This window comes from Balaenoptera acutorostrata, chromosome 12 (genome assembly GCF_949987535.1).
Source record: "Balaenoptera acutorostrata chromosome 12, mBalAcu1.1, whole genome shotgun sequence".
NCBI classification, from domain to species: domain Eukaryota; kingdom Metazoa; phylum Chordata; class Mammalia; order Artiodactyla; family Balaenopteridae; genus Balaenoptera; species Balaenoptera acutorostrata.
In genome coordinates this window covers 68,768,547-68,912,725 of record NC_080075.1, presented here as the reverse complement: position 1 = coordinate 68,912,725, position 144,179 = coordinate 68,768,547, and the positions used below count along the sequence as shown (strand labels likewise).

The 144,179-nt window shown below is 39.1% G+C and overlaps 1 protein-coding gene and 1 non-coding gene across 2 annotated transcripts; one reads left to right on the top strand and one right to left on the bottom strand.

Annotated features, from left to right (window-relative positions):
• Positions 1-56,634: 56,634 nt before the first annotated feature.
• Positions 56,635-112,506, bottom strand: SRD5A2 (steroid 5 alpha-reductase 2). Its single transcript, XM_007191379.1, has 5 exons — positions 112,226-112,506; positions 66,306-66,469; positions 61,998-62,099; positions 59,465-59,615; positions 56,635-56,701 (listed from the first exon to the last, which is right to left on the bottom strand). Exons 1-5 carry the CDS (start codon positions 112,504-112,506, stop codon positions 56,635-56,637), a joined length of 765 nt encoding a protein of 254 aa, XP_007191441.1.
• LOC114239041 (U6 spliceosomal RNA) lies at positions 71,257-71,363 on the top strand. Its single transcript, XR_003624243.1, has one exon. It is a non-coding gene; the product is annotated as a U6 spliceosomal RNA (small nuclear RNA).
• Positions 112,507-144,179: the final 31,673 nt, after the last annotated feature.

Here is a 144,179-nt window from a genome sequence, read left to right as displayed (position 1 = left end):
CTATTTTATGCTTGGATTTTTAACCTACATCTCCATCCAGGAACATTATTTCATGGGTTATCTCATGCCCACAAATCAACATTTTGGGCACATTATTTCCACCTTCTGGATTCATATTCCCCGTCTCTAAAATAAAGAGCTTGGATTAGATTGCAAAACTTCCTTCCTGTTTAAAAAAACACCTTTTTCCAGATAAAAGGGAGTCAATTTCCCTTTCCTTGCAAGTCAACATTTCTATCTTTACCTTATGAACATTTGAGGTCTAGATACTTCCTGTTTTATAAGCATTTTCAATTTGCATACAATATTTTTTATATTTCATACCTACCAAACACTTAACAGTTCTGTTTTTATTCTGACACTTTTATTGCCATGTTTTTGACCAATTGTTCTTAGAAACGGTGGAAGGTATGAAACTACAGCTATTTTAGAAAAGAATAGAACATTTAAAGTGAAACAAAGCAAAGTTTTAAAAACACCTACAGACATTCACAGAAAGATAGACAAGATGAAAAGGCAGAGGGCTATGTACCAGATGAAGGAGCAAGATAAAACGCCAGAAAAACAATTAAATGAAATGGGGATAGGCAACCTTCCAGAAAAAGAATTCAGAATAATGATAGTGAAGATGATCCAGGACCTCGGAAAAGCAACAGCGGCAAAGATGGAGAAGATGCAAGAAATGTTTAACAAAGACCTAGAAGAATTAAAGAACAAACAAACAGAGATAAACAATACAATAACTGAAATGAAAACTACACTAGAAGGAATCAATAGCAGAATAACTGAGGCAGAAGAACAGATAAGTGACCTGGAAGACAGAATGGTGGAATTCACTTCTGCAGAACAGAATAATGAAAAAAGAATGAAAAGAAATGAAGACAGCCTAAGAGACCTCTGGACACCATTAAACGCAACAACATTCACATTAGAGGGGTCCCAGAAGGAGAAGAAAGAGAGAGAAAGGATCAGAGAAAATATTTGAAGAGATTATAGTTGAAAACTTCCCTAACATGGGAAAGGAAATAGCCACCCAAGTCCAGGAAGCGCAGCGAGTCCCATACAAGATAAACCTGAGGAGAAACACGCTGAGACACATAGTAATCAAATTGGCAAAAATTAAAGACAAAGAAAAATTATTGAAAGCAGCAAGGGAAAAACGACAAATAACATACAAGGGAACTCCCATAAGGTTAACAGCTGATTTCTCAGCAGAAACTCTACAAGCCAGAAGGCAGTGGCATGATATACTTAAAGTGATGAAAGGGAAGAACCTACAACCAAGATTACTCTACCCGGCAAGGATCTCATTCAGATTTGATGGAGAAATCAAAAGCTTTACAGACAAGCAAAAGCTAAGAGAACTCAGCACCACCAAACCAACTCTACAACAAATGCTAAAGGAACTTCTCTAAGTGGGAAATACAAGAGAAGAAAAGGACCTACCAAAACAAACACAAAACAATTAAGAAAATGGTCATAGGAACATACATATCAATAATTACCTTAAACGTGAACGGATTAAATGCTCCAACCAAAAGACACAGGCTTGCTGAATGGATACAAAAACAAGACCCATATATATGCTTTCTACAAGAGACCCACTTCAGACCTAGGGACACATAGACACTGAAAGTGAGGGGTTAGAAAAAGATATTCCATGCAAATGGAAATCAAAAGGAAGCTGGAGTAGCAATACTCATATCAGATAAAATAGACTTTAAAATAAAGAATGTTACATGAAGCAAGGAAGCACACTACATAATGATCAAGGGATCAATCCAAGGAGAAGTTATAACAATTATAAATATAGATGCATCCAACACAGGAGAACCACAATACATAAGGCAACTGCTAACAGCTATAAAAGAGGAAATCGACAGTAACACAATAATAGTGGGGGACTTTAACACCTCACTTACACCAATGGACAGATCATCCAAAATGAAAATAAATAAGGAAACAGAAGCTTTAAATGACACAATAGACCAGATAGATTTGATTGATATTTATGGGACATTCCATCCAAAAACAGCAGATTACACTTTCTTCTCAAGTGCGCACGGAACATTCTCCTGGATAGATCACATCTTGGGTCACAAATCAAGCCTCAGTAAATTTAAGAAAAGTGAAATCATATCAAGCATCTTTTCTGACCACAATGTTATGAGATTAGAAATGAATTACAGGGAAAAAAACGTAAAAAACACAAACACATGGAGGCTAAAACGTACATTACTAAATAACCAAGGGATCACTACAGAAATCAAAGAGGAAATCAAAAAATACCTAGAGAAAAATTACAATGAAAACACGAGGATCCAAACCTATGGGATGCAGCAAAAACAGTTCTAAGAGGGAAGTTTATAGAAATGCACCCTATCTCAAGAAACAAGAAAAATCTCAAATAAACAATCTAACCTTACACCTGAAGAAACTAGAGAAAGAAGAACAAACAAAACCCAAAGTTAGCAGAAGGAAAGAAATCACAAAGATCAGAGCGGAAATAAATGAAATAGAAACAAAGAAAACAATAGCAAAGATCAATAAAACTAAAAGCTGGTTCTTGGAGAAGATAAAGAAAATTGATAAGCCATTAGCCAGACTCATCAAAAAAAAGAAAGGGAGGACTCAAATCAAAAAACTTAGAAATGAAAAAGGAGAAGTTACAACAGACACCACAGAAATACAAAGCACCCTAAGTGCCTAATACTAGAAACTCTATGCCAATAAAATGGACAACCTGGAAGATATGGAAAATTCTTAGAAAGGTATAACCTTCCAAGACTGAACCAGAAAGAAATAGAAAATATGAACAGATCAATCACAAACACTGAAATTGAAACTGTGATTAAAAATCTTCCAACAAACAAAAGTCCAGGATCAGATGGCTTCAAAGGTGAATTCTATCAAACGTTTAGAGAAGAGTTAACACCCATCCTCTTCTAACTCTTCCAAAAGATTGCAGGGGAAGAAAAACTCCCAAACTCATTCTATGAGGTCTCCATCACCCTGATACCAAAACTAGACAAAGATGTCACACAATAAGAAAACTACAGGCCAATGTCACTGATAAACATAGATGCAAAAATCCTCAACAAAATACTAGCAAACAGAATCCAACAGCAATTAAAAATATCATACACCATGATCAAGTGAGGTTTATCCCAGGAATGTAAGGATTCTTCATCATACACAAATCAATCAATGTGATACACCATATTAACAAACTGAAGGATAAAAACCGTATGATAATCTCAGTACATGCAGAAAAAGCTTTTCACAAAATTCAACACCCATTTATGATTAAAATTCTCCGGAAAGTGGGCATAGAGGGAACTTATGTCAACATAATAAAGGCCATATCTGACAAACCCACAGCTAACATTTTTCTCAATGGTGAAAAATTGAACGCATTTCCACTAAGATCAGGAACAAGACAAGGATGCCCACTCTCACCACTATTATTCAACATAGTTTTGGAAGTTTTAGCCACAGCAATCAGAGAAGAAAAAGAAATAAAAGGAATCCAAATTGGAAAAAAAGAAATAAAGTTGTCACTGTTTGCAGATGACACTATACTATACATAGAGAATCCTAAAGATGCTAGCAGAAAAATACTAGAGCTAATCAATGAATTTCGTAGAGTAAAAGGATACAAAATTAATGTACAGAAATCTCTAGCATTCCTATACACTAATGATGAAAAATCTGAAAGAGAAATTAAGGAAACACTCCCATTTACCACTGCAACAAAAGGAATAAAATACCTATGAATAAACCTACCTAGGGAGACAAAAGACCTGTATGCAGAAAACTATAAGACACTGATGAAAGAAATTAAAGATAATACAAACAGATGGAGAGATATACCATGTTCTTGGATTGGAAGAATCAATATTTTGAAAATAACTGAACTACCCAAAGCAATCTACAGATTCAATGCAATCCCTATCAAATTGCCAATGGCATTTTTTACAGAACTAGAACAAAAAATCTTAAAATTTGTATGGAGACACAAAAGACTCTGAATTTCCAACGCAGTATTGAGGGAAAAAAACAGAGCCGGAGGAATCAGTCTCCCTGACTTCAGACTATACTACAAAGCTACACTAATCAAGACAATATGGTACTGGCACAAAAACAGAAATAAAGATCAATGGAACAGGATAGAAAACCCAGAGATAAACCCATGCACCTATGGTCAACTAATCTATGACAAAGGAGGCAAGGATATACAATGGAGAAAAGACAGTCTCTTCAATAAGTGGTGCTGGGGAAACCAGAGAGCTACATCTAAAAGAATGAAATTAAAACACTCCCTAACATCATACACAAAAATAAACTCAAAATGGATTAGAGACGTAAATGTAAGACTGGACACTATAAAACTCTTAGAGGAAAACATAGGAAGAACATAAATCACAGCAAGATCCTTTTTGTTCCACCTCCTAGAGTAATGGAAAAAAAACAAAAATAAAAAAATGGGACCTGAGGAAACTTAAAATCTTTTGCAAAGCAAAGGAAACTACAAACAAGATGAAAAGACAACCCTCAGAATGGGAGAAAATATTTGCAAATGAATCAATGGACAAAGGATTAATCTCCAAAATACATAAACAGCTCATGCAGCTCAATATTAAAAAAACAAACAACCCAATCCAAGAATGGGCAGAAGACCTAAATAGACATTTCTCCAAAGAAGACATACAGAAGGTCAAGTAGCACATGAAAAGCTGCTCAACATCACTAATTATTAGAGAAATGCACATCAAAACTACAATGAGGTATCACCTCTCACCAGTTAGAACTGGCATCATCAGAAAATTTACAAACAACAAATGCTGGAGAGGGTGTGGAGAAAAGGGAACTCTCTTGCACTGTCGATGGGAATGTAAATTGATATAGCCACTATGGAGAACAGTATGGAGGTTCCTTAAAACACTAAAAATAGCATTACCATATGACCCAGCAATCCCACTACTGGGCATATACCCAGAGAAAACCATAATTCAAAAAGACACCTGCACACCAATATTCACTTCAGCACTATTTACAATAGCCAGGTCATGGAAGCAACCTAAATGCCCATCGACAGATGAATGGATAAAGACAATGTAGTACATATATACAATGGAATATTACTCAGCCATAAAAAGGAATGAAATTGGCTCATTTGTAGAGACGTGGATGAATCTCGAGAGTGTCATACAGAGTGAAGTAAGTCAGAAAGAGAAAAACAAATATCGTATATTAACGCATATATGTTCAACCTCGAAAAATGGTACAGATGAACTGGTTTGCAGGGCAGAAATTGAGACACAGATGTAGAGGACAAACGTATGGACACCAAGGGAGGAAAGCAGTGGGGAGGTGGGGGGTGGTGTGATCAATTGGGAGATTGTGTTTGACATGTGTACACTAATATATATAAAATGGATAACTAATAATAACCTGCTGTATAAAAAAAATAATATTTAAAAAATAAAAAATAAATAAATTGTGGTTTCCAAGCTGATATTTTATGGAATACCAGTTCTAACAGGTATTTAAGGGATCTCTTGGAAAAAGGTGTTCTAAGGTCAAATACATATGTGAAAAGCTGGCTTAAACAAAGCTTTAAAAATTTCATTGCAGGTCTTGTCAGCGACTTTTCTGTACTTAATGTGCTTTGTGTATGGAGAGTTCCCTAGCTGATTCAAACAACAGAATCTTCTTCTCATGAGTGCTTTCATGGAACACACGTGGAAAAATATGATTGAAAGAAATGCAGAGGGCTTCCCTGGTGGCATAGTGGTTAAGAATCTGCCTGCCAATGCAGGGGACACGGGTTCGAGCCCTGGTCTGGGAAGATCCCACATGCCATAGAGCAACTAGGCCCGTGAGCCACAACTACTGAGCCTGCACGTCTGGAGCCTGTGCTCCGCAACGGGAGAGACCATGACAGTGAGAGGCCCGCATACCACGATGAAGAGTGGCCCCCGCTTGCCGCAACTGGAGAAAGCCCTCGCACAGAAACGAAGACCCAACACAGCCAAAAATAAATAAATAAATAAATTTATTTATTTTTAAAAAAAAGAAATGCAAAATTTTGCAAACAGCACAATATCTTTCTCACTAAACTTTTTTTTTTATTGTGGTAGAATATATGTAACATAAATTTTATCATTTTTACCATTGTAACCATTTTTAAATACACAGTTCAGTGGCATTAAGTACAACACTCACATAGTTGTGCAACCATCACCAACCTCCATCTCCAGATCTATTTTCATCTTTTCATACTGAAACTCTGCACCCATTAAATAATAGCTTCTCATTCTCCCCTCCCCCGAGACGCTGGCAACCACCACTCTACTTTCTGTATCTGTGAATTTGACTACTCTAGGTGCCTCATACATGTGGAATCATGCAGCATGTTTGTGACTGGCTATTTCACTTAGCATAATGTCTTCAAGTTTCATCCATGTTGTAGCCTGTATCAGAGTCTCCTTCCTTTTTAAGGCCAAACAATACTACATTTGTTTATCCATGCATCTGTCGATGGACACTTAGGCTACTTCTGCCTTTTGGCTATTGTGAATAATGCTGCTATAACTCTTTAAGTTTTATTTACCTCAGATTTCACTCTGGTTCTATTTATGAAGTTGAAAAAACTTAGGCCAAAACATTCCTTTCACCCACAAAATCCTTACACATGAGTAAGGGTTTCTGGCCCTGACTAAGGCTCTTAAAAGCTTTGGGTAATCTGGTGTCAAAATGTCTCATAGACACTCTGTTCCACTCTTTCATGGGAAGCATTTGACAGCAGCATAGAACCTTCCAGAGAGCTCATGTTCCTACTCCTCCACTCAGCTTTGTCCCCTTCCATAACGAGAAGTCCCTTATACAAAGTGACTTCAAACCCAAATGCGAGTCCTTAGAAGCCTCACGTGGGCACCAGGCAGTGAGCTGTGTGACTTATCCTTGAGGATCAGTTGTTTCTAATTGGAGGAATATATTTTCCTCTCAAGGGAAAGGGCCTTTCATCAAGTAGTTAAAACTCTGCAGTTAACATATTTAGTGGGACAGAATTTTACTGATCTCCATCAAAGGTCTTTTAAGACTTAGAGAAGAAAGAGGAAGTACTGTTTGGTGCTATGGGCTTTTTAAAGCCTGAGAAGCATGAGTCAGTATGATCTCCTGTTGTGTATTGACACAATGGGAAGAAAGTACAGGGATTATTTTAGGAATTAGCAGAAAACCGTGTTGGCCAGTCAGACAACATAGTGTGGGAGGAAACAAGTCTAGGAAATACTAGAAGAAAAGCTTCTCTCTCTGGCTTCTGGAAAGTTAAGTTATTAACATCTTCCAAGAGGTCAAGGGGAACTGTAAGAAGTTGAAATATCTGTTCCAAAGGCAGGACACAAGGGTCTACTTATGCTGTCTTGTACTTAACACTCTCCTCTTCTTTAAGCCAAACCTTGTAGCTCCTGACTGCACTGACTCTGGGTGCCCTGTGCTCTCGAGCCCACCCAGATTGCCAGTCCTTTGAGATTTAAATAAAAATGAGTTGAACTTGATCCTGCATAGTATGAGCACACAGCGCTCTCCTTCCACCATGATCACTGGGAATTCTTAGTGAGTTATATATTCCAGTCGTTGTGATACTGAGCAGGACCCTGTGGGGTTCCTGGGCACAAAAACCTTTCTGTGTCTCCCATTTCTTAATTACAGGAAATAGGCTTCATTTAGCTTCCATGACCTTCCCTGAGTTCCAAGGGGCAGTTTCAAACAGTTGCTAATTAAGGAAGGGAGGGGATGTGGAGATGAGGGAGGAACAGTCAAAAGAAACAATAGTGCAGCCTTGGGGCAGGGTCCTGTTTCTCCCTCAAGGGACACATAACAATATCTTTGAGTTGTTTTGCAGATACTGAAACCCCCACCAGGTGGGAGAAATTAATGATATGCTGCCCGCAAACACATAGACGCCAGACGGGTTGGAACCTGAAGGTTAATGATGCTGACTCCCACTTACCTCACCACCAACCAATCAGAAGGATGTCCATGAGCTGATCACGCCCTCTTTGAACCATTACTATAAAACTCCTCACTAATACCTCCAGGTTGGGACACACAGTTTTGAGAGCATTTGCCGACTGTGTTCCCCTTGGCCTGGCAAAGCAACAAAGCTATTCTTTTCTACTTTACCCAAAACTCTGTCTCCGAGATTTAATTCGGTGTTGGGGTACAGAGGCCAGATTTGGCTTCAACTGCTTAATCCACCTCCTCCTTTCATAGAATTCTCATACTCTCTGCCATCTTCCCTCCTGGAGTGCTTTTTCTCCTCCATCTTGCAGCAACCCAAACCTGGAGCTCAGTCCCTTTCCCTTGTTTTTCCAAAGCAACACCACATAAGCAGTTATGAAGAGAAAGGTTTTAATAAGGATCTTGGGACACAGACAGGGAGTCACAGGCCCTACAAATTCCCCAAGTTTGGATACAGAACCTCTACCTGCCTATCCTCAGCTGTGAGCACCTTGCTAAGTCCTCTCCCCTATACCCCCTCTCCCTTTTCCTTTGATTATTCCTTGTGCCTTTGGTGGAAGGAGGGAAATAAAGTGGACGGGGCTGTCCTCACCTTTTCCCTTCTTAGCTTGCCCCTGGACACTCAAAATTCTGCTTTCGTGATTTTTGCAGAAATGGTTTTGTCTTCTTTGATGCCAGCCAGTCCAGAAAATTTTTTGAGGGCTACTCTTTCATGTCAAAACATAGCTTATCAAGATGTTTTTCTAAATATAATCCTTTCTCTGAGAGTCGAGTTTACTCTTCATTAATCAATATTAAGCCTACTCTTCCTGATGATAACTGACCTTTGCTCAGATCTTACATATTTTTCTAAAGATACTGGGAGTTAGACAGAAATTAGGGCAAAGTCTTGGTTGAGTCTTTTGCTGGCAGATTGCCTAGAGAGGTGCAATCTATGTTTACATTGCAATCTCCTCCTTGCCTGCCTGCACCTCCAAGTCCAATTGTAAGGGAGCAGGACCCTATGGGGCCTTCCCAGGACAGGCTCTTCCCCCATATCCTCTGCCTTAGCTCCTCTCTGAAGTACCTAGATAACAGTATTTGATGCACATTTCCTGAGTTGTTTTACAGATGTGAACCCTCCCCCCAAATGGAAGATGTTAACTACTTGACGACCCTGAGCACAGAGCTCCCACACGTCCTGGAGCCTAAGGACTAATAATGTTAACCCCTGTGACACTACCCTGTTCCGTCACCATCAGCCAATCAGAGACTTGTGCACGAGCTGATCACGTACCCTGTGACCACCCCCCTTCACCTGGCTTTTTTTTTTTTTTTTGGCTGCATTGGGTCTTCGTTGCTGCTCACAGCTTTTCTCTACTTGCGGCGAGTGGGGTCTACTCTTCGTTGCGTTGTGCAGGTTTCTCATTGCAGCCTCACCTGGCTTTTAAAAATGCTTTGCCAAAACCGTTCGGGGAGATCAAGGCTTTTTAGGGCATGAGCCGCCTGTCTCCTTGCGTGGCCCTGCAATAAAACTTTCTCTGCTCCATACTCCGACGTTTCGGTTTGTTTGGCTTCACTGTGCTTTGGGCACGCGGACTTGCGCTAACACTGTCTCTGTGTCAACACTTCCCAGCCCCCTCTTGGAAGCCCAGTTACATTTTCTCATTGAGCATGGACTTTTAGGGGCTGCTGATTGAGGGCCTTCACCTCTGTACCCAAGGCAAAGTTAAGATGCCAGAAGAAGTGCTAATATTCATATCTTCAAAATACATAAGGGTGACTTGAAGAAGAGGTGCAGTGCCAAAAACCAAGTCTGGAAATTACAAAGAGAAATTCTATTCTTTTGGTGGAGGCTGTAGGATTAAATTCCCACAGGGTAATTTCCAAAAGAATTTTCTTACTGACTCATCTGGGCTCCTCTCCCTGCTTTCTGCAGTTCTTTCATATTTATGGTAAATTCCACCTGATTGGCAGGCAGTATGTGTCAGCAGAGAGAAAATAGCCTCTGCTCCAATAGGACTTTGGCTATACTTGTTAGCACTGACCTCTTGATTTCAGGTTGCTTTTGGACTGACTTATGACACCTGCGTGTACTTTTTGGTTGACCTCCCTGTATTCATCCTGTCTAGAGCTCTCAAACTTACTGCTTCTTCTCCACCTAGAATTTCTCTCATCTGCCTAGAACCCATAGTCAATGCTTAGATGCTCACTCAGAGCTTTGACAGTTCTTATTTGATATGCAATTCTGACAAGGCTTAGTACCTGATTTGTAACCTACGGGTAGGTCATGGTTGATAAGGACGGGCAAATTGGCAGTACCTAGAAGTAACAAAGTACCAATTATCTCTAAAGGAGGAGACTATAAATCCTAAGTAGGAGACATGGAACAAGAAAAACAAAGGAATGGAGAGCCATCTGGCTTCGAAACAAGTTAATCTATATCCAAATGAACCCCAGAGAGTATCATTACATTAAAAGTAACGGCTGTTTATATTGATAACCAAAAGTCCATAAGAAAAAGCCAAGTTAAGTTTGGTATTCTTTCTTTAGGAAGGCAGATAAGTAAACAATGCACTTTCCAAAGATTTATATTAAGATATTTTATATTATTAAAGTTATGCTCAAATCTGGGAGAGGAAAAAAGATCATAAAAAGAAAATTAATGTTATTAAATATGCAGCTACAAGCCAGATATTACGGTAGGTATTTTGAATACATACACTGATTTTACTTAATTTAATCCTCACAACAACCCTGACAAGTATGTGCTTTGGATAGTTTTTCTCTAAGACCTTGGAAATTGGAGAAGTATGTTTATCTTATGAGATGTAAAACTGAGAATCCACTAATTATGAAATAGAATAGAGATATTCTTTGGTATTACCTAAGGAGCAGAATTCCTCCGAGGTCTTAGGATTTGTGATGTTTAGAATCAGAAGGAATTCTGGTCTGATGGGAGATGTTCAGAATCAGAAGGAATTCTGGTCTGCCTTAAAAACATGGAAAGGAGGACCTCAGGGACACCATTTTGGAGAGTCCCCTCCAAGCACTGTCCAACAGAGAGACTGCCCGAGACCCATGGTTAGTCTGGCACAGGAGGCAACTCCATCTCTGTACGGCTCTTTCTTTGTTTCTATAGCCTGTTCACTGAGCAGCCTTTGATAATTTAAATTCTCATGTGGCTTGACCACAATTGACAGAGTTTCTAGTCAGGCTAAAACTTGCATCTGGTCTTCTCGGCAGTGCCTTTCTCATTATAAATGATTAAATCACCATTCTGATTTCATAAATTCTCATCTTGAGAGCTTTGTTAGCATGAGTCAGTGTTCAAGCCCCATCAATCCTAATATATCAGGTCCTAAGACGGTAAGCCAAAGGCCAGACCTGCACCTCAGTGTACTCTCCAAGGTAAATGCTATAGTATATTGTGAGTCTTCTTCATGCTGAACTGGTCTTTCCCAGGCAACACCCCTCATCCCTTTCTAAGGGTCTCTTTCTCCAATTCAGGAAGTAGAAACTACTTTGAGAATTTTAAGCAAGAAAGGATTTGGTTCCTAAGATTAGGTTTTTTTCAAAATCATCAGAAGGGCTTAAGGATCAGGTTCCAGACTGGTCCTCTTGGAATAATCCCCAGAAATAGAGAACTGATCCACCATGGGAGCTATTCCTCTGAGACTGTCACTGTAGCTATAGAAGCAAAAAGCCACTGCCCTGCCAACTACTTCTCATGCTCAGAAAATTGGAGAATGGACAGCCCAATCTGTGATCAGGATTAGAAGTCATACCAAGAAGCCGTGGACACTACCCCTCTTTCTCTATCCCCAGGAAACTGGAGACTTGACCCTGGAACCATCTGTAGAGATGTCATGTGTTTCCACAAACTTTTTTTCCCAGAAAATGGCCTCCTTTTACCTCTAACTTTCTAAAAATCATATAAGTGTATCAAATTGGTAAAATCAAATTCATATTTTGAACTGAGAAATCTGAGAAATGTAGTTTTTAGTCTTCCAGCCTCCCCAGTGAGAAGAATGCTAAAATGGAGACTGGGTGACCCAAGCCAGAGCATCCAGCACAGATGCTTTTATGCTCATTTTACAGATGAATTTTCCAAAGAGGGAAAGTAACTTAAACAAGTCTATCTAGTAAGTGGAAGAACTGGAACTTAAAAACAGATGTCTAATTCATATTCTTTTTACTCCACCACTGTGATAGTCACATATCTGGATAATTCACTTTTGCAAAGGCTCTATTCCCTGAACACGAGGTGACTGCTGCAGTTCAGCTACCATCCTCTAATGGAGTCTTGCCTCTTGGTGGTACTACACTTGTGCAGGACCCAGGGATGCAGAGGAGGAATTAAGAGACTGACCTCAGTGGCTGTAACAACGCTGTGCCTCTTCGTGGACTCACCCACCTAATGCTAAACCCCGTACGTGTGTCTCGGACTTCGCCCTCTGATGTCTACTCTGCCCACCTCCTTCTGAGTCCCAGCCCCTGGAAGTGTTCCCAGCCATCTCACTCCCTGCCTGTTCCCTCTCGTCTCCGTGAAATTTACATACTGATTTCAGCTTAAGGCTTTGGGTGTGTGTTATTTACATAACTCTCCTTAGAATGGCTGACCTCCCATGCTCATGAGAATCTGATTGGCCCCTGTTTTTTCCCGCCTGAGGGTCACCTACTAACCTGGATAATATCAGTAGTATCTGATAAATGAGGTCAGAGATTAAATTTACCTACTCTGTGGGCCATGGTAAGAAGTTACATTTTATTCTAAAATAAATTGTGTGTGTGTGTTTAGGGGAATACAAAAATTAAAACATGGAGACCAGTAAAAAAGCTATTGCACTGATCCTGGTAAGAAATAATTGTGTATATAGTGGGTTGAATGGCATCCTCCCACCCCCGCAAAAGATATGTCTACATTCTAACCCTTGGAACCTGTGAATGTGAACTTATTTGGAAAAAAAAGATATTTGCACACATAATTAAGTGAAGAATCTCAAGATGAGATCATTCTGGATTATTCAAACGGGCCCTAAATCAAATGACAAATATTCTTATAAGAGACCAAAGAAAAGACATAGAGACAGAGAAGAATGTCATGTGAAGATGGAGGCAGAGGTTGGAGTGATGTAGCTACAAGCTAAGGAGTGCATGGGACTGCCAGAAGCTGGAAGAGGCAAGGAAGGATTCCTTCCTAGAGCCTTCAGAAGGAACGTAGTCTTGCCAGCACCTTGACTTCAGACTTCCGATGTCCAGAACTGTGAGGAAATGAATGTCTGTTGTTTTAAGCCACCTAGTTTGTGGTAATTTGTCATGGCAACTCTAGAAAACTAATAAAGTATATTATTTATATCGTTGAATAAGAAATTATCCTCAAACATAGCAGCTTAAAATAATAAACATTTATTGTCGCACACATTTATTTTCCAGGTGTGACTTAGCTGGGTAATTCTGGCTCGGGGTTTCTCATGAAGTTACAGTCAAGAATGTCAACTGGGGTGACATTAACTGAAGACTTGAATGAGGCTGATGGATCCACTTCCAAGATGCGTCACTCAGCCTCACCCCCCAACCCATATGGATTTCTCCAAAGGGATGCTGAGTGTCCTCATGACATGGCAGCTGGCTTTCCCCAGAGCAAAATGTGATTTCACATTGTCATTTCCACCACTTGTATTCATGAGACGTCACTAAGTATAACACACAATCAAGAGGAGGGGAGTTAAGCTCCAACTTTCGAAAGGAGATAATTAAACAATTCATAAAAATATTTAAAAACAACCACAAGAGCACAAACCAGAATAGTAAGAATGGAAATAAAAAGTAAATGAAAAGACTTACAATATATTTTGAAGATACAGTTGAAGGATTATCAAATGGATTGTATGTGAGCTATGAAAATGACTCCAAAGTTCTGACCTGAGCAACTAGATGAATGGTGACACAGCTTAATGAGAGATGAATAGGTTTGGAGGATGATCAAGAATTCTGTTCTGGATCTGTTACACTCATAATGTCTATTAAATATTTAAGTTTCTTTATTGAGTAAACAAATAGATTTATAAGATTAGAAGCAAGGGGAGACATCAAGAATTGAGATATAAATTTAGGAGTTATTAGTGTAATGTGAGAAGGACACAAGTTTTGGAGGGTCAGTGTGGAATGCTATAGACTGAATGTTTGTGTCCCCCACAACATTTATGTTGAAATCTTAACCCCCAATGTGATGGCATTGGGAGGCGGGGCCTTTGGTAGGTGATTAGGTCATCAGAGCAAAGCCCTCATGAATGGGATTAGTGGCCTTATAAATGCCCTTATAGACCCCAGAGAGCTTTCCTGCCCCTTCCATGATGTAAGAACACAATGACAAGATGGCATCTATGAACCAGGAAGTGGGCTCTCACCAGACACCAAATCTGCCAGCACTTTGATCTTGGACTTCCTAGCCTCCCGAACTGTGAAAAGTAATTGTTTGCTGTTTAAGCCACCCAGTCTATGGTATTTTGTTATAGCAGCCTGAATGCACTAAGGCAGAATATAAATGATATTTAAAATCATGCCATTATTTGAGATCACCTGGGAAATGAGCAGAAAAGCAATCTTAAGGTTGTGCTCTGGGGAATTCCAAGATTAGAGGTTAAGATGAGCGGGAGCCAGAAAGGAGATGAAGAAGGAGTGGCTGGAGAGGTAGAAGAAAAACCGGTAGAGTGTGGTATCCCAGAACCAAAGTGAAGACATGGTTTTGAGAAGGAAGAAGTGAAAACCTATTTCAAATATTGTTGAGAATCTGAGTCAGATAAGGAAAGAGATTTGACTATTGACATAACAAGCTGGAAATCTCTGTTAACCTTCAGAAGAATGGTTTCAGTGGAGGGATGGAATGGAGGTGGCTGAGGAGAGAATGGGAAGTAAGGATGTGGAGAAGAAAAATAGAGAAAAGCCTTTCAAGGAGTGCTGCTATAAGGGGACAGTAGCTGGAGTTGGTGTGGGACCACGGAGGGTATTTTAAAAGAAGGAGCCTTCGATAGAAGCAGGAGTTGTTAACACACTGTCATAGGAGGGACACTATTGCTGGTTGGTGGGTGGGAAGGTGAGGCAGTTCTCTTTGTATTGCTTCTATTTTCTCACTGAAATAAGAAGTAATGTCATCATTGGCGGATAAGCAGTGGCTTGGGGATTGGAGGTTCACAGAAGGGAGGAAATGTGGATGAGTTGACTCAAGTAAAAGAGCAATTGATAAGGGAAATGCAGTTTCCATTTGTACTGAGGGTCCGTTTGTACTGTGTGGACATCAATTTAGAGCGAGACCAGCCTGCAGGCTGGTGTAGAGGCCCAGATAAAGCCAAGAGTCAGATTTCCCCAGGGCTGGGGTTTGCCAGATATGTAATGGGCTGGGGAGAGGGCATAGCAAGGGAATCGCCAGTGTAAGCAAGGAACTAATTATAGTGTTAATGACAGTCATTGGAACCAGGTAGGATAAGGAGGGAAGTGAGGCCATGAACAGGGATGAGAGAAAGTGAAAAGGTGGTGGAGTCCATGGATCTTGATATGGTTAAAGAATTGTTCTGGTGGGATTTCTGAGGTAGGTAAGAAGTAAGATTTTGGAAGAAAATGAAGTCTTGTGATGACTGAATATGTTTGACTTAAGATACTCTAGAACAATGGTCAGCAAACCATGGCCTGTAGACCAAATCTGGTCCACCACCTGCTTTTGCAAATAAAGTTTTATTGGAACACAGCCATGCTCATTCATTTGTACATTGTCCAGGATGCTTTAATGCTACAACCACAGAGTGGAGCATTTACAACAAAGACTGCATGGCTAGCAAAGCCCCAAATGACTTCTGTCTGGCCATTTACAGAAAATGTTTGCTGACCCATGTTACCAGCAGCCAAATCTGGTCCTTCCAATCTGTGCTCCCATGGAAAGAATCAGCCCTGAGCAATAACCCCATCACACCCAGGGAAGTGAGCAAACATGAGCCCAGTGGCCAAGCATGTGAACTTATTTGGAAAAAAAAAAAGATCTTTGCACACATAATTAAGTGAAGAACCTCGAGATGAGATCATCCTGGATTATTCATATAGGCCCTAAATCTAATGGCAAATGTTCTTATAAGAGACCAAAGAAAAGACATACAGACAGAGAAGACTGTCATGTGAAGATGCAGGCAGAGGTTGGAGTGATGTAGCTACAAGCCCCCTCCTTGAAACAGCCATGACTGAAGGAAAGGGAAAAGCTACAAACACACAGGGACCGCCTGAGACTAGGACTTTTCAAGACCCAGAGGGGGCTGATGAGAACCTAGGCTTGACTACTTCTCTAGGGAAATGTGGCATGTCTTATGGCAAAGGTATGTGTATATGCAGGGTGTGTGCATGTGTCGTTTAAAAGGGAAAGGGCAACAAGAAATGGGAAGAGGAGAGTTAAGAACCCCTCTCACATGGAACTCCACAACCCAATATTTCATAGACCTGGCAAGGAAACTAACCTCTTGCTCAGGATAAAACAGGGAAGCATGAGAGCAGAACCCATGACACAGTGCCTGGTTTCCTGCCACCACCGCCAGCAGCCCCACCCTGTAAAACTTTACAGCACAGCCCTAAGCTTTTCTACAAAGATCTGCTCACTGCAGTATCAGGATCTACTGAAGAAAGATAGGTGAGAAAGATAGTAAGGTAGATCTTTTAAGTTTTCTGACCCCAGAGGGCTTGTGGAGGCTTGTTCTCTGTCAGAAAAATGAAGCTGTTTACCCCATCAGTTACTCTGTTATTGCTTAATTATCTCTTCCCTCCCAGACTCTCAACTCCAGGAGAGTAGGACTGCACCTGGTCAGCTCATCACTGCCTCTCCAGCACCTTACGAGTGAATTGCAGAAAGGCAGCAGCCTCAGTCAGCCAGAGGCCTTTACCCTCACAGCAACACTATGAGACAGGGACTGTAATTAACTCCCATTTTACAGATGAGTGAACTGAGGCACAGAGAGGTTAATTTTTCAATATTGGTTCAACTTCTTGAATGTTCCAGGAAAAAAAAAATTAAAAGAGTGGTAAAAACCTATTTATAGGGGTGCACATTTTTCCTTTGGCCCCGGGCACCAATGTGGCTCAACATGGTGCTGGCTTTGGTTAAGGAAGAAGAATGTGACTCAACTTTGGTCCCCAGGACCCCTGGAGCAGAGACAGAGGGAGACACTCAAGAGGTCCCCAAAGTCACAGTTACCTCTTCATACAGCACTGAGTAGAAGAGAGGAGGAGAGGGAGAAAGAGATGAAAATTACAGAGTAACTGAATAGACTGGACACCAGAGGTGGAGAGGGTGTTTTTCAGGAAGCTGATAGTCCAGTGTTGGAAATGAGAGCAAGAGCCAGCAACACCAGGTTTCACAGCGATGGGAGAATCAATTTTCCATATAGGACAGCAAGTAGGACAGGCCCACAACCACCTAGCCAGGGTCTGGTTTCCTGCCAAGTGTAGGTGGTGTGTTACCTTCAAAATAGATCATCTTCCTCTCAAATGTCCTGTTCTGCAGGTGGAAAAGGAACAGGATGATTTACCCTCAGCAGCTTTTTCTCCCAACTCTTTCTTTGTCACTTTTTCTGCCTACAAATTTCCACCACTCCCAGATTCCTTCTCTTCTTTCATCATAACTCTTCTCCAGCGTCCACATCTACATCTTTTATTCTATCCATGGGGAAAATGGCAATAGCGTGGGGGCCAGTGTATGCTCCCATTACTTAACCTTAATAAAAATGCCCTCAAACTGGATCCTTAAATTTAATTTCCTCCCCCGTCCACCTCCCTGCGGCTGCCCCGCCAGCCAAAAAGTTTCTCCAGGTGCGGAATTCCGGACTTGGCAACTACCAGCACAGAGTGTGCTTGCCAGTCAGGAGCCAGCCTGCATGATGGCTCAAAGCCTAGCACCCAGTAGGATCTCATTATTTGGTAGCTCTTACAGGACTTAGCGTAGTTGCTTGCACACAGTGGACGCACATTCAAGGAGACAGTATGGCAAAAGAGCAGCCTCTATGCGGACAGGGCAACTGATATGTCAGAAACTGAAGCAAGAAAGTACTCGGCAGAGGTCGGAGACAAGATGGCTGACTAGGAGGATGCAGAATTCATGTCTCTGCACAACTAGGGCACCTACCAGGCACCGGTGGGGGACCAGGGACCATGGACACCTAAAAGGAGGAACCCCAAGCCACCGACTTGTGGGATCTTGGTTCCCAGGCTGGAAGTCGGGCCTGAGTTCCTGTGGTGGGACCTCTGAGCCCAAACCGCTGGAATACCAGAGAACCTCAGACCCCAGGGAATATTAATCGGAGTGAGGCCTCCTGGAGGTCCTAACCTCAGCACCAAGACCAGGTTCTATCCAACTGCCTGCAAACTACAGTGCTGCATGCCTCAGGCCAAACAACCAGGAAGACAGGAATACAGCCCCACCCAGCACACACACAAAACAATGAAACAACAACAAAAAATGTTACAGATGAAGGAGCAAGGTAAAAACCTACAAGACCAAATAAATGAAGATGAAATAGGCAACCTACCTCAAAAAAAATTCAGAGTAATGATAGGAAAGATGATCCAAAATCTTGGAAACAGAAAGGAGAAAATACAAGAAACATTTAATAAGGATCTAGAAGAACTAAAGAGCAAACAAACAGTGATGAACAACACAATAACTGAAATTAAAAATACTCTAGAAGGAATCAATAGCACAATAACTGTGGCAGAAGAATGGATAAGTGAGCTGGGAGATAAAATGGTGGAAATAACTACCAGGGAGCAGAATAAAGAAAAAAAAATGAAAAGAATTGAGGACAGTCTCAGAGACATCTGGGACAACATTAAATGCGCCAACATTCAAATTTTAGGGGTTCCAGAAAAAGAAGAGAAAAAGAAAGGGTATGAGAAAATATTTGAAGAGATTATAGTTGAAAACTTACCTAACATGGGAAAGGAAATAGTCAATCAAGTCCAGGAAGTGCAGAGACTCCCATACAGGATAGACCCAAAGAAAAACATGCCAAGACACATATTAATCAAACTATCAAAAATTAAATACAAAGAAAAAGTATTAAAAGCAGCAAGGGAAAAGCAACAACTAATATACAAGGAAATTCCCATAAGGTTAACAGCTGATCTTTCAGCAGAAACTCTGTAAGCCAGAAGGGAGTGGCAGGACATATTTAAAGTGATGAAAGGGAAAAACATACAACCAAGATTACTCTACCCAGCAAGGATCTCATTCAGATTCGATGGAAAAATTAAAACCTTTACAGACAAGCAAAAGTTAAGAGAATACAGCACCACAAAACCAGTTTTACAACAAATGCTAAAGTAACTTCTCTAGGCAGGAAATACAAGAGAAGGAAAAGACCTACAATAACAAACCCAAAACAATTAAGAAAAGGGTAATAGGAAAATACATATCGATAATTACTTAAATGTAAATGGAATAAATGCTACAACCAAAAGACATAGACCAGCTGAATGGATACAAAAACAAGACCCATATATATGCTGTCTAGAAGAGACCCATTTCAGACCTAGGGACACATACAAACTGAAAGTGAGGGGATGGAAAAAGATATTCCATGCAAATGAAAATCAAAAGAAAGCTGTAATAGCAATTCTCATATCAGAAAAAATAGACTTTAAAATAAAGACTATGACAAGGGACAAAAAAGGACATGACATAATCATCAAGGGATCAATCCAAGAAGAAGATATAACAATTGTAAATATTTATGCACCCGACATAGGAGCACCTCAACACATAAGGCAAATGCTAACAGCCATAAAAGGGGAAATCGACAGTAACACAATCATGGTAGGAGGCTTTAACACCGCACTTTCACCAATGGACAGATCATCCAAAATGAAAACAAATAAAGAAACACAAGCTTTAAATGACATATTAAACAAGATGGAATTAATTGATATTTATGTGATATTCCATCCAAAAGCACCAGAATACACTTTCTTCTCAAGTACTCATGGAACATTCTGCAGGATAGACCATATCTTGGGTCACAAACCGTGCCTTGGTAAATTTAACAAAATTGAAATTGTATCAAGTATCTTTTCGACCACAATGCTGTGACACTAGATATCAATTACAGGAAAAAAACTGAAAAAATACAAACACATGGAAGCTAAATAATACACTACTAAATAACCAAGAGATCACTGAAGAAATCAAAGAGGAAATCAAACAAATGGCAATGAAAACACAATGACCCAAAACCTATAGGATGCAGCAAAAGCAGTCCTAAGAGGGAAGTTTATAGCAATACAAGCCTACCTCAAGAAACAAGAAAAATCTCAAATAAACAACCTAACCTTACACCTAAAGCAATTAGAGAAAGAAGAACAAAAAAACCCCAAAGTTAGCAGAAGGAAAGAAATCATAAAGATCAGATCAGAAATAAATGAAAAAGAAATGAAGGAAACAGTAACAAAGATCAATAAAACTAAAAGCTGGGTCTTTGAGAAGATAAACAAAATTAATAAACCATTAGCCAGACTCAACAAGAAAAGAAAATAGAAGACTCAAACCAACAGAATTAGAAATGAAAAAGGAGAAGTAACAACTGGGTCTGGAAATACAAAGGATCATGAGAGATTATTACAAGCAGCTATATGCCAATAAAATGGACAACCTGGAAGAAATGGACAAATTCTTAGAAAAGTGCAACCTTCCGAGACTGAACTAGGAAGAAATAGAAAATATAAACAGACCAATCACAAGCACTGAAATTGAAACTGTGATTAAAAATCTTCCAACAAACAAAAGTCCAGGACCAGATGGCTTCACAGGTGAATTCAATCAAACGTTTAGAGAAGAGCTAACACCCATCCTTCTCAAACTCTTCCAAAATATAGCAGAGGGAGGAACACTCCCAAACTCATTCTATGAGGCCACCATCATCCTGATACCAAAACCAGACAAAGATGTCACAAAAAAAGAAAACTACAGGCCAATATCACTGATGAACATAGATGCAAAAATCCTCAACAAAATACTAGCAAACAGAATCCAACAGCACATTAAAAGGATCATACACCATCATCAAGTGGGGTTTATCTCAGGAATGCAAGGATTCTTCATTATATGCAAATCAATCAATGTGATACACCATATTAACAAACTGAAGGAGAAAAACCATATGATCATCTCAATAGATGTAGAAAAAGCTTCTGACAAAATTCAACACCCATTTATGATAAAAACCCTCCAGAAAGTAGGCATAGAGGGAACCTACTTCAACATAATAAAGGCCATATATGACAACCCCACAGCAAACATTGTTCTCAATGGTGAAAAATTGAAAGCATTTCCTCTAAGATCAAGAACAAGACAAGGTTGCCCACTCTCACCATTATTATTCAACATACTTTTGGAAGTTTTAGCCACGGCAATCAGAGAAGAAAAAGAAATAAAAGGAATCAAAATCAGAAAAGAGGAAATAAAACTGTCACTGTTTAGAGATGACATGATCCTATACATACAGAATCCTAAAGATGCTACCAGAAAACTACTGGAGCTAATCAATGAATTTGGTAGAGTAGCAGGATACAAAATTAATGCACAGAAATCTCTTGCATTCCTATACACTAATGATGAAAAATATGAAAGAGAAATTAAGGAAACACTCCCATTTACCACTGCAACAAAAAGAATAAAATGACTAGGAATAAATACCTAAGGAGACAAAAGACCTGCATGCAGAAAACTATAAGACACTGATGAAAGAAATTAAAGATGATACAGATGGAGAGATATACCAAGTTCTTAGATTGGAAGAATCAACATTGTGAAAATGACTATACTACCCAAAGCAATCTACAGATTCAGTGCAATCCCTGTCAAACACCAACGGCATTTTTCACACAACTAGAAAAAAATTTCACAATTTGTATGGAAACATAAAAGACCCCAAACAGACAAAGCAATATTGAGAAAGAAAAACGGAGCAGGAGGAATCAGACTCCCTGACTTCAGACTATACTACAAAGCTACAGTAATCAAGACAGTATGGTACTGGCACAAAAACAGAAATATAGATCAATGGAACAGGATAGAAAGCCCAGAGATAAATCCATGCACATATGGTCACCTTATCTTTGGTAAAGGAGGCAAGAATATACAATGGAGAAAAGACAGCCTCTTCAATAAGTGGGACTGTGTAAACTGGATAGCTACATGTAAACAAATGAAATTAGAACACTCCCTAACACCATACACAAAAATTAACTCAAAATGGATTAAAGACCTAAATGTAAGGCTAGACACTCTAAAACCCTTAGAGGAAAACATAGGCAGAACACTCTACGACATAAATCAAAGCAAGATCCATTTTGACCCACCTCCTAAAGAAATGGAAATAAAAAGAAAAATAAACAAATGGGACCTAATGAAACAAAAGCTTTTGCACAGCAAAGGAAACCATAAACAATGCAAAAAGACAACCCTCAGAATGGGAGAAAATATTTGCAAATGACACAACTGACAAAGGATTAATAGCCAAAATATACAAGCAGCTTATGCAGCTCAATATCAAAAAAACAAACAACCCAATCCAAAAATGGGCAGAAGACCTAAATAGACATTTCTCCAAAGAAGACATACAGATGGCCAAGAAGCACATGAAAAGCTGCTCAACATCACTAATTATTAGAGAAATGCAAATCAAAACTACAATGAGGTATCACTTCACACCAGTTAGAATGGGCTTCATCAGAAAATTTACAAACAACAAATGCTGGAGAAGGTGTGGAGAAAAGGGAACCCTCTTGCACTGTTGGTGGGAATGTAAACTGATACAGCCACTATGGAGAACAGTATGGAGGTTCCTTAAAACACTAAAAATAGAACTACCATATGACCCAGCAATCCCACTGCTGGGCATATACCCTGGGAAAACCATAAATCAAAAAGAGTCATGTACCACAATGTTCATTGCAGCACTATTTACAATAGCCAAGACATTGAAACAACCTAAGTATCCATCGACAGATGAATGGATAAAGAAGGTGTGGCACATATATACAATGGAATATTACTCAGCCATGAAAAGAAATGAAATTGAGTTATTTGTAGTGAGGTGGGTGGACCTAGAGTCTGTCATACAGAGTGAAGTAAGTCAGAAAGAGGAAAACAAATACCGTATGCTAACACATATATATGGAATGTAAAAACAAAATGGTTCTGATGAACCTAGGGGCAGGATAGGAATATAGATGCAGATGTAGAGAATGGACTTGAGGACATGGAGAGAGGGAAGGGTAAGCTGTGATGAAGTGAGAGAGTAGCAGTGACATACACACTACCAAATATGAAATAGATAGCTAGTGGGAAGCAGCCACATAGCACAGGGAGATCAGCTCAGTGCTTTGTGACCACCTAGAAGGGTGGGCTAGGGAGGATGAGAGGGAGACTCAAGAGGGAAGGGATATGGGGATATATGTTTGCATATGGCTGATTCACTTTGTTGTTCAGCGGAAACTAGCACAACATTGTGAAGCAATTATACTCCAATAAAGATGTTAAAAAAAATAAATATATAAATAAAAGAATGACACTATTTTTTAAAAAAAAGAAAGTACTCAGTGGTCTATGTCAGTGTCAGTGATACTGTGACAATATGACTTACTGAGAAATTGAGGGAAAAACTAAAGGAAATGCTTTCTGAACAGAGCTAAGAAAAAGATAACTATTTTTCGATCCACAAAATATCTGTCTTAAAAATGGGAAATGTAATATTTAAAGATTCTCTTGAAAGTTTGTGGATAAATATATATATGTAGTAAAATTTGAAGGATATGGTAAGCATGCTTTTAGGAGTACTGTTTGTAATGAAGGAACTCAGCTGCACTTTAAATAAACCTTTACATTATGAACACTTTTTTCATTTTCTTATTAAAAGTACTATAAATCAGTATTCTTAATGCATGTATAAAATGATGCCTTACACATCTGACATGGGACTTTTCTACACCAGCAGAGAGAAAGCACTATTTTTCCTAAACAGAAAGGCTGTTATTTGCAGATCTACTCTACTGCTCTGAGTCATTGATGGTTACAGGCTTTTATATTTAACCTGAAATGCAAAGCATTTTTTTCCAAGGCCTAAAGTACAGTCGTTTGGCAAGGTGCAAAAAAAAAAAAAAAATTTTATTTCCTAACCAAGACTTTCCATGCTCTAGGCTTAGAAAAGCATTTGCATGGGAATGGCAGTTAGCAACTATTACAGATAGTCTTCAGACTTCAAATTTAAAAATAAGACTCGTATTTGTAAAAACTGCCTGCAGGAAAAAAGGTGGTGAGTTTTTACCAGCTTGGGGTGTTAACTACCACACCCTTAACACATTCATGTTTCCTTCCTACATAAATATAATCCAAGAATCCTCTGAGAATTTCCTTGAAGTCAACAGGGGAGGATGCCCCAGATAGGGGAGATAAGACCTCAGCAGGAGGGTGGGATTAGATTTTGCCATCATAAATTAGATAATTTCCAAATAAGCTATTTGAAATAGGTGCTGATAGCAAACATTCAAAAGAAGACATGTATTTGCCCAGTAAATAATAAACATCTATAAAGGTCCATGGCATTTGTCCAAGGGAGTAAAGTACTGAAGCTCTATAAAAGAGTCAAAGTATTTTTCCAGGAGAGTAAAATGGTGAAGATCTATATAAAAGTAAAAGCATCCAAGAGAATAAAACATTAAAGACGCTGTGGTGGTTGAGATTTTATCTTTTAGAATCAACTGGGACTGGCCTGGGCAGATTGAAACGGAAGGTCATTCTACACATATACCACATTTAATTGCATTAGTTACTCTGACTCATTGAGAAACCCACAAGGTTGCCTGATTCAAATTCAGCCAAGAGCAAGAGAAGCCTCTGCAATTAGTCTGATTAATGAAAGCTGCTTGGCTGCTTGGGTCTGGTAACCCAGAAGATCCTGCGATGGTCACAGTGTCTGCAGCAGATAAGAATACTGAATGGAATTTCTGTCCAGCCCCAGTAGAGGCACAGAACCCTAAGGTTTTGAAGCAAAGCCATGTCCTCCGTTTCAAATGTCTATTCTCCTTTGAGAAACAGCTTCTGGCTTACTGCTGAGCCCTAGTTGAGACTGAATGCCTGACCATGGAGCTCAAGGTACAATTCCATCATGGCTATTCATTATGAGCTGGGTATTATCTTTTTTTTTTTTTTAACATCTTTATTGGAGTATAGTTGCTTTACAATGGTGTTTTGTTTCTGCTGTATAACAAAGTGAATCAGCTATACATATACATACATCTCCATAGCTCCTCCCTCTTTTGTCTCCCTCCCACCCTCCCTATCCCACCCCTCTAGGTGAACACAAAGCAACAAGCTGATCTCCCCATGCTATGCGGCTGCTTCCCACTAGCTATTTTACATTTGGTAGTGTATATATCTTCATGCCACTCTCTCACTTTGTCCAAGCTTACCCTTCCCCCTCCCTGTGTCCTCAAGTCCATTCTCTATGTCTGCATCTTTATTCCTGTCCTGGTACTGGCACAAAAAAGATTCTTCAGGGGCTTCCCTGGTGGCGCAGTGGTTGAGAATCTGCCTGCTAATGCAGGGGACACGGGTTCGAGCCCTGGCCTGGGAAGATCCCACATGCCGCAGAGCGGCTGGGCCCGTGAGCCACAACTGCTGAGCCTGCGCGTCTGGAGCCTGTGCTCCGCAACGAGAGAGGCCCGCGCATCGCGATGAAGAGTGGCCCCCGCTTGCCACAACTGGAGAAAGCCCTCGCACAGAAACGAAGACCCAACACAGCCAAAATCAATCAATCAATCAATCAATCAAACATACGCATCTGATTCAAGATCCTCATTAAAAAAAAAAAAAAAAAAAAAAAAAAAAAAAGATTCTTCAAACTTTTTTTTTTTTAGATTCCATATATATACATATATATGTGTGTGTGTGTTAGCATACAGTATTTGTTTTTCTCTTTCTGACTTACTTCACTCTGTATGATGGTCTCTATGTCCACCCACCTCACTACAAATAACTCAATTTCATTTCTTTTCATGGCTGAGTAATATTCCATTGTATATATGTGCCACATCTTCTTTATCCATTCATCTGTGGATGGACATTTAGGTTGCTTCCATGTCTTGGCTATTGTAAATAGAGCTGCAGTGAACATTATGGTGCATGATTCTTTTTGAATTATGGTTTTCTCAGGGTATATGCCCAGAAGTGGGATTGCTGGGTCGTATGGTAGTTCCATTTTTACTTTTTTGAGGAACCTCCATATTGTTCTCCATAGTGGCTGTATCAGTTTACATTCCCACCACCAGTGCAAGAGGGCTCCCTTTTCTCCACACCCTCTCCAGCATTTATTGTTTGTAGATTTTTTGATGATGGCCATTCTGACTGGTGTGAGGTGATACCTCATTGTAGTTTTGATTTGCATTTCTCTAATGATTAGTGACGTTGAGCATCCTTTCATGTGTTTGTTGGCAATCTGTATATTTTCTTTGGAGAAATGCCTATTTAGGTTTTCTGCCCATTTTTGGATTGGGTTGTTTGTTTATTTGCTATTGAGCTGCATAAGCTGCTTGTATATTTTGGCGATTAATCCTTTGTCAGTTGCTTCATTTGCAAATATTTCCTCCCATTCTGAAGGTTGTCTTTACATCTTTTTTTTTTATACAGCAGGTTCTTATTAGTCATCAATTTTATAGACATTAGTGTATACATGTCAATCCCAATCTCCCAATTCATCACACCACCACCACCACCACCCCGTGGCTTTCCCCCCACCTGGTGTCCACACATTTGTTCTCTACATCTGTGTCTCAATTTCTGCCCTGAAAACCGGATCATCTGTACCATTTTTCTAGGTTCCACATATATGCATTAATATACGATATTTGTTTTTCTCTTTCTGACTTACTTCACTCTGTATGACAGTCTCTGGATCCATCCACGTCTCAACAAATGACCCAATTTCATTCCTTTTTATGGCTGAGTAATATTCCATTGTATATATGTACTACATTGTCTTTATCCATTCATCTGTTGATGGGCATTTAGGTTGCTTCCATGACCTGGCTATAGTAAATAGTGCTGCAATGAACATTGGGGTACATGTGTCTTTTAGAATTGTGGTGTCCTCTGGGTATATGCCCAGTAGTGGGATTGCTGGATCGTATGGTAATTCTATTTTTAGTTTTTTAAGGAACCTCCATACTGTTCTCCATAGTGGCTGTATCAGTTTACATTCCCACCAACAGTGCAAGAGGGTTCCCTTTTCTCCACACTCTGTCCAGAATTTGTTGTTTGTAGATTTTCTGATGAAGCCCATTCTGACTGGTGTGAGGTGATATCTCATTGTAGTTTTGATTTGCATTTCTCTAATGATTAGTGATGTTGAGCAGCTTTTCACTTGCTTCTTGACCATCTGTATGTCTTCTTTGGAGAAATGTCTATTTAGGTCTTCTGCCCATTTTTGGATTGGGATGTTTGTTTTTTTAATATTGAGCTGCATGAGCTGTTTATATATTTTGGAGATTAATCCTTTGTGTGTTGATTCGTTTGCAAATATTTTCTCCCATTCTGAGGGTTGTCTTTTCATCTTGTTTATGGTTTCCTTTGCTGTGCAAAAGCTTTGAAGTTTCATTAGGTCACATTTGTTTATTTTTGTTTTTATTTCCATTACTCTAGGAGGTGGATCAAAAAAGATCTTGCTGTGATTTATGTCAAAGGGTGTTCTTCCTATGTTTTCCTCTAAGAGTTTTATAGTGTCCGGTCTTACATTTAGGTCTCTAACCCATTTTGAGTTTATTTTTGTGTATGGTGTTAGGGAGTGTTCTAATTTCATTCTTTTACATGTAGCTGTCCAGTTTTCCCAGCACCACTTATTGAAGAGACGGTCTTTTCTCCATTGTATATCCATGCCTCCTTTTTCATACATTAGTTGACCATAGGTGCATGGGTTTATCTCTGGGCTTTCTATCTTCTTCCATTGATCTATGTTTCTGTTTTTGTGCCAGTACCATATTGTCTTGATTACTGTAGCTTTGTAGTACAGTCTGAAGTCAGGGAGTCTGATTCCTCCAGCTCCGTTTTTTTCCCTCAAGACTGCTTTGGCTATTCGGGATCTTTTGTGTCTCCATACAAATTTTAAGATTTTTTTGTTCTAGTTCCATAAAAAATGCCATTGGTATTTTGATAGGGATTGCATTGAATCTGCAGATTGCTTTGGGTAGTATAGTCATTTTCACAATACTGATTCTTCCAATCCAAGAACATGGTATATCTCTCCATCTGTTGGTATCATCTTTAATTACTTTCATCACTGTCTTAAACTTTTCTGCATACAGGTCTTTTGTCTCCCTCGGTAGGTTTATTCCTAGGCATTTTATTCTTTTTGTTACAATGGTAAATGGGAGTGTTTCCTTAATTTCTCTTTCAGATATTTCATCATTAGTGTATAGGAATGCAAGAGATTTCTGTGCATTAATTTTGTATCCTGCAACTTTCCCAAATTCATCGATTAGCTCTAGTAGTTTTCTGGTAGAATCTTTAGGATTCTCTATGTATAGTATCATGTCATCTGCAAACAGTGACAGTTTTACTTCTTCTTTTCCAATTTGTATTCCTTTTATTTCTTTTTCTTCTCTGATTGCTGTGGCTAGGACTTCCAAAACTAAGTTGAATAATAGCGGTGAGAGTGGACATCCTTGTCTTGTTCCTGATCTTAAAGGAAATGCTTTCAGTTTTTCACCACTGAGAATGATGTTGGCTGTGGGTTTGTCGTATATGGTCTTTATTATGTTGAGCTAGGTTCCCTCTATGCCCACTTTCTGGAGAGTTTTTATCATAAATGGGTGTTGAATTTTGTCAAAAGCTTTTTCTGCATCTATTGAGATGATCATATGGATTTTATTCTTCAATTTGTTAATATGGTGCATCACATTGATTGATTTGCGTATATTGAAGAGTCCTTGCATCCCTGGGATAAATCCCACTTGATCATGGTGTATGATCCTTTTAGTGTGCTGTTGGATTCTGTTTGCTAGTATTTTTTTGAGGATTTTTGCATCTATATTCATCAGTGATATTGGTCTGTAATTTTCTTTTTTTTGTAGTATCTTTGTCTGGTTTTAGTATCAGGGTGATGGTGGCCTCGTAAAATGAGTTTGGGAGTGTTCCTTCCTCTGCAATTTTTTGGAAGAGTTTGAGAAGGATTGGTGTTAGCTCTTCTCTAAATGTTTGATAGAATTCACCTGTGAAGCCATCTGATCCTGGACTTTTGTTTGTTGGAAGATTTTTAATCACAGTTTCAATTTCATTCATGTGATTGGTCTGTTCATATTTTCTATTTCTTCCTGGTTCAGTCTTGGAAGGTTATACCTTTCTAAGAATTTGTCCATTTCTTCCAGGTTGTCCATTTTATTGGCATAGAGTTGCTTGTAGTAATCTCTTAGGATGCTTTGTATTTCTGCAATGTCTGTTGTAACTTCTCCTTTTTCATTTCTAATTTTATTGATTTGAGTCCTCTCCCTCTTTTTCTTGATGAGTCTGGCTAATGGTTTATCAATTTTGTTTTTCTTCTCAAAGAACCAGCTTTTAGTTTTATTGATCTTTGCTATTGTTTTCTTAGTTTCTATTTAATTTTTTCTGCTCTGATCTTCATGATTTCTTTCCTTCTGCTAACTTTGGTTTTGTTTGTTCTTCTTTCTCTAGTACCTTTAGGTGTAAGGTTAGATTAGTTATATGAGATTTTTCTTGTTTCTTGAAGTAGGCTTGTATAGCTATGCACTTCCCTTTAGAACTGCTTTTGCTGCATCCCACAGGTTTTGGATTGTCGTGTTTTCATTGTCATTTGTCTCTAGGTATTTTTTGATTTCCTCTTTGATTTCTGTAGTGACCTCTTGGCTATTTAGTAACGTATTGTTTACCCTCCATGTGTTTGTGTTTTTTACATTTTTTCCCCTGTAATTCATTTCTAATCTCATAGCATTGTGGTCAGAAAAGATGCTTGATATGATTTCAATTTTCTTCAATTTACTGAGGCTCGATTTGTGACCCAGGATGTGATCAATCCTGGAGAATGTTCCATGTGCACTTGAGAAGAAAGTGTAATCTGCTATTTTGGGATGGAATGTCCTATAAATATCAATTAAATCTATCTGGTCTATTGTGTCATTTAAAGCTTCTGTTTCCTTATTTATTTTCATTTTGGATGATCTGTCCATTGGGGTAAGTGAGGTGTTAAAGTCCCCAACTATTATTGTGTTACTGTCGATTTCCTCTTTTATAGCTGTTAGCAGTTGCCTTATGTATTGAGGTGCTCCTATGTTGGGTGCATATATATTTATAATTGTTATATCTTCTTCTTGGATTGACCCCTTGATCATTATGTAGTGTCCTTCCTTGTCTCTTGTAACATTCTTTATTTTAAAGTCTATTTTATCTGATATGAGTATTGCTACTCCAGCTCTCTTTTGATTTCCATTTGCATGGAATATCGTTTTCCATCCCCACACTTTCAGTCTGTATGTGTTCCTAGGTCTGAAGTGGGTCTCTTGTAGAAAGCATATATATGGGTCTTGTTTTTGTATCCATTCAGCAAGCCTGTGTCTTTTGGTTGGAGCATTTAATCCATTCACGTTTAAGGTAATTATCGATATGTATGTTCCTATGACCATTTTCTTAATTGTTTTGGGTTTGTTTTGGTAGGTCCTTTTCTTCTCTTGTATTTCCCACTTAGAGAAGTTCCTTTAGCATTTGTTGTAGAGCTGGCTTGGTGGTGGTGAATTCTCTTAGCTTTTGCTTGTCTGTAAAGCTTTTGATTTCTCCATCAAATCTGAATGAGATCCTTGCTGGGTAGAGTAATCTTGGTTGTAGGTTCTTCCCTTTCATCACTTTAAGTGTATCATGCCACTGCCTTCTGGCTTGTAGAGGTTCTGCTGAGGTATCAGCTGTTAACCTTATGGGAGTTCCCTGGTATGTTATTTGTCATTTTTCCCTTGCTGCTTTCAATAATTTTTCTTTGTCTTTAATTTTTGCCAATTTGATTACTATGTGTCTCAGTGTGTTTCTCCTTGGGTTTATCCTGTATGGGACTCTCTGTTCTTCCTGGACTTGGGTTGCTATTTCCTTTCCCATGTTAGGGAAGTTTTCATCTATAATCTCTTCAAATATTTTCTCTGGTCCTTTCTCTCTCTCTTCTCCTTCTGGGACCCCTATAATGCGAATGTTTTTGCATTTAATGTTGTCCCAGAGGTCTCTTAGGTTGTCTTCATTTCTTTTCATTCTTTTTTCATTATTCTGTTCTGCAGCAGTGAGTGCTACCATTCTGTCTTCCAGGACACTTATCCGTTCTTCTACCTCAGTTATTCTGCTATTGATTCCTTCTAGTGTAGTTTTCATTTCAGTTATTGTATTGTTCATCTCTGTTTGTTTGTTCTTTAATTCTTCTAGGTCTTTGTTAAACATTTCTTGCATCTTCTCCATCTTTGCCTCTGTTGTTTTTCCGAGGTCCTGGATCATCTTCACTATCATTATTCTGAATTCTTTTTCTGGAAGGTTGCCTATCTCTACTTCATTTAGTTGTTTTTCTGGGGTTTTATCTTGTTCCTTCAACTGGTATATAGCCCTCTGCCTTTTCATCTTGTCTATCTTTCTGTGAATGTGGTTTTTGTTCCACAGGCTGCAGGACTGTAGTTTTTCTTGCTCCTTCTGTCTGTCCTCTGGTGGATGAGGCTATCTAAGAGGCTTGTGCAGGTTTCCTGATTGGTGGAACTGGTGGTGGGTAGAGCTGGGTGTTGCTCTGGTGGGCAGAGCCCAGGAAAATTTTAATCCACTTCACTGCTGATGGGTGGGGCTGGGTTCCCTCCCTGTTGGTTGTTAGGCCTGAGGCAACCCAACACTGGAGCTCTTTGTTGGGGCTAATGGCAGACTCTGGGAAGGCTTACACCAAGGAGCACTTCCCAGAACTTCTGCTGCCAGTGTCCTTGTCCCTACGGTGAGCCACAGCCACCTCCCGCCTCTGCAGGAGACCCTCCAACACTCGCAGGTAGGTCTGGTTCAGTCTCCTATGGGGTCACTGCTCCTTCCCCTGGGTCCTGATGTGAACACTATTTTGTGTGTGCCCTCCAAGAGTGGAGTCTCTGTTTCCCCCAGTCCTGTCAAAGTCCTGCAATCAAATCCCACTAGCCTTCAAAGTCTGATTCTCTAGGATTTCCTTCTCCTGTTGCCAGACCCCCAAGTTGGGAAGCCTGACGTGGGGCTCAGAACCTTCACTCCAGTGGGTGGACTTCTGTGGTATAAGTGTTCTCCAGTCTGTGAGTCACCCACCCAGCAGTTATGGGATTTGATTTTGCTGTGATTGCACCCCTCCTACCGTCTCATTGTGGCTTCTCCTTTGTCTTTGGATGTGGAGTATCTTTTTTGGTGATTTCCAGTGTCTTCCTGTCGACGATTTTCCAGCAGCTAGTTGTGATTCTGGTGTTCTCACAAGAGGGAGTGAAAGCACGTCCTTCTACTCCACCATCTTGGTTCAGCCTCTCAAGAGGAATTGCCTTTTTGTCTTGTTTATAATTTCCTTTGATGTGCAAAAGCTTTTAAGTCTCATTAGGTCCCATTTGTTTATTTTTTGCTCTTATTTCCATTTCTCTAGGAGGTGGGTCAAAAAGGATCTTGCTGTGATTTATGTCAAAGAGTGTTCTGCCTTTGTTTTCCTCTAAGAGTTTTATAGTTTCTGGCCTTACCTTTAGGTCTTTAATCCATTTTGAGTTTATTTTTGTGTATGGTGTTAGGGAGTGTTCTAATTTCATTCTTTTACATGTGAGCTGGGTATTATCTGAATCCCAGTTTATAGCTTTGGGCATGCATGACACCATGCTGTAACTGAGTAGAAATGGTTCTAAAACATAAGCAAGTTTGATGAATAGGTGGCTCAGTCTTCCATGGCACCTACTCCAGCTGTATCGCAGCTACAACTGGAATTACATCTGATTAACTCTCCAAAAATGTACAGTCATTCTCCAAGATGCATCTGCCTTATGGCCAGACCAACAGGCAAATTAAGTAAGGATATGGAAGGAATCACCATTTCTGCATCTTTCAAGTCTTTAATGGTAGTACCAACAATTGCAGTTCACCCAGGGATTAGTAGGGAGAGGAAGCCCCAGCATCTTCTGCTTGGATCTCCCTACTTTAATAACCTTCAGCCCATAAGTGAAGGAACGAACTTGGTAATTCTGCCAGTTGCCAGTGTGTCTATTCCAATCATGCATTTGGGAACTTAGGAAATAACCTGAGGTAAATTCAGACTTTCTAGGCCCACTGTGAGGTCAATTTAGACTAAAACTCTGCTTATCGCCCAACCTTCACAGGCCCCCACTCTGGCAGACTACAGGTGCATTTCAGGTCCCCAGGGAGTAACATTCATTCCAACTTATTGTCTACAATTCCTAAAGATATTGTTATTTTTCTTTCCTTAATTCACTATCATCATGCTATATGGATGCAGGTCCTTTGGGGGAAATCTTGGAGGAATATTTACACTCTATAACTCTGGTCGTGTCATGGGCTCCTTCTTCAAGGAGACCCAGTCCCTTCTTCATTCAAGAGGCTACAAGTCACTGAACTGGCCTGAGTCTGGGATCAGGGTGCGAGCACAAAGTTCTACAAGATCTGTGTCCAGGTCTCAAATGTTTCTGATTATATTTATTACTTTTGTTGAATGCGCATCTATCAGTCCTAAGGACACAGATCAAATTGTCACAATGGGTCACAATATTCACATTGTTGTCCCATCCCTACTGACCATTTCAGGACCTGGGCCATGTTGTCTCAGGCAGTTAAGTGCTGGCACTTAGTCTCAGCCACTCTGGGGGTGTATTGTAAAGTGGCATCTATCACTTTCATGCCCAGGTAGCAAGAGACAGACAGTACAGAGCTTTACAAAATTATGGTGTTTCTCATCAGTGCGTTTCTCAATGCTTTGGGTCTTCCTGGAGACACAGTGGAATATAGGAGGGTCACTTTCTTCTCCCTAAGCTTTTGGATTTCTTCCTTTCTGTTTCACCAAAGAAGTTATAGCACCTCAGATTCATTGAATTAGGCCACTGTTGAGTCCAGATTTCAGTCAACTAAACAAGCAAGCTGATAGCAATCACTCCAGCTGCTCTTGATAACACAGAGTTTTCAAAATCTCTGGCAATTGTACCTATATCAATAGATGCAGTTTGATCCAATATGAATGCCATCATCCTTGGTAGCAAATACTGTGTCCATCAGGATTTATTCAGAAAGAAATGGAAATCACCTTAGGTATTTTCAGCTCAAAGGGATTTAATGCAGGAGATATTGCTTAAAAGTGTTAAAAGGACTAGAGAACCAAAGTGGGGAGAGGTGGGGAGAGGTACTGTCACCCAGAGATCAGGCACTACAAAAGTCACTACCATCTGTATTAGTCTGCTCCAGCTGCCATAATAAAGTTAGAAAGCTACTGTAATCATCAAGGGGAGTGATCATGGCAGCTGTGATTGGGGTGATAGCTGTGGCAGTGGTTAGAACATGCATTTGTTGATGAATTGGATGTGGAGTGTATAAGAGAGAAAAGTTCTGGATAGCTCCAAGATGGCTCAATGGCAATTTTTACAACAAAAGCCAGAGTGCCCTTGATCCACAGACCTCTTCTCTGACCCCTCTACACTCACACCCATAGTGATCACACCCAATCTCATGGATTTAAATGCCATATATTTCTGTATATACCTCCAGCCCTGATATCCAACTCATATACAGTATCTTCAGACGTGTGCATCCAACTGTCTTCCCAATAATTTCACTTGAATAACTACTAGATATATCAAAGTTATTCTACCCCAAACTGGACTCAGTTCCTCTTCTACCTTTTTAAAAATGTTTCTCCTCAGATAGTCCCCCATCAGTTTCAATCAATTGCTCAGGTCAAAAACCCCAAAACTCTTAGCATTATCCTTGACTTCTCTATTTGTCTCACACATTACATCCAATCCATCAGCCATGATATTGGCTCTACCTTTAAGATATAATGTAAATCCAAGCACTCCTCACTCTCTCCATCACTACCACTCTGGTTCTTGCCACCACCCTATCTCACCTAGACAACTGCCCTAACCCCTGGCTGGTTTGCTTTGTTTTATATTTGAGGCCTTATTGTCTATTCTCCAAAAAGCAAGCAGAGTCATTCTTTTAGCACTTAAGTTTGCTCATGTCTGGCACCTGTCCACTTGAGCGCCTTAATGGATAGAACATACTGCATTCTCCATTGCTCACCATTCACCTGAGGCTAAGTCAAGGAATCACAAAATTCTTCCGAACACTCCCAAACCATCAAAACATAAGCCTAGGCATTAGGAGGTTTGCCAAATCTCTCTGTATTTGATTCTCAGCCTTTTAAATAAAATGATACTTCTTAGTCTTTCATCCTCACATTAGCCTTTTGAGCTCCACACCTCTCTTGCACCATCTTCTCCACAAATCCCTTAAGTGAATGGGTCATAATCCTTCTCACCTTTTATTATTCTCCAGGTAGTAACAGAAAGAATACAGGTTTGGTAGAGCCAGTCTTTCAAATCTCATATCTTTCATCAATATTATGGACATAATACCTACTTATCAGGGTTTTATGACATTAAATGGGATAAAATATACAAAATGCCTGGCTATAGTCAGTTCTCAATAAAGGTTTCCTTTCCCATTCCCTTCCCCCAATATCTACTTACTCTCCCTTTCTTCTTTTTTTAATCCTGCTTTCTTCTTGAATCGAGTCAACTTTGTATACACTCAGCCACAGGAGATCTGCCAAGATAAAAAGGAAATTGAAGCAGATGGCCAAGTTGCTTTGACATTCTCAAACCCTACTTTTAATGATGGGAAGTAAGACTCCCAGGTTAAAGCAGCAAATGGTGCCATTTGAGACTAACTTAATTCTCTGGCTTCACTTGATTTGAGGAGACCAGGTTTTACTCCCCAACCTGTTCAACCTGAATTACTGTAAAAATGACCAGTTTCTTCTGTTGCCAAAAGTAGTAAGATCTCAGAAATATGGTGGCTCAGAGAGGGGAAGTCATTGTGGAGTTGATTTCATTTGATAGGATACTTAAATCTCAGTGCCTGCAGAGAAACTCTATTTTGTTGAAATATGAGTGTATTTGGCTCACACCATATTTTTATTTATATAATAGAGCTTAGTATAGTGAAAAAGAGAAAAAGCTATTCTATGCACACCCTCTCAAAGAAACCTATTCTTAAAATGTTTCCCCCATTTTATGACAGGAAATATATACAGTATATATACTTCTGGAGGGCCCTGAAAAAATTAGGTTCCTGAAGATCTTTATATGTGGAAAAAATATGATTGTAAATACAACCAGCAAACTGCAGCCAGACAAGGTGATTTGTGGCTGTTTAGCAGAGCAGAACCCTGATTACACCTACAAAATGTTATCAGGGTACTGAAACAGATTAAACAGACCATCTATCACTTAGTAGCAGTTTTCTTTGTTTATAATCTATTCCTACATGTTATTTATCCCTGATTTAATAATATAATAAATTATTGTTTGGAGTTTTCAAAAGCATCATTTTCTGTTTCATTTATAAAGAAGCAGTTGTTCGGGCTCAGGTGTGGGCCCTGGAAAACCCTGTTACATGGAGCTGAGGCTACTAACCCATAACCCAGTGTTTCCAAAGCCTGGCACAATCTCTTACCTGGAAGCACATCTCAGGAAGGAGCTAAGTCTCCAAAAAGTGTGAGCGACTGCCCCACTTCCTGGGCACTTGACTCCACACCCACTGGAATAAATCTGTGGCGTAAAAAAGTGATACAGCTCCTATCAAAACGGATGACCTGGAGAGCTGTATTCAACAACAACCCAAGCAACTCAAATAAGTGGGTCCAACTAAGAGAGCAGAAATCACTGAGCAAACTTGAGTGGCTCATTCATTGAGCTCAGGTGGGATCTTAACTACAGTCTTTGGACTAAGTATGCTCTATCACGCAGCTTATTTGCCATGTTTAATGAACAACATAATTAAAAACAGCAGGGGCAGAGAGCAACTACCACAGATACTAAAAGGAACACGTCTTCATTCATAGGTAACTTGGCTTCACTTTCCTTCATTTGGAGGTTGAGCTGGAGCAATGGTAAATCCCACATTTCCTATGCTAGTGCAATAGTATCTATATTCTTTGCACATACAGTGAATAATTCTGCAAAAGCACCATCATGTTTCCACACAAATCTATGACACAACTTAACTACAAGGTCTGTGCAAGTAATAATAATTTTAAAAAAGCAAAACATGTCAGGTATCTTGCTGGAGATCAATAGGCAGTAGTGGGGACCATGACAAACAGCACAGCATATTGGATGGTGTGTACTTAGAATAAAGGGGGTAGCTGCCAATCGGCTCCCACTTATTGTTGTCATGTGGAAATTCAGGTTTAAAGGGTAAACGAAAATCTGGATTTTTGTTATTTTTCATTTATTTTAAACACTATTTAGTTTAAACAAACAAAATATTCCTGAGGCTCCATAATTTGCAACCTCTGATTCAGCCAATCACTCTGACTTTGCAGAGACCCCTGATGTTGGGGAGCAGTTGAGGTCCCAGACCAGTCACTGATGATGACCACAGGAAGACAAGGTATGAAAGGAAGATTATGAGTTCAGCTTGAGGCCACCGAGTTTGGGAGAGGAAATCAGGGACCTGAGGGCATTTTCCTGGGAGCCCACCAAGACTTAGGAAGCAGGAGGAGGAGGAATGGAGACTGAGAATTAACCACCCAAGAAGTGGAAAGAAAACCAAGGCAGGGGACAAACATCAAGAGAGAAGAGGGGGTTAAGGAGGGAATGGTCAGGTGAGAGAAATCATACATGGGGTTGAATCCCTTATTTGGTATCTTACTCAGTTTGAGCTTCTGTAACAAAAATGTCATAGTCTTGGTGGCTTAAACAACAGAAATGTATTTCTCACAGTTCTGGAGACTAGGAAGTCCAAGATTAAAGTGCCAACCAATTCAGTTCCTGGTGAGAACACTCTTCCTGGTTATGTCCTCATATGGCAGAGAGAGGGAGGAAGCAAGCTCTCTTACGTCTCTTCTTATAAGGGCACTAATTCCATCATGAGGGCTCCATCCTCACGATATATTTACTTCCCAAAGGTCCCACCTCCTAATATTATCACAATGGGGATTAGGGCTTCAACATATGAATTTTGGAAGGACGCAAACATGCAGTCCATAGTACTTGAAAAGGACAGTTAAATGTCTGCTGTTTTGGGCCAGTAAGAGGTCCTTAGTGGTGACTTTAGTGAGTGTGGTGAACAGACTGAAAGATGGACCCACTGATCCCACCTGCTGGTATTCACACCCTGTGTGGTCCCTCTCACATTGTGCCAGGTTGGTCTGTGCGTCAGATGGAAGGATGAATGTCTGAGTGGATAAATGTATGTGTGGACTGACTGACAGAAAGGAACTCTGGCAATTTTGTCTATCCTTGGAGCACCCCCATAAGTAGAATGTATCCCTTAGGATTATCTTACTTCATTTTTGGGTATCTGTGGGGAACACATGAGACAATGGCATTAAAGATTATTTTCAGTTCTGACAGCTAGCTGTCACTCATTGGGAATTAGTTGAAGGTCATCCTGATAATAAGCATCTAATATCTCTGCAGTTCCAGTTCTTGGTTTCAGAGGCCCCCATGGCTGTGTGTTTTCCACTTCAAACCTGCCAAAATGAGAACAAGTCCCACAAATCGACTGCTGCAGAAGAGGCAAGAATCTGTCAGCATTCAGAGAAGGCTTTCCTAGTCATCACAATTCGTTTTCATAGCTACTGTGTGAGATCAGTTAGGCAAGTGTTAATCCCATTACACAACAAAGCTTTGACTAAATTCCATTCTGTCAAAAATACAGTAAGCCCTCTGCATATGAACTTTCAAGTTGCCAGCTTTCAAAGATGCAAACATGCCCCTGTATGCCAGCTGTTGTACTGTACCACTGTACTTTTCAAGGTACTGTACTGTAAGATTAAAAATATTTTATTTTTTGTGTTTGTTTGTTTTTTATGTATTATTTGTGTGAAAAGTATTATAAATATATTACAGTACAGTACTATATAGCCGATTGTGTTAGTTGGGTACCTAGGCTAACTTTGTTGGACTTAAGAACAAATTGGACTTACGAACGTGCTCTCCAAATGGAACTCGTCCGTATGCATGGGACTTACTGTAGGTATATTCATTATGTTAGTAGCCTTTCACTTTTTTCAGGGACACAGTCACATGTGCTTATGGTGTTATTCTTATTTGAGCAGAGTTCTGCTTCTTCCTGCTTTAAAGATGGGGGAAAAGCACGAGGTACATGGAAGGTCTCAGACAAAAAGGAAGGGAATGAAAATCTGCACTAATGTACGGGAGCCTACAGTTTATAGAATGTCTACCGTGCCAGACACTTGATGTGTATGTCACTTTGACCCTCATAACAACCCTGAAGGGCAAATATTGTGATCCTTGCTTTACAAACATGAAAATTTGAGAAAGTAGTGTTATGATGATGTGAGCAATTAAAACTCCCATTAAATTAAATTTAAACAATTAAAACTCATTGTGTGAGTGTAAAATGGTCCAAACTCTTTGGTAGTTTCTAATAAATATAAACATACACCCACCTTATCCAAACATTCCACTTCTATGTATATAGCTAGGAGAAATGCAAATATACGTCCACAAAAGGTCTTTTCCTAATAGCAGCTTTTTTCACAATAGCCAAAAATGGAAACAACCCCCATGTCCATCAATAAGTGAAATAAGAAAAATAAATTGCAGTATATTCATACCATAAAATAATAGTCATTAAAAAATAATAAATTAATGATACACACAAAACTATAGGTGAATCTGCATATATAGCTGTATCCTATGCGAATCTGTGTCAGCAGGGTGTAAACGGTCGGTCACATGTTCACCAGCCTTGGATACCATCCCTCTATTTCTACCCATCTCTCTTGGGTTTTAGTATTCATTGTCTTGTGAGTGGTTTTGCCTGGTTTGTGAAATCACTCTGGTGTTTCCTCTTGTTTGGAAACCCCTTACTCTGTCTTCTGACCTGCTGGGAAATTTGGACACTAAGTAAGAAGGTGCAAATAAATTGACTTAGGTGACCTCTGAACCAGACCTTAGCAGGAAAACCCCTTCCCCCTTTAGCCTTTAATGGGCTTTTCCTTGACTTTGCATCTCTTAAACTTTCCTCACTGGGGAGGCTGAGAATAGGGAATGGCCCAGGACAAGGGATCAAAAGACCCCCTTACCTGCTTTTGATGTCAGTGTTAACCCATTCTGAAGCTGAGTAGTCAGCCAGCTCACCACGTATTTGAGGGAAAAACTGCAATAATATAGTGTTATTGCCTGGAGCTCTTCCTCTGTATAGCTCCCTGGAGAGCCTGTGCTGGCCACTGTGGCTAAACTTGGGGGATCCTGGGAGCTGGCAAACGGTCAGCTCAGTTGAACAAACAGCTACATAAGAATTAATTCTCATTCCCCAAACTCATGTTCACTTTTACAACAAAGTCACCATGTGGACAAAAACAGCATGGCAAGCATCTTTCTGCAATTGAATCTTCTTTTCCAAAACACTTTCTTTCTTTTGCCCATCCCAGGACACCTCAGCTTAGGCAGCCTTTTGCCATTCAAAAGGCCCTGAATTGGCCCTTTTAGAAGAGATCAATTAGCAAACCAGCATTAGACTATTCTCCTTTATTCCAGGCTGCAGCAGTATAAGGCACTCGTTAATAAAATAGGGTCACATTTAATATCCATTAATAAAATGGATAGAGTAAAAGGAAAGACCCAGAGAATAAATTAACTGTCGTATTGATTATAATTTTTTTGCACAAACTGTGGGCTCTGTTTCTGATAATGAAGACTAACTTAATAGAAAGAAGGCTGAGAAGGATTACATCAGATTTCCTTTTACCAGATCTCTTGGTTCCAGAGCACTTTGCTCTGCATCTAAGCTTCAGATGTTTGTTTACTGGAGAAAAGCTTCAGTGAGCCATGAAGAGTCCTTTAAATATCAATTCCCTCTTGGTTGCAATGTTCTAAGCAGATGAAGCAGGCAAGTTACTTGGTACAGAGATAAGCTTGAGGGGCAGGAGACCCAACAAGATTTTAGGTTCTCCTTGAAGGAGAGATAAAACAACTGATAGTTTAAAATAGAGACAACGTGTTAAGAGAACACACACCACCTTCCCCACTACTCCATCAGGTATATCTTTGGTCAGGTACCTACATTTCCAAGGAAGGAAAAGTTCTACTATTCATGCTGGTGGGAGGCAGATTGAGACTTGCTCTACCACACGCATTAGATCTACACTTGGTGAGCTGAGAATTGTTTGTAGGAAAATGTTCATAAACTTGCAAATCCCTTCAGGAAACTCCTTCAAACTCCAGGAACACAACACATCTAAAGAATTCCAGGGAACAAATAAATTACCCCTAAAGGGCTTGCACGTAGGCTCACTCAACAAAAACCAGTGCAAAAATACCAGATTGAAAAGCACATGAACTATAAGTGAAGGGAACCCACTTAGTAATCTTGAAGCATCTGCCAAAAAGGCAAGAACCAGTTAGGACATTTCCTGGGGACTGAGTCTCTCATGGGAGCCATTTATATGATCTTAGGTTACCTTGATAATACCAGCACTGGTGGACACCATTTTGGAATTCTCTATCTAACCTGTTAGACCAGTGGGTTTGCCCCATCAAGAGCCCCATCCACTCCTGCACATTGGCCAGGCCTCACAGCCAACTGAGCAATAGCCTCACCCACCAACGCCCCATGGCAGCTGCCACTGGGCCCTGCAGCCATTCCAGGAGCCAGCCCCACCCACCAATATGCCAGTGGCAGCCATGGACCCACCACAACAGAAGGGCACACACAGCCCACATAGGGGACATGCCTTAAACACTTGGCTTTGGTGACGAGGGATGATTGCACTTCTGAGCCCCAGAGGACATCTCCTAAATAAGGCCACTCCTTCAAGGCTGGGAGAGAGAGCTGATTTACCTAATACATAGGAACAAACACAGAGGGAAAAGGTAAATATGTAATAAAGGTAGTAGATCCAATCACTTATAAAACAAGCATGAAGGTTAAAAGACAAAAGTAGTAAAAAATAACTAAAATTACAATAATTAGTTAAGGGATGCATAAAGTAAAAAGATATAAATGTGTCATCAAAAGAATAAAAGGTGGGGGGTGGCATAAAATGATAAAGCATTGGAATGCATTCAAATTTAAGTGCCTACCAACTTAAAACAGACTGCTACATACATAGGATGTCATAGGTGAACCTCATGGTAATCACAAGGGAAAAAATATAGTAAATACACAAAAGAAAAGCAGAAAGGAATCTAAACATAACAATGAAGAAAACCACCATAACACAAGGAATGAGAGAAAGAGAAGAAGAAAGGAACAGAGAGTAACTACATAAAAAACCATATGAAATATGACATATCAAAATCTACAGGATGCAGCAACAGTGGTTCTAAGAGGGCAGTTTATAGCAATACAGGCCTAACTCAAGAAACAAGAAAAATCCCCAATAAATGATCTAACTTTACATCTAAAGGAACTAGAAAAAGAAGAACAAATGAAGCTTAAATTAGTAGAAGGAAGGAAATAATAAAGATCAGAGCAAGAATAAATGAGAGACTGAAAAACCTTTTTAAATCAATGAAACTAAGAGCTGGTTCTTTGAAAAGATAAACATAATCAACAAACCTTTGATTAACCAAGAAAAAAAAGAAAGGACTCAAATAAATAAAATCAGGGATGAAAGAGGAGAAGCAGCAACTGATAACACAGAAATACAAAGGATCATAAGAGATTATTATGAACAATTATATGTCAAAAAAATGGACAACCTGGAAGAAATGCATAAATTCCTAGAAACACACTCTTCCAAGACTGAATCATGAAGAAATTGAAAATCTGAACAGACCAATTACTAGTAAAGACATTGAAACAGTTACCAAAATCTCCCAATAAACAAAAGCCCAGGACCAAATGCCTTCACTGGCAAATTCCACAAAACATTCAAAGAAGATTTAATACTTATCCTTCTCAAACTTTCCAAAAAAATTGAAAGGAGGGAATCCTTCCAAACACATTTTACAAAGCCAACATTACCCTGGTACCAAAACCAGACAAGGACACCACAAAAAAAGAAAGTTAGAGGCCAATATCCTTGATGAACATAGGTACAAAATCCTCAACAAAATATTAGGAAACAAATAAAACAATGCATTAGAAGGATTATACATCACAATCACATTGGATTTATTTCAGGGGTGTAAGGATTGTTCAACCCCCACAAATAAATCAACATGATACATCACATTAACAAAACGAAGGATAAAAATTATATGATCATCTCAATAGATGCAGAAAAGGTTTTTGACAAAATTCAACATCCATGTATGATAAAACTTCTCAAAAAAGTGTGTCTAGAGGTACCTCAACATAATAAAGGCTATATATGACAAATCCACAGCTAACATTATACTCAAAGGTGAAAAGCTGAAAGTTTTTCCTTAAGATCAGGAACAAGGCAAGGAAGCCCTCTCTCACCACTTTCATGCAGCATAGTATTGGAAGTCCTAGCTAGAGCAATTAGGCAGGAAAAATAATAAAAGGAATCCAAACTGGAAATGAAGAGGTAAAACTGTCACTATTTGCAGATGAGATGAAACTATATATAGAAAACCCTAAAGATTCCACCAAAAAACTCTTAGAACTAATAAATGGCTTCATTAAATTCCAGGATAAAAAATCAATATACAGAAATCTATCGTGTTTTTATACACTAATAATGAACTATCAGAGAGAGAAAACAAAACAAAAAAAGAAAAAAGAAAGAGAAAACAATCTCATTTAAAATCACATCAAAAAGAATAAAATACCTATGGATAAAGTTAACCAAGGTGGTGAAAGACCTGTGTACTGAAAACTATAAGACACTGATGAAAGAAATAGAAGACACAAATAAATGGAAAGATATTCTGTGATCATCAATTGGAATAATTAATATTATTAAAATATCCATATTACACAAAGAAACCTACAGATTCAGTGGGATCCCTATCAAAATTCCAATGGCATATTTCACAGAACTAGAACAAATAATTCTAAAATTTTATGGAATCACAAAAGATCACAAATAGCCAAAACAACCTTGAGAAAGAAGAAAAAATCTGGAGGTATCATTCCCTGATTTTAAACTATCTTACAAACCTATAGTAATCAAAACAATATTGTACTGGCACAAAAACAGATACACAGATCAGTGGAACAGAATTGAGAGCCCATAAATAAACCCATACATATATACAATTCATGTATGACAAAGGAGCAAAGAACATACAATGGGGAAAGGATAATCTCTTCAATAAATGGTGTTGAGAAAACTGGACAGCAACATGTAAGAGAATGAAAGAAGACAACTATATTACACTATACACAAAAATTAATTCAAAATGGATAATGAATCTAAGACCTGAAACTACAAATTCTCAAAAGAAAACATAAGCATTGACATTGGTCCCAGTGATGCTTTTGTGGATCTGACTTTAAAGGCAAGGAAAACAAAAGCACAAATAAACAAATGGGACTATATCCAACTAAAAATTTCTGCACAGAGAAGGAAACCATTGTCAAAAAAAGGAAAGGTAACTTACTGAATGGGAGAAGATATTTGCAAATCATATATCCAATAGGGGTTAATATTCAAAATATATAAAGAACTCATACAACTCAACAAGATAAAAACAAACAACCAGATTAAAAAATGAGCAGAGGATCTGAATAGACACTTTTGCAAAGAAGACATACAGATGGCCAACAGGCACATGAAACTATGTTCAACATCACTAATTATTAGGGAAATACAAATCAAAACCACAATGATATGTGACCTCTCACTTGTCAGAGTAGCTATTATCAAAAACACAAGAAATAACAAATGTTGGATAGGATATGGAGAAAAGAGAACCCTCATAAACTGATGGTTGTACTGTAAATTGGTGTAGCCACTACGGAAAACAGTATGGAGGTTCCTCAAAAAATTAAGAATAGAGTTACCAGCTATTCCACTTCCAGGTATTTGTCTGAAGAACACGAAACCAGTAATTTGAAGAGATATATGAACCTCTATGTTCATTGCAGCATTATTTATAGTAGCCAAGATATGGAAACAACCTAAGTGTCCACCAATGAATGAATGGATAAAGAAAATGTGGTATACATATACAATGGACTACCACTCAGCCATAAAAAAGAATAAAATTCTGCCATTTGCAACATGAATGGACCTTGAAAGTACAATGCTAAGCAAAATAAATCAGACAGAGAAAGACAATACTGTATGACTTCGCTCATATGTGGAATCTAAAACAAACAAGTGAACAAACAAAATAAAATAAGAACAAAGATACAGAGAACAGGTTAGTGGTTACCAGGGGGCTAGGGGATTAGAGGGTGGGCAAAATGAGTGAAGGGGGTCAACTGTATGGTGATAGATAGCAGCTAGACTTGTGGTGGTGACCACTTTGTAGCATACACAGATGTCAAATTATAATGCTGTACACCTGAAACTTAGAAAAAGGAAAAGAGAAGAGCAGAGAGTCAAGGGAAGAAGAGTGAGTTGAGGGAATTCTGAAGCAAACTATCAAATCAACAGCAGTTACTGAGCCCTGTATGCCTTCACACAATGCTTTGTGCTAAAAGTATATTGTAGTGTGAGACATGTGCTCTAGAACTCAGAGGGGACTAGACATGGATCCATAAAATGATCAAGAAACCAGCCTAGGCAGGATGCAAATCATGACCAAGTTGTGTGGGACCACTGGGAAATTCATGAACTACAAATCAGCAGAGGGAAGGAGTCTGGGGAACTTGAAAGAAGGGAATGACACTTGAGCAGGATTTTGAAGAAGAATTTGAATTAGCTGAGGAGAAGAAATGCAGTGGGGGAGACATTCCTAGTTTGGGTAGAAAAGGAACAAAAACTTGAAGGGGTAATTGAGTGCAGAATGTTCATGTGACAAGAAGGAAGTAAAGTATAGAAAGAGTGGATAAGGGTTTCATAAGAGTCAAGCCATAGAAGAACTTGTAAGCTGATAGGTTTGTTTGATTTCATGTTTGGGGAAATACAAAGCTTTATTAGTAAATCTATCAATTTAGCTGCTATCAGGGCCAGGACTAGAACGAGGCAAGTGAGGTGAAAGAAGAACTTGCCTCTATTGCAAAATTTAAGAAGGCACAAAAAACTCAGTAATCAAGATAAATAATATTCTAATGCAGCATTTAAAAGACAAATCAATGTACAAAAAGTCCATGATGAGCAAAATATCAAGGTTTTAAATAAAGGCAGAATCAGTAACAGTGGCACACTGAGCTATATTAAAGCCTGAGACAAAAGCAAAAATAAGTAATATCTTGTCCTCTTTTTGGAAACCCAGAACATGTATTAGCATATTAAAGGTTTTGGAAAATACTGCAGAAAAGAACCCTATTCAGCTTTGCTTAATCCTACAGATTCCGAATATATTTAACCACACAACATTTTTGCAAGCAACATCTCTTATCACTGTAGAATATTTTTCAGGGAAGGCCAGTATAGTCTAACTTTTTTAAAAACTGATAATGAAACCGAGGCATTGAGAGTCGGCAAGATCTTTCTAGTTAACTAGGAGTAAATCAATGAAAAATGTTATAGATGTATGAGTTCTTTTCTTCATGAATAAGTGTGGTATAATGAACAGTTTTTAATTTTTCTTTAATTATTTTTTACATTCTTTAAGTCATTATACCTATTGATTCATTCAGAAGCATCTGTGAAATATGGCTGTATAAATCATGAGTGGTTGGGTTAAACACATGCTGACTTCAAGGTAAAATATTACCTTTAGTTTCTGCTTACTGTATTGGGAAATGAACACCTAAAAACCTGATCTTGCTGCAAGTAAGAGTTATAAAATCTGGACAAAATATAAAAACAACTACCTGAGACTCTAGAGATGGAACAAAAGCAGGCAGTTTTTGGAGGAGAGTTGAAATCTGCTGCATGGAAAACAATAACATCCCCTTCTTGTGGCTTTCTTCTGAAAGCAGTAACTTGAAGATGGATCAATAGAAAGTATGCAGTCTAAACAACAGGAAAAAAAGTCAACACAACCTCTTGGATATATGGAACAATTTCAAAAAGTCTAACATATGTGTAAATGTAATTTAGACAAAGAAGAGAGAGAAAAGGGAGCAGAAAAAATATTTGAAGAAGTAATGGCCAAAAACTTCCAAAATTTGGTAAAGGATTTAAATTTACAAATTCTGTAGTTTCATGAACCCCAAACAGGATAAATTTAAAGAGGCACATGAGGTTCAAACAGTTGAAAAACAAAGATAAAGAGAAAATCATGAAGTATGATTTCCGAAAAAAATGACACACAACGTTCAACAGTTATTTGAATGATCACAACTTCTCATCGGAAACCAAGATGAACTCTCAACTCATATCTCATCACATCTTACAAAAAATTAACTCAAAACGGATTATAGACCTACATGAAAAACGTAAAACTACACAACGTCTAGAAAAAAAGTAATGATGCAGCCACTTTGGAAAAACAGTTTGGCAGTTTCTTCTTTTTCTAAAAAATGAAACCATTTAAACTAAAAAAACAAAAACAAAACCGTTCACCCATTTCAGTTTCAGAAACAGTTTGGCAGTTTCCTGTAAACATAGGCATATCATAATCCAACAATCCCTCTCCTATGCAGTTACCCAAGAGAAATTAAATTTTTGTTTGTACAAAAACCTATACATAAATGTTTATAACAGCTTTATTTATAATCGCCAAAAACTAGCAACCGTTCAAATATCCATCAACATGTGAAAGGATAAATAAAATGTATAGATTTTGGCAAACTTAATGCAATATTACTTCGCAATAATATGAACTACTATGGGAATGAACTACTGATCCACACAGTAACACAGACGAGTCTCATGACTGCTGTGTTACGCCCAGTGAAGGAACCAACACATACTAGCGTATACACTGCATGATTCCATTTAGGTAAAATACAAACTAACCTGTAGTGAGGAAAATCACATCAGTGGTTGTCTGTGACTAGCGGTGAAGGGAAGAATGGACTGCAAAGAAGCATAAGGAATCTTTTATGAGGATGAGGAAATATTCTGTATCTTGATTACAGTTGTAGTTTCACTGATGTATATGACTGTCAAACTCATCATATATACACTTGAAACAGATGCAATTTGTTGTCAATAAATTTTTCTTATCAAGTTGATAAGGAAAAGACATCTCTACTATCATTTTGCTTTCTTATGTTCTTCTTTCTCCTAAAAATGAATGAAAAAGAAAAAAGTTTGTCTAATAAAGTGATTTACATAATCAAGTCACTGATATATCATCTTTCTAGAGCCTCTTCTCCTCTATCACAGTTTCTCCATCTTTTTTCCTTCACTAGTTCCCTTGAATGCAAGTAGTACAAGTGTTTTGGAGCACTAACCCACTTCTGTAGACAGAAGTTCCGTAGTTGTTGCCCAGAATCTGGTGCTCCAGGAGGTACAGCTTTCCCTGGAACTGAGCTAAACTTCTTGAGTCCTGCATTTTTCCATCCACACACATCCAGGTGTTACTGGCTCAGACCCAGAACCCGATGCAACTGAATTACTGATGTCTTGAGAGATCCTAGGCAGGGCTGGATTGATTTCCATAAACCAATTGGAACTGTAGGCCAGGTTGGCCCAGGAAAACTTGTCAACCAGGAATTTGGTCAATGCCTAGAGCTTAGAGTCACAAACTTTGAAGGGCTTAGAGAACACTAGTCTAAACCCTGGCTTCCATTCAACCTGACCTTCCCCAAGTCATCTTCCAGCCTCTTCTTTTTTTTTTTAATTTTTATTTATTTATTTATTTATTTATTTATTTATTTATTTATTTAACATCTTTATTAGAGTATAATTGCTTTACAATGGTGTGTTAGTTTCTGCTTTATAACAAAGTGAATCAGCTATACATATACATATATCCCCACATCTCCTCCCTCTTGCGTCTCCCTCCCACCTTCCCTATCCTACCCCTCTAGGTGGTCACAAAGCACCGAGCTGATCTCCCTGTTCTATGCGGCTGCTTCCCAATAGCTATCTATTTTACATTTGGTAGTGTATATATGTCCATGCCACTCTCTCACTTCGTCCCAGCTTACCCTTCCCCCTCCCCGTGGCCTCAAGTCCATTCTCTATGTCAGCATCTTTATTCCTGTCCTGCCCTTAGGTTCTTCAGAACCATTTTTTTTTAGATTCCATGTATATGTGTTAGCATACGGTATTTATTTTTCTCTTTCTGACTTACTTCACTCTGTATGACAGTCTCTAGGTCCATCCACCTCACTACAAATAACTCAATTTCGTTTCTTTTTATGGCTGAGTAATATTCTATTGTATATATGTGCCACATCTTCTTTATCCATTCATCTGTCGATGGACACTTAGGTTGATTGCATGTCCTGGCTATTGTAAATAGTGCTGCAATGAACATTGTGGTACATGACTCTTTTTGAATTATGGTTTTCTCAGGGTATATGCCCAGTAGTGGGATTGCTGGGTCGTATGGTAGTTCTATTTTTAGTTTTCTAAGGAACCTCCATACTGTTCTCCATAGCCCAGCCTCTTCTTGAATGCTCCAGTGATGGGGAATTCACAGCCAGGTTCTTTGTCTTCCTTATAGTTAATCAAATCTCTCTCCCTTGAGGTTTACCCCTTGTTTCATTTCTGGCCTCTCTCCCCCAGTCCATGGGGTGCCCATAATTCTCATCCCAACCCCCAGTTGCCCACAGCCCCTGCTGCACGTCTAAACAATCCCCACTGGAGGGCACTCCAAGCACTGCCCAGTCTCTCCCTTCTGCCGGCTCCTCCTCTGCTTCCATTTCTTTGCCTGCTGCAGGCCGACCCTGTGACAAAGGGTCAACCAAAGTAACCCCTGCCAAGAGATATTTAACCGAGTGTCATTTCAGGTCACTTGGTGCTTTAACCCAAGTAGAAGAAGGTAAATACCTAGAATTGCTGGGTTATAGGGTAACCTAAGTTTAACATTTTCAGGAACATTTCAGGAACTGCCAAACTGTTTTCTAAAGATGCTGCATCATTTTGTATCCCTACCAGCAATGTATAAGGGTTCTGATTTCTTCACATCCTCATCAACCCTCATTATTATCTGTCTTTTTGATTATAGCCATTCTAGTGTGTGCGAAATGGCATCTAATTGTGGTTTTGATCTGCATTTCCCTAATGACTAATAATGTTGAGCATCTTTTTATGTCCTTATTGGACATTTGTATATCTTTTTTAAAGAAATGTTTATTCAAATCCTTTGTCCATTTTTAATTGGGTTATCTGTCTTTTTATTATTGAGTTGTAAGAGTTCTTTATATATTCTGGATATAAGTCCCTTATCAGGTATATGATTGGCAAATATTTTATCCCAGTCTGTGGGTTGCCTTTTTACTTCCTTGGTGGTGCCCTCTGAGGTACAAAAGATTTTAATTTTGATAAAGTTCAACTTGCCAATCTTCTCTTTTATTGCTTGTGCTTTTGGCATCATGTCTAAGAAATCATTGCCTAATCCAACATCATAAAGATTTATTCCTATGTTCGCTTCATTGGGTTTTATAATTTAAGCTCTTACATTTAGCTTTATGACTCACTGTGAGTTAATTTTTGTTCATTGTGTAAGATAGGGACTCAAATCCATTCTCCTGCATGTGGATATCCAATTATCTCAATATAAATTAGCTTAATGAATGAAAAATTTGATATGACGTGTCTTCAGTGATCGCCAGGTGTCTGGGTTTTTCTTACAGTTCTTATAGGCTAAAGGAAAATGATGAATCTATCAAACTAGTACAGGGCAGAAGAAATCTGCTTTTACCTAACATATTTCTATGGCTTTTAGGGTGGAGGAGAGTGCATTAGAACTGTTGATAAAGTGTGGTGGTGTTTCAGCTACATGAAGCTCTGCTAATAATTCTGCTAGTTGCCAAGTGGGGGATGGAGAGGGTTAGAGCATTCCTGGCACCTGTAAATTTGGGAAGAGTAATGCCTCATATGTCGGGGAAGAGTAGACTTCAGTTGCATTGAGAAGACCAGGTAAGGATTAGATAGAGCCCCCAGAGTCCAAATGACTACTGTATAGAAGGCTACAGGGCTCATTTTCATCCCTTACATTTTTCTATCTTAAATTTTCAATAAAATATATTGAGAGTTTTGTCCATATTTAAAATTCATCTCTAGTTTCATAATAGACATAATGAGGGCCCAGTTTATGTGACTGTCCCTATGAACCCTTCCCAGACTCCTCACAAATACCATCTCACTATTTTCTATTCTCCCCTTCTGAGTTGTTGTTTTGTTTTTTTTTTAATTTCTTCTGCTTTTACTGCACTATTTTGGGATTGAGTGGTTTTTTGTGATTGTTTTTCTTTTCCACTATTAGTTTATTATTTATATCTCTTTTTTAAGTTGTTGCCCTAGAGTTTGTACAATATATATCTTTAACTTAACACAGTTTACATTTATATTTATACCTCTCTCTGTATAGTGTAAGAATCTTACATTATTGAAAATGAATTAATTAACAAAATTTAATGGATTTTTATGGTATTTGTTTTCTAGCCAGTGCTGAAAAATGCACCCCAAAAGGATCCTCTTCTCTGGGGCCTCTGAAGTAACGGAAAACAAAGACCACAACAAGGGAAAACCCTGATGGATGCTGACTCCTCGGGCTGCCCTCCCTCCCCATTGGCCTCACGGAACTTGGATGCTGCCATACGCTTCTCAGAACAATTCCTTCACCTCTTTTTCACAAGTGTCACTTCTGCACAGACTGAAAACCATCTTTATGAGGTGAGCGGACAGAAATACAATTAAATTATTTATCGTGAGGCACAGCCATATGGCTTGTGTTTAAAGGAACTCAGCTTCTTCCCTTATAAAAAAGGAGCTCCAAGAAGAGCTTATTTTCTCTCTCAGAGGGATTTGTTTTCCCTGCGAGGAAAAGGAAAGGATCTGGCTTATACAGACCTGGACACAAGGGGAAGAGAAGAAACCACTCTGTCACGAGAGGCCACCCTCTCCCAAGGCCCTTTGCCTCACTTCACTGCAGACCTTCCACCACCCCATCCCATTCCTCCCACATAAGTCCCCACCTTCCTCCACTTTCTCTCTCTGTTCCCCTCCTCCTCCCAGCCAGTCTGCCACGTGGGAGAGGATACCGGATATCCTTCACTTAGACTCTGACTACAGTGAGAAAAGCCAAGCCCTGCGCCCACAAAGGTTAGGACAAAAGGAACTAACACAGCTTAGTACATACTTTAACCTTCCCCAAAGACATTTTTTTTTTTTTTCCCAAAGACATATTTCACTCATCCAAATCCCAAGTTATGGTTAGTGGGAAGAAATAAGACACAAGTAACACAGAACCTTTTAAGATCAAGGCTCAGTGGACTTATAGAGAGAAAAAGCAAATCTCTTATTTAGAAATTAAATCCATTCAATGGCTATTAAATCATCCAAGCACCCACATTACCATGTGGTACCATGCCTCTTTCTTTTATCATGAGATAGTATAGATGCTATAAAACTATCAGAAGCCTTCTCTAGAAGGTTTTGCCTTACATTTATTGTTACCCTGCTTATTTGCCATGCCCGGACCTCAGCCCACAGCCTATTAGAGAATCAAAAAGCCAGGCAAGAACGGAAACGACTCTTCACGAGTCCATTCCTTCACATGCCAAGAGCTTTCTCTTGGTGAGATTGCCATGAGGTTACCACAAGACGTCAAGATGGCTATTGCAAAACTACAGGACAGTAAAATCATAGATTTATTTATTGGCTTTTGAAAGAGTTTAAACCACCTAAGTCACTATTTAATTGCAAATTTCTCATTAGCAGTCTTTCCTCCTTCTGAACGTGGCAGAACCAATGTTGCTCTGTATGAAGATAAGCGTTTGGGATGAGGGGAAGTTGTGACTTAACATCTTTTCCATGCTGAACACAAATGTCATCTCTACTACACCTTCATTTTATCAAATAGGTTCAAGATAAGGGCATCAGCCAGATCCTCCCCCACAGAGTGAAAAAAACAGTTTCCACCCAATGCCCAGGACAATCAGTGTGTATCTGAATTGTGACACAGCACTTAAGCTCTGGCTATTTTTCTCCTGCATGAGTTCTTCAGAAATCCAAATGGCAGGCCCTAAATGGCAAGAGTCATGTCTAATTCAACAATATCCTCCCACCCCTTACCATTTTTCATATCATAAATACTCAAAAATGATTGCTGAGTGAATGAGTGTGTTCAGGCCTCAAATTCACACCTGTCTGGGTAGGCTCTGCTGGGTCTCTCTTGTAAAAGTCTGCTGTGCTTTACGAAGAAAAAAAGACTTCTGATCCTTAAAGGGACAAGTTAAGACCAGCTATGCAACACCTTGGAAGGCATTTAACACTGGGTCTTCGTGTCTGCATCTGTGATACAAAGGGGTGGACCTAGCTGATGTCTTTTTTTTTAAACTATTTTATTTTGTTTAGATTGTTTTATTTTACATTTATTTGCTTGTTTTTATTTTTTATTTTTTATAATTTTATTACTTTATTTTTTAAAAATTTTTATTGGAGTATGATTACAATGTTGTGTTAGTTTCAGGTGTACAGCAAAGTGAGTCAGTTATACATGTACATATATCCACTCTTTTTTAGATTATTTTCCCATATAGGCCATTACAGAGTATTGAGTAGAGTTCCCTGTGCTATACAGTAGGTCCTTATTAGTTATCTATTTTATATGTAGTAGTGTGTATATGTCAATCCCAATCTTAGCTGATGTCTTAAATGTGCTTTGGCTCTTTAATTCTGAAAACAAAACATTACAGCACCTCCTACAGGCCAGTAGGAAAACATTCCCACCAGGAAAAGCCACTGTCATATTTTAGCCCCTAATTTCAAAAACCACTCCACAGAAGCCTAAATTAACCATATTTTTGTTTCACTCCAGTTCTAGGAGAAAAGGGAAATATGTTTAGGGATGAGCAAGGCTTCAGAACTTTATTGTATTCCTTCTGCATACATATTCTAGACCTAAACAGAGAAATCGAGTTGAATAGCCCTACAGCAGAGAATACCTCAGTTATCAAGAAAATATTTTAAATTACATAAAGGTTATCCTACCCTATTTTTAAATTAAGAAGGTCCACGATCATGTTAACTTGAAATGACAGTAGAATTTCTTAAATTTCCAGACATGCGTTTCCTAAGTAAATCAGGGTTGGCCTAAATAAAATTCTAGAGAGCACCCTCTAGTGGCAAAAACATGCAATTGCTGAATAGCAGTTTCTCCTGAGATTGCACACACTGGGCAAATACTAGCTATCATTTGTTGAGCACTTATTACATTTCAAGGACTGGTCTGGATGTTTTACATGGTAATAAGATAAAGGATTTAATAAAGGCAGTTTTCAATGTCACAGAGAGAACAGGGAGGCTTTTATTTCACAGAGGCCAAGCCACACTTTAAGATTTATTTCACTGTGTTTCTCCCACTCCCCCGTGTATCCCTGAACACTAGGAAGGGCCTCCAGCCTTAGCACATTCTCCTGCGCCTTTATTGCACCTACTTGGACTTCTTAGCTGTGTGACAAGCTCTATAAGTCATATTTCTCTTTTATTTTCAGCTCAGAGCCCTGAGTTTCAAGTTAGCAAAATGAAGAGAGAAGAGAAAAAAAGGAAGCAACACTTGGAGGAAAAAAAAAAGAATAAAGGGGAACAAACACAGCGCAACACTTTATGAAAATCTTCATGAGTCTGGGGATCTTTTAATTCAAAAAAATTACTTAACATCCATGATTCGAGAGGCACTTAAACAGCAAAACATGTATATATATGATTACAATTTATATTTTTCAGTAATCTACATCATCTTCAGGTCTTCTGAGTGTCCTGTGTGTTTTATCCTAGTGAATTTCTGCACTTAGCACTACATCTGATAAAACTGGTGCTCATTCTCAAAGGGGTTTGCTAAATATTACCAATGCTGACTACAAACCTAGACCTACAGAGACAAATATCGTCGTACATTCTAATTATGAATGTTCAGCCCCTTCCTTAAAGAGCCCAAAGTCTCAGCACCCATGCAAAGGTGACCCCTCCACCGAGGCTGCAAATTCTGATGTCTACCAGCTGATCAGTCCCAGCTCTTAGCTGGCTCCATGGGTCCAGATCCTCCAACTTTTTAAAGGACACTAGAGAATGCAGAAACCTCCTACTTTTTAAATTTTGGAAACTTTGAATGTAAACAAAAAAAAGAAAACCAGACTCTGTGAGAAACACTGTCGGAGCCAAACAAAGCAGGTTTTCTGCCTAGAGGCGTCCCTCCGGTTGCAATTTTCAGCCTCTGCTCCCAGGACTTTTGAGAACTGATGTTCAAGGCACCCCTAGGGAACGCCTTCTTGATCAGATCCTGAGGACTGTGACGCAGAAACTCCAGAAGGGAAGAGTTGTTGGGTGCTTCTGAGATGCTTTACCATCATTGTACATGTCTTGTGCAGGCAAACAACATATGCTCTTACTCGGTGATTTCCTTATCTGACACTCATTATTTGGATATTCCCACCAGTTTCTAAGAATGTAAGAATTTGCCGTCTATTGTAAAACACTTTTTTGCTCTTGGTAGTCAACCAGAGTCATCTCTTCTTCTTTGTGGTCATTAAAATCTGACCTTCAGTAAAACCCACACCAGCTTTCTGGATTAGCCTATGATATCTCTAACAGGGATTGTGGACTCTGCAGGGAGACAGAGGCACTAAGACAATGCACACATTTGAAATGGGGTCAATGCGTCGTTGCATTTTCAGCAATATGAAGACAGAGCTCCCCTATTAAAAGTCTACTTAATCATTTCACATTTTTCACAGTTAACTAAGGAAAACCCACGCAAGTGGGTTTTCATTTGGAAGAAAAATTGCTCTGGGTCCGTGCAGCTTCAGAATTTAAATTGCTGCGGATTTGTATACGTGTCAAATGTGCACATTTAATAAATTCTATAAGCACTGCCCTCAACTCAAAACTTTCTCGACTACAGAGCTGTCTTACACTGATACAGAGCAGGTATAAAGCCACCTGTACTTGGGTCTTTCAAAGAAAAAAATACATAGGGAACTTTGCACTTTCTAGGAGGAATAGCTAAGAAGTAGATGTCTTTGCGTAAAACAAAGGGCCTTGTTGAAGCTTCAGTAGGAGATCAGGACAGGGAGGATGGGAGGAAACACTAAGGGGGCCCATGCAGAATCCTCAGGCCAGCTGCCGGAACGCCAGAGGCCTACTATTACATATACACAATGGGACTTTAAAAAGTTACAGGTTCAGCAGCTTGATGGTTTTCAACAGGATTGTGGGAGCTTTGTTCCCTTTTTATTTGGTTTCTTTAAAAGATGACTGGAATGAGGGCTTTCCGAGACTTGGGGTAGTCCTCAAACATCTTGAGGTAGAATCTAAAAGACAAGAGAGGAATAATTATAAATACAACCAAGCAGTGGTCAACGACTGAGGTTTGATCTGTTTGGAATCCCTGTTACAAATCAGCCTGCAGTTGTTCAGGGTCTGACGCTTCCAGATGGCCATCTATCTATCTTCTTCCTCCCTCCTGCTTCCTATCTCTTGTAGATGCTGAAGCTTCTCATGCTGAGAAATAAAAGTAATAGCCAGAGGACAGCAGTGGTGGCCGCACAATATGATGAGCGCACCTGATGCCACTGGATTATACACTTAAAATTGTTACAATGGTAAATTTTATGTGATGTGTATTTTACCCAATGAAAAATACATCATAGCCAGAAAGAAGTACTCAGTGGATTCAACTGAGAAATACAGGGAACCAGAGACCCCAAAGAGCATGGGCAACGCTAACCCTAGAGAACTGGTCATGTTCCCAGGAAAAATATCCCTTCATGAGGGCTGGGAACGCCAAGAAAATGTTACCTTGTGTTATGGGTTGAATTGTGTTCCCCCCAAATATATGCTGACGTTCTAACCCCCAGTTCCTGAGAATGTGACCTTATTTTGGAAATAGGGTCGCTGCAAATATAATTTATTAAGATGAGGTCATACTGGAGCAGGGTGGGCCCTTAATCCAATATGACTGGTGTCCTCATGAGAAGGGGAAGAAGAGACACAGAAACAGACACACATGGGAGAAGGCCACGTGAAGACAGAGGCAGGGATTAGAGTGATGCAGCTATAAGCCATGAACACCAAAGATTGCCGGCCACTTCCAGAAGCTAGGAAGAGACAAGGAAGGATTCTTCCCTCGAGCCTTCAGAGAGAGCGTGGCCCTGCCCACACCTTGATTTCAGACTTCTGCCTTCAGAACAGTGAGAGAATAAATTTCTGTTCTTTAAGCCACTCGGTTTGTGGTCATCTGTGTCGGCAGCCCAGGGAGACTAATACATCTTGTAAAAAGGCTTTCCCTTTAAGTGACCAGGCTGTTCTCTTACCTAGTTGAAGCTGGCAGCTCTCAAGTTATAATTAAGATGGTACACTCTGTTCAAGTACCATAGTTTGAACTGGGGGACAAATAGTATTAATATGTCACCGGAGGTGGCTGGTTTTCCGTGCTGTGATTTGAGGTCTGCTGAGCTGCCTCTCACAAACCCCAGTAAGCCCTGTAAAAAGATGCCCTCCGCCCTTCCCTCTGAAGCAGGCTGACATAACAGGACAGGGCCTCAGTTTGGATTTTGCTGTTGTACTAGCTAGAACCCTCTGGTGGGATTGCTATCCCTCCCCTGACCAAGCCCAGCACAGGCCACCCTTCTCAGGGCCCCTCCAACTGCTGGCTGATGCCCTGTCCTCACCCCCGCCCCTCTGACCCTGGTGGGCAACAGGCCTGCCTGAATGGGGGAGAACGATTACACTGACCCCCTTCCAGGCTGGGGACCCTCTGGCGCCCTTCCCCACCAAGCAAAGGAGGGGGTAAGAATACGTCATGAGGAGAGTTGCTGTTTCATTCATTTCTCACAGGTCTCTGCATAAATTCCACTCCAAGGAAAAGAACACATTCTTATTTAAACCTTCAAAACTTTGAAATTAATCATTAGCAGGACTAAAACACCTATGCAGGAGTATAAGGGGTTCCTTCAGGGTCCTGGTTCCAAGTCCGTTCTCTCTTTGGGCATCCATCCCCTCTGTCACCGGTAACCACAGGCTTTCTCTTTCCTCCAGCCCCATTTCAGCGAAGGGATCTGACATTTGCCTTTACAGCCTGATAGCAACTTAGTCTGTAACCCTTTCCCTTCCGGTGATACTTTTCCTTAACTCTTTTGTCCTCACCCCATCCCAGGTTCAGGGATTGGGAGGGAGGTAGGAGTTGGTAAAGCTTTAGGCTAGACCCACAGGGGAATGGGTCTAAACCCCTGCAATTCCCAGCATTCCCCAACAGATGGCACAGTCCTGAAACTGCTCCACACAAGTACATAATTGTTGACCCTATCTTCCCAGGAAGCCAGCAATGACCTTGGTAATGATTTATGGAGGGTGGAGGTAGAGGAAGGAGGAGAGTACCAAAATAAGCCCTGGTATTACACAGATTCCAAGAAAATAATCCTACAGTTTCCAGGGCTCTGTGATTACCTGAACAGTTAGCACCAAACCTAGAATTAAAAATAGTAGGCACACTAGGTACAGGGCTAGTACTTTTCCCCAGTGGTTATCCATCCTGGCTGTACCTCAGAATTACCTGTGAAGCTTAGGAAAGTGCAACCTGGGCTCCCACCTATGGAACACACTTGGAGAGATGTGGCGGAAGTGAATTGAAGCACGGAAATGGAATCTACATCTTGTACCTCCTCTTACCTGTAGCCCACTGCCAAACAGCAGCCATTGCCAGATAAGCCTGATAGGAGGGCACAGAGCCTGGGTCAACTAACTCATGTGGACACTGAGTGCTTCTCTCTGGGAAGCCTTCTTCAACAAGGAGGCATGTGGCTTCCCAAGTCACTTTGGTGCTCCTGTCTACCTGGGTTTGTTTTTGCTCATAGGAAGAAAAAAAATTGTTACTGTTACTGTCATCCAGCTAAATTCCAACTTCAGTGAAAATCCAAAAAGTCAGAATTTATCCGTCTGGATAATTGTATCAACCTTACCTTTTAAAAAAATAAAATAAAATCTCTTCGGTGTCTGTATCTGACTCCGTGTGTTAATAAAAGCCTATTTGGAGAAGAAAGCTACGTGGACACTGCCACCTTGATTGAAAAGTTTACCTATGGTGGTGAAAAGCTCTCAGCCCAAGGAAACAAAGTGAGAAAAATGCAAATGCAAGTGCTGGGAGGGACCAAGTGGCCAGGGCATAGCCGATCCATTCAATGATCTCGCCAAGGAAATTGGCTCCAGAAACGTATGTGAACAAGCCACCTGCGTGCAGAAGAATCAACAAGTCAATCATCAGTGCTAGATCATTGTTGCATTAAAACCCCTGTGCTTTGTTCCAAAATACATAAGGGAACCTAGGATGAATGTGGGGTTGGACTGCCTTCAGAGTAATGGGAGTTTGGTGGAATCCTCCTGGGGAGAAGGGAAAACAGCATCAGCATCCTGTAGCCCTCAGAACATCCTGGAACCGTGAGGAGTGGCCCCAACTGCTGGATGGGCTCCATCCAAATCTCCCACAGCTGCTGGACTACTGGTTCCGGACAGGACAAGGATGAGGTGCAGGAGGTTGGGGATTGTTTCGTTCTATTAAGTAACATTTCCAGCTACCACTCACCTTCTCACTCCTTCCCTGGACACCAACACAGCACGTCCACCGCACACAAATTAAAAGAACACAGCACGTGAAAATAATAAAAACCTGAACTGATGTGAGAATTAGTCAGATTCTCCTTTGGCATTTGCCCTCCCACTTCTGCAAAGCAGTACACTCTGTTCAAGTTTAAAGTACAGAGTGGGAGCTGCAGGGGTTTTGCCCTACTGGAGGCTGGTGAAGTCTGTTTCTATTGATTTTAAAGATTTCCTTTTCTATCCAACCTCTATTTCTGACCTCAAAACTGTATCTAGAAATCAACACATTTATAATGTTAGGAAATATATCTACACTCAATATTTCTGCCCCACGCTAAACTGGGAAAGTTTCACCCCAAACAATTTTTTCTTTCCATACTTATACAAAGAAAATTTTGTTTTTAAGTCATTATCTAACATAACTTAATAGTTGGGGACTAACTTTGGCAATTTAACTTTTAAGAGCTTTCTCTGCTCTTCTCTATCTTTCTAGTTACTGAATGAAGACTTAATAAATCAAAGCCCCTTAAAGTTATCTTCCTTAAAGATGATATTGCATCAGCAGTTCCTGACTTGTAATTCCCCAGGAGGAAACACTGGCCTACTGCAAAGGGTCTATAAGTAGTCTGTGAATATAGCAAATGGTGTATCTCAACATACAGTATTATTTTTGTTTGATGTAGGTACTGAAAGGATGTTAGCAACATTCAAATTCATTTAAGTGTTACCGAATTCAAAGTAGCTTTGTCATTATTTTTTTAATCAGTGGATATTAGTCTGTGCCAACATCATGTCGTAATTCAGTAATTTTTAAATGTAAATAAAGAGTTGCATTTACATCAAAAAGGGTGAGAGCCATTGACCTACACAAATACCCACCTAAAAATGTTGAAGGATGACTTGGACGAATTCACTCCCACCTGCTTATACTTGTCAGCCTCACACCTTGGTTACTTGGGAACAGTTAGAACTTCAAATATTCTGCACCTTAATCTCTGAAAATGCACTTGTACTTGTTAGACTTCCCATCCTAATTTTTGATTACGTAAATATGGTTCTCTACACCTTTTAGAACATACGAGTGGCAGGAAATAAACAAATACTACCCCCTGACTACTCACTAGGTAAGTCTAGTGAGACTTATTGAAGAGGACAAATCTGTTGGTCATACATGATTAGGCTTCATTTGCTAATCTAGGAAGGATCGACACTCCGTACATACGATTGATAATTTTTTCTGTCAAGTTGACTGGCCATGGGGTGCCCAGATATTTGGTTGACCATTATTTCTGGGTGTGCCCGTGAGGGTGTTTCTGGGTAAGATTAACATTTGAATCAACAGACTGAGTAAAGCAGATTGTCCTCCCCAGGGTTGATGGGCATCCAATCCACTGGAGGCCTGAATAGAACAAAAAACAGGGTAAGGGAGAATTCACTCTCTGTTTTTGAGCTGGGCCATTGGTCTTCTCCTGCATTCAGACTGGAACTTACATGGAAGCTCTCCCAGTTCTCAGGCCTTGGGACTCAGACTGGAAATTACACTGCCTACTCTCTGCGGGCTCCACCTTGTAGATGGAAGATCATGGGATTTCTCAGCCTCCATAGTCATGTGAGCCAATTCCTCATAATGAATCTCTTTATTTGTCAATATCTATATCTATATTCTATTGGTTCTATTTCTCTGGAGAACCCCAGTACAGCACATAATAATCTTACCTACTGCAACTAAGAGGCAGCCTACTTTCACCCTACCCCAAAGCCCTCCCTCCCCCTACCTTCAGGGTATTGTGATCATGAACCTTCCTGGGGGCTCTTCTCTTGAACTTCCAGGTTCAGATGAGGACTGCAAATGTGCTGTGGGGTAGGATGGGATGTGGAGGAGCAGTCAGGAACATATTGGGATATATTGTGTCATCTGTGCCCTCTCTGCCCCCTGTCCCTTTGTTACTCATAGTGTAATTCCTGAGACAGGCTCTCAAGGAGGAGTGGGAATCTGGAGTGCAGGGGAGACATTACCTTGTGGAATCCTATAGATGATTTCTCCAGGCTTCCTGAGCTGGCGCAATATATAGTCACTATGAATGTTGATTCCCATTCCCAAAATAAATAAGAAGACACCTTGGCAAAGAAGAGAGGGAGAAGTTAAAAATGTATCCTGTTTTTGGTGTTTTTCTCACAATCCAAAGTTTTGTTGTTGTTGTTGTTTTTCTAAAAATGAAGGGAAGGGCATTTGACTTCGAATTTTAAGAATGAAACTAAGGCAAAAAGGGGGGGAGGGGGCAACTAACCCTGGTCCTAAACTTGAATGAAGGGGCTGTGCTGTTTCATAAACCAAAGGGCTGAAAATGCACAGTGTCACGTGATAGAGGCAAGTGGGAAAGGAGAGAGGGAGGCCCTACCATCATGCAATACTTAAATAAGTAAATAAACAAATAAATGAATGAATAAATAGCAAGTTTTCAGCCCATTCACAGATAATCAAACCACGGTCGGTAAACTCAACAGCCAACTCTAATCCCTTCTCCTTTGCCACCCCCACTACAGAGGCTGAGAGACGGTCTTGTGACCTAGTTCTGCCAAGAGGATGTAAAGGGACGTCTTCTGGAGGTTTCCTTGGAAATCTTCTGCTTTTCTGATAAAGGGGGCCAAATGGGACCAGTGCCTCTATGGCTTCCCTCTTCCTTCATTGCCAGATGCGATGCCTTGAGCTACAGGAAACGTCTTGCAGCCATGAAGCGGCTGTGATGAGGACTAGAAGTAAATATGCTCACAACAGTGGAGCAGAAAGTGCCTGGGACCTTAAGGACACCAGCAAGCAGCTGAAGGAATGCCGAAGCCACCTACCTTCGGACAATCTTGTTACGTAAGAAATACACATTCTTAATTATTTAAGTCACTAAGAGTTGGGTTTCTGTGACTTATTGCTGAGAGCACTACTGATTGATATACCCACGCTCGTGGAAGTAATTGGAGAGCTTGGCACCTAGCAAACTGGTTTCCACCACGGCCAGTTCACACACACACTCCCCTTCCCCATTCACAGGTACAGAAAGGGCCCTGGTCTGAGATGAGGAGAGCTGGGGTCAGGGATGCTATGTATTACATCCCAATGGGCCCAGAATCACTCACTGTTCCACATAGACGCCCAACCCCAGCTCTCAGCCAAGTGTATTTGTGCTGATCAAAATACATCAGGCAGGGGACTTCCCTGGTGGCACAGTTGTTAAGAATCTGCCTGCTAGTGCAGGGGACATGGGTTCGATCCCTGGTCCGGGAAGATCCAACATGCCACGGAGCAACTAAGCCCGCAAGCCACAACTACTGAGCCCGCTCACCACAACTACTGAAGCCTGTGTGCCGCAACTACTGAGCCCACATGCTGCAACTACTGAAGCCTGTGCACCTAGAGCCCATACTCTGCAACAAGAGAAGCCACCACAATGAGAAGCCCGTGCACCGCAACAAAGAGTAGCCCCCGTTTGCCGCAACTAGAGAAAGCACACACGCAGCAACGAAGACCCAACGCAGCCAAAAATAAAAATATAATAAAATAAATTTAAAAATACAAAATACATCAGGCAAAAAGCAAGAACAGTTGAATTAAAAACAGTCACATCTACTCTCACCTCATTTGCTATGATATGAAACAATGATTGATAATGTTGTCTTGTCAAAAGATTATTAGCCTGGAAGAAAGGAAACCTGGGAAGGGACACCGATGGAGGGAGGACAAGGGGGTGGGAGAAGGAGGGGAGATAGCATGCACAGCAGTGGAAAAGCAGGCACCTTAGATTCGATGTCTGTGTGTCCTTGGATAAGTCACTTAACCTCTCTCAGCCTCAGTTTTCTTATCTGTAAAATGTAGATTCTAACAGTACCTATCTTACAAGGATGGTATGAGACTCACTCATGTGTTGATTCTTTCATTCATTTATTCAGATAACATGTGTTGAGGTCTTACTATGTACCAAGCACTGTCCTAAACACCAGGGATATAATAGTGAGAAAAACAGTCAAGGTGTCTGTTCTCATAGAGCTTACATTTCAGTGGAGAAACACAGAAATGAATTAAAATAATGAAAAATTTTAAATCACATAATATCACTACAAAGCAGAAAATCAAAGTAGGATAAGGAGTGAATTGGGGTGGGGAGGAAGTGTCTCTATTTTAGATGAGGTCAATAGGGAAAGCTTTTCTGAAGATCTGGCATCTGTCCTATGATTTGAATAATGAGAATACAAAGATCTGAGGAAGAGCATTCTGGTAGAGGGACTAATAGATGCAAAGGTCCTGAGGCTAGTATAGGTTTAGCATGTCTAAGAAACAGAAGGAAGGTGCTACAGTTAATGCTTTAAGATAGATGGGGGAGGGGAGTGGGTGGGGTGGTAATGAGGAGATGAGAAGAGGATGGTAACTTTCAAAATCCCATCAAGCTCTACAGGATATGGTGAAGAGTGTGGATTTTTAACTGCAACAAGGAAGCCGATGGCAGGTTTTAAGCAGGGGAGAATAGGATCTGATGTCAGTTTATTATCATTACAAAAGAAGTATATATGTTTTGTGGAAGATGAAATGCTAATTAGCAGAAATAAGAAAACCAAGACACTTTGTTCCTACCACCCAGAAACTACCACCATTAAACACTTTGGTGCATGTCCTTCCAGATCTTCATCTTATGTAACATCTAGGCATATTCCAATTTCCTCAAATGTCCCCAGAATACCACTTCTAGCTGGTTCGTGTAAACTGAAGTCCAATATAGGGCCACACCTGACATCTGCTCATTACATCCTTTAAGGTCATTTTCATCTAGCCCAGACCCCTGTCTTTTTTTTTTTTTTTTTAGGACACTGACTTCTTAAAAAGATCAGACAGTGGTCCCTCAGAAAGCCCCCCTTTCTAGATAAGACTGGCTTACTTCCTCATGGTGGCATCTAACTTATTTTATTCTTTGTGTTTCCTGTAAACTGGCATAAATCATTTTCTTGTGTGGTTATGGGATCAGTTGAATAACTATACAGTTAGGTACATTTATTTATCTGTTCTCAGTGTTGAGCGACTTTCATTTGGATTTTTAATTAAGTATGAAGTTTCATGATTCAAAGGACAAAACTATATTAAAAGAAAATTTCTGCCCACCATCCCATTCTCTTTACCCCAAACCCTACAGATACCCTTTTAAAAAGTTTCTTTTTTATCAATCCAATAGTTTCTCCTCCAATTTTCTACACAAAAAGCAGCATACTATACACACTGTGCACACTTTATTTTTATTTAACCACATGTTCTAGAGATGTCTCCAAATGAGCACAGAGACATTCCTTGCTTTTGTTTTGCTTTGTTTGATTGTTTTTGTGGCTCCAGAATACTCCATTGGGTGCACGTACCAGCATTCGTACAACTAATCCTCTGGCCATTCGTGTGTTCAAATGTTCCCTCTGACTGCTGTGTGGAGAAGGAGCTACTGAAGGTCAGGACTGGAAGTAGGAAGTTTAGCCTAAAGGTCACCATGGCAGTCCAGGCAAGAGGTCATCCTGGCTCAGACCAGGATGAAGTTAGTGCGGTCATGGAGAGCTGAGCTCAGTCGGCACATGTTTTAGAACTAGAGGCAGCTGTACTAAGCTGATGGAGAGAACGCGATATGTGATGTCAAGAGCGGGATTAAGGATAATCTCTGCCTTTTTCCTTTGAGCCAAAATAATGTACAAACAGTTGAACCTTTACTTTAGTAAAGAACTTTAGTTCCTCTTGCAGATAATGAAAAAAATTCAATGATCAGTGTTTTCTACTATTTTGGATAGGTGGTCAGGAAAAGTCTCTCTGAGGAGGTGTGAATTAATAGAGACCTAAATAAAGGGAGGGAGCAAGCTCCCCGAGTATACAGGGACTGAGCATTCTACACAGAGGGTGTAGTCTGTACAACAGCTCTGGAGCAGGACAAACTTGAGTATTCCAGGTCCAGCAGGAAAGCCACTGAGGCTACAGCACAGTGAGATGGATGGAGATAGGAAATGAAGTCAGGAAATGGGCAGGACCAAGAACATTTGGGTTTCATAGGCAGTGGTAAGAAATTTGATTTTATCCTGAGAGTAACAGAAATGCATTGGAGGGTTTTGAGATGGGTAATGACACGATGTTTTTCAAAGATCTCTCAGGCTGCTATACAGAGAAAAGACCAGGGTGGAGGTGGTCGTGGGGTGGGTATGGAGGGAATGGAATCCTTGGAAGGTTATTGCAATAGGATAGGGAGAGGTAATGGTGATTTAGCCTGTGGGAAGGGGTGTTAACTGGGCTATGGGTGAGAAGCAGTCAGATTCACTTACCCACGCTAAACCGTATGTCTGTGTACCACTCAGCAGGGTATTCAGCACAGTAAACCAGATAGTAGCCTTGGAGGAGTCCATTTCCCATGCAGAAGACAAAGCCTCTGAAAAGGAATACAACTGGAAACGGCCTCCCTCTAGTGAGCAGTGAGTAAACAAATGTCCTAGGGTATATGGGGGAGAAAGGTCAGGATCCATTGTTAAAAAAAATCAACCAATGAGATGAAGCAACAGGCAATCACATCAAACCCATTTTTAAAAACCATTTCCCTTAAATGTATGCAATGAAAGAACATTATTATCTGGTTCTAGAGCAATCATTTAGGCTATTATTTGTCTTGTTTCATTAAAATACATAGTAGTCACCATGCATTTCAAGCCACAACAGCCTTGAAAGGTAAATTTCATCCTTATAAATTAAGTGAATAAATTCAATCCTATAAACACAGGACTGGAGGTCAGCTTTATATGGATCTAGAAGCGAAATCCAGATTATACTGGAAGAAAGATAAAGCCAGGCTTATCCCACGTAGCAGTGGAATGGAATTGTGATAGGAGTCATTCACATATATGTGGCTTTCCATATGTCTCTCTAATATGATTTAATTACTGATATTGTAGCATTCTGTAGAAAGTGGGCTGCAGAACCCCTTGAGAAAAGTGAGAGATTCCTTTAAATGCTAGGAACTATGAATCTAGAGGAATCTAGGAAGACGTTAAAAAATATAAATAATGTCAAAATTAAAATTTGCCCAAGATATAATGCTAAATACTAGACAGCAAACTATGTCCTGTTTTTGATTTTTCTTCTTTTATGGTGCAATATAACCATCATACAGGAAAGTTCATAAACCTATGTGAACAGTTTAATGAATTACTATCAAATAAACACCCATAAAGTCACTAACCCAAGTCAAGAAACGGAATATTGCCATCACCCAGAAGCCTCCTATGGGTCCCTCCTGTTCACAGTATCACCATTACCCCAGAGGTAACCACCATCCTGATTCCTGTAATAATCATTTCCTTTTGCTTCTTTACAATTTTACCTCATTTGTATGCATCCCTAAAAATATAGTTTATTTTGCTCATATTTAATTCCATATGAAAGGAAACTCATCATTATGTTTCTAAGACTCAAGCATGTTGTTGTGGATGGCTATAGTTCATTTATTTTCATTGTTGTATATTATTGTCATGTATGAATATACCACATGTGCTTATCTATTTTACTTTGATGAATATTTGAGTTCCTTCCATAGTGTTTTACTTACTCAAAGATAATTTTCCCAACCCACACACATATGGTCACCTTATATTTGATAAAGGAGGCAAGAATATACAATGGAGAAAAGACAGCCTCTTCAATAAGGGGTGCTGGGAAAACTGGACAGCTACATGTAAAAGAATGAAATTAGAACACTCTCTAACACCATGCACAAAAATAAACTCAAAATGGATTAAAGACCTCAATGTAAGGCCAGACACTATCAAATTCTTAGAGGAAAACATAGGCAGAACACTCTATGACATAAATCAGAGCAAGATCCTTTTTGACCCAGCTCCTAGAGAAATGGAAATAAAAACAAAAATAAACAAATGAGACCTAATGAAACTTAAAAGCTTTTGCACAGTAAAGGAAACCATAAACAAGACAAAAAGACAACCCTCAGAATGGGAGAAAATATTTGCAAATGAAGCAACGGACAAAGGATTAATCTCCAAAATTTACAAGCAGCTCATGCAGCTCAATATCAAAAAAACAAACAACCCAATCCAAAAATGGGCAGAAGACCTAAATAGACATTTCTCCAAAGAAGATATACAGATTGCCAACAAACACATGAAAGAATGCTCAACATCACTAATCATTAGAGAAATGCAAATCAAAACTACAATGAGGTATCACCTCACACCAGTTAGAATGGGCATCATCAGAAAATCTATAAACAACAAATGCTGGAGAGGGTGTGGAGAAAAGGGAACCCTCTTGCACTGTTGGTGGGAATGTAAATTGATACAGCCACTATGGAGAACAGTATGGAGGTTCCTTAAAAAACTAAAATTAGAACTACCATACGACCCAGCAATCCCACTACTCGGCATATACCCTGAGAAAACCATAATTCAAAAAGAGTCATGTACCACAATGTTCATTGCAGCACTATTTACAATAGCCAGGACATGCAAGCAACCTAAGTGTCCACCGACAGATGAGTGGATAAAGAAGATGTTGTACATATATACAATGGAATATTACTCAGCCATAAAAAGAAACGAAATTGAGTTATTTGTAGTGAGGTGGATGTACATAGAGTCTGTCATACAGAGTGAAATAAGTCAGAAAGAGAAAAACAAATACCATATGCTAACACATATATACGGAATCTAAAAAAAAAAAATATGGTTTTGATGAACCTAGGGGCAGGACAGGAATAAAGATGCAGATGTAGAGAATGGGCTTGAGGACATGGGGAAGGGGAAGGGGAAGGGGAAGGGTAAGCTGGGACGAAGTGAGAGAGTGGCATGGACATATACACACTACCAAATGTAAAATAGATAGCTAGTGGGAAGCAGCCGCATAGCACAGGGAGATGAACTCGGTGCTTTGTGACCACCTAGAGGGGTGGGATAGGGAGGCTGGGAGGCAGACACAAGAGGGAGGAGATATGGGGATATATGTATATGCATAGCTGACTCACTTTGATATAAAGCAGAAGCTAACATACCATTGTAAAGCAATTATACTCCAATAAAGATGTTAAAATAGAAAAGATTATTTCCCCATTATTTTAATGATTTTTCATTTTATGTTTAAACCTTTGATACATTTGGAATTTATTTTGTTGCAAGAAATTAGATAAGAATCCAACATAATTTTTTCCTAATGTTAGTAAATTCACTAAATATCTCTTCCTCACTGACACGCATTGCCATTGATATTATACACTAAATTATCATACATATTGGTTTCTCTTCTAGACTCTTGTTTCTGTTCCATTGATCTATTTATTGTCAGTACTATGTTATTTTAATAATTGTACTTTTAAAATATGTCTTAATACTAGGTGGGGCTGTTCTTATATCATTACTTTTTTTAAGGATTTTCAAGTTACGCTTCACTGTTTATTTTTCATGTGAACTTTAAAACTAACTTGTGAAACACCCACTCCCAAATCTCACAAATGTTAGAAATACCATTGACCTTTGAACAATGGGGGTTTGAGCTGCCCAGGTCAATTTATCCATGAATTTTTTTCAATAGTAAATACTACAGTACTACACTATACAGGGTTGGTTGAATGCAGGGATGCAGAACCTCAGATAAGGAGGAATGGCGTTTACTGAGGAACCACAGATATGGAGGACTGACTATGAGGTACACATGGATTTTTCAATTGCTTGGAGGGTCAGTTTCCCTAACACCCATACTGTTCAAGGGTCAACTATACTCTTAAATTTAAAAATTAATTAAAAGAGTGAAACTGTAGAAGGAGAACCTCCAAGAGCACTCCTCCATAAAAGAAAAACAAAAAAAATGACAAAAAAATGTCAGACCTCTGGGAACCAACCAAGGCTTGCAGCAACCCAGGGAGCATTTAGGCAAGAAAAAGGCTAAATCTCAGGAAGGATGGCAAGCTTTGTGGCATTTTCAACTAACCTTAATCCCATCTCCCACTTTCCAGTTCTGCACAGCGTTGAAAAGTAACAGCTTCCATTCCCAGGATTGGAGGGAGCAAAACAGGGCTTGAGCTCTTTCAAAGCCCCATTTCCAAAGAGAAGTCATTATTTTACCTGTCTGGTAGTTCCCTGAAAGACTCCACTCAAAAGGCTTGTCTTTAGTCCACCTCACTCAAAGCTACCTAGTGCTAAAACTTTCTGGGGATGGGGGGATGTTTTTGAATGTTTTAGCAGCACAGTGGCCTGAGGTAATGGATAACAGGTGGGGCAAATATTAGACTAATCAAAAAGCTTAAAAGGAAAGACTGAGGAATGAGATGCCCATAGGGGCTTTGAAAATCTCATACATATTTCTGGGAATCTAGACAGTCATGCACATGCATAGGGCCATGCACACACTCAAAAGAAGACCTGAAAATGTCCTAAGCTCTCACCTCTGATTGACCTTGAGGTCTGTGCAAGTAGCAAGTGAGGCCAAAGCAGAGTTGTAATCTATATGAGTGGTTGTTGAAGGACTTCTCTAAGATGCACACAGAGGCCCTCGGCAAAGACTGGGAGACTTATTGGTCCCAGGTGTTTAAGGAAATCTCTGTCTGATCATTAATTGGTCATTAAGAAAACCACGTAGTGACTTCAGTGGCCACACCAACCAAGAAAAAGGCTTCATAGAATGAGTTCAGAAAAGCTACTAGGCAAACAGCAACAACAAACCCTGGGAGGCAGAGAGAATCTGATTTCCAGAGTTGCTACACAGTATTATTTGAAATGCTTAGTTTTCAACAATAAAGTATGGAACATGCAAAGAAACAAGAAACTATGACCCATACATAGGGAAAAATGCAACCAATTGACACTGTCTCTGAGAAACCCAGACATTGGACTTACTGGGCAAAAACTTTAAATTGACTATTTTAAATAAGTTCAAAGGGCTAAGGAAACCATGTCTAAAGAACTAAATGAATTTATAAGAATGAGAGACTATCAAATAGAGAAGATCAATAGAGATCAAAATTATAAAAAGGAACCAAATAAAAATGTGGAGTTGAAAAGTATAACAACTGAAATGAAAATTTCACCAGAGGGACTTAGCAGTAGACCTGAGCAGGCAGAAGAAACAATCAATGAAATTGAAGATAGGTTAATTGAATTATTCTAGTCTGAGGAATAGAGAGAAAAAAGAATAGAGAAAAATAAACAGAGGTTCAGAAGTCTTTAGGACACAGAGATAATGACAAAGAGACAGAAAGAATATGTGCAGAAATAATGTCCAGTGCTTGCTTCGGCAGCACATATACTAAAATTGGAATGATACAGAGAAGATTAGCATGGCCCCTGCGCAAGGATGACATGCAAATTCGTGAAGCATTCCATATTTTTTAATAGGCAGTTTATCTGAAAAAGAATTCAGAATAATGATAGTAAAGATGATCTAAAATCTTGGAAAAAGAATAGACAAAATGCAAGAAACAATTAACAAGGACCTACAAGAACTAAAGAGGAACCAAGCAACTATGAACAACACAATAAATGAAATTAAAAATACTCTAGAAGGGATCAATAGCAGAATAACTGAGGCAGAAGAATGGATAAGTGACCTGGAAGATAAAATAGTGGAAATAACTACTGCAGAGCAGAATAAAGAAAAAAGAATGAAAAGAACTGAGGACAGTCTCAGAGACATCTGGGACAACAATAAACGCACCAACATTCAAATTATAGGGGTCCCAGAAGAAGAAGAGAAAAAGAAAGGGACTGAGAAAATATTTGAAGACATTATAGTTGAAAACTTCCCTAATATGGGAAAGGAAATAGTTAATCAAGTCCTGGAAGCACAGAGAGTCCCATACAGGATAAATCCAAGGAGAAACACACCAAGACACATATTAATCAAACTATCAAAAATTAAATATAAAGAAAACATATTAAAAGCAGCAAGGGAAAAACAACAAATAACACACAAGGGAATCCCCATAACGTTAACAGCTGATCTTTCAGGAGAAACTCTGCAAGCCAGAAGGGAGTGGCAGGACATATTTAAAGTGATGAAGGAGAAAAACCTACAACCAAGATTACTCTACCCAGCAAGGATCTCATTCAGATTTGATGGAGAAATTAAAACTTTTACAGACAAGCAAAAGCTGAGAGACTTCAGCACCACCAAACCAGCTTTACAACAAATGCTAAAGGAACTTCTCTAGGTAAGAAACACAAGAGAAGGAAAACACCTACAATAAAAAACCCAAAACATTTAAGAAAATGGGAATAGGAACATACATATCAATAATTACCTTAAATGTAAATGGATTAAATGCTCCCACCAAAAGACACAGACTGGCTGAATGGATACAAAAACAAGATCCGTATATATGCTGTCTACAAGAGACCCACTTCAGACCTAAGGACACATACACACTGAAAGTGAGGGGATGGAAGAAGATATTCCACGCAAATGGAAATCAAAAGAAAGCTGGAGTAGCAATTCTCATATCAGACAGAATAGACTTTAAAATAAAGACTATTACAAGAGACAAAGAAGGACACTATATAATGATCAAGGGATCGATCCAAGAAGAAGATATAAAGATTGTAAATATTTATGCACCCAACATAGGAGCACCCCAATACATAAGGCAAATACTAACAGCCATAAAAGGGGAAATAGACAGTAACACAATCATAGTAGGGGACTTTAACACCCCACTTTCACCAATGGACAGATCATCCAAAATGAAAATAAATAAGGAAACACAAGCTTTAAATAATACATTAAACAAGATGGACTTCATTGATATTTATAGGACATTCCACCCAAAAACAACAGAATACACATTTTTCTCAAGTGCTCATGGAAGATTCTCCAGGATAGATCATATCTTGGGTCACAAATCAAGCCTTGGTAAATTTAAGAAAATTGAAATCGTATCAAGTATCTTTTCCGACCACAATGCTATGAGCCTACATATCAATTACGGGAAAAAAATCTGTAAAAAATACAAACACATGGAGGCTAAACAATACACTACTTAATAACCAAGAGATCACTTTAGAAATCAAAGAGAAAATCAAAAAATACCTAGAAACAAATGACAATGAAAACACAGTGACACAAAACCTATGGGATGCAGCAAAAGCAGTTCTAAGAGGGAAGTTTATAGCAATACAATCCTACCTTAAGAAACAAGAAACATCTCAAATAAACAACCTAACCTTACACCTAAAGCAATTACAGAAAGAAAAAAAAAAAACCCCAAAGTTAGCAAACGGCAAGAAATCATAAACATCAGATCAGAAATAAATGAAAAAGAAATGAAGGAAACGATGGCAAAGATCAACAAAACTAAAAGCTGGTTCTTTGAGAAGATAAACAAAATTGATAAACCGTTAGCCAGACTCATCAAGAAAAAAAGGGAGAAGACTGAAATCAATAGAATTAGAAATGAAAAAGGAGAAGTAACAACTGACACTGCAGAAATACAAATGATCATGAGAGATTACTACAAGCAACTATATGCCAATAAAATGGTAAACCATGTTCTTGGACTGGAAGAATCAACATTGTGAGAATGACTATACTACCCAAAGCAATCTACAGATTCAAGGTACTCCCTATCAAACTACCACTGGCATTTTTCACAGAACTAGAACAAAAAATTTCACAATTCGTATGGAAACACAAAAGACCCCGAATAGCCAAAGCAATCTTGAGAAAGAAAAACGGAGCTGGAGGAATCAGGCTCCCTGACTTCAGACTATACTACAAAGCTACAGTAATCAAGACAGTATGGTACTGGCACAACAACAGAAATAGAGATCAATGGAACAGGATAGAAAGCCCAGAGATAAACCCACGAACATATGGTCACCTTATCTTTGATAAAGGAGGCAAGAATATACAATGGAGAAAAGACAGCCTCTTCAATAAGTGGTGCTGGGGAAAGTGGACAGCTACATGTAAAAGAATGCAATTAGCACACTCCCTAACAGCATACACAAAAATAAACTCAAAATGGATTAAAGACCTTAATGTGAGGCCAGACACTATCAAACTCTTAGAGGAAAACATAGGCAGAACACTCTATGACATAAATCACAGCAAGATCCTTTTTGACCCAGCTCCTAGAGACATGGAAATAAAAACAAAAATAAACAAATGGGACCTAATGAAACGTAAAAGCTTTTGCACAGCAAAGGAAACCATAAACAAGACAAAAAGACAACCCTCAGAATGGGAGAAGATATTTGCAAATGAAGCAACTGACAAAGGATTAATCTCCAAAATTTACAAGCAGCTCATGCAGCTCAATATCAAAAAAACAAACAACCCAATCCAAAAATGCACTGTTGGTGGGTGCTGCATTATTGCACTGTAAATTGATACAGCCAGTACAGAGAGCAGTATGGAGGTTCCTTAAAGAGCGAAAAACAGAACTACCATACGACCCAGCAATCCCACTACTGGGCATATACCCTGAGAAAACCATAATTCAAAAAGAGTCATATACCAAAATGTTCATTGCAGCTCTATTTACAATAGCCAGGACATGGAAGCAACCTAAGTGTCCATCAGGAGATGAATGGATAAAGAAGATGTGGCACATATATACAATGGAATATTACTCAGCCATAAAAAGAAACGAAATTGAGTTATTTGTAGTGAGGTGGATGGACCTAGAGTCTGTCATACAGAGTGAAGTAAGTCAGAAAGAGAAAAATAAATACCATATGCTAACACACATATATGGAATATTAAAAAAAAAACGGTCATGGAGAACCTAGGGGCAAGATGGGAATAAAGACACAGACGTACTAGAGAATGGACTTGAGGATATGGGGAGGGGGAAGGGTAAGCTGGGACAAAGTGAGAGAGTGGCATGGACATATATATACTACCAAACGTAAAATAGATACCTAGTGGGAAGCAGCCACATAGCACAGGGAGATCAGCTCAGTGCTTTGTGACCACCTAGAGGGGTGGCATAGGGAGGGGGGGAGGGGGGGAGACACATGAGGGAAGAGATACGGGGACATATGTATATGCATAACTGCTTCACTTTGTTATAAAGTGGGATCTAACACACCATTGTAAAGCAATTATACTCCAATAAAGATGTTTTTTAAAAAAAGCTAAGGAAGAATATAAACAGCTCATGCAGCTCAGTATTACAAAAACAAACAACCCAATTCAAAAATGGTCAGAAGACCTAAATAGACATTTCTCCAAAGAAGACATACAGATGGCCAAGAGGCATATGAAAAGCTTCTCAACATCACTAATTATTAGAGAAATGCAAATCAAAACGACTATGAGGTATCACCTCACACCAGTTAGAATGTGCTTCATCAGAAAATCTACAAACAGCAAATGCTAGAGAGGGTGTGGAGAAAAGGGAACACTCTTGCACTGTTGGTGGGAATGTAAATTGATACAGCCACTATGGAGAACAGTACGGAGGTTCCTTAAAAAACGAAAAATAGAACTAACATACGATCCAGCAATCCCACTACTCAGCATATACCCAGAGAAAACCATAATTCAAAAAGACACATGTACCCCAATGTTCATTGCAGCACTCTTTACAATAGCCCGGTCATGGAAACAACCTAAATGCCCATCGACCGACAAATAGATAAAGAAGATGTGGTAAATATATACAATGGAGTATTACTCAGCCATAAAAAGGCACGAAATTGGGTCATTTGTAGAGACATGGATGGATCTGAGACTGTCATACAGAGTGAAGTAAGTCAGAAAGAGAAAAACAAATACTGTATGCTAACTCACATATGCGGAATCCAGAAAAGTGGAACAGTTGAACACTTTTGCAAGGCAGAAATAAAGACACAGATGTAGAGAACAAATGTATGGACACTAATGGGGAAAGCGGGGGTGTGTGGGGGTGTGTGTGGGATGAATTGGAAGTTTGGGATTGACATATATATACTAATATGGATAAAATAGATAACTAATAAGAATCTGCTGTGTAAAAAAAATAAATAAAATAAAATTCAAAAAAAAAAGCTAAGGAGAAAAAAATAGATATATTGCACTTCATCAAAATTAAGAACTTTTGTACAGCAAAGAACTTTATTAAGAAAGTAAATTGACAATCTACAGAATGGGAGAAAATGTTTCCAAAGCAATATCTGATTATGGTTTTATATCCAGATATATAAAGAACTACAACACAGCAACAAAGAGAAACAACTCAATTAAAAGGGCAACGGATTTGAATAGACATTACTCGAAAAAGATAAACAAATGTTCAATAAGCACATGAAAGGATGCTCAACATCTTTAGAGATTAGGAAAATGTCAACCAAAACCATAATGATATACCACTTTAAGGCAACTAGGAGGGCTATAATTTAAACAAAAAAGAAAAGAACAAGTGTTGGTGAGGAGAAATTAGAACTATTATACATTGTTGGCGGGAATGTAAAATGGTGTCGCCACTTCAAAAAAAAACAGCCTGACAGTTCCTCAGAAAGTTAAACAGAGTTACCATATGACCGAGAAATTCCACTCCTAGGTATCTACCCTAGATAAATGAAAATGTATGTTAATACAAAACTTGTACACAAATGTTCATAGCAGCATTATTCATAGTAGCCAAAAAATAGAAACAATGTCCATCAACTGATGAATAAACAAAAATGTTATAAATCCATACTGATGGCATATTATTAAACTATAAACCACATGGATGAACCTTGAAAACAGTATCTTAGGTGAAAGAAGCTAGCACAAAAGCAACATATTTTATGATTCCATTTATATGAAATATCCAGAATAGGCAAGTCCTTAGAGACAGAAAGTAGATTGAAGGTTGGCAGGGGATGGGGAATTAAGGAATGGGGAGTGACTGTTACCAGGTACAGGACTTCTTTTTGGGGTGATGAAAATATTCCGGAATTAGATAGTGGTAATGATTGCACAATTTTTTGGATATACTAAAAACCAGTGAATTGTACATTTAACATGGTGCATTTTATGATATGTGAGTTACATCTCCATTTTTTAGGTTAAGTAAGAGAAAATCCTGGCAGTGGAGCACAGAGGTTAAATTGTAGGGCCTCTTCCACTTACCAGATGGATGACCCTGTCACTTAACTTCACTACGTCTGTTTCTTCCTCTGCTCATTTCATAGCGTTGTAAGGATTAAGTGAATTAATATACTCAAAGTGCTTAGAACAGGACAAGTAATAAAAGCTGAGTAAATATGTTATTTTTGTAAACATTATCTTTATTAGGTTGTTGTTGACATTACTCTTCTATTCAGGTACAGGATGTTCCTTTCCACATATTTGGGTCTTTTTTTGTGCGTCCCTCAGTAGGTTTTAAAGTTTTTTCATATATATTTTGCACATTTTTAATGTTTAAACCCAAGGGTTTTTACAAAGGGTTTTAAAAAGTTTTTTTTCTTTTTTAAATTGTGTTACTGTAAATAGGATTTTCCATTTACATCTGTAAATGTTTTACATATACAAGAAGGCCTTTGATTTTTTAACATTTTGTTAATTTTGTTCCCAGCCACATCCTGAACTCCCTTATTATTTATAATAGTTTTTCAGTATATTTTCCAGGTCTATCAGCATCTGCAAATAATGTTACACTCCTCTCTTTAAAAAGAATCTGGAAGCATTTGTTCTTTGACCATGCTCTGGAATGACATAAATAGCACCAGAATTACCCATATTTAAATATTTGGTAGAAGCCCTTTGTGAAATCTACCTTGGACTGTATTATTGGGAGGAGGAGTTGTTAATATTATTGATCATATTTCTATTTCTCTCATGGTAATTGGTTTGTTTAGATTATCTACACCTTCTGGGGCATCCTAATAAATTCTGGAAATTTTATATTTTCATAGAAAATCATGCATATTATTCAAGCTTTTGAATGCATCTGTAAAAAACTAAGATAGTATTTTATGACACTTTTAAACTTCAGTATATTTGCTTATTACTCCATCATCACAAGGATTCTATATGCTGTCTTTTCATAGCCACAGATGTATGCCTACCCTCTTCCGACCCCTGGTAACCACTAATCTGTTCTCCCTTTCCATAGTTTTATCATTTCAAGAATATTACGTAAATGGACTCATACATATGTAACCTTTGATATCAGCTTTCTTCACTCAGCATATCTCCCTCAAGATTCATCCAAGCCCTAAGACATATTTGTTAGTGAAAAAAGAAAGCTGTAAAATAGTATCTAAAATTTGCCACCTTTTCATAATCAAGAAAGGGAAATAAGTATATGCATATTTGCTTATTTTTATAAAAGCTTTATTAAGATAAAATTAACATACCTAAAATTCACCCTTTTAAAGTGCACAATTCAGTGTTTTTTAGTATATTCACAAAAGTGTGCAGCCATCACCACTATCTAATTCCAGAACATCTTCATTACCACAAAAAGGGACTCCATACCTAGTGGCAGTCAATCCCAATTTCTCCCACTCCCTAGCCCCTGGAAACCAGCGATCTATTGCTAATATCTGTCTGAAAGGATTTGCCTGTTCTGAATATTTCATATAAATGGAATCATATAATATGTGGTCTTTTGTGACTGACTTCTTTCATTTAGCATAATGTTTTCAAGGGTCATCCATGTTGTATCACTACTTAATTTCATTTTTATAGCCAAATAATAGTTAATTGTATGGATATATGACATTTTGTTTACCCATTTGTCAGCTCTTAGAAATTTGGGTTGTTTCCACTTATTTATTTTAACATCTTTATTGGAGTATAATTGCTTTACAATGTTGTGTTACTTTCTGCTGTATAACAAAGTGAATCAGCTATATGTATACATATATCCCCATATCCCCACCCTCTTGCATCTCGCGCCTACCCTCCCTATCCCACCCCTCTAGGTGGTCACAAAGCACCGAGCTGATCTCCCTGTGCTGTGCAGCTGCTTCCCACTAGCTATCTATTTTACATTTGGTAGTGTATATATCTCTATGCTACTCTCTCACTTTGTCCCAGCTTACCCTTCCCCCTCCCCATGTCCTCAAGTGCATTCTCTACATCTGTGTCTTTATTCCTATCCTGCCCCTAGGTTCATCAGAACTTTTTCTTTTTTTTTTAGATTCCATATATATATGTGTTAGCATACGGTATTTGTTTTCTCTTTCTGACTTACTTCACTCTGTATGACAGACTCTAGGTCCATCCACCTCACTACAAATAACTCAATTTCGTTTCATTTTATGGTTGAGTAATATTCCATTGTATATATGTGTCACATCTTCTTTATCCATTCACTGTCAATGGAACTTAGGTTGATTCCATGTCCTGGCTATTGTAAATAGTGCTGTAATGAACATTGTGGTACATGTCTCTTTTTGAATTATGGTTTTCTCAGGGTATATGCCCAGTAGTGGAATTGCTGGGTCATATGGTAATTCTATTTTTAGTTTTTTAAAGAACCTCCATACTGTTCTCCATAGTGGCTGTATCAATTTACATTCCCACCAACAGTGCAAGAGGGTTCCCTTTTCTCCACGCCCTCTCTGGCACTTATTGTTTGTAGATTTTTTGATGATGGCCATTCTGACTGGTGTGAGGTGATACCTCATTGTAGTTTTGATTTGCGTTTCTCTAATGATTACTGATGTTGAGCATCCTTTCATGTGTTTCTTGGCAATCTGTATATCTTCTTTGGAGAAATGACTTTTTAGGTCTTCTGCCCATTTTCGGATTGGGTTGTTTGTTTTTTTGATATTGAGCTGCATGAGCTGCTTGTATATTTTGGAGATTAATCCTCTGTCAGTTGCTCTGTTTGGAAATATTTTCTCCCATTCTGAGGGTGGTCTTTTCATCTTGTTTATGGTTTTCTTTCATGTGTTTGTTGGCAATCTGTATATCTTCTTTGGAGAAATGTCTATTTAGGTCTTCTGCCCATTTTTGGATTGGGTTGATTGCTTTTTTATTATTGAGCTGCATGAGCTGCTTGTAAATTTTGGAGATTAATCCTCTGTCAGTTGCTTCATTTGCAAATATCTTCTCCCATTCTGAGGGTTGTCTTTTGGTCTTGTTTATGGTTTCCTTTGCTGTGCAAAAGCTTTTACGTTTCATTAGGTCCCATTTGTTTATTTTTGTTTTTATTTCCATTTCTCTAGGAGCTGGGTCAAAAAGGATCTTGCTGTGATTTATGTCATAGAGTGTTCTGCCTTTGTTTACCTCTAAGGGTCTTATAGTGTCTGGCCTTACATTGAGGTCTTTAATCCATTTTGAGTTTATTTTTGTCTATGGTGTTAGGAAGTGTTCTAATTTCATTCTTTTACATGTAGCTGTCCAGTTTTCCCAGCACCCCTTATTGAAGACGCTGTCTTTTCTCCATTGTATATTCTTGCCTCCTTTATCAAAGATAAGGTGACCATATGTGCATGGGATTATCTCTGGGCTTTCTATCCTGTTCCATTGATCTATATTTCTGTTGTTGTGTCAGTACCATACTGTCTTGAATACTGTAGCTTTGTAATATAGTCTGAAGTCAGGGAGTCTGATTCTTCCAGCTCCATTTTTTTCCCTCAAGACTGCTTTGGCTATTCGGGGACTTTTGTGTTTCCATACGAATTGTGAAATTTTTTGTTCTAGTTCTGTGAAAAATGCAAGTGGTAGTTTGATAGGGATTGCATTGAATCTGTAGATTGCTTTGGGTAGTATAGTCATTTTCACAATATTGATTCTTCCAATTCAAGAACATGGTATATATCTCCATCAGTTTGTATCATCTTTAATTTCTTTCATCAGTGTCTTATAGTTTTCTGCATACAGGTCTTTCGTCTCCTTAGGTAGGTATATTCCTAGGTATTTTATTCTTTTTGTTGCAATGGTAAATGGGAATCATTCCTTAATTTCTCTTTCAGATTTTTCATCATCAGTGTATAGGAATGCAAGAGATTTCTGTGCATTAATTTTGTATCCTGCTACTTTACCAAATTCATTGCTTAGCTCAAGTAGTTATCTGGTAGCATTTTTAGGATTCTCTATGTATAGTATCATGTCATCTGCAAACAAGGACAGTTTTACTTCTTTTCTGATTTGGATTCCTTTTATTTCTTTTTCTTCTCTGATTGCTGTGGCTAAAACTTCCAAAACTATGTTGAATAATAGTAGTGGGAGTGCACAAACTTGTCTTGTTCCTGATCTTAGAGGAAATGGTTTCAGTTTTTCACCATTGAGAACGATGTTGGCTGTGGGTTTGTCATATATGGCCTTTATGATGTTGAGGTATGTTCCCCCTATGTCTACTTTCTAGAGAGTTTTTATCATAAATGGGTGTTGAATTTTGTCAAAAACTTTTTCTGCATCTATTGAGATTATCATACAGTTCTTATCCTTCAATATGTCAATATGGTGTATCACATTAATTGATTTGTGTATACTGAAGAATCCTTGCATTCCTGGGATAAACCCCACTTGATCATGGTGTATGATCCTTTTAATGTGCTGTTGGATTCTGTTTGCTAGTATTTTATTGAGGATTGTTGTATCTATGTTCATCAGTGATATTAGCCTGTACTTTTCTTTTTTGGGACATCTTTGTCTGGTTTTGGTATCAGGGTGATGGTGGCCTCGTAGAATGAGTTTGGGAGTGTTCCTCCCTCTGCTAATTTTGGAAGAGTTTGAGAAGGATAGGTGTTAGCTCCTCTCTAAATGTTTGATAGAATTCACCCATGAAGTCATCTCGTCCTGGGCTTTTGTTTTTTGAAAGATTTTTAATTACAGTTTCAATTTCAGTGCTTGTGATTGGTCTGTTTATATTTTGTATTTCTTCCTGGTTCAGTCTTGGAAGGTTGTGCTTTTCTAAGAATTTGTCCATTTCTTCCAGGTTGTCCATTTTATTGGCATATAGTTGCTTGTAGTAATCTCTCATGATCCTTTTACTTCTTCAGTGTCAGTTGTTACTTCTCCTTTTTCATTTCTAATTCTATTGATTTGAGTCTTCCCCTTTTTTTTCTGATGAGTCTGGCCAAAGGTTTATCAATTTTGTTTATCTTCTCAAAGAACCAGCTTTTAGTTTTATTGATCTTTGTTATTGTTTCCTTCATTTCTTTTTCATTTATTTCTGATCTGATGTTTATGATTTCTTTCCTTCTGCTTATTTTGGGGTTTTTTTGTTCTTCTTCTCTAATTGCTTTAGGTGTAAGGTTAGGTTGTTTATTTGAGATGTTTCTTGTTCCTTGAGGTAGGATTGTATTGCTATAAAGTTCCCACTTAGAACTCCTTTTGCTACATCCCATTGGTTTTGGGCCATTGTGCTTTCATTGTCATTTGTTTCTAGGTATTTTTTGATTTCCTCTTTGATTTTTTCAGTGATTTCTTAGTTATTTAGGAGCGTATTGTTTAGCCTTCATGTGTTGTTGTTTTTTTTTACAGTTTTTTTCCTGTAATTGATATCTAGTGTCAAAGTGTTGTGGTCGGAAAAGATACTTGATATGATTTCAATTTTCTTAAATTTACCAAGGCTTGATTTGTGACCCTAGACATGACCTATCCTGGAGAATGTTCCATGAGCACTTGAGAAGAAAGTGTATTCTGTTGTTTTTGGATGGAATGTCCTATAAATATCAATTAAGTCCGTCTTGTTTAATGTGTCATTTAAAGCTTGTGTTTCCTTATGTATTTTCATTGTGGATGATCTGTTCATTGGTAAAAGTGGGGTATTAAAGCCCCCTACTATTATTTTGTTACTGTTGATTTCCCTTTTATGGCTGTTAGCATTTGCCTTATGTATTGAGGTACTCCTATGTTGGGTGCATAAATATTTACAATTGTTATATCTTCTTCTTGGATTGATCCCTTTATCATTATGTAGTGTCCTTCTTTGTCTCTTGTAACATTCTTTATTTTAAAGTCTATTTTATCTGATATGAGAATTACTACTCCAGCTTTCTTTTGATTTCCATTCGCATGGAATATCTTTTTTCCATCCCTTCACTTTCAGTCTGTATGTGTCCCTAGGTGTGAAGTGGGTCTCTTGTAGACAGAGACAGCAGCATACATACGGTCTTGTTTTTGTATCCATTCAGCCAGTCTATATCTCTTGGCAGGAGCATTTAATCCATTTACATTTAAGGTAACTATTGATATCTATGTTCCTATTATCATTTTCTTAATTGTTTTGGGTTCGTTTCTGTATGTCTTTTCCTTCTCTTGTGTTTCCTGCCTAGAGAAATTCCTTTAGCATTTGTTGTAAAACAGGTTTGGTGGTGCTGATTTCTCTTAACTTTTGCTTGTCTGTAAAGTTTTTAATTTCTGCATTGAGTCTGAATGAGATCCATGCTGGGTAGAGTAATCTTGGTTGAAGTTTTTTCCCTTTCCTCACTTTTTTTTTTTTTTAATAAATTTATTTATTTATTTATTTATTTTTGGCTGTGTTGGGTCTTCGTTTCTGTGAGAGGGCTTTCTCTAGTTGTGGCGAGTGGGGGCCACTCTTCATCATGGTGCATGGGCCTCTCACTATCGCGGTCTCTCTTGTTGCAGAGCACAGGCTCCAGATGCGCAGGCTCAGTAGTTGTGGCTCACGGGCCCAGTTGCTCCGCGGCATGTGGGATCTTCCCAGACCAGGGCTCGAACCCATGTCCCCCACATTGGCAGGTGGACTCTCAACCACTGCACCACCAGGGAAGCCCCCCTTTCCTCACTTTAAATATGTCCTGCCACTCCCTTCTGGCTTGCAGAGTTTCTGCTGAAAGATCAGCTGTTAACTTTATGGGGATTCTTTTGTATGTTATTTGTTGCTTTTCCCTTGCTGCTATTAATATTTTTTCTTTGTATTTAATTTTTGATAATTTGATTAATATGTGTCTTGGCATGTTTCTCCTTGAATTTATTATCCTGTATGGGAGTCCCTGCACTTCCTGGACTTGATTGACTATTTCCTTTCCCATGTTAGGGAAGTTTTCAAGTATAATCTCTTCAAATATTTTCTCAGACCCTTTCTTTTCCTCTTCTTCTTCTGGGACCCCTATAATTCGAATGTTGCTGCATTTAATGTTGTCCCAGAGGTCTCTGAGACCATCCTAAATTCTTTTCATCCTTTTTTCTTTATTCTGCTCTATGGTAGTTATTTCCACTCTTTTATCTTCCAGGTCACTTATCCATTCTTCTGCCTCAGTTATTCTGTTATTGATTCCTTCTAGAGAATTTTTAATTTCATTTATTGTATTGTTCATTATTGTTTGTTTGCTCTTTAGTCCTTCTAGGTCCTTGTTAAATGTTTCTTGTATTTTCTCCATTCTGTTTCTGAGATTTTGGATCATCTCTACTATCATTACTCTGAGTTGTTTTTCAGGTAGACTGATTATTTCCTCTTCATTTGTTTGGTCTGGTGGGTTTTTATTTTGCTCCTTCATCTGCTGCATATTTCTCTGTCTTCTCATTTTCTTTAACTTACTGTGTTTGGGGTCTCCTTTTCACAGGCTGCAGCTTCATAGTTCCTGTTGTTTTTTGTGCCTGCCCCCAGTGGGTAAGGTTGGTTCAGTGGCTTGTGTAGGCTTCCTGATGGAAGGGATTGGTGCCTGTGGTCTGGTGGGTGGGGCTGGATCTTGTCTTTCTGTTGTGCAGGGCCACATCCAGTGGTGTGTTTTGGGATGTCTGTGAACTTAGTATGATTTTAGGAAGTCTCTCTGCTAATGGGTGAGGTTGTGTTTCTGTCTTGTTAGCTGTTTGGCATGGGGTGTCCAGCACTGGAGCTTGCTGGCTGTTGGGTGAAGCCAGGTCTTAGCGTTTAGGTGGAGATCTCTGGGAGAGCTCTTGCCGATTGATATTACATGGGGCTGGGAGGTCTCTGGTCGTCCAATGTCCTGAACTCAGCTCTCCCACCTCGGAGGCTCAGGCCTGACACCAGGCCAGAGCACCAAGACTCTGTCAGCCACATGGCTCAGAGGAAAGGCAGAAAAAAAAAAAAAAAAGGAAAAAAATAAAATAAAAATATAAAAAATAAAATAAAAATTTTTAAATTATTAAAATAAAAAAATTAAATTAAAAAAAGAGCAGCCAAACCAATAAACAAATCCACCAATGATAACAAGTGCTAAAAAAGTAAACTAAGATTAGCATAAAAATCATAAACAAATCAGTAGCAGACAGCAAACCCCAAGTCTACAGTTGCTCCCAAAGTCCACCACCTCAATTTTGGGACAATTCTTTGTCTATTCAGGTATTCCACAGATGCAGGGTTCATCAAGTTGATTGTGGGGATTTAATCCCTGCTCCTGAGGCTGCACAGAGAAATTTCCCTTTCTCTTCTTTGTTGGCACAGCTCCTGGTGTTCAGTTTTGGTTTTGGCCCCAACTCTGCGTGTAGGTTGCCCTCAGGCATCTGTTCCCCACCCAGACAGGACGGGGTTAAAGCAGCTGCTGATTATGGTGCTCTTGCTCACTCAGGCCAGGGAGAGGGAGGGGTATGGTAGTCTTAATTGGAATGTGGGGCAAGCCTGCAGCATCAGAGGCTGGCTTGACGTTGCAACCGCCTGAGGCATGCTGTGTGTTCTCCCGGGGTTGTTGTCTCTAGATCACGGGACCCTGGCAGTGGTGGGCTGCACAGGCTCCAGGGAGGTGTGGATAGTGACCTGTGCTTGCACACAGGATTCTTGGTGGCAGCAGCAGCAGCGTTAGCGTCTCATGCCCGTCTCTGGGGTCCAAGCTGATAGCCACGGCTCACGCCCATCTCTGGAGCTCGCTTAGGCAGTGCTCTGCCTTCTGTGGGCACATGGAGAAGGAATCCTCTCTCCTCGTGCACCTCAAAACCATGGTCTCTTGCCTCTTTGGCAGGTCCAGACTTTTCCCCAGACTCCCTCCCTGCTAGCTGTGGTGCACTAGCCCCCTCAGGCTGTCTTCACACAGCCAACTCCAGTCCTCTCCCTGGAGTCTGATCTCTGAAGCCCAAACCTCAGCTCCCACCCTGCACCCACCCCGAAGGGTGAGCAGACAAGCCTCTCGGGCTGGTGAGTGCTGGTTGGCACTGATCCTCTGTGTGGGAATCTCTCCGCTTTGCCCTCCGCACCCCTGTTGCTGCGCTCCCCTCTGTGGCTCCAAAGCTTCCCCCACCCCACCCCACCCCCATCTCTGCCAGTGAAGGGGCTTCCTAGTGTGTGGAAACCTTTCCTCCTTCACAGCTCCCTCCCCGAGGTGCAGGTCCCTTCCCTATTCTTTTGTCTCTGTTTTCTCTTTTTTCTTTTGCCCTTCCCAGGTATGTGGGGAGTTTCTTGCTTTTTGGGAAGTCTGAGGTCTTCTGCCAGTGTTCAGTAGGTGTTCTGTAGGAGTTGTTCCACATGTAAATGTATTTTTGATGTATTTGTGGGGAGGAAGGTGATCTCCACGTCTTACTCCTCCACTATCTTGAAGGTCCCTCTCTGTTTCCACTTTTTAACTACTATGAATAATGCTGCTATGAATATTCACATCTAAGGTTTATGTGTATGTATGTTTTCATTTTTCTCAGATAGATACCTAGGAGTGGAATTTTGGGGTCTTATGGTTAACATTTTGAGGAATTGACAAAATGTTTACCAAAGTGACCATATTAGCTTACTTCCCCGCCCCCCCCCAAAAAAAACCCTGAAAGGATAAATGAGAAAGTAATTTTAAAAGATACTTACCTATAAAGGGCAGAAGGATGGGAGGGGATAAAGAGTGGAAGGGATTGACATGAAGTGAAACATTGCTGAATTTACCTTCTTCATATAGTTTTGAACTTTTGACCATGTAAATGCCTTTAAATACAAAAAAAGATATCAAATATCAAATATCAAAAAGTGAAGAAAGCAAATTGTAAAACTGAAAACAAACCAAAATATCGATATGAACCCAACTGTATATAAAACCAGTAACACACACACACAAAGAATAATTTCAAGCGACATTTGAACATAGTGCTCTGACCATATAGCCTTAGTGGGCTATATTCATTCTAAGCACAGAAAGAATGGCAAATATATAATAAATTTTAATTTATTCTATTTTTACCAATAATAATGGTATTGTAGCTTATAAATTATTTTATGAATATTGTCAGATAGAGAAAACAAGGAAATATGTTATCTGACTAAGAACTAAGATTTTCAGTGTAGAAGACACAAATATAAAACTAAATGAAAAGTTGTAATGTTAAATTTGAATTGAAAATATCAGTATGGATCCATGACTTTTAAAACTGGCCCACTCGAAGATCTAGGAGAAATGGCACACCAGCAACAAAAACACACTAAGCAACTGGGTCTTCATTTGTAAATACCATTACCTAAAGGAAGCAGGGCACCACGGAGAAGTAGCTCATTCTAGATCAAAGTCAGGAAAAGTACAAGGTTGAGTCAGAAATGGTTTTTTGTGTTGGAAAATAAGGAAACAATTGAAGATTAAATGGGAGACAGGAGTTGTCAAAATTACATAGATGCCAACTGGAAAGGAATTCCACTGGCCAAATTTGTGACCAACTGGGTATCAAAGAGAATAATGACCATAGTTGATTATAAACATATGTAAATGGAGGTTAATCATTACTACCTCACTGGATTCTTATAAAAATTAAATAAGATGGTGTAAGAAAAATTGCCTGACACAGGATAATTGCTAAACAATTTGTTTCTCCTCCTATTTATATAGGTTACGAAGCTTTGAGGGTGTGAAGGTGGCTTAAGTTCTTAGAGGGAAAGGGTTTTAGAAGGCTAAAGAAAGCCTATTAAAAGATAGCTGTTGGCCTCCCAATGTGGCCCTGTCAGTGCCAACAATGCCCTCAAAACAAGCCCAAAGGCAAAGTCCTTGCCTTTTGAAAACCCAGGACATAGTGCATGTAGCCATTTTCCAAATTAAATCATGTATCCATCCAACCTCTACCTTCTGGACGTTATAAGTTGTTTGGTTTTTTTTTTTTTTTTTTTTTTTGTAATTCTTTTTTGTAAATTAATTAATTAATTTTTTAAATAGAACTTTAGTTGCTGCATGTGGGATCTAGTTCCCTGACCAGGGATCGAACCCTGGCCCCCTGCATTTGGAGCACAGAGCCTTAGCCACTGGATCACGAGGAAAGTCCCCAGACTGTCTAAGTCTGAATGCAAAGTCAGTACTCAATCACTTCTCATCCAAAGAGTATGTTCATCAGGACAGGCTCGCTACTATAATAAACAACTCCAGAGAGTTTCCATGTAATAAAAGCTCATTTCTTGCTTGTGTCAAGAACAGCACAATGCTGTTCAGGGGTGATGCTCTGCTCTATAATCATTGAGGATCCAGGCTTTCAGTGCATCTTCCTCCTCTGGCCAACAGACAAAGACAGCGTGGAGGATTGTGTAAAGGTTTTCTTAAGGGCCAGGCCGCGGACTACAAGTAGCACATATAACTCCCACTTTCATTCCTTTGGCGCCACCCAACTGCAACAGCGACTGGGAAATGCAGCCTAGCTGCACAGGCAAAAGACTCTGGAAAGCCAGGAGTCCTGGAGAACAAATAAGATTCTTCTGATCGGAAAAACTTTGCTATTGGAAAGCTGGGAGCCGTTTAAAATAAGTGTTTCCGTGTAGAAAGTGATAAAAACAATGGAGAGGAAGGGGAGGAGAGTCCACCCAAGAGGCTAATAACCATTAGTGCTGTGGGGGGTTGCAGGTGAGTTTCACCTTCAGATCCCAATATGGCCTGAGACTCAGTTTCCCTGGGGTTTGGAACCACTTCCCTTTAATTCCCTCCTACACGTCTAATGTACATTTTCATTCTTTTGTGTTTGTTCTGATACAGAGCCTGATAAGCACTATGTAAATATAAAGTTTTCTATCACAGCTAAGTAAATATTCATTTGGGGGGATGCTTATTGGAAAGGGTTAACTGAAATTGCAAATCCAAATTAAACTAAAGGAAAAACCTTTAAAATTACACATCTTGCATAGACTATCTCATATTTAACTAAGTCTTCTTCAAATATAAATGCTATTGCTGAGATTATCAAGCCTATTGAAGACTTCTCACTATATTAAATTTTAGACTTCATTGTCAATCAAAATAAATTCAAGTTCTATATATAAATACAAGGCTTCCATGTATACATTTACTTGTTATGTATAGTAATAACTCCTTCCTCAACCCCATCTCCCTCTTCATCCACTACCTCATTTTTCTGCTTTCCTTTACAGCAGAACTCCTCCAAAGAGTTGTCTATACTTTCCATCTGTGTCTTTTCCTCCTTATTTCCTCCCTCTCCCCCAATAAAAACTGATCTTGGCGAGACCACCACAGACCTCCACATTTCCAAATCCAAGAGCCAATTTTCAGCTCTCTTCTTATTTGACAAGTTAATCACTCCATCCTTCTGGAAACACTGTCTTTACTCAGCTTCCAGCACACCACTTTCTCTTGATTCTTCTCCTACCTCACTGATTTCTCTTCATTTTCGATTGCTGGTTTCTCTTCATCTCCTTGACCTCTAAATATGGGAGTACCCCAGGGCTCAGGACTCTTTCTTTCTTTATTTACAGCCATTGTAGATGTGATCACATCTAGTCTCATACCTTCTAATATCATCTGTAGAATGACAACTCCCAAATTTATGCCTCCAGGCAGGATGTCTGCTGTCCTTGAACTCAGACTCATGTAGCCAACTTCCTACTAGACATCTAATTAAAGGACATCTCAGACTTAATACATCCAAACCCAAACCCCTGATTCCCTACTCTTCCCAAAACCTGCACCTCCCTGAGTCTGCCCCATCTCAGTTCATTCTTCTGCTTGCTCAGACTGAGGACTTGAACCCTCACTGACTTCTCCCTCTTCTCTCTCTCTTTCTTCTTCTTCTTCTTCTTCTCCTCTCTCTCTCTCTCTCTGTCTCTCTCTCTCTCTCATAATCCACATAGAATCTGTTAGCAAATCCTGTCAGCTCTACCTTCAAAATATTTTCAGAATCTGGCCACCTCTCACCATATCAATCAAACAGAAAGATGAAAAGAAAATCTCCAAAACTTGGAAACTTAACATCACACTTCCAAATAATTTACATTTCAAAGAGGAAGCCTCAAGGGAAATTTAAAAACTATATTGAACTCAATGAAAATGAAAAATACAATATATCAGAATTCGTGGGACACAGCTAAATCAGTGCTCATAGAAAATTTTGTAGCACTAAATACATACAATAGAAAATAGGAAGGGTCTCAAAACCTCTACCTTAAGAACCTAGAAAAAAAAAAAAAGAGAGAGAGAATAATAAATCCAAAGGAGGCAATAAAAAAGATAAGAGCAAAAAATCAATAAAATAAAATTGATGATTGATTTTTAAAAAATCAATAAACTTCAAAATAGTAAAACAATAATAAAACTAATTCTTTGAAAAGATTAATAAAATTTACCTTTAATTAGAATAATAAAGAAAAAAGAGAAAACATAATCAGGAAAGAAACAGGGCATAACATTACAGAACCTGCAAGTAACAAAAGGATATTAATGAAATACTATGAACAACTATACATGCATAAATTTGACAGTTTAGATGAAATGGACTAATTCCTTGAAAAACACAAGCAATCATAACTCATCCTAATGAAACAGACCATTTGACTAGCCTTATAACTATTAAGGAAGTTTAATTCATAATTTAAAAACTCCTCAAAAATGAAATCTCCAGGTCCAGATGGTTTCACTGGAGAATTCTACCTAACATTTAAAGAAGAAATAACACTAATTCTACACAATCTCTTCACTTTATAAAGCTAATATTACTCTGATACAAAAACCAGACAAACACAGTACAAAGAAAAAAACTACAAGCCACTAATGCCAATGATTATAGATACAAAAATTTTTAACAAACTGTTAACAAATAGAATTCAGCAATATATAAAAAGAATTATACAGCATGACCAAGTGAGGTTTATTCCAGGGCTGCAAGACTGGTTCAATATTCAAAAATCAATCAATGCAACCCAACATTTTAACAGAATAAAAAAAGAAATATTATGATCATATCAATCATTGTAAAAAAAATGATGAAACTCAACCCCTATTAATGATAAAAGCTCTGAGAAAACAGGAATAAAGGAAAACTTTCTGAACTTGATAAAGCACACCTACAGCTAACATTATACTTAATGGTCAATGACAATGTTTGCCCTCTAAGATCATGAGCAAGACAAGATGTCTTTTCTCACCACTCTCATTTAACAAAGTGCTGGAAATTCTAGTCAGTGCAACAAGGCAAGAAAAAAATTAAAAGCATACAGATAAGAAATAAGAAATAAAACTGTTCCTGTTTGAAAATGACATGATTGTCTCTATAGAAAATCCCAAAGAACCATCCATAAAAGGAAAAATTCATAAATTGGACTTAACCAAAATTTTTTAAACTTTTGCTTTTTGTAAGACCCTGTTAAGAGAATGAAAAGGCAAGCTACACATTGGGGAAAATATCTGGAAACCACATATCTTACAAAGAACTAGAAGTTTAGAATGCATAAAGAGCTCTCTTAACTCTCTCTTAGGTACCATATTTTTCAAGGAAATCATATCAAAAAATATATATTTTTTAACTATCACAATGACCTTGGCAACTTAACTCCTCTGAACCTCAGTTTCCCATTGGTAAAAGGAGGAGAATAATAACCAACCTCAGAAGGTTGTTGAAAGAATTAAATGGCATTATTAATGTAACTGGCACATATTAAAACTTAATGACTAAGTGTTTCTTTCCCCAACCAAGGAAATATATCGTTAGAGTTTCTCGGTATAAAGCCGAGGGTCAGCCTAAGACCAATGGTGAAAATGGTCTCTGTGCCCTAGTCTTTGGGTCTACTCAGATCATATCCCCTGTGGGGCTCTCTCCCACTGCTTCCCTCTTTTTCCTAGGTTCCAGGATCCCAGACACGCCTGACACAGACATGCATGACCGTTCCCCAAAATGTTTATTTTTCCTGGAAATTTCCCAGTCTTCAAATCTTTTCTTTCCAGTTCTTTTATTGAAACCTACCATTCCTTTGTCCTAATCCCTCAGGATGCTCTACTTCCTATTATCTTCTAAGCAACACCTAAAACCTATGGGCAATAATCTCTCAGAAGTGGAGTTAGCACCTGCTATAAGCACATTTGTAACTGATCTTTGGTGACTAGGAAAGAGACCTAAGTATCCTTCTCAAAAACTCTTACACCAGGGCTTCCCTGGTGGCACAGTGGTTAAGAATCTGCCTGCCAATGCAGGGGACACGGGTTCAAGCCCTGGTCCGGGAAGATCCCACATGCCGCGGAGCAACTAAGCCCGTGCACCACAACTACTGAGCCTGCACTCTAGAGCCTGTGAGCCACAACTACTAAAGCCCGCGCACCTGGAGCCCATGCTCTGCAACAAGAGAAGCCAGCACAATGAGAAGCTCGCTCGCCACAACAAAGATTAGCCCCCGCTCACCGCAACTAGAAAAAGCCCACGCACAACAACGGAGACCCAACACAGCCAAAAATAAATAAATAAAATAAATTAACTTAAAAAAAAACTCTTAAGCCAAAATAGAAGATTGAAGATAAATATTGTTTATCCCCTGAAAGAAAGTTGAGCCTGTCCCTCATTCATGCTTTGCATAAATACTTTAATCAAATAGTAATCAGATGGCACTCACCCTACCTAACATCAGTTCCAGTGTGAAAATGAGAATTGTGATTATGGAGAAGAGAGTCATTTCACAACTAGAGACACTTGGGGAAAGGAGAACACTAGACAGAGTTTTTCCTTGTGGAGGTTTCCTATGGCTTTGGGTATCGCTAGGGAACATGAAGGCCCTGCCTGAGTGAAAGGAGAAATAGTGAGAGAAGAATCCTAAAATAGATGAGGAAGGAAGAGAAAGCATTTTTCTCCAGGTCTTAATGGTTGCCTTGCATGTGGCAATAAAAATCATCTCACAAGGTGACTTTCTCTGGTTCATCCCCTCCAAGATGGCAGATAAAGAGTAGTGAGTGATGCAAGATTTCGTGTTGCCTCTCCTTGGGGTTTTTTTTGCATTTTTTACCTGGCTCCCTGGAGACACATTGCTTTAAACCAAAGAAAACACTTGAATGGTAGGAATTTCAGACATGTTTCAGGGCCACAGAAAAGAGTTGTAGGGGCAGATGGTTTTTTGGTACCGATCAGATTGTGTTCAGGTAGGCTTATTCTGTTTATGCACCCTGCTGTCCTGATAAGAAGGCATCTATCCTGAGTGTGTGTGTGTGTGTGTGTGTATGTGTGTGTGTGTGTGTGTGTGTGTGTGTGTTACTACTACTGGGCCAGTGAAGAATATGAAACTCACAGAGGTGTGGTAATTTTCCTAGGGCCACACAGCTACAAAGGGGCAGCAGAGATGAGATTTAAATGAGGGTCTCCTGCTTCAAAACAACTCACTCATTTCCAGTTGGAAAGGAAAATTCAGATCAAAACATACAATTGGAAAAAGAAATCTCACATGCCCTTCAAAAGAATCCATGTTTGGTTTTCAGTCATTTTAGTCCAAGGATCTTGTTGCATCTCTGGTAGTCATTTGTTGTATTTGCTACCCAGCATTCATTCTTCCTTTTTATGGTAATTACCCTGGTTCTCCACTCTCTTTCCATCTTAGCCCATGAGAGGGTTCATCCTCAGTCAATCAGAACAGTGACAGCCCTATTACACTGGTTGTTTCAGAGATGGGCATATGACCCAACAAACCCCAATAAGGTTTTTCTTATGTTTTTTTCTAGAACTGTTTTTTGCCACATGCCTTGGATCTGAGAGTACATATACTCTTAGATGTTACAGTTGTCTTGCCACCACCAAAGGACAGCCTTTCTGAAAACAGAGCCAGTAAAAGAAGTAGAGCCAAGAGCTGGAGAGAGAAACCAGGTCTTGATGGTATCTTTGGAACCACTACATCAATCTGGACCTTAAGTTAGAATTTTCCAGTCATGAGAGTCAATAAATTCAGGTTTTACTTAAACCTACTTGAGTTTTCTGTCACTTGGAACTGAAAGAGTCCTGATTAATGCACCACCACACTGTTCTCTTTTGAATTAAGCATCAAACTTTTCCAAGTTTGAAACCAGACTTGGTGAAGGTTTTGAGTTGCATTTAATCATAAAACAGAGTTTCCCCAAAATTATTTTCTTGGAGCAGAACTCACCAAGAGGTCTTTCCTTGTTGGAGCCTCTATGTATGCCAAAGGGCATTAGGCCAACCCGTCCTCTGAGCCCTTGGCCCACTTCCCCAAGTCCTTCCCAAGATATAACAAACAGTGAAAATGAACAGTCATTTGTCTATATACTCAGATGATACCTGTCATTGTAAGTAATGGTTTTGGACATATTAGAAAGTGGGAAGGGCAGGCCAAATGCAAAGGTGACTAAATACAGAATGAGTCAGTGGTGCATCCCATCCAAGTTTATGTTTTACTATGGACCTTGTGTTGTGGTTTGAATGGTGGCCCCCAAAATATGTTTATGCCCTAATCCCCAGAACTTGTGAATACTACTTCATTATAGCAAAAGAGCGAATATTCTTACATGGCAAAAGATGAGTTTAAATTAAGGATCTTGAGAAGATGGAGTTATCCTGGATAATCTGGATAGACCCTAAATGCAATCACATGTATCCTTATACAAGAAAGGAGCAGAAGAAAAGAAAGATACACAGAGAAAAAGGCAATGTGAAGACAGAGCATAGAGATGTAACCACAAGCCAAGGAATGCAGACAGCTACCAGAAGCTGGATGAGGCAAGGAACAGATCTTCCTTTAGAGCTTCCACAGGGAGCCCTGCTGGCACCTTCTGGCCTCCAGAATGATGAGAGAAAAATTTTCAGACTTCTGGTTTCCAGCATGATGAGAGAAAAAATTTCTGTAGTAAAGATAAATTTCTGTAGTAAATTTCAAAAGTAAAGAGCATCAGAAATGGCAAATACATGGGCAAATACATGTTTTTTATTATTTGAATCTCTTTAAAAGATAATTGTTTAAACAAAAATAACAGCAATATGTTGAAGCTTCTTATGGCATGTGTATAAGTAAAACAAATAACAACAGTATAAAGGTCAAGAGGGAAGAAATGGAAGTATATTATTTCACATTCCTACACTATACATGAAATGGTATGATATCACTTGAAAATAAATAGTGATAAATTTAAGATACATGCTTTAAAGCTTTAATCAAACTAACAAAAGACAGCGTTATAGCTAATAATCCAACAAAAGCTATAAAATGGAATAAAATAACACAATTCAAAAGATGGAAGATAAAGGGAAAATGAAAACAAATAACAGAGAGACAAAAAGACACAAATAGCAATGTGATAGATTTAAACCAAACTACATAAATAATCCCATTAGCTATAAACATTCTAAAAGTCCCAATTAAAAAGCAGAGATTGTCAGTATTGAGCAAAAAGCAAGACTTGACCATATGCTGCCTTCAAGAAACATACAGTGAATTTAAACACAGAAACAGATTGAAAGTACAATGTTGAAAAAATATGCCATGCCAACCCTCATAAAAAGAAAGCCATAGTGACTACATTAATTTTAGATAAAAGTAGATTTCAGAGCAAAGAATATTATCCGGAATAAGGGTAATGATAATGAAGTAGTGATAATAAAGGAATAATGATAAAAAGGATCAATTCATCAAGGACTTAGCAATGCTAAATGCTCATGCATCTAATAACAGAGCTTCAAAATACATGAAGAAAAACTGATAGAACTTTGAGGAGAAATAGGGAAGTCCTACTTTAATCAAACATAAATCAATACTCCTCTCTCAGTACTTACAGAAAAAGTAGACAGAAAATCAGCAGGATATAGAAGATTTGAAAAGCACTTTCAATCAAATTAACCTAGGGACATTTTTAGAACACTCCTTCTTACAGCAGAATACCTATTCTTTTCAAGTTTAAAGAGCACATTTACCAAGACAGACCAAATTCTGGGCCATAAAACAAGTTTTAATTCAACAAGTAAAAGGCTTTAAGTCGTATAAAGTATGTTCTCTGTCCATGATGAAATTATATTAGAAATTGATAACAGAATATATCTGGAAAATCCCTAAACGTTTGGAAACTAAATAGTACCGTTCCAAATAACCCATGGATCAGAGAAGAAATCAAAAGAGAAATATCAGTCTTTTGAAATGAATTAAAACAAAAACAACATATTAGAATTTGTGAGGTGCCATAAGCAGTATTTTGTGAGTTTCATAGCAATATATGCCCAAGTAGAAAAGGGAGGTCTCAATGTATAACCTCAGCTTCTGCCTTGAAAAACTAGAAAAAGGAGAGCAAATTAAACCCAAAGTAAGAAGAAGGAAGGAAATAATAAAGATCAAATCAGAAAACAAATAGGAAACATAAAAATCAATAGAGAAACTCAATGAAACCAAAATCTGGTTCCTTGAAAATATCAATAAAGTTGATAAAACTCTAGCTAGACAGAGTAGGGGAACAAGTGAGAAGACATACATTACCATTATCAAGAATGAGACAGGTGACATCCCCATGTATTCTATACATATTAAAAGGATATTTGTGTATTGATACTTTACCAGGTAACATGACTGCCTTTTAAGGGATCTTCAACATCCTAACTCAAAGGATCAATATGAAAGATGACAATTTCAGAAGTTAGTGATGTCATAGTGGCTTAGTGGGAGAGATCTTACACATTAATGGTGACTTTTCCCTCAAGGCAATGCTTATTTGTAGAAATGTCTTGATCTCTATTGGTATTTAATTGCATGCTCAGTTTGCGAGGTAATTCTTAAAATCTTGTAATGTCAGTATTATTTCTTCTATTAGGTATAGTGGGAGTTATGCCATTAAACACTTTGAAAATATTACATAAAAATCTATAAACCAGGGAGTTCCCTGGTGGCATAGTGGTTAAGAATCTGCCTGCCAATGCAGGGGACACGGGTTTGAGCCCTGGTCCAGGAAGATCCCACATGCTGCAGAGCAACTAAGCCTGTGCACCACAACTACTGAGCCTGCGCTCTAGAGCCCATGAGCCACAACTACTGAGCCCACAAGCCACAACAACTGAAGCCCACGTGCCTAGAGCCCGTGCTCTGCAACAAGAGAAGCCACTGCAATGAGAAGCACGCACACCACAGCGAAGAGTAGCCCCCGCCTGCTGCAATAAGAGAAAGCTCGCTCGCAGCAACGAAGACCCAATGCAAAGAAAAATACATTTAAAAATTTATTTTAAAAAATCTATAAACCGAAAGTATCAGCTATTCACATCACTTTATATTCTAATCATTATCTATATTAATGCATATGTGTTGATGTGGACTTATTTAGAGCATACTCATTGTGTGCTATTTTTTCACTAAATGACTTTATATTCTTATTTCCATCACAGATATAGATCCAAGAAGGTAATATTTTTAAATTATACATAATATTCAATCATACTGATTACAATCAGCCCTTAATAGTAGAACATTTAAGTAACTTCCAGTGTTCTACAGTTGTGAATAGTAACAGTATAACTTTGTGTAAATTGATTTCTTTCTTTTGGACTATTTCCCTTGAGTATTCTCTCTAAGTGAAATTCCTAGGGGAAAAAAGTGAACTGCTTTTCAGCTATTGTTAAACATTGCCAGATTAGCTTCACAGAAAGTTTGAACAATTCTCAGTGACACAGGGCCACACATACAACAATTTTTTCAAAGGCCTACCTATAGGTTTTTTTTTTTAATCTTTACTGAGGTATAATTAACAATCAACTGCATGTATTTAAAGTATGCAATTTGATAAATTTTAAAACCATCATGATATCAAAATAATGAACATATCCATCTCCACCAAAATTTTGCTCATACTCTTCATGATCTCATCCTTGTCTCTCCCTTTGTCCCCAGGAAACCACTGATGTACTTCATGTACCATACGTTAGTTTGAATTTCATAGAATTTTATACAAATGGAGTCATAAAGCATGTACTGGGCTTCCCTGGTAGCGCAGTGGTTAAGAATCCGCCTGCCAATGCAGGGGATGCCGGTTCGAGCCCTGGTCCAGGAAGATCCCAAATGCCGCAGAGCAACTAAGCCCATGTGCCACAACTACTGAGCCTGTGCTCTAGAGCCCACAAGCCACAACAACTGAGGCTGCGTGCCACAACTACTGAAGCCCACGCGCCTAGAGCCCGTGCTCTGCAACAAGAGAAGCCACCACAATGAGAAGCCCACACACTGCAACGAAGAGTAGCCCCTGCTTGCCACAACTAGAGAAAGCCCATGCGCAGCAATGAAGACACAATGCAGCCAAAAATAAATAAATAAAAAATAAATAAATTTATTAAAAAAAAAATAAAGCATGCACTATTTTTTTTGTTTGGCTTCTTTACCCAGAATAATTATTTAGACTTTCATCTTAGTGTAGTTCACATCAATAGTTCACTCATTTTTATTGCTGAGTAGTATTCTATTATATGGTTATACCACAATTTGTTTACTCATTCACTTTTTGATGGACATTTGGGTTGTTTCTGGTTTTTGGCTGCTACAAATAAACCTGCTAAAAACATCTGTATAGGAGTCTTTGTGTCGACATGTGCTTTTATTTTGCTTGGAAAAGAGCTAGCAATGGAATGGGTAGGTCACATGGTATGTTTATGTTTAACTTTTTAAGAGACTTCAAAATGTTTTCCAAAGTGGTCGTCATTTTACATTCCTATCAACAATGTATAAGAATTCTAGTCTTCCACATCCTCAGTAGCACTTGGTATGTTCAGTCTTTTTATTCTAGCCATTCTAATGGAGGCATAGTAGTATCCCACTGTGGTTTTATTAGCATTTCCCTAATGACTAATGATGTTGAGCATCTTTCCCCATTTTTATTTGCCATTCATATGTTTTCTTTGGCAAAGCATCTGTTCATATCATGAGGTGCAGGAGCAATTTCATTAGAGAAAGAAAAGTATTTTCAACAAATGGTACTGGAACGATTGGCTATCTATAGGCAAAAGAAAGAACTTTGATTCATATTTCTAACCCTATATAAGACTTAACTCAAAATAGATCATAGACATAAATGTAAAACCTGAAATAAGAAACCTTTTATAAGAAAACATAAGAAAAAAACCCGTGTGACTTTAGACTAGGCAAAGATTTCTTAGATTTAATTGCATGAAAACAAATAGAAAAATTGGACTTCACCAAAATTAAAAACCTCTGCTTTTCAAAAGATATGGTTAAAAGAATGAAAAAGACAAGCCACACAGAGTAGGAGAAATTATTTGCAAAGTATATATCTGGTAAAGAATTTGTATCTAGAATACATAAAGAACTTTCAAAACTCAATAATAAGAAAACAAAGGACCCAAAACACTAGTATTTAGATTTGTTTATCAGATAGGTAACTTTGGGTAAGTAAAGAACATTCACCGGGAGACTGAAGTGAGACCAAGTACTGTTGTTGAAAGAGGACAGATAGAGGCAGGAGAGAGAAACAGAGACTGTACACAGAAAGGGAGTTGGGGATTTTTCATGGTCAAATAGGAAACATGTCAAAAGCAAATTGCCTTATTTTCTTCACAGTAACTTTTAGGATCAGCCTTGACAACATGAAGCAAGTAAATGGAAGAATTTTGAAAATGGCCCAGACCTGATTTAAGGCTTGGATAGTAGGATCAGATACTATGGCATAGATACAAAAGATATTTGGTATTGTGGGAAGCAGCCGCATAGCACAGGGAGATCAGCTCCGTGCTTTGTGACCATCTAGAAGCGTGGGATAGGGAGGGTGGGAGGGAGATGCAAGAGGGAGGAGATATGGGGATATATGTATACGTATAGCTGATTCACTTTGTTATAAAGCAGAAACTAACACACCATTGTAAAGTAATTATACTCCAATAAAGATGTTAAAAGAAACAAAAGATATTTGGTATTAAAAAGGTATTCTAAGACGGAGTACATATGGCGCACAGGGCAATTTTAAGTCATAGGTCACCAAACAGACCCCTTTTCCTGACTGAACATCTCATTCCCACCCACATAAACCATCTTTCGAGGACCAGCTAAGTGCTTACTCATCACTCCCCCTCACTCCCACCAATCACTGCAATCAGACAGAGTGCAATTATTTGTGAAATTGCATTAATAACAGCGATTGTCTCAAGGATAAAATGAGATAACTGATGTAAAACACATAACATAATTCCTGGAACACCCAGAGCTCAATAAATATTGGTTTCTCCTTCCCATATCCCCCTTCCATAACCAAATGGAAGGCAAATTGCACTGTTGGCCCTGGTTCAGAGGGTTTTAAAATTTAGAGCTCCTATGATGAGTCTCCTTAAAGGCTGCTGGGTTGAGCACAGCAACTTTTTAAACATCTTGAGTCCAGCCTTTAATGTCTCCATTGCCATATGTGGCAAGGAGTCAAAAAGCAGAAAGGGAAGTGCCCCAGGTTGAGAACCAAGCTGCCAGGCTCTGGCAAAAATCAACAGGTAGACAACTTTCATATTCTATCTTGTAACAGAAAACATTAATGTTCTCCCTTCTGCTGGCCGAGGACCCTTCATTTGAGTATACCTCCTTGCCTTTCCACTCTCCCTCACTCATTGCTCCTCAGGAAAGGAGAGGTAAATTACCCAATTGGTAAATTTGAAAGCAGGACCTCTCAAGGGGTGTGTGCAGCTCAGCCCTTCTTCCGTTCTGCTGTCTTTCCAGAACAGGCACCACTGGGTAAGGCCCATGGTATTCAGCCATCGTTGTCACTGAGTTTTTCTGAGGGACAGTGTTAGGATCCAAAATGGAAGCCATGTTGCCCCAAACCAGCTTTACCACTAATAAGGGCAGTAATTTGTCTCTAGTTGCCTAATTCCTGGATCTGTCTCTCAGTTGATTATGAACTTGGGTGGGGAAGAAGGGTGCCATTTACTGGGTTCCCTCAAAACCCACCCACCCATCTGCCCACTATTCCATGCACACTCAAACACAGACAGGCACCAGAGACCACAGCATGTTCAGTGGCATGACCATGGTGCCCCTTGTGGACCATGGTCCACATGTTCCTCAATTTGCATTTTCCCACCTGTCCTGGGCCTCTCACACTGACATTGCCACCACCAAACTTTCACACCAGAAAGAGTGTCAGACACACTATGATGCGTTTTCCTGCCTTTCTCCTGGAGGGCAAGCACCAGCTTTGTCTTTCTTTTGTGTCCTCCCCTAGGACCCAGCACAGTTCTGAGCATGTGGAACTCTGATAAAGAATTAGGACACCTAAGTTCAAGCCCCACTCTGCCCCCTCCTCACCATGTAACTTCATACACATCACTTAACCAGCTTGGATCACTGTTTCCTTATCTTGTTTGTTAAGTGACATTAAATTAGATTTAAAATGAGCAAGAAGTTGGACCTTTCTTCAATGTGGTAAAAGTGGTCAAGATCTCTAAATCTTGTTTACATTTTTGGCAAACATAGCTGTATATGTTTCAGAAGTGCTTATGATGTCATCCCATTTAGAATGCAAACTCCAAGACTCCTACTATTTCCCACAAAGGTTCAAATAAAGGACTTGTAACCCAGGAATTCACAGAAAATGAGATTTACTACCAAATTCCTATTTAAATGTAGCAGAAATTTTCTAGACTATGCCCAGTTCTTTGCTATAGGATTTAACAAAATTTTATAATAGAATTACCAGGGCACTGAATGTAAAGCTATGCCACACATGGTTTTCTTAAGGAGAGGCTAGCAAACTATGACTCACAGGCCAAATACAGCCCACTATCTATTTTTGTAAATAAAGTTTTATCGGAACATTACCTCACTCACTTGTCTACATATTGTCTGTGCTGTTTTCATGCTACAAGAGCAGAGTTGAGTAGTTGTGACAGAGACTGTCAAAGCCTAAAACAGCTACTATCTGGCTTTTCTACAGAAAAAGTTTGCTGACCCCCATTTTAATTGATCCAAATTATGCCTCATGAATGTCCTTAACACATGATTAAGTGACCACAAGAATTCAGTTTATTCTGCCTGGGACTTTCTTCTCAGTGTGTAAAAGGAGAGATTTTTCTAGGTGGTTTCCAAAGTCCACATTAATCATTATTCTGATTCTCAGCCAATGAGTAATTTCCTTCATGAGGTTTGATTACTTCTGAATATTTGACACATCTGCAGGTCTTATGACATTGGAGAAGCATTGACAGGGCACATGATGAGACTCAAGTTCCAGTGCCCTCTTTGCCCCTAATTGTCTTAACTTTGTGGTGCTCTGCTTCTATAAAATGAGGAGGCTGGACAGATATGACGTTTCCTTAAAATAGAGAATTATGATCCAGTGTGTGAAATGTCTCATGGAAGGCCACACTGGCTGCTATGAAAACCACACCTTGACTTACAAAAGGAGAAAGGACACAGAGAAGCCTTCTTGGAGGAAGTGATGCCCGATCTGAGTCTTGAAGGATGGGGAAGAATTCATGCTTCTGGAGAATGAACTGAGCAATCGAGCAAAAAGGCCTCTTATTGAGACATTGGTTCAACATGACGGAGTAGAAGGATGTACGTGCACTCCCTCTTGGGAGAGCACTGGAATCACAACTAACTTCTGAACAATCATTGACAGGAAGGCACTGGAACTCACCAAAAAAGATACCCCACATCCAAAGCCAAAGGAGAAGCCACAAAGAGACGGTAGGAGGGGTGCAATCACAATAAAATCAAATCTCATAATGGCTGCGTGGGTGACTCACAAACTGGAGAACACTTATACCACAGAAGTCCACCCACTGGAATAAAGGTTCTGAGCCCCACGTCAGGCGTCCCAACCTGGGGGTCCGGCAATGGGAGGAGGAATTCCTAGAGAATCAGACTTTGAAGGCTAGTGGGATTTGATTGCAGGACTTTGACAGGACTGGGGGAAACAGAGACTCCACTCTTGGAGGGCACACACAAAATAGTGTTCACATCAGGACCCAGGGGAAGGAGCAGTGACCCCATAGGAGACTGAACCAGACCTACCTGCTAGTGTTAGAGGGTCTCCTGCAGAGGCGGGGGGTGGCTGTGGCTCACCGTGGGGACAAGGACACTGGCAGCAGAAGTTCTGGGAAGTACTCCTTGGTGTGAGCCCTCCCAGAGTCTGCCATTAGCCCCACCAAAGAGCCCACGTAGGCTCCAGTGTTGGGTTGCCTCAGGCCAAACAACCAACAGGGAGGGAACCCAGCCCCACCCATCAGCAGTCAAGCTGATTTTAAAGTTCTACTGAGCTCTGCCCACCAGAGCAACACCCAGCTCTACCCACCACCAGTCCCTCCCATCAGGAAACCTGCACAAGCCTCTTAGATAGCCTCATCCACCAGAGGACAGACAGCAGAAGCAATAAGAACTACAATCCTGCAGCCTGTGGAACAAAAACCACATTCACAGAAAGATAGACAAGATGAAAAGGCAGAGGGCTATGTACCACATGAAGGAACAAGATAAAACCCCAGAACAACAACTAAATGAAGTAGAGATAGGCAATCTTCCAGAAAAAGAATTCAGAATAATGATAGTGAAGATGATCCAGGACCTCAGAAAAAGAATGGAGGCAAAGATCGAGAAGATGCAAGAAATGTTTAACAAAGACCTAGAAGAATTAAAGAACAAACAAACAGAGATGAACAATACAATAACTGATATGAAAAATACACTAGAAGGAATCAATAGCAGAATAACTGAGGCAGAAGAACGGATAAGTGACCTGGAAGACAGAATGGTGGAATTCACTGCTGCAGAACAGAATAATGAAAATAGAATGAAAAGAAATGAAGACAGCCTAAGAGACCTCTGGGACAACATTAAATGCAACAACATTCGCATTATAGGGGTCCCAGAAGGAGAAGAGAGAGAGAAAGGACCAGAGAAAATATTTGAAGAGATTATAGTCAAAAACTTCCCTAACATGGGAAAGGAAATAGCCACCCAAGTCCAGGTAGTGCAATGAGTCCCATATAGGATAAACCCAAGGAGAAACACACTGAGACACATAGTAATCAAATTGGCAAAAATTAAAGACAAAGAAAAATTATTGAAAGCAGCAAGGGAAAAATGACAAATAACATACAAGGGAACTCCCACAAGGTTAACAGCTGATTTCTCAGCAGAAACTCTACAAGCCAGAAGGGACTGGCATGATACACTTAAAGTGATGAAAGGGAAGAACCTACAACCAAGATTACTCTACCTGGCAAGGATCTCATTCAGATTTGATAGAGAAATCAAAAGCTTTACAGACAAGCAAAAGCTAAGAGAAATCAGCACCACCAAACCAGCTCTACAACAAATACTAAAGGAACTTCTCTAAGTGGGAAATACAAGAGAAGAAAAGGACCTACAAAAACAAACCCAAAACAATTAAGAAAATGGTCATAGGAACATACATATTGATAATTACCTTAAATGTGAATAGAATAATGCTCCAACCAAACGACACAGGCTTGCTGAATGGATAAAAAAACAAGACCTATATATACGCTTTCTACAAGAGACCCACTTCAGACCTAGGGACACATACAGACTGAAAGTGAGGGGATGGAAAAAGATATTCCATGCTAATGGAAATCAAAAGAAAGCTGGAGTAGCAATACTCATATCAGATAAAATAGACTTTAAAATAAAGAATTTTACAAGAGACAAGGAAGGACACTACACAATGATCATGGGATCAATCCAAGAAGAAGGTATAACAATTATAAATATATATGCACCCAACATAGGAGCTCCTCAATACATAAGGCAACTGCTAACAGCTGTAAAAGAGGAAATTGACAGTAACACAATAATAGTGGGAGACTTTATCACCTCACTTACACCGACGGACAGATCATCCAAAATGAAAATAAATAAGGAAACAGAAGCTATAAATGACACAACAGACCAGATACATTTAATTGATATTTATAGGACATTCCATCCCAAAACAGCAGATTACACTTTCTTCTCAAGTGCACATGGAACATTCTCCAGGATAGATCACATCTTGGGTCACAAATCAAGCATCAGTAAATTGAAGAAAATTGAAATCATATCAAGCATCTTTTCTGACCACAACGCTATGAGATTAGAAATGAATTACAGGGGAAAAAACGTAAAAAACACAAACACATGGAGGCTAAACACTACGTTACTGAATAACCAAGAGATCACTGAAGAAAGCAAAGAGGAAATCAAAAAATACCTAGAGACAAATGACAATGAAAACACGACAATCCAAAACCTATGGGATGCACAAAAGCAGTTCTAAAGGGAAGTTTACAGTTCTACAAGCCTACCTCAAGAAACAAGAAAAATCTCAAATAAACAATCTAACCTTACACCTAAAGGAACTAGAGAAAGAAGAACAAACAAAACCCAAAGTTAGCAGAAGGAAAGAAATCATAAAAATCAGAGCAGAAATAAATGAAATAGAAACAAAGAAAACAACAGCAAAGATCAATAAAACTAAAAGCTGGTTCTTTGAGAAGATAAACAAAATTGATAAACAATTAGCCAGACTCATCAAGACAAAGAGGGAGAGGAAGCAAATCTATAAAATTAGAAATGAAAAAGGAGAAGTTACAACAGACACCCTAGAAATACAAAGCATCCTAAGAGACTACTACAAGCAACTCTATGCCAATAAAATGGACAACCTGGAAGAAATGGACAAATTCTTAGAATGGTATAACCTTCTAAGACTGAACCAGGAAGAAATACAAATTATGAACAGACCAATCACAAGGAATGAACTTCAAACTGTGATTAAAAATCTTCCAACAAACAAAAGTCCAGGACCAGATGGCTTCACAGGTGAATTCTATCAAACATTTAGAGAAGAGCTAACACCCATCCTTCTCAAACTCTTCCAAAAAATTGCAGAGGAAGGAACGCTCCTAAACGCATTGTATGAGGCCACCATCACCCTGATACCAAAACCAGACAAAGATACTAGAAAAAAAGAAAATTACAGACCAATATCAATGATGAATATAGATGCAAAAATCCTCAACAAAATACTAGCAAACAGAATCCAACAACACATTAAAAGGATCATACACCATGATTAAGTGGGATTTATCCCAGGGATGCAAGGATTTTTCAATATACTCAAATCAATCAATGTGATACATCATATTAACAAATTGAAGAATAAAAACCATATGATCATCTCAATAGATGCAGAAAAAGCTTCTGACAAAATTCAACACCCATTTATGATAAAAACTCTCCAGAGAGTGGGCATAGAGGAACCTACCTCAACATAATAAAGGCCATATACAACAAACCCACAACAAACATCATTCTCAATGGTGAAAAACTGAAAGCATTTCCTCTAAGATCAGGAACAACACAAGGATGTCCACTCTTGCCACTATTTTCAACATAGTTTTGGAAGTCCTAGCCACGGCAATCAGAGAAGAAAAAGAAATAAAAGGAATACAAATTGGAAAAGAAGAAGTAAAACTGTCACTGTTTGCAGATGACATGATACTATACATAGAGAATCCTAAAGATGCTACCAGAAAACTACTAGAGCTAATCAATGAATTTGGTAAACTTGCAGGATACAAAATGAATGCACAGAAATCCCTTGCATTCCTACACACTAATAATGAAAAATCTGAAAGAGATATTAAAGAAACACTCCCATTTACGATTGCAACAAAAAGAATGAAATACCTAGGAATAAACCTACCTAGGGAGACAAAATACCTGTATGCAGAAAACTATAAGACACCTTTGAAAGAAATTAAAGATGATACCAACAGATGGAGAGATATACCATGTTCTTGGATTGGAAGAATCAATATTGTGAAAATGACTATACTACCCAAAGCAATCTACAGATTCAATGCAATCCCTATCAAATTACCAATGGCATTTTTTACAGAACTAGAACAAAAAAATCTTAAATTTGTATGTAGACACAAAAGACCCCAAATAGCCAAAGCAGTCTTGAGGGAAAAAAACGGAGCTGAACGAATCAGACTCCCTGACTTCAGACTATACTACAAAGCTACAGTAATCAAGACAATATGGTACACAACACAAAAAACAGAAATATAGATCAATGGAACAGGATAGAAAGCCCAGAGGTAAACCCACGCACCTATGGTCAACTAATCTATGACAAAGAAGGCAAGGATATACAATGGAGAAAAGACAGTCTCTTCAATAAGTGGTGCTGGGAAAACTGGACAGTTACATGTAAAAGAATGAAATTAGAACACTCCCTAACACCATACACAAAAATAAACTCAAAATGGATTAGAGACCTAAATGTAAGACCAGACACTATAAAACTCTTACAGGAAAACATAGGAAGAACACTCTTTGACATAAATCACAGCAAGATCTTTTTTGATCCACCTCCTAGAGTAATGGAAATAAAAACAAAAATAAACAAATGGGACCTAATGAAACTTCAAAGCTTTTGCACAGCAAAGGAAACTACAAACAAGACGAAAAGACAATCCTCAGATTGGGAGAAAGTATTTGCAAATGAATCATCAGACAAAGGATTAATCACAAAAATATATAAACAGCTCATGCAGCTCAATATTAAGAAAACAACCCAATCAAAAATTGGGCAGAAGACCTAAATAGACATTTCTCCAAAGAAGACATACAGATGGCCAAGAAGCACATGAAAAGCTGCTCAACATCACTAATTATTAGAGAAATGCACATCAAAACTACAAGTTGTCACCTCATACCAGTTAGAATGGGCGTCATCAGAAAATCTACAAACAACAAATGCTGGAGAGGGTGTGGAGAAAAGGGAACTCTCTTGCACTGTTGGTGGGAATGTAAACTGATACAGCCACTATGGAGAACAGTATTGATGTTCCTTAAATAACTAAAAATAGAAGTACCATATCACCCAGCAAACCCACTACTGGGCATATACTCAGAGAAAACCATAATTCAAAAAGACACATGCACACCAATATTCATTGCAGCACCATGTACAATAGCCAGGTCATGGAAGCAACCTAAATCCCCATCCACGGACAAATGGATAAAGAAAATGTGGTACATATATACAATGGAATATTACTCAGCCAAAAAAAAAAGAACGAAATTGGGTCATTTGTAGAGACGTGGATGGATCTAGAGACTGTCATACAGAGTGAAGTATGTCAGAAAGAGAAAAACAAATATCGTATATTAACGCATATATGTGGAACCTAGAAAAATGGTACAGATGAACCTGTTTGCAGGGCAGAAATAGAGACACAGATGTAGAGAACAAACGTATGGACAACAAGGGGGGAAAGTGGGGGGAGGGTGGTGTGATGAATTGGGAGATTGGGATTGACATATATACACTGATATGTATAAAATGGATAACTAATAATAACCTGCTGTATAAAAAAATAAATAAAAAAAAATTCAAAATTCAAAGAAAGAAAAAAAAGGCCTCCCATTTAAGCCATCATTTTATTTGGCTGAATAGAAAATGTCATTATTTTCAGCATCTAAATCCCAGGAAAGTTCTTTCCAAATTCAAACAGACTCTAATGTGTGCATTGCCCTCTGCTTCTGCATGTGCATCAAGGAAGGTCACACTGCCAGCAACTTTTTACAGAATAGTCACCTTTATTTGAAAAGAGAGTTTTCTTTTTCATCTAAATACCAAGGTCACACCCAAGTCTTGAAAAAACATAAGCTTCCACAGGCATAGGTGTTGCGATGACCATTGCGTGAGACACCAAGGCATCTTGAGAAAATGATCAATCAGAGAGTGGGGGCAAAGGATCATTCCAGGTCATAGTCAAGGTCAACAAGAGGTGAGATAACTCTGACTTCAAACAACTCTAGATGTGGGATTAGGCAACATGCTTACACAGCAGTCATTTTCATGTAGCTAAACCAACCAAATATCTACAACAATAGATTCTGAAGGGAAGAGAATGATCTGAGTTGACCTAGCCATGCAATCTCAGCAATGATTCCTAAGTAATTGCTAGCTCTCCCACAATTCTGACTGCCTGTACTGATGTCAGAAGCAGAGTTCATTCATGCATTCAACAAATTTTAGTGAGTACCAAATATGTACTGGCACTTTTCTATACACTGAGGACACAGCCATGAACAAATGAGATAAAAATCCTTGCCCTTGTGGGACTCACATTCTAGCATGTCACCCTTGTATGGAGAAAAGTGCAAAGAGTTTCACCTTCTATCCAATGGGACATATTGCTTTTCTGAATAGCCCCCAAGGGACATTTTGCAACAGAGTCTAAGCCACAGCTGAGCCAGCTTTCTCCTGAACCCCTGTTCCTCCATCGTATTCTCTGTGTCATAGCTATGCACAGCACAGGGTAAAGCCAAGGCATCCTGGAGCTTTTTCCTTAATGTGCCCTCACTATCAAGCCTAATGACTCCTAAAACCTCAAGGCAAAAATGCTCATAACTAAAAAAAAAAAAAAAAAAAATGCTCGTAACTTTGAACCACTTCTGGGAATCCTGGCTAAGAGAATAGTGGTGACTTCTGAAAAAAAATTTAGGTGCAAAAATGTACATCACAACCTTATTTAACCTTATTTAGCCAAAATAAAAAGACAAATTAAATGTCCAATTTAATATAAATTATATTTTTAAAATATTAAAATTATCAAAAAACTATAGATTAATGGATAAATTATGGTATTTAGATGAAATAACAAGCAGCCACTAAGATGATATTTACAAAGGTTCTATGATAATGTGGAAAAATACTTATTATAGACAGTAATCAAGCAGAACTAAAACCTATATATATTCAACGTAGCAAGCATGTATAAAAATTGACCAAGAAAAATTAGAACCTTGATGGAAATGTTCCAAAACATTAACAATTAATGTACTTAAGTGTTGAAATTATGGGAATTTTTCTACTTTTGTACTTTTCATTTTTTCTTTAGTAAACATTCATTATTTTTATAATTAAAAAATAATTTTAAGCTTAAATATAGTTTTTAAAAGGCAAGAACAAGGCAGCAAGAACAAATATAAAACAGTTTATCATGGTAGCTAAGAGCCTGAGATCTGGATTCAAATTCCCTGGGTCTGAATCCTGGCTCCCTGGTTACTCTGTGACCTTGGGCAAGTTATTTAAGCTTTTCTCGCCCCAATTTCCCACCTGCAAAATGGGGGTGATAATAGTGCTTCCTTAATGGGCTGGTATGAGGATTAGTAGAGAACTCACATAGTGTTTAGCACAGAGCGTAACCCCTTGTAAGCACTCAAAATGATAATAGATTCAACAGTCCAGTGGCCACAAAGAAAGAGTTCACACAAAGGGAATGGTGGACAAACATCACATCTTCATTCCTTAGGGACAACTCACTCACCCTGAGTTGTGTTTTCTGTGGGGAATTTTCCCTCAGGCAGAATCAATCCCCAAATCCTCTAAATTTTACATTTTAACTATTCCCCTGAAGAAGGTGAACAGTATGTTGATATTCATTTTATGAGTAATTATTTCCTTGGTTTTTTAAATGTACTTGTCATAATTTATTAAGGCAAAGTACCTTTTGGCTTTAAAAAAAGTCTAAAACTTATGTTAATAGGATTGTCAGAAAGCACTAATCAATACTGTAAGATGAAATGAACTCATAAAAATATTGTTTATGGTGCTAACAGACAGTAGTTAATTAGAAGTTAAAAGTAATTGCCTGATAAAATCACATTTTTCTGTCAAATGTCTTCTCCAATAACAGTGAAATCAAAAGCTGTTCTCTTATCTCCTACACCCAACATCCTTCTTTCTGTGCAAATTAAACCACCTAAATCTGGATAAAATAAAATGGTTAGTAAATAGCTCCAGAAAGGACACCCATTTATGAAATGGTTGCTTGGCAATAATTATTAAAAGAGTGAGAATCCAGTTAAAATTGCATAAATATTAAATCTTGACCAATAAAAAAGATCCAGAGGATAAGAAGGGATTATATGGAAAGAGAAGTTAAAACTTGTTTCTCTACACTTCTTTTCCCAAAATGAGGTATCACTTTTCCCTTATGATCCTAATGAGAGAGGATCATGCCTTTCAGCTTCCAGAGGAATTCTTTACCCTAATTTCTAATCTAGATTTCCTTGCTTTTTTTACCCCATAAATTCTCTATGCAAAATAAGGCTGTGCCTCTGTTCCAGTTCTTGATTTGGCTTGGCAACTTTTCTCTGTCCGTGGATTCTGTTTTCTCCTTGCAGAGTATCCGCCTGCTTAACATGGTGGAAAGGTCTTAAACGATGGAGTTTCACAGGCTTAGATTTGAATTTGGCCGGGCACTAGCTGTATCATCTTCATTCAGTCACTTAACCTTACACAGCCTCAGTTCCTTTGTCTATAAAGTGGGCACAGTAAATACATATCTCACAAGGTTACAATGGGGCTACATGGGACGACAGAAGGTAAATGACTAGGCATGGTAGGCAACTGAATCTTGCGCTCTTCTCTTCCACTGTGAGTCTCTTTTGAGCATCTATTCTCCGAATCCTGAAAGCCCTTGGTTTTTTTTCCTGTCTTTCCTTCTCAGAGCAGAAGGTAAAGTTCTCCTGAATTTGGGATTTTTAATTCAGAAGAACATTTCAGCTCTAAGTTAACTTCAACCCATCCACACTTAAGTGCCAGGGGAACTTGAAACGAGTTGGTGGTGAGCGCGGTCCCTTTTCGGTGGGTCCTGAGAAGTGGGACTCTTGCTCAGGTCAGTGGGTTCCCATCACGTTCTCTTTCTCACCGTTGAAGTCCAGGGTCTGGGTCTGCCCATCTCCCTGCGGAGATACGTTGATCCAGTCCCTCTGAGCCGAATTTCCTTCGGGAGATGCCAATACTTAGACTCCCTCAAGATCTCAGAACCAGCCCGCCCCCACCCTGCAAAGGAAAGGTGAAGGAAGAACGAGAAGGGGTGGTGGGCAAGACGCCACAGGTGACGCGGGACGGCGCGGAGCTGGAGAGGTAACTGTCTGAAACAAGAGCTCTGCCCAGCTTGAGCTTTCCAGCTTGCCTCCCGCCCCGCTCCACCGCTTTCCCCAGAGCAGTCCAAGGATTCGAAGCGGACCCGAGACGCGCGCGGGGCCGTGGAGAGTGAAGGCGGCGTCTGCCCGCGATCGCTCCTCCACTAGCCCGCGTCTGGCTCGCAGCCCCGGCCCAGCCAGGTGCTCCCCTCGCGCCGCGCTCCTTGCAGCGGCTCGCGCCGCCCCTCCGCGATCCTCAGTGCGCGCCGCGCGCTGCGCTCCTGGACGCCGGGAGCCTGGCAGTGCGCTGCGCTCCGCACCCTCAAGGGAAAACGCTACCTGTGGAAGTAATGTGCGCAGAAGAGGCCCAGAAGCACAGTCGCAGGCTGGCCGAAGAGAGAGCGGGGCTGCCCGGCGAGGATCCCCGCGGGCACCGCGAAGGAGGGCAGCTCCTGCAGGAACCAGGCGGCGCGGGCGGACAGGCGGGTAGCCACGGGCATCCGGCTCTCCGTGTACTTCCCGTAGCCGGCGGGCTCCGCGAGGCACAGAACCAGTGCCCCCAGGGCGGCCAAAGTGGCGCTGCCTGCCAGCACCGGACTCTCCTGGCAGCGAACGGACATTGCGCCCTGTTCCCCGCTGGTGGCCGCTGCCAGCGCAGAAGAGAGCGCGGGCCCCGCCGCCCCTTTATGGAGAGCTAGACACCACCCCGTGTCCGCCCCTTCGGCCTTGGCTCCCGCCCCTCCATCCTACGTCCCATCTCAGTGCGGCCAGCCCTGGCTAGGCTCAGCAGCGATGCCCCTTTCGCAGGGCTGGCACTTCGGAAAGCAGCCAGGAGGAGAGTGGATGAAGGCTTTCGCGGAGCCAACTTCGTGTCCTGCGCCTTTCCTTTAGCCCATATTCGCGCCTTCGCCCGCGCGTCCGCCCCTCTCCACAGCCTGCCACTGTTCTCTCCTTCTAACTGCCCTTCGAAGATTTGCTCTTCACCCATCAACCTCTGATGCTGCAACTTCTGGGACTAGGAAATAGAAAACTACAGGTACGACTTAGCCAGGGTAGTTCTCCCGCCCTAACACACACCCTCTGTGTGGTCGCCACGCAGTCCCCACCCTCTGACCATCCGCAGCCAGAATCTCCCCAACCCCTCCGGTTCCCTGTGCTCCTTCACTCTCCGCCAGCTTCCACTGGACCCTGGGCCCAGCCTCCAGCCACTTCCCGCGTCCCCCCAGGCCTTCTGCGCTGGGGCGCCGCTCTCCTTGGCCACTTTCGGCATTAGTGGCCCCTCCGCACCACCTCGCCCCCAGGCAGGTACCAGCCTCTCCCCATCCTTATTTCCTCCGCTTTCTCTCTGCTTTGAAGAGACGAGTCGACTGAGCGTGGGCGTGGAAGCACGGATTTCGACCCTGAGTAGTGATCCTGTCTGTCTGCCCTAGCCTCTCCTCTTTCGCGGGACTTCCCGAGCTGGCCCAGATTCAGGCTCATGTCTAGGGCTTCAGCCGCGGGACGCCCTCTCCCATCTCCTGGAGCGGATGAATCGAGTTCCATATGATGTTGCCCTTCGAAGTGCAGCTGGGCTCTAGAACACCTAAGACGCGGTTCTTTCTCTCTCCCTTCTGTCTGCTGCCCTCCTGTCATTCTTCACCCCCTCGTTCATTATCTGTTTCCTCTTCCCTTCTCTGATTCAGTATCCAGACTTCCTTAACTGCCTTCTTCATATATTTTGTACCCCTTTTTTCCTCTTCTTTCTTAAATCCAGTTTCCTCCTCTCAGGTTGGCCTCCTCTTCCCACCTGCTGTTTAGCCTCCTCGTCCGTCTTCTTGTCCCACCTCCCTTGATTGCTTCATCCCTGTTAATTTTCTTCTCTTGTCCCTACTTCAGGCTCCACCCATCTTTCCCTTGCTCTCCCTCCCCTTTCTTGGGCGCTTTCTTCATCCTTCGCCCTTTGCTCCCACTAACTGCCGCTCAGGAGCCCCACTCAGCATTACTCCATCCACTCCTGCCCTGTCCTACCGGCTATTCCAATGAAAGGTACATAGTGTTTCATCTGCCCAGTTTGAGGTTGTTTCCTGATTCCTGGGACACGGTGGTGTATGGTGATGCCCTCTGCTTGCTGAAGAGGTATTCACCACTTTCCTGTTGGGTTAAAAATTAAATTGTAAATAGGCTTCAGTTTTCAGTTGACCACCCTGTAGGAACCACCCATATTGGCTGAAGCACCCTCCATGGAGTGGCCAGGCTCAGCTCTCACAGCTACCTAGAGCTGTATTTGCACTGGCTTTCCAGATCCAGTCCCAGATTCCTTATTTACTATTTGCTAGTTGAGAACACCCAAATCTAGATCTCCAGCAAAGACTGGAGCTTCTCATCTGCATTTCCTCCCTGCTGGGCACCTCTACTTGGATGTCCTTCAGAGACCTCAAATTCAACCCTACCCAAAACTAAACCCGTTTATCTTCCCCTCCACTCTCCTCCACCCACACCCAGATCCTCCCTGTGTGTTCTTGGTTACCTCTTCTCTGTCCGAAATAGCCATAGCCTCCCTGGGAGGCTGGCTTGCAGACTCAGGAAATTCTAGATTTCTTTTTTTTTTAAGATTTTTTTGATGTGGACCATTTCTAAAGTTTTTACTGAATTTGTTACAATATTGCTTCTTTATGTTTTGGTTTTTGGCCATGAGACATGTGGGATCTTAGCTACCAGACCAGGGATCGAACCCGCACCCCCTGCATTGGAAGGTGAAGTCTTAACCACTGGACTGCCAGGGAAGTCCCTATATTTCTTGATAACATACAGTATCAGGATAATAGGCAGTGTGACATTTCAAACCCAACTTGATGGAATACTTTTTTTTTTTAATGAAATTTCTCCTTTCTCAATTCTCTCCTCTCTTTTCTTACAACTGTGCCCAATTTTGGTCCTCATCATCTTTTTTCCACTACTGTATCAGTTAGCTTTTGCTGCATAACAAACTACACTAAAAGTCAGTTCTCTTCAGATTATGCATCTGTGAGTCAGATGGAGGTCAGCTGTCCTAGGCTAGGCTTGGCTGATCTTGACTATGCTCACTCATTCATCTGTTGAGCAACTGAGAGGCCTGCTCCAGGCTGGGTTTGGATGGAGAACCTTAGCTGAGACAGCTCTGTTCCACATGGCTCTGGTCCTAGCATAAGTGAGCTAGCCCCACCATATCTATACAGTCTCAATAACAGAAGCACAAGAGGACAAGAAACACAAAAGACCTCTTGAGGCTCAGGCCAAGAACTAGTACACTCTTACTTTGTACTTTTTCCGTTGTCCAAATCAAGTCACATCGTGGATTCCAGAGTCAGAATAGGAAAGTATTGCAAAGTTACATGGCAAAGGACAGGGATACAGGGAGAGGTAGAGAATTGGAACCAGTAATGCAACTGCTCTGAATTACATGCATAAAGAAAGTGCTCAGATTGGAAATATACAACTTGATTGATTTGCACAACCTGAATACATTCTTGCAACCAGCACCTAAGTCCAGAAACTGCTTGCTAGCATACCAGAAGCTCCCCTCAGGCCTCCTTACATCCCCTCCCAGAATAACCACCACCCTGACTTCTGACATCATAGTTAGTTATGCCAGCTTTTGAACTTTACATAATATAATCATACAGTATTTACTTTTTGTGTGTGTTTTAATGGTACTGGAAATTTATTTTAATCAGTATGGTGAGGCATGCAGACATGGAAATGACCATCATGAAGGAAGTTTATACTCACAGATCCCCAGAAACGGGAGACACAGCAAGCCACACAAGACCACACAGGGAAGAATCAGGATCAGTCAGTAGGCAGAGGGAGTGACAGGAAATCATGGACAAGAGCTTTATTGTGGTTTCTGCAGGAAGGAATGGACAAGGTAAGGTAAGCAGACTTAGGATTGGCTAGTTTGAATATTTTCACTGGGCTGTTGGTTGTAGGGGCTATTTCTAGTTGTCTGGTACCTGGCACTGGGGTGATTAAGGCAGGCGAATAGTGGTCCAGAGTATAAGAGCTTGATGTAAGAGATGATCAGGGTATGGCTGGTGTGTGCATGTGTGTGTGTGTGTCAGAGAGAGAAAGAGATCACCTGGGAAATTCAGTAGTGATCCCAGAAGGTCATGCTTTAGTGGTAGGAATAATTTATTTTTAGAGTGAAGACTACCTTCCTAACAAAATGTTCAATCAATCCCCCCAAAAGATCAAGATGATTCACAAGTAATTTAACAATGTCCAACCCTCTTTAAAGGAAGACAATTACATACAGACAAGTAACAATGTAGCCTTCACAATATCCAACATCCCCCAAGTTACTAGACATGTTGTGTTGACTTCTGACACCAATTACTCAAGTTGAGCCAAACTTCACAGGTTTAGGACACAGTCCTCCACAAGACTGCCCTCACTTCAGATGCAAGTAACTTCAGGGGTCTCCAGGCCACACATACTTCTGAACAGCTCACTACAAATATGAGGGCTCCCACTAAACCTTCAGGTTCAATAATTCTCTAGAGCAACTCACAGAACTCAGGAAAGTAATATATTGATGATTACAGCTTTACTATAGCAAAAAGACATAAATCAGAACTAGCCAAAAGAAGAGATTAGGTTGAGGGGGTGTCCCAAACATGAAGTTTTCTTGTCCTCTCCCCATGGAGTCAGGATCCACTACCTTCTCAGCACATCAGTGTGTGACAACTGCAGTGGCTTGCCTACCAGGAAAGCTCATCCAAGCTTCAGTGCCCATATTTTTTATTAAGGTTTCATTCACAATTGATTGATCACCGGCTATGTGGTTGAACTCAATCTCCAGCCCTGCTCTGCTCCTCAGAGGTCAGGCTGATATCACATGGCCCAAATCCCAACCCTCTAATCACATAGTTGGTCATTCTGGCATGGCCAGCCCCCATTCTGAGTCATCTACTTAGTATAAACTATCAGGGCCCCCATGAACAGCAAAGATATTCCTATCACTAAGGAAATTCCAAGGATTTAGGGGCCACTTCCCAGAACTGGGGAAAGGGCCAACCAAATTCTTTATCCCAAGGGTTTAGAGGCTATCCCCAAGGAACTGGCACAAAGACCAGACCTCTCTTTGGATAAATTTAATTCTTCACTACACACGTCAAGAAGCAAAAAAATGTGTCACATAACCAAGAGGAAAATCGGTCAATAGAAACAGACCTAGAAATGACAGAGATGCTGGATTAACAGACAAATACTCTAAAATATCTATTTTAAGTATACTCAATATGCTTAAGGATTTTTTAAAATTAACATAGTGAGATAAATGGAAAATATAAGAATGGAACTTACAACAATGAAAAAGTTGGAAGTGAAAAATTCCCTGGATGTGATTAATAATAGGCTAGACATTTCACAAGAAAAGATTAGTAAATTTGAAGACATCATAATAAAAATAATCTAAAAGAATTATGAGATTTCTCACAGAGAAAAATGAGATTGGGGTTGTAGAGGGAGGAGGAAATAAATGGAGACTCAGTGACCTGCTGGACAATATCAAAAAGTCTAACAATAGATAGAATCCCATAAAAAGAAGGAAGAGTGCCAGAAAAAAAATGAAGAAATAATATTTGAAGACTTTCCAGATTTGATGGGAACTCCATCTTACAAATTCAAGAACCTTGATAAACCTCAAGCAAGATAAACACACACACTCAAATCACACCAAGGTATTTCATAACCAAATTGCTGAGAACCAGTGAAAAAAGGGAAAATCTTAAGTAGCCAGAAAAAAAAGATGTAGAGGAACAAAGGCAATAAGTACAACAGATTTCTCAGAAAATATGTAAGCCAGAGGACAATGAAATATTTAAAATGCTGAAAGAAAAAGTTTTTTCAACCAAGAATTTCATATCCATTGAAAATATCCTTCATTTTTATGAAGGTAAGGAGATTTGCTACCAGGTATCATGATGGACTAATATTCTGCCAGACACACAAACACACACACACACGCCAGAAAGCAATGATAAAACCTAAAAGCAGGACTTCCCTGGTGGCGCAGTGGTTGGGAATCTGCCTGCCAATGCAGGGGACACGGGTTTGAGCCCTGGTCTGGGAAGATCCCACATGCCATGGAGCAACTAAGCCTGTGTGCCACAATTACTGAGCCTGCGTTCTATAGCCTGCGAGCCACAACAACTGAAACCCACACACCTAGAGCCTGTGCTCCTCAACAAGAGAAGCCACCGCAATGAGAAGCCTGCACACGGCAACAGAGAGTAGCCCCCACTCGCCACAACTAGAGAAAGCCCACGCGCAGCAACAAAGACCCAACACAGCCAAAAAATAAATAAAATAAATAAATAAGTAAATAAAAGAAAAAAAAACCTAAGAGGAAGAAAACCTACCTGAAGGTACTGGAGAATAAACAGCAGCAGACAGATACTGATGGGGAGTTTATGTTCACATGGAAGGGAGATGTGGACAGCTATAGGCATAAATTCCTCTTTTCTGAGACTCTTAGTCTGGCCTAAGTGCAGTCTGAATCGTCTACACAGCAGTAACATAGACACATGGGGAAAAACCTACCATATTCCTGGAAAGGAAAGAGCCAGAGAGGGAATCCCCAAATTCTGTCTACCCTCATCTGCACACATGCAGAAAAGACTCAAAGCAATTCAGCTTAAGACAAAAGTTCTGAACAAAACAAAAGAAAGTTTGAAGTTCAAGACCAGCCAGGGAAATTACCATCTAAAACAAAGGAAATAATATTCATGAGAGAAAAATAATACAACCCATAATCTATACAACTTAACAGACAAGGACAAGAGACACAGATTGGGGCATTAAAAGTATGCAAAGAAATAATGGCTGAAATATTCCCAAAATTGATAAAAGACAGAAATTGACAGATTCAAGGTATTCAATGAGCAACAAGCAGAAAAACACAAAGAAGCCTATGCTGAAGCAAATCATATTTAACTTATTAAGGTCAAAAATAAAGAACAAATAATAAAAGAAATATAAAAATAACATTATAGAGAGGGGAGCAACAATCTGATTAACAGCTAACTTCTCATCAGAAAACATGTAAATCAGAAGAGATCTTTAAAATGCTGAAAGAAAATAATATCTGCCCAGAATACTATATCCAGCAAAAATATTATTCAATAATGAGGGTAAAATATTTTCAGATAAACAAAAATTATGAAGATTCATAACTTCACTACAATAAATGGTAAAGAAAGTTCTTTTGGCTGAAGGGAAAACATACTTGATTAAAATATGGATCTTCAGAAAAAAATGTAGAGCATCAGAAATGGACATCTATACAACATTGTAAATCAACTATATTCCAATAAAAATTAATTTTAAAACAGAAACTGAATGAAAACAAAGACATCTGTGATGAATACATGATTGTGTGTTAATCAGGAGGGTAAATGTAATTTTCTGAAATGCATGTTTGGGAAACCATATTTCCTCCAATGTTTGAACCAAGCAGCTTTACTGAAAACAGTGAACAATTTATCACTGTTTCCTTCACTAACACAACCTGATTTCTAGCTGTGGATTCCAGAGAAATTCATTCTGGACAAATAAAAGTGTCTTTCTTATGTGAACTGATACTTGCCCTGGTGATAAATTCCTGTTCTCTTTGCCCAACCCGAGCTTTATTTTTCCACAGCAATAAACACATCACTGATGAAAAAGAAAGAAAGAAAGACATGGACATCTGGATAAATGTAACAAAAAAAACCTATTTTTGCCTTTTTCTTCTTAGTATTCTTTAATTCATATAACGGTTTAAAAGCTAAAAGTATTACACTATTTTATGAAGTTTTAATGTATGTTGTTATACCACATATAACAATCATAACATAAAGGGTGAAGAGATATGAGTTTATAAGTTTGCAAGATTTCTTTAATTTTTTTATTGAAGTATATAGTTGATTTACAATGTTGTGTTAGTTTCTGGTGTATAGCAAAGTGATTCAGTTATATATATATATATATTCTTTTTCATATTCTTCTCCATTATGGTTTATTACAGGGAGGTTTTAGTTCTGCAGCACAGGGAATTATATTCAATAAGTTGTTTATCTATAATATTTCCATCTTTTAAGTGAAGCATAAAACTATAACTGCACTATAGTTCTATATAACCATATATAGTTCTAGAACTATAACTATACTGTGAAAATTATGAATGTAATTGAAGTCCACAGGGCAACCCTATAAAAATGCAATAAAGAATAACTACTATATATGGGCATGGATGTTAACTAGACTTATTGTGGTGATCATTTCACAATATATACAAATATCAAATCACTATGTTGTATACCTGAGACTAATATAATGTTATATGTCAACTATACCTCAATTTTAAAAAGCTATAAATTCAACAGGAAAATTAAAATAAAATCTTTAAAAAATCAAATAATTCTAAAGGAAGGGAACAGGAAAGGAATGACAAGAACAAAACACAGAAGAGGTAGATGGTGGGAACAGTTTGGAAAGAAAGAAGTAAAACTATATTCACAAATGACATGATCTTATATATAAAAATGATAAGCAATCTACTAAAAACTATTAGAACAAATAAGTGAGTTCAGCAAGGTTGCAGGATACAGGATCAGTATACAAAAATCAATTGTATTTCTATAAACTAGCAATGAAAACCTGAAATGAAATTACTAAAACAATTCTTTTACAATAGCACCAAAAAAAAAATACTAAGGTAAAATTTTAACAAATGAAGAATAGGACTTGTACACTGAAAACTACAAACATTGTTGAAAGATATTAAAGAACATTTAAACAAATGGAAAGATATCCCAAGTTCATGGATTTAAAGACTTAACATTATTTAGATGTCATGCTCTCTGCTATAGAGTAAATTGTGCTTTCACAAAATTCATATGTTGAAACCCTAACCCCCAGTGTGATTGTATCTGAAGATAGGGTCTTTAGGAGGTGATAAGGTTAAATGAGGTCATAAGTATGGAGCTCTAATCAGATACAGGACTGTGACCTTTTGAGAAGAAGAAGATCTCTCAGTCTCTCTCTCTCTCTCTCTCTCTCTCTCTCACTCTCACTCTCTCTCTCTCCCCCCTACAACCCTATGTGAGAACACATTGAGAAGGCAGTCATCTGCAACCCAGGGAGAGATGTCTTGCCAGACACCGACCCTGCTAGTAACTTCATCTTTGCTGTCTAATCTTCATAATTGTGAAAACAAATTCCTGTTTAAGACACCCAGTCAACGATATTTTGTTATGGCAACCTGAGCAGATTAATACACTCTCTAAACTGATCTACATATTTGGCTCAATTCCTATCAAAATCTTAACTGATTTTTTCAGAAATGGTAACGTTAAGCCTAAAATCCACGTGGAAATGCAAGGGACCCAGAATAGACAAAACAATCTTTAAAAAGAAGAAAAAAAATGGAAGGACTAGTATTTCCCAACTTCAAAACTTACTACCAAGAAACAATTATCAAGACAGTGTGGTACCAGCATAATAACATATAGACCAATGGAATAGAACTGAGAGTCCAAATATCAGTTCGTACCCTCTATGGTCAATGATTTTCAACAAGACTGCCAAGATCATTCAATGGGAAAGGAGTAGCCTTTTCAACTGGTCTTGGTACAAATGGATATCTACATGCAAAAGAATGAAATTGGACCCCTACTTTACACCATATACAAAAATTAACTCAAAATTGATCAAACACATAAAATGAGAGTTAAAACTATAAAACTCTTAGAAGAAAACAGAGGTGTCAATCTTCATGACCTTATATTAGACAATGATTTCTTAGCTATGACACAAAGTACAAGTGACAAAAGAAAAATAGATAAATTGGCTTCATTGAGACTAAAACCTTTTCTGTAAGTAATACCATCAAGAAAGGGAAAAGATAAGTCACTATGTTGTGCATTAGATCTCCAGAACTTATTTATTTACTAGTTGTACATTTGTACCCTTTAACACCTTCTCCCCAATTCCCCCACACCCCAGACCCTGGTAACCACCATTCTACTCTCCATTCCTATGAGTTCAGCTTTTTACATTTCACATATAAGTGATATCATGCAACATTTGGCTTTCTCTGTCTCAGTTATCTTACTCAGCATAATACCCTCAAGGTCCATCCATGTTGTCGCAAGTGGCAGAATAATATTCTATTGTATATGTATACTACATCTTCCTAATCCATTCATCCACTGATAGACACTTAGGATGTTTTCATATCTTGGCTACTGTAAAATAATGCTGCAATAAACACAGGAGTGCAGATATCTTTTTGATATCCTGTTTCCATACTCTTTGGATATATACCCAAAAGCTGGATCTTATGGTAGTTCTATTTTTAATTTTTTGAGGAACTTCTATACAGTTTTCCATAGTGGCTAAACTAATTTACATTCCCACCAACAGTGTACAAGTGTTCCCTTTCCTCCACATCTTTGCCAACACTTATTATCTCTTCTTTTCTTTCTTTTTTTTTAACATCTTTATTAGAGTATAATTGCTTTACAATGGTGTGTCATTTTCTGCTTTATAACAAAGTGAATCAGTTATACACATACATATGTCCCCATATTTCTTCCCTCTTGCTTCTCCCTCCCTCCCACCCTCCCTATCCCACCTCTCTAGGTGGTCACAAAGCACCGAGCTGATCTCCCTCTGCTATGCAGCTGCTTCCCGCTAGCTATCTATTTTACATTTGGTAGCGTATATATGTCCATGCCACTCTCTCACTTTGTCCCAGATTACCCTTCCCCCTCCCCGTATCCTCAAGTCCATTCCCTAGTAGGTCTGCATCTTTATTCCTGTCTTGTGCCTAGGTTCTTCTGACCTTTTTTTTTTTTTTTTTAGATTCCATATACAGTATTTGTTTTTCTCTTTCTGACTTACTTCACTCTGTATGACAGTCTCTAGGTCCATCCACCTCACTACAAATAACTCAGTTTCGTTCCTTTTTATGGCTGAGTAATATTCCATTGTATACATGTGCCACATCTTCTTTATCCATTCATCTGCTGATGGACACTTAGGTTGCTTCCATGTTCTGGCTATTGTAAATAGAGCTGCAATGAACATTTTGGTACATGACTCTTTTTGAATTATGGTTTTCTCAGGGTTCTTCTTTTCTTGATGATAGCCATTCTAGCAGATGTGAGGTTATATCTCATCATGGTTTTGATTTGCATTTCCCTGATGATTAGTGATGTTGAGCATTTTCTCATGTACCTATTAGCCATTTGTATTTCTTCTTTGGAAAAATATCTATCCAGTTCCTCTGCCCATTCTTTATTGGGGTTGTTCGTTGGTGTTGTTGTTGTTAAGTTGTATGAGTTCTTTACATATTTTGGATATTAACCTCTTATCCAATATATGATTTGCAAATATTTTCTCCATTCCATATATTGCCTTCATTTTGTTGATTGTTCCTTTTGCTGTGCAGAAGCTTTTTAGTTTGATGTAGTCTCACTTGTTAATTTTTTCCTTTGTTGCTTGTGCTTTGGATGTCATATCAAAAAGATAACTGCCAAGACTGATATCAAGAAGTTTCCTCCTTGTTTTCATTTAGGAATTATGGTATCAGGTCTTATGTTAAAGTCTTTAATCCACTGCAAGTTAATTTTTGAGAGCAGTATAAGGTAGAGGTCCAATTTTATTTTTCTGCATATCCAGCTTTACCAGCAAGGTTTATTAAAGAGACTGTCCTTTCCCAATTGAGTGTTCTGGCACCCTTGTCAAATATTAATTGACTGTATATGCAGAGGATTATTTCTGGGCTCTCTGTTCCATTTGATTGGTCTATTTGTCTATTCTAATGCCAGTACCATACTTTTTGAATTACTGTAAATTTGTAGTATAGTTTGATTTTCAACAGAAGTTGCCAAAGCTATCCAATGGAGGAAAAAAAATGGTGCTGGAAAAATTAGATCTCTCTATGGAAAAAATAAACCCCAACTCTTCCATTACATACAAAATCAACTTTAAAAAGAGATCATAGATCTAAATGTATGAGTTAAAACTACTAAAATTATAGAAGAGAACATAGCATAAAATCTTTGTGACACTGAGTTAGATAAAGATTTCTTAAACAAGACATTCTAAAGAACAAAGTATAAAAGAAAAAATGATAAATATCAACTTCATCAAGATTAAAAACTTTTTTCTTTTTCCAAAGACACACTTAAGAAGACTAAATGGCGGGCTTCCCTGGTGGTGCAGTGGTTAAGAATCCGCCTGCCAATGCAGGGGACATGGGTTCGAGCCCTGGTCTGGGAAGATCCCACATGCATGGAGCAACTAAGCCTGTGTGCCACAACTACTGAGCCTGCAATCTAGAGTCACTGAGCCCATGCACCACAACTACTGAAGCCCATGCGACTATAGCCTGTGTTCTGCAACTGCAACAAGAGTAGACATCACAATGAGAAGCCCGCGCACCACAATGACAAGTAGCCCCTGCTCACCACAACTAGAGAAAGCTCATGCAGAGCAACAAAGACCCAACACAGCCACAAATAAATAAATTAAATAAATTAAAAAAATTTTAAAAGACTAAATGGCAATCCATATATTTGGAAAACATTTTTGCCACACATATATTCAACAAAGGAATTGTATCCAGAATATGTAAATAACTTTTACAATTCAATAATTAGATGACCTACAATCAAATCAAAATGGGCAAAATATTTTAATAGACATTTCATAAAGAAGATCTACAAATAGCCAATAAGCACATAAAAATATGCTCCACATTATTAGTCATCAGAAAAATGTAAGCTAAAACACAATGTGATACTACTACATACCCAAAAGCGTGGTTAAAATTTAAAAGAGTGAAAATCCTAGGTGTTGACAAGGATGTGTAACAACTTGAAATTTTGTACCTTGAGATGTAAAATAGTACAACCAATTTGGAAAACAGTATGCAGTACCTTATAAAGTTAAACACACATTTACCATGTGATCCAGTAATTCTCATCTGAGTATTTGCCCAAGAAGAAAGGAAACGTATGTCCACACAAAACAGGTAATTGAATGTTCAAAGCAACATTATTCATAACAGCCCAAAACTGGAAGCAACCCAAATGTTCACCAAGAGGTGAATGGGTAAAAAAATTGTGGTATAACTATACCATGGACCACTACTCATCAATACAAACAAACAAAATACATACAATAATATGGGTGAATCTCAAAAACATTATGATAAGAAGTCAAGCACAAAATATTAGGTAACACATATCAGTAGCATACACACATCCAGTTGTGACAACCAAAAGTATGTCCAGATATTACCAGATGTCCCCTGGGGAGACAAAATTGCTCCCAGTTGAGAATCAGTAGTTTAGACATATTTGAGTTTTTTGTACTTAACATATATATAAACACTTAATATTGTCTCTATAAGCTTGCTCCATTTAATTAAGGAGATATTATAATCTGAATATTTCATCCCCTTTGGTGAAAGATAAGTTATACCAATTTATTTGCTGATGGATGGATGGATGGATAGATGATTGACTGATATGTAGGTAGATCGATAGATAGATTTTATCAACTCTTGTGCAAACCAGAAGAGCAAGTTGTGATAAAGCAGCAGTGTCTAAAGTAGAAATAGAGAGGCAGTATCCATAAAGAATATTAATCAGTTAAAGAAACAAAACATATTTTAAGCAACTCTAGGTCTCTCAAAGGAAAATCATTATAAAATTTGAGTTTTTAAATTTTTTCTTCTGAATTTAGCAGGAAATCAGTTTTCTTTTTTCAGTGCCCAAATCCCTTACAATAATGACAACCTTCTTTCTTTAGCCTTAATTATAAATTTCTAAAGAAACATTTGTCTGGAATTATTCATGTTAGTAGCTTCACCAATAAAATTTTTAGTCAGTTTCTGTTGCTTGCATCCAAAGATCCCTAAATGACAATGTATCATATTGAAAACAACTGTTCATGAGTTTCCCTCAGAACCACATCTTATTCACCTTTCAAACCCTCAAATCTAGAATAACTTCCGGCCCATTAATACATGCTCTATAGAAGTTTCCTAGACAGAGACATGTATATATATAGCACAGATTCGATTTTGTTCTCTCTGGGTCTTCCCTGCTACTTCATTTCTCATGAAACTTTAGAAACATTACTCATACCCCTCATTAACTAATCTCTATTTTTGAACACTCCAGGCTAGGAAAAACAATGGTCTTTCTCTCCCTAAATTTCTATTTTAGTCATAAAAGTGTGACTAAAAGTGCATAAAGTGTGTGTGGGGGGGTGATATGTCTGATGGGGAGATTTGGAGAAGGATAAATGCATATGCAGCCTGGGGTCCCCTCTCTTGTTTTCAAAGCAGCCCTCACAGTGATGCTAGCTGCCTTCTCTCTTCTAAGTGTTGCTTATAGAAATAGGCTCTGGCACTGTAGTTGAACGAGGGGAAGACTTGAGGTATTTTAGCTCCTCCATCTTAGTTTGTGTAAGCCAATTCAATTCAAAAGTATTAGTCTAACAGGTCAAGGTTGTGTTCTTTAAGGAAACTTTACCAATGAAACTAATGTTTTGATTTTTTGTTGTTATTATTGTTATTAGGGTTTTTATGAGAGAGGGATTTTTTAAAGGCAGATTATACCAATAGATGAATGGCATAAATATCTAAATTTTTAGATTCAGGGGTTCTTATTTATATAACACCAAAATTCATCTTATCTGCTTGGAAAACTCCTAAGCATTCTTCAAAACCTAGCTCACATTGGCCTCTCCTATGAATCTTTCCCGGAAAGAATTAATTACTCTCTGTTCCATGTGTTCACGGTACTTTCTGCATGCCTGTACTATATCACTTGCCACAGTTCTCACAAGTTTCTGTTCACATAGCCATTTCTTCTGTTAGAATGTGAGCTCCTTAAAAGCTGTATAGAATAACTATTAAGATAATAGGCTTGCAGCTAAACACTGGTTCTCTCCCCTACTATTAATAGTTGTATGACCTTGAACATCTGATAACATTTCTGAGCCTGATTTTCTACATCGGTAAAATGGGTATGATAATACTGTAATGGGCAGTAGTTTTTAAGATATAAGGGATAGAAACCAATCTCAAAGTAGCTTAAGCAAGGATAGAGATAGAGATAGAGATATAGATATAGATATAGATATAGATATATTCATTCATGTTGGGAAGCCCAAAAGGTGGCTTTAAGGCAAAGCTGGATCCACGGGTTCAAACATCATCACTAGACTCTCCCACTCATCATCTAATAACTGTGATTTCTTCTGCTTCATCCTCAGGCAGTGTATTCCAGCAGCTCCAGGTTTAGCCAGGCCTTAGTTCTTGCAATCTAAGAAGTAGATTCCTCTATGAAGATATCATTCTCCTAAAAGAACTCTATCCCTGATTAAGTCATATTCCTGGAAGAAACACTGTCCAAAGGTACACCATGTACGCTTCATGGGGTACATCATGTGCCTATCCTGTGGCCAGGAAGTTTTCATTGATAATCCCATAAAACTTTAAATTCACATGGGGTGTGTGTATGTGTATGCACACACAGGGATGGAAGTTAGTCACAGTTTAGTGCAAAAAATAGAAACTACTCAAACTATTTCGAGCAGAAAAGTTTGTCATGCAGGGAATTACCAAAGGGGCTGGAGTAGTTAAAGTCAAGACACTGCTGCTGGGCTTCAAAATCACCTCACTATTGACTTCATAGTCATACCACTGCAATTGAGATGTAGAAGTCTAGAAACTGCTGTCAGCATTTTAATATGTCCCATGAAGCTGGTAAACACACGGTGGAAAGTAGGCTCTGGCAGCTGCTGAAGCTCACTTTTGCAGAGCCCTCACATAGCCACCAGGAGGGCAAGTAGGCTGGCCTCCATCTCCCTTTCACTTTCTAAGCCTCAAGGGAGTGCATCTCACTGGCAGAACCTAAATCATGTCCAGAACCCTAACTGCAAGGGAGTGTTACTCAGGCTAGTTCTGGGAATGGAAGGAGATCATAGAAGGGAGGGATTTGGATGTTGACCACCAACAAACAATATTGAACACTGGCAACCAAAACTAACAAATCAGATAACTGGTTTTAAATATCTATTTTAATACACATTTTGCAGTTTTACACTGGACCAACTGACATATAAATCATAACTACCAATTTTTTCCACGTGTAATTCTAACTTCTTTAAGTATTTACAGGTCGAGGGACGAGTTCGCTTCCTAGTTCCCATGATTATTGTTATACAGTATCTATCTGTCACCTAACGACTTTATTTTTATTTTTATTTACTTATATTTTTTATACAGCAGGTTCTTGTTAGTTATCTATTTAATACACATTAGTGTATATATGTCAATTCCAATCTCCCAATTCATCTCACCACCACCACCCCCAACTTTCCCCCCTTGGTGTCCATACGTTTGTTCTCTACATCTGTGTCTCTATTTCTGCCTTGCAAACCGGTTCATCTGTACCATTTTTCTAGATTCCACATATATGCCTTAATATACGATATTTGTTCTTCTCTTTCTGACTTACTTCACTCTGTATGACAGTCTCTAGATCCATCCACGTCTCTACAAATGATCCAATTTCGTTCCTTTTTATGGCTGATTAATACTCCATTGTATATATGTACCATATCTTCTTTATCCATTCATCTGTCGATGGACACTTAGGTTGCTTCCATGATCTGGCTATTGTAAATAGTGCTGCAATGAACACTGGGGACCTAACAACTTTAATTCATTCCTCAAAAACCTGCTAAGTGAGAAAATGTTAAATGGGTAGACATTCCATTAAGTTCAATGAGAAAAATCAAGATGAATTTCAAAATACCCAAACAATTTTACAAAAAAGTGTCAATTAACACTGAAATAATTTCATATACATAATATATAGCAATTTTTAAATTTTATTTATTTATTTTTGGCTGCGTTGGGTCTTCATTGCTGTGCACAGGCTTTCTCTAGTTATGGCGAGTGAGGGCTACTCTTCATTATGGTGCACATGCTTCTCATTGTGGTGGCTTCTCTTTGTTGCAGAACACAGGCTCCAGGTGCACGGGCTTCAGTAGTTGTGGCATGTGGGCTCAGTAGTTGTGGCTCATGGGCTTAGAGCACAGGCTCAGTAGTTACGGCGCATAGGCTTAGTTGCTCCGTGGCATGTGGGACCTTCCCAGACCAGGGCTCAAACCTATGTCTCCTGCATTGGCAGGTGGATTCTTAACCACTGTGCCACAAGGGAAGCCCTAAAGCAATTTTTAAAAGAACAAATAAATAAAATTTGTACTTACAATGTAATTTAAAGAAAGTTTATTGTACTCACTAAAGAAGAGAAAGAAAAACTGATAATACGTGGCAGTTGGTGTAGCTGGTAGTTGGTGTAGTTTGGAAGGCACGGTTTTCCTTCTGTACCATGTTCATAAATATTTCAGCATTTGGTGGATTGTGGCTATCTTACATTCAAAATGCACTCAACAGTGAAAAGAAAAAAATAATTGAAACAAAATAGAAGCTCAGTATAAGAACATTTTGAAACATATGGAATCATGCACACATACATCAGACTAAAGAATCATGCTACTTCTTCTTGCTACCCTTGCTTAGTATATGTACAGAAAGCAAAATATCTGAGGCTCATCCAAACATATTGTACAGTTCAAATCTCTTCCATGTGCTATTTACTGATTAAAAACTGTTCTGTCAAGTGAATTGATGAGTCTTTGCCTAAAATCATAATGTTGAAGTATTACTTCTTTGTGGCATTTATTTAATTTGTTTCATGGTGAAAAGCTGTACCAAAAAATGTCCAAAAAGTGATATATTTTTTCAATAGTTATGTCCCAAGGTCCTTAACCGAACAGTTGTTATGTAAGGTAAGTCTATACTTGAAAAATCTAAAGTACATAATTTCAGTAAATTTACTTGCATTGAGAGAAGGATCTTAGGCTCATAGGATCACATTAAGAATTAAATGAATTAACATATGTAAAGCACTTAGAACTGGGCTTGACACATAACAAGGGATTTATTAGTATTAAATAATATTAGTCTCAAAATTTAAATTATATACAGTTCTTAAATGTGTGATATTCCACTCCCAGTTTAAAATCAAATTAGAAACCATATTGTGAAACTTTAAGCTAGACTGATGCTGGGCCAGGACAGTAGAAAACAACATTGCTGCCAACACCAATCTAGCAAACATTGAATAATAAGCAATAGCAGTCTACTAATGGAGAAAGGGCAAGAGTGTATAAAGAAATACCCTCTGTGGTACAAGCATATGGGAAAGTCCAAAAGCTTATACTGGACCAGAAATACTGAAATAAACTTGCTCACATCCTAGCCTTCACCCAAAACAGGATAACACAGAGGAAATTGAAAATAGTAATGCACTAAAGGAATCTCAATTTTTGACTAGATGACTCAATGCCATACACATGAACAGTCAACCAGAATAAGATATATTCTCATTTCCAGAAATAAATACTATTTACCTCAGTTTCTACTACTCTATATACAATGTCAAACATTGATTCAAAAACGTGAGACACAAAAAAGCAAGATATAAACAACACATGACAAGAGATAGAGCAATCAACAGAAACAGACCCAGAAATGACTCGGATGTTGGAAGGAACAGGCAAGGAATTTAACAACTATAGTTAATATACTAACAACTGTAGTGGAAAAGGTGAACAATATGCATGAATAGGGAAATATCAGAAGAGAGATAAAAACTACAAGAAAGTTAAATGGAAATGCTACAAATAAAACACACGATAATAGAAGTGAAGAATTGTTTTGACAGGCTTATAATTAGACTGGATTATTTCCAAGAAAAGAATCACTAAGGGGAGGGCTCAAGATGGCAATGTAGGAAGATCCTGAACTCACCTCCTTCCATGGACACAACCAATCTACAACTACATATGGAATAATTCCCTTGGAAGTAGACGTGAAAACTGGATGAACAGAGAGCTTTCTCCACAAAGTATAAAAGGACAGAACTGAGACAGGTAGGAGAAGCAGAGGGATGGTCTCACCAAGGAGAAGGCTTACCCCAGCTGTGGTTATTGACAATCAAATTGATCACAAAGGTATGGATCTCTTCCCTGAGGAGTGAGGGATTCAAGCTCCACATCATGCACCCTAACCTCTACAGCATGCACAGGAGAGACAAGCCCCCAAAACACTTGGCTTTGAAAACCAATGGGGAATGCACCCAGGAAAATTTAAAAATTGCAGGGAATGGAAAAGCCCACTCTTAAATGGCTTATATGCAAACTCACTCAACCCCAAAACCAGTGCAATAACAGCTGATTGAAAAGCACATGGACCATAGGTAAAGGACACCCACTTAGTAATCTTGAAACATCAGCCAGGGTGGTAGAAATCAGTTGAAATGATCCTTGGAGACTGAGACACTGACAGGAGCCATGTTTGCAATCTCAGGCTATTTTGCTAACAATAGAACAGTCATTCTCCCTCTAACCTGTCAGTGTGAGTGGGTGCACCCCATTGAGAGCCCTGCCCACATCTGGGCCTTGTTTGTATGTTACAGCAAGCCAATTGATAGGCCCACCAGCACACACAGCAGTCAAGCACAGGCCCCACAGCTAGTCCAGGGGCCAGCCCCACCCACCAGCACAATGCAGCGGCCATGACCAAGTCCTGCACCTGGTCCAGGGGAGAGCTCCACCCACCAGTACACCACAGCAGCTGTGACTGTGGGCCCCAACAGCCATCCTAGGAACAGCCCCACCAATGCACCACAGCAGCAGCCACGCCCCAACACAACATAAAGGCACATGCAGCACATGTTAGGGACACTCCTTGAGCACCTGGCTCTGGTGGCCAGGCGGGATTGCACCTCTGAGCCCCACAATACATCTCCTAAATAAGGCTACTGCTTTAAGACCGACAGAAAAGCTGATATACCTAATACATAGAAACAAACACAGAGAATCTGACAAAATGAGAATACAGAGACATATGTTCCATTAAAAAGAATAAGACAGGGCTTCCTGGGTGGCGCAGTGGTTGAGAATCTGCCTGCTAATGCAGGGAACACGGGTTCGGGCCCCGGTCTGGGAGGATCCCACATGCCGCGGAGTAACTAGGCCCGTGAGCCACAACTACTGAGCCTGCGCGTCTGGAGCCTGTGCGCCGCAACAAGAGAGGCCGCGGTAGTGAAGAGGCCCGCGCACCGCGATGAAGAGTGGCCCCCGCTTGCCGCAACTAGAAAAAGCCCTCGCACAGAAACGAAGACCGAACACAGCCAAAAATAAATATAAAAATTAATTAATTAATTAATTAATTTAAAAAAATAAGACAAAACCTCAGAAAAAGGGGTAAATGAAATGGAGATAAGAAATCTACCTGATAAAGCGTTCAAAGTAATGGTCATAAAAATACTCACTGTACTCTAAAGAAGAATTGACGAACACTGTGATAATTTCAATAAAGAGATAGAAAATATAAGAAAATACTAAACAGAGCTTATAAGTGAACTGAAAAATACACCAGAAGGGTTTAACAGCAGACCAGATGATGCAGAAGAATGAATCAGTGAGGTGGAAAACAAAACAAAAGAACTCACCCAGACAGCACAACAAAATGAAAAAAAAATTTAAGTGAGGATATTTTAAGGGACTCTGGGGACAACATCAAGTGGAATAACATTCACATTATAGGGGTCCCAGAAGGAGGTGATAGAGAAAGGGCACCAGAAAAATTGAAGAAATAGTGGCTGAAAAATCTCCCTAATCTAGGGAAGAAAACAAACATCCAGGTCCAGGAAGCCTAGAGAGTTCAGAAAAAGATAAACCCAAAAAGACACACACCAAGACACATTATATTTAAAATGGTAAAAGTTAAGGATAAAGAGAGAATCCTAAAAGCAGCAAGAGAAAAACAAACCAGTTACATACAGGGGAAAACCCATAAGGCTATTAGTAGATTTTTTTAGAAGAAATGTTATAGGACAGAAGAGAGTGGCATGACATAGTCAAAGTGCTGAAAGGAATAAACTTCCAACCAAGAATTCTCTAACCAGCAAGGTTATCATTCAAAAGTGAAGGAAGATCAAGAATTTCCCAGGTAAGTAAAAGCTTAAGGAGTTCACCACCACTAAACCAGCCCTACAAGAACCAGTAAAAAGACTTCTTTAAGCTGAAAAGAAATGGCACTAATTAATAATAAGAAAACATACAAAACTAAAACTCTCACTGGAAAAAGTAAAGATATGATAAAGGCAGTGGATCAATCCCTTATAAAGCAAGTATAAAGATAAAAGAGAAAACTAGTACAAGTAACTAAAATTATAATAATTAACTAAGGGATACATAATATAAAGATATAAACTGTGTCATCAAAAGGGAGGTGGCATAAAAACATAAAGCTTTGGAATGTGTTCAAATTTAAGTTTCTACCAATTTAAAACAAACTACTACTTAAATAGGATGTCATAAGTGAACCTCATGTAACCACAAGGAAAAATTTATAGTAAATACACAAAAGAAAATGAGAAAGGAGTCTAAACATAACACTAAAGAAAACCACCATAACGCAATGGAAGAGAGAAAGAGCACAAGAAAGGAACAGAGAGGAACTACAAAAACAGCCAGAGAAAAATTAACAAAATGGCAATAAGCACATACCTATCAATAAATACTGTAAATGTAAAAGACTAAATTCAACAATCAAACCACACAGAATCAGGAGGAGTGACCAAGATGGCAGAGAAGAAAGACCCTGAGCTCACCTTCTCCCATGGGCACACCAAAATTAGAACTATTTACAGAACAGCTATCGATGAAAATGACCTGCAGACTAGCAGAAAAGATCACCTACAACTAAAGATATAAAGAAGGAATAACAGTGAGATAGGTAGGAGGGTTGGAAACAGTATTGTTAAGACCCACACCCCCAGTCAAGCCCAAAATTGGAGGATAATCACAATTGCAAGATTCTTCCCCAAGGGGTGAGGGGTTCAAGCCCACAACAGGCTCTCCAGCCTGGGGGACCTGCACCAGGAATAAGAGCCACCAGCACATCTGGCTTTGAAGGCCAGCAGAGCAAAAGGGCTGAGGAAACAGAGACTCTGCTCTTAAGGGATGCACACAAAATCTCACACAGTCCAAGACCCAGGGTAGAAGCAGTAATTTGAAGGAGCCTGAGTTGGACCTACTTGCTGATCTTGGAGAGCCTCCAGGAGAGGCAGAAGGCAACTGGAACACAGAGGCTGGAAGCAGCCATTTTGGGGAGCTCATTCTACCACAAGGAAGGACACTGGTGTGGGCAAGCACCATTTTGGAGTCCTCGCTCTAGCTTATTAGTGCCAGGACATGACCTCATTCACCAGGTGCTTGGCACCAGTCCTAGGACTCAGGAGCTACCCAAGCAGGGACACAGCCCCACCCACCATCAGGCTGGCTGCCATAGGCCCCCCTGAACCCCCCAGTTGCCCTGGGACCTGGCCCCACCCACCAGAGGCCCAAGGACACAGTCCAGCCCACCAGCAAGGTGACATCAAATTGGAGACCCCTGAGCCTGCAACTAAAGACTCAGGGACTCAGCTCCACCCAACAGTGGACCAGCATTAGCTACAGGACCCGGTTTCACACACCAGTAAGCAGGCACCAGCTCCAGGACCCCCCAGCTTCACAGCCAGCCATCCCAGTTGTGGCTGTGTCCACCAGCAGGCCAATACCAGCCCTGGGACTACCATGGCACCACAGCTAGCCCTGTCTGGACCTGGACCATCCATCAGCTGGCCAGCACCAGCCCTGGGAACCCTAGGCCTGTTCCCAGGGGAGGGGACCAGCCCCAGGACCCCTAAGCCCCACAGCCAGCCACACAAAAACCCAGTTCCACCCACCAGCAGACTAGCACCAGCCTGGAAACCCCATCCATCCCAGCCTCTCCCACTAGCAGGCCAAACCAGCCATGGGACCCTCACAGCTCCACAGACAGCCACCTCAGGACTAAATCCGCCCACCAGCAGGTTGGCACCAGCCCCAGGACCCTGGCACCTGAAGCCAGCCACCTCTATTACCTGGCCCTACCCACCAGCAAGCAGCACCAAGATACTGACCTCCCAGCCATGCAGCCAGCCACTCCAGAACCCAGATCTGCCCACCAGTGACTGGCAGCCTCTGCATTAGGCAGGGCCTGGCAACCAACCAGACCAGGGTCCTGTTACACCTACCAGCCCACCAACAGAAGTCAGCTCACCACAACAGAAAGGCAGACAACATAGAGGGCACTCTTAGAGCATATAGCTCTGGTGACCAGAAGGGAGTGTGCTGCTGGGCCCAGAGGATGTCTCCTACATAAGGCCATGTCGCTAAGATGAGGAAATATAACTGACCTTCCTAATACATAGAAATAAAAACAGAGAATTACATAAAATGGGGTGACAGTTCCAAATAAAGAAATAAGACAAAAGCCCAGAAGAACAAAGTGAAATGGAGATAAACAATCTACCTAATAAAGAGTTCAAGTAATGATCACAAAGATGCTCAATGAACTCAGGATAAAAATGGATGAACACAGTGAGAAGTCTAAAAAAGAGTTAGAAAATATAAAGAAGAACCAAACAGAGCTGAAGAATACAATAACTGATATAAAAAATACACTAGAAGAAATCAAGAGTAGATAAGATGATGCAGAGGAACAGATCAGCAAACTGGAAGACAGGGTAGTGAAAATCAATCAAGCTGAACAGAAAAAAAAAAATATTTTAAATGAGGACAGTTTAAGAGACCCCTGAGACAACATCAAGCATACTAACATTGGTATTATAGAAGTCCCAGAAGGAGGAAAGAGAGATAAAGGGATGGAGAACATATTTGAAGACAAAGTAGCTGAAAACTTCCCTAACCTAGGAAAGAAAACAGACATCCATTTCCAGGAAGCACAGAGAGTTCAAAACAAGAAGAACCCAAAGAAGTCCACACCAAGATGCATTGTAAGTAAAGTGGCAAAAGTTAAAGATAGAGAGAAAATATTAAAAACAGCAAGGGAAAAGCACCTGGTTACTTACAAGGGAACTCCCATAAGACTAACAGTTGACTTTTCAGCATAAACTCTGAAGGCCAGAAGAGAGTGGCACAAACTATTTAAATTGACAAAAGGAAAAAACCTACAACTGAGAATACTCTACCTGACAAGTCTATCATTCAGATTTGAAGGACAGATCAAAAGTTTTACAGACAAGCAAAAGGTAAAAGAGTTCAGCACCATGAAACTGGTTTTACATGAAATCATAAAGGGACTCCTCTAAGTGGAAAATAAAAGGCCACAACTAGAAACATGAAAATTATAAAAGAAAAAAATCTTACTTGTAGTAGATCAACCACTTATAAAGCTAGTAATAAGGTTAAAAGACAAAAGTAGCAAAATCATCTATATCCACAATAAGTAGTTAAGGAATACACAAAACAAAAAGATGTAAAATATGATGTCAAAAACAATAAACGTGTGGGGTTGGAGTGAAAATACAGGGTTGTTAAAAAGCATTTGAACTTAAGAGATCATTGACTTAAAATAACCATATATATAACCACAAACCAAATATTTATAATACATATACACACAAAAAGAGAAAAGAATCCAAACATAACATTAAAGACATTAAGTCATCAAACCACAAGAGAAGAGAGCAAAAGAAGAAGAAAGAAACAAAAAAGAACTACAAAACAACTCCAAAACAATTTTTAATTGCAATAAGTGCATACCTATCAATAATTACTTTAATTATAAATGGACCAAATGCTCCAATCAAAAGATATACAATGACTGAATGAATACAAAAACAAGTTCTATATATATGCTGCCTACAAGAGACTCACTTCAGATCTAAAGACACCCATAGACTGAAAGTGAGAGGATGGAAAAGGTATTCCGTGCAAATGGAAATGAAAAGAAATCTGGAGTAGCAATACTTATATCATACAAAATAGACTTTAAAACAAAGACTAACAAGAGACAGACAAAGATATTACATAATGATCTAGGGGTCAATCCAAGAAGAAGATACAACAATTGTAAATATATATGCACCCAACATGGGAGCACCTAAATACACAAACACAAATGCATCAAAAATACATTTACTTGTGAAACAATTCTCATGGCAAACTAACTGGAAACTGGCAGAAGAACTCTTTTACAACCAAGGCTGCAAGAAAGATTCCCACATAATCAGGTAAGACAGTAAGAGAAGCATCAGGTTGGGACCTGTGCCCCTGGGAAGGGACTAAGAGAAAAGAAAGATCACATGGAAAGACATTTACCCTGGGGAGTGAGCAGATTAAGCCACAGACTGCACATCCCAGTCCTGGGGTCCTACATGGAGGAGACAAGCATCCTTGGCTGCTTGAAAAACTGCTGGGACAGACAGAAGCCTAGACTCTATCAGGAGAGTCTAGACTCTATCAGGAGAAGTGAGCAGGTGCTTGCTTGCCACCAGGCAGGGTGGAGAGAAGTCTGCCTTAGTGAATACCACCTCACCTCACTCCCCAGTGCAAGGTGAGTGAACACCCCAGCCCCACTCACTCCATGCCACAGCTTGGCACTGGATCTAGTATAGCCAGGTCCTGGGAGGGGACTTGATCTGGGGATACAGAGACAGCCTGGAGACCTGGGATGTGGTCCAAGTGGGGCAGCAGCAGTCACTGTTGGCACTTACTCAAAAAGCACCACAGAAGCAGCCCAGAACTCTGATGGCAGTGCAGCCACTTCAGTTTCTGCAAGCACAATGTCACAATCCCTAGTCCCAGCTAAGCAAACACTCCACCCTGCTCACTGCACAGCACAACCTTGCACTAAATCTGGGTTAAGCACAACAGGGGGAAAGACACTACCTTGGGCTGTGATTGAGGAGAGCTGCAGACACCTACAAAGGCAGCATATCAGAGCTCTGTAAGCTCACAAGCCTCCCTTACTTTAGCACTCCCCTCCTTTGGGGCAAAATTCCCAATGCAGGAAGAAGGAAAGACACACACTTAAGGGGAACAGAGCCTGAGTGAGACCAAACCTCAGGGCTTCTACTCTAGCAACTTGGGGGCAGACCTTCCCTCTGACATGTCAGCATCTGCCATTGAGCAGAGAGGAAGTCCCACCTCACACCCTATGAAGGCTTTAACACCAGCCACACCTCCATTAAGGTGACAGTGACCAACACACCCTGAAGAAAGATGTGCCTGGCCTCCAGATCAAATCCCCAGCCCTCGTGGCAAAGACACTGAGCACACACAGTCTACATAGGGACACTCACACTTAAAAACACCCCTTCAAGACCACAATAGATGTTGTTAACTGTTTCAACTAAATTCATAGAGACAGAGGAAGTTAAGTAAAATGAAAAGGCAGAGGAACTACTCCCAATTGAAAGAGCAAGAGAAAACCCCTGAAAAAAATAATGAAACACATAATCTGTCTACCAGAAACTGAATTCAAAAAGTTGGTTAAAAAAATACTGCGAACTGAATTAAGAAAGAGTATCAATAGAAACAAAGCTCATTTTAACAAGGAACTAGAAACTGTAAAGAAGACCCAATCAATAATAGATAATTCAATTTCTGAGATAAAAAGCACTCTAGAAGCAATGAATAGCCGACTAAATGACACAGAAGAATGCATAAGTGATCTGAAAGATAGAATAATGGAAATCACTCAATCAGAACAGCAGTCAAAAAGACAAATGAAAAAACAATGAAAGCAACATATGAGATCTATGGGCTAATATAAAACGTACCAACATATGCATAATAAGGGTTCCAGAAGGAGAAGAGAGAGAGAACATCAAAAATGTGTTTGAATAAATTATGGCTGAAAAGTTCCCAAACTTAAAGAAGGAAACAGGTATCCAGATACAGGAAGCACTGAGGATCCCAAACAAGATGAAACAAAACAGACCCACTACAAAACATACTTAAAATGGCAAAAGTTAAAGAGAATTCTAAAGGCAGCAAGAGAAAAACAAAGAGTCGTATACAATGGAACCCCCAAAAGGCTATCAGCTGATTTCTCTGCAGAAACTTTGCAGGCCAGAAAGGAGTGGCATGACATATTCAAAGTCCTGAAAGGGAAAAACCTGCAAAGTAGGATACTCTACCCAGCAAAATTATCATTTAGAATAGAAGGAAAGATAAAGAATGTTTTAGACAAGCAAAAATTAAAAGAATTCAGCAATACCAAACTAAAAGAAATGTTGAAGGGTCTTCTCTAAATGGAAAAGAAGCAAGAATCTGTAGGAAAGGGATAATTCCAATAAGAAAGGCAAATATATAATAATGATTGACAATCAGTTAAATAATTCAGCACATAGATTAAAAAAAACAAAACAAGAATGTAAAAGCAAATATAACTACAATAAACAGGAAAGGGATAAGCATAAAGATGTAAAATATGACATAAAAACCACAAAATGTGGGGAGAGGAGTAAAAAGATGTAGATCTTTTAAAATGTGTTTGAACTTAATAATTATCAGTTTAAAGTAAGTAAATATAGGGACTTCCCTGGTTGTCCAGTGGTTAAGAATCTGCCTTCCAATGCAGGGGACATGGGTTCGATCCCTGGTTGGGAAACTAAGATCCCACATGTCGTGGGGCAACTAAGCCCACGCACCACAACTACTGAGCCCATGCACCACAACTAGAGAGCCTGCGCACCACAACTAGAGAGAAGCCCACGCGCCACAATGAAAGATCCCACATGCTGCAACAAAGATCCCACAACTAAGACCCAACACAGCCAAAAATAAAATTAAATTAATTAATTTTTAAAAATAAAAATATAATACAGTAAGTAGTTATAATTATGGGTCAACATACATGAAACCCACGGTAACCACAAATCTAAAACATACAATAGACAATGATGCCCTCTCTGTCTTCTATTTAACATTGTATTGGAAGTCCTAGCCATAGCCATCAGACAAGAAAAAGGAATAAAACGTATCCAAATTGGAAGGGAAGAGGTAAAACTATCACTATATGCAGATGACATGACACTCCATTGAGAACCCTAAAGTCTTCACCCAAAAACTATTATAACGAATAAATGAATTCAGTAAGGTTGCAGGATACAAGATTAATATATAGAAATCTGTTGCACTTCTATACACTAATAATGAAATATCAAAGAAAGTTAAAAAACAATCCTGTGTAAAACTCATATCAAAAAATAAATAAAATACCCAGAGATAAACTTAACCAAAGAAGTAAAAGATCTATATTCTGACAACTATAAAACACCATTGAAGAAGATTGAAGCTGCTTCAAAGAAATGGAAAGATATCCCATGCTCTTGGATTGGAAGAAAAACAAACACTGGCAAATTCTATAAAATATTCAAAAATTTAATACCTATCCTTCTCAAACTCTTCCAAAAAATAGAAGAGGTGGGAAACCTTCCAAACACATTTTACAAAGCCAGCGTTACCCTGATACCAAAACCAGACAAGGACAACACAAAAAAAGAAAGTCACAAAAATCCTCAACTAAATATTAGCAAAACAAATCCAACAACATATTAAAAGAATTATACACCATGGTCAAGTGGGATTTATCCCTGGGATGCAAAGATGGTTCAACATCTGCAGATCAATCAATGTGGTACATCACAGTAACAAAATGAAGGATAAAAATCATAAGATCATCTCAATAGATGAAGAAAAAAACATTTAACAAGATTCAACAGCCACTTATGATAAAAATTATCAGCAAAGTGAATGTAGAAAAAATGTACCTCAACATATTAAAGCCTATATATGACAAACCCACAGCTAACATCATATTCTCAATGGTGAAAAGCTGAAAGCATTTTCTCTTAGATCAGGAACAAGATAAGGATGTGCACTCTTGCCACTTTTACTCAACACAATATTGGAAGTCCTACCCACTGCAATCACGCAAGATTAAGAAATAAAATGTATCCAAATTGGAAGGAAGGGAAGAAATATAACTGTCACATAATACTATACATACACATATATTATACATATACATAGAGTACAGTAATGACTAAAAAAAAATCAAAAAAAAATAATAAAACTAATAAAGAAGTTCAGTAAAGTTACAGGATACAAAATCCATATATTGAACCTGTGCTGTTTCTATACTATAATAATAAACTATCAGAAAGAAAAATTAGGTAAACAATCCCATTACAATTGCATCAAAAGAGTAAAATACCTAGGAATAAAATTAACCAAGGAGACGAAACACCTGTACACTGAAAACTATAAGACACTGATGAAAGAAATTTAATAAGACACAAATAAATGGAAAGATATGCTGTGTTCATGGATTAGAGGAATTAATATTATTAAAATGTCCATACTACCCAAAGAAATCTACAGATTCAATGCAATCTCTATCAAATTTCCAATGGTACATTTCACAGAAGTTGAACAAATAATTCTAAAATTTGTATAGAACCACCATCAATTCTGAATAGCCAAAACAATCTTAAGAAAGAAGGGCAAAGCTGGAGGTATCATGCTCCCTGATTTCAAACTGTACTACAAAGCTATAGTAAATAAAGCAGTATGGCACTGGCACACCAAAAAAAGACACATAGATCAATGCAACAGAATTGAGAATCCAGAAATGAACCAAAACATATATGGATAATTAATTTACAACAAGTGAGCAAAGAATATACAATGGAGAAAGCATAGTTTCTCCAAAAAAATGGGGTTTGGAAAACTGAACAGTCACATGCAAAAGAAAGAAACTAGACTAGCAACTTACACCATACACAAAAACTAAATCAAAATGAATTAAAGACTTGAATGAGGGGGCTTCCCTGGTGGCGCAGTGGTTGAGAATCTGCCTGCTAATGCAGGGGACACGGGTTCGAGCCCTGGCCTGGGAAGATCCCACATGCCACGGAGCAGCTGGGCCCGTGAGCCACAATTGCTGAGCCTGCGCGTCTGGAGCCTGTGCCCCGCGACGGGAGGGGCCGCGATAGAGAAAGGCCCGCGCACCGCGATGAAGAGTGGTCCCCGCACCGCGATGAAGAGTGGCCCCCGCTTGCCGCAACTGGAGAAAGCCCTCGCACGAACCGAAGACCCAACACAGCCAAAAATAAATAAATAAATAAGAAAATCCTTTAAAAAAAAAAAAAAAAAAAAAAGACTTGAATGAAAGACTTGAAACCAAAAATTCCTAGAAGAAAACACAGGTGATAACCTCAATTCATCATTCTTAGCAATGTTTTTGTGGATCTGACTCCAAAAGCAAGGGAAACAAAACCAACAATAAACAAATAGGACCACATCAAAGTAAAAGATTTCTACACAGCAAAGTAAACTATTATCAAAATGAAAAAGCAACTATGTGCATCGACAGATGAATGGATAAAGAAGATGTGGTACTTATATACAATGGAATATTACTCAGCCATTAAACAGAATGAAATAATGCCATTTGTAGCAACATGGATGGACCTACAGATTACCATACTAAGTGAAGTCAGTAAGACAGAGAAAGACAAATATCACATGATATCGCTTATATGTGGAATCTAAAAAAAATGATACAAATGAACGTATTTACAAAACAGAAATAGAGTTACAGATGTAGAAAACAAACTTATGGTTACCAGGGGGAAAGGGTGGAGAGGGATAAATTGGGAGATTGCTATTGACATATACACACTACTATATATATAAAATAGATAACTAATAAGGACCTACTGTATAGCACAGGGAACTCGAATCAGTACTCTGTAATGGCTTATATGGGAAAAGAATCGAAAAAAGAGTGGATATATGTGTATGTATAACTGATTCACTTTGCTGTACAGCAGAAACTAACACAACATTGTAAATCAACTATACTCCAATAAAAAATTTTTTTAAAAAGGAAAAACAAAAAAGCAACCTACTGCATGAGAGAAGATATTTGAAAATTATATATCCAGTAGCAGTTAACATCTAAAATATATAAAGACCTTATACAACTAAACAACAACAATAACAACAAATAAGCCAATTTAAAAACTAGGCAGAGGATCTGAATGGTCACTTTTCCAAAGAAGACATATAGCTGACCAATAGGCACACGAAAAGATGTTCAACATCACTATTCATCAGGGAAATGCAAGTGAAAACCACAGTGAGATATCATCTCACACCTGCTTGAATGGTTATTATCAAAAAAAGAAGAAATAACAAATGTTGGAGAAAAGGGAACCCTTGTACACCATTGGTGGGAATGGAAATTGGTGCAGCCACTATGGAAAACAGTATGAAAATTCCTCAAAAAATTAAGAATTGAACTTCCATATGACCAAGCTGTTCCATATGTGGGTATTTATCCAAAGAACACAAAAACACCAATTTGAAAGATAGATATAGCGCTATGTTTACTGTAGCATTATTTACAATAGCCAAGATATGGAAACAGCCTAAGTGTCCATTAATAAATGAATGCATAAAGATGATGTGGTATATAAATACACAATGTAATACTACTCAGCCATAAAAAAGAACGAAATTCTGCCATTTGAGACAACATGGATGGACCTTGAAGTCATTATGCTAGGTTAAAATAGGTCAAACAGAGAAAGACAAACACCATATGATTTCACTCATATGTGGTACCTTAAAAAGCAAACAAATGACCAAACAAAATAAAACAAAAACAATCTCATAGATACAGAGATCAGATTAGTGGTTACTAGACGGAAAAGGCGTTGGGGTGTAGGCAAAATGGGTGAAGGGGGTCAACTGTTTGGTGATGGATGATAACTAGTCTGGTGGTGATTCATTTTAAGAGTATATGGATGTCAAATATAATGCTATACACCTTAAACTCATATAATAAAAAAGTATCATTGAGCTGAAGACAGATCAATTACAGCAGCTGAAACACAATGTAAAAAAAATAAGGTTAAAAGAAAAAGAAACAGAGATCAAAAGCTGTGGGATAATATCAAATGATCTATTATACATTTAACTAGAATCTTGGAAAGGGAAGAGAGGGAGCATGAGGCAAAAAAAATCTGAAGAGATAGTGGGTGAAAATTTTGCAGAAATAATGAAACATATCAAAACTCACTTCCAATAAGCTCAGAAAACCAGAGTCAAAACAAATGCCAAACATGTGGGTGTACACACACACAATTATATTCAAACCACTGAAAATCAAAAATAAAGATAAAATCTCAAAGGCAGACAGGATTTTTAAAATCATATCTAAAAAGGAGCAGACTACTTGTCAGAAACTGCTCAAGCAAGAAGATGATGGAGTAGTATCTCTGAA

Excerpts from the sequence above, each read along its gene's own strand:
- SRD5A2 (XM_007191379.1), bottom strand. The coding sequence starts at position 112,506 with ATGTCCGTTCGCTGCCAGGAGAGTCCGGTGCTGGCAGGCAGCGCCACT. Across the intron at positions 66,470-112,225 it reads TGCGCACATTACTTCCACAG|GACATTTGTTTACTCACTGC; the intron begins GTAGCGTTTTCC and ends CATATACCCTAG. Across the intron at positions 59,616-61,997 it reads CATCTATAGGATTCCACAAG|GTGGCTTGTTCACATACGTT; the intron begins GTAATGTCTCCC and ends TTCTGCACGCAG.